Raw genomic sequence first — 120,156 nt, forward strand, 5'->3', positions numbered from 1 at the left:
TATGCTATGTCCTTAAAAAATTATAAAATGATTATTCTGTTATGATGCGTAATGGATTCTGACTATATTGTTAAATGCATTTATAAACCAAAAGCCTAAGATTCAAAATGCCAATTCAATTTGTACAAGTACAGGCCACATCTATATATATATATATATATGATATGGCAGGTGCAGCTAACAAAGTAGCAAAGGGAAGGAAGAGAAATGAATATGGCAGTTAGTTACTCTCCTTGCAGCTTGCTGTCTTCCAATGATAACCAACAAGAGAAGAACATGGAGATGGGCAGAAATCTTAGGATCAAGGCTGAATGTGGCAACCTTCCAATGAGGGCATGGAGATCAATGAAGATGGCTGCCAGCAGATTCCTAAGAAGAAAGCAAAAACTGGTAGTGGGGTTGGCGCGGAGGGTTATGATCTCGGCCACTGTTCAGATAAAGAGGAAGGTTTCAGGCAGGGGCAGCAGTGGCAAGAGTTCTGTGCTGTTGAACTATGACATAAACAGCTACTCAAAGAACTTTGATGATGGAAGGTGGCAGCAAGAAGAGGTTGAGTATTACAGGACTAGATCTTTTGTCTATAGATATGCCCAAACCAGCAGCTTGGCTTTGTAGCTGCCTATCTCTAAAAAATCAAATGTCTCTTCTACATTCTTTTCTTTTTCAAAACTATGATTATTAATATCAGAGATATTATATCAGAATTTGTGCTGTGCTTTCAAAATTTCTGATATCCATCCTTCTATCTTCTATTTTTGAGGTCTTATGTCCATATATATTTGCATATCAGATTACTGAAAGGGAATATGCTTCTCGACTGAAATCAGTGTTAATAACTAAATGGAATGGACTGATAACAAAAAAAGTACAAGTTAGGGTCCAACTGGCTCCCATGCTTATAGAACTTTCATGATTGATATTAAGAAAATTCATGAATTTATTTGGTTTTGCAGAAGAATCTGAACATGAATTTGCAGAACCAAAGCTGCATGTGGAGTGTTGTAAAAGAGATCATCACTGTTACAAAACCATAACAAAATTATACATGATGAAGAAAAATTTATAACTTCTGCTCTGGTTTTACAGTAATCATACCCAATAATTAATAATTTCCAATTATGTATTGTTTTAAGTAGAGGGCACATATATGATATGATGCAACTCATTAATGAATTCAGCAAGGGAATGATGAGAAAGAGATGAAATTAATGATCAACGAAAAAAACATATATGTAAATCATTAGATCATAATACTCATATATTAATCATTAAATTCTAATATCTAAAACTCACAAGAATTATCAACGAAGTTTATCATAAATTTATATGTATTTAGATAAAAAATGGTATCCATCTATTTATTCCATATCTAAATTTATTCGAGTATTATAAATAAAATATTCGTTTATTTATATAAAGACGGTTAGTATTATTTTAATATAAATATATTTTAATTTAAAAAAAATAAATCTGTCCTTTTCTATTTTCTTAAAAAAAATTAAATGCAAGAAAATTCTAGTCATAATAAATTACATACATATAATAAGAATTTAATAAATAACACAATCGACAATATTATGTTGTGTTCCAGTTCTGAAATCTGTTCCTCGTTTGGGCCTCAGATCCAAGGTTTGGAGTGTTTCCTACAATACGAAGCCCATTACTCTGAGTTGGGCCTTAAATTGATTGAGGAGTTTTTTGCTGTATTTATTTTCAATTCTTTTTATTCTTTTTTTTTTTTAAAAAGAAAAGAAAAGAAAAGAAATTCACACTTTTATTGACGCTTGGAAGACAAGTAAATCATTTGACAATAGTCTATTAAGTCCTTGTCTAGAAAAATAAATAATAAATTTTCATTATGACACACACTGGCCATTATTCTGACTTGAGCAATGCTTTTCTTCTTCTTCTTCTTCTTCTTTCTGGGTCCTTGATGCTTGGGAGCCAAGAAAAAAATCATTTGATGATAGTCTATCAAATCAACACACAAGTTTTAGTCCTTTCTAGATAATTAATTTTTATTATTGATAAATAAAAAAAATTATATTAAAATTGACTATCTCTACATTCTTTATATATATTGAATTTTATATTTTAAAAAATCATAAAATAATATTTGATATATTTTTTAATATATATATATATATATATATATATATATATATTTCAAAAGAAAATAAAGAATTAATGTCCTTACCAGATTTTATTTTAAATTTAATAAGTGTAGTATAGATTTTCATGTATTGTAAATTAAGTTTAAATTAAACATAAGATGATTTCTATTTTTACTTTGTTATTGTTAGAGATAAAATTGTCATCCATTGCGGTCCAATAATAAAAATAAATAAAGGATATAAAATGGAATATAACGAAGAAAGTGTGGGTATTTATGGAAGATAAAAGATGACACCCTTTGGGATGGTGCTGTGTCTCTCAAACGAGGCCCTACATAACTGTCTATTGCAAAACCCTAATCATCTCCCAAATAATATCTTTCTGTGAATTGCTAATTAAATTCAAAGAACTTCTACTCTCTCTCTTCCTCTCTACTCAAGAACAGGTATCTATCTTCTTCTTGTCTTCAAAGGTACAGTATTAAAAACTAAATCGAATTCGTGTGTTTGATTATGTTATTGTTTTCTTTGCAGATACACTTTATTACTCCTCTGTTTCTTGTTGGGTTTATCGCACACTCCTTTTAAATCATGGCGACGAGTAAGTTCCTTTTCTTTGTGTGTTGTAAAGTTTCTTACCTTTAGTCTTTATATTGTGGATTTTAATTAGAATCATCTATTGGTTTTGTTTTTTCTTTTAGGGCTTATGTTTGAGAACTCATGTGAAGTTGGAGTATTTTCCAAGCTCACTAATGCTTATTGTTTGGTAGCCATTGGTGGCTCTGAAAGCTTCTACAGGTTTCTTTTCTTTTTTTCTTTTTTGTTTCCTTTATTATTATTTTTTATTTGTTGATTTATCCATTTTTGTTTATTTTCTCATTGCATTTTCCATTTCTTTTTAAGGGATATATTTTTAATTTAAGTTTGTTGATGTTTATGTATGCAGTGCATTTGAGTCCGAGTTAGCGGATGTTATCCCTGTGGTTAAAACGTCCATTGCTGGCACTAGGATAATTGGCCGCCTTTGTGCTGGTATGGTTTTTCTACTGTGTTTCCCTTCTAGTATGTAGTCTTTAATTATGAATGAAGTTATAATTCGTTATGTTCTTTTGCTCTGCCAATGCAGGAAACAAAAATGGGCTTCTCTTGCCTCACACCACCACTGACCAAGGTGAGAATTTTTATGTTTGAAATTAAGTAAATTTTTTTTAATATTCTTTAATTATGGAATTCCTTTCATGCATTCCATTTCTCAACCCCTTGTGCTAAGATTTGCTCATGTTTGTCTCGTACTTAGAATTTCTATAGACGGCTTTGGGATGTATTATGGGGAACTAATTATTCTCCAGTTAAGAGATATTGAAAATGCTATGTATTCTTGGTTTACGATTTACTTGTTATTGATGCTGTTACCATTTTTATCCTTTCCTTTCCTGAGATTATTACCAACTTTATTTAGTACCAGTTAATCAACATGAAGAAATAATATGTCATACTTGCTTGTCTTTACCTAACTCAAAGATGTGCGCACTTATTCCTTGAAATTGGGGCATTATGGCTTGTTGTGTTTGGAATATTTTTTGCCATGCAGAACTTGAATTGTATGCAAAATCACTGTTTCTGAGTTTCTTGCTCAAATCCATTTCAGGAACATTTCAATTCGCTGTGGTCTTTCTTTAATCACATGGATTGAGATAATATTATTGCTTTCTAAATCTAAGATTTGCACTACCAATGATCTTATAATTAATATTTGACCATATAATATTCTTTTCTTTTATTGACCTTCTTTTCTTATGATTTCTTTCTTATAATTGAAGAACTTCAACATTTGAGAAACAGTCTACCCGATAATGTTGTGGTTCAGCGCATTGAAGAGAGACTATCTGCCTTAGGAAATTGTATAGCCTGCAATGATCATGTTGCTCTAACACATACAGACCTTGATAAGGTTCGATTTTATTCTTATCCCTATCAGCATCTCTGTAATGTCTATTTAGCAGTGGAGATTGTACTAGCTGCCCTGTGGCTGCGTGCCTTTCATTGAAATTTCATATCAAGGAAGTATTTTTGCAGATTCGTTGATCAGATGATTGCTATATTACTTTCATCATTATGTTCTTTTTTTTTCTTTTAATAACAGAATAGTTCATAGCTTGAAATAAGTGTGTCCATGCCTTGACTTAAAAATGTGCTTCTCTAGCCATATCTTGTGAAATAAGATTGCTGAAAGTAATTTTTGTTTGATACCAAACAGCTAGTAGGAAAAAAGAAAAAGTATCCATTGAATTTTCTAGATTGTTTGTCTACATGATTTTACCATTGTAGCTTTATTTGCTCGCTATAAATTTTAATACTTTAAATACCCTCTGGATGTTAATACATGTTTTATGACAACCTTAACAGGAAACAGAGGAAATGATTGCAGATGTTCTTGGTGTAGAAGTTTTTAGGCAGACAATTGCTGGTAATATTCTCGTGGGCAGCTACTGTGCCCTCTCCAACAGAGGTGGTCTGGTAAGAATTGGTTTGGCAGATGATTATTGACATGTGTGCAAGGAAAAAGACCAACTATGCTTTATTATTTTCTTATCCAATGACTTGTGCTGGAGCAGGTTCATCCTCATACATCTATAGAAGACTTGGATGAACTTTCAACCCTCCTTCAGGTTCCTTTAGTGGCTGGAACTGTAAATCGTGGCAGTGAAGTGATAGCTGCTGGCATGACTGTGAATGACTGGACTGCATTCTGTGGGTCGGATACTACAGCTACTGAACTCTCTGTCATTGAGAGTGTTTTCAAGCTCAGGGAAGCTCAGCCCAGTGCGATAGTTGATGAGATGAGGAAGTCATTGATTGACAGTTATGTTTAAGTTGTTAATGTTGGTTGTGGCAAGCTGTTAAATGGTATCTAATCTCTTTTATAAAGAGCGAGCAAAATGTATGTTCATGCTCAACAATATGTTTTCTGACTTCAACAGAAAGAATATAAGAATTGTATCCTTTTCATCGGTTTTGTAATAGCCATTCAATGCCTTCTTAGTTTATGCTTTTAATGGGATGGGATTTGATGGATTGAGATAATCACAGGCCTTTCTGTCGTCTTTGTATTTCTCGCAAATTGCAAAGAACGAATACTGAAAGTTAGACCGTCGCTGCCATTCTGCCAATGGTTTGGGAATGTGTATTTGCATCAATAATAGAAGAAATAGCTGAACCTGTAACGTTAGGTGTGAGAAAACCGAACCGATTAGTTCTAAAATACTAATTCTTCAGCATATGAAATCAACTATTTCCAATTAAGTTATGTAGTTTAGTGACTTTTAATATCCTGACTAGGAACAATTTAAGTACAACTTGCTATATAAGCAATAAAATCTCACAATTATAACATCAGTACAATTTATTTGCATAGTTTGTTCATCCTAGTTCATTCAGACTATAATGAAATAATATAGCCTCTTAATCATTCTAGTATATTATATAAGATGTAATTTTCTAAAATAACCAACCAATTGGCTCTATAGTACGCATATACTAACAATTGACTCCTTTGAAATGTGAACCTCTGCTCAAATGGCAAATAACATGCAGATTTGGCTCCACCCAATCTATTTTCACACCTTTCTTTGATGTAAGAAAAGAAAAAAGAAAAAGAAAAAGAGACCAAGGATATTGCTTGGAGTTGCATCACATGTACAAGACAGGATGTGCATAAGGATGGCACACCAAAGCTTGCAACTTTCTATGTACATGTATACACAACTGAGATATGCTGAAGGTTTCCGACAGAGAGATTAATTTGATACATGATACTGTCAAAAGCTTGAACAAAAAAATATGGTTGCTCCGCAATCAGCTATAAGCCACTTTTCTGCAGGGAGAACAGTGATGGTAGGGCATAAAAAAAAAGCTACCATCCAAAAAGATTTTCAATCCACCCTGCAAAACGGCAAAAAGAAAATGTATTGTAGCCAGCAGTTGCTTATTCAGATCATATTAGCTGCATACATTGTATCATGAGTTTAGTTTGCTCTATCTGTTTCTACTTCAGTTCTAACTTCTCCGCTAGCAGGCCTGCAAGATTCCAAAAGAAAAAGGCATATTATTTTACAAGCAAGAACAAAGATTATGAATATAATTAAGCTATCTTGATATTGTTTTCATCATTGATTTGAATAATTTTGGCTGCTGACCTTACTGGATGGAAAGCATTTGAAATTCACTCAAAAAATAACTGTACAGAGTGGGTTCTATTTCAGAGGTGCATTAAACCAAAGCCTAACTCTATTAACTTAGGCATGACAGTGCACCTACACTTATGTTTAAGAAGACAGTGACAGCTGATTATATGTTTCATCTTTAGAAAATCAATTCTCCAGTGTGAGGAGAATCATAAGAGAAGTAAATGACCTATGCATGCAGATGATGCAAATTGGTAAGTTACATGACAGAAAAAAAAAAAAAAAAAAAAAGAGAATGAGAAATGGCAAATCGTAAGTCTATCAACCATTTGAGAGTTTACCCAAGTACAATTGCTAAAAAGAGAATGATAAGAAAGATATTCAAGGCTGTCCAAGCTCCAAATTAGTTGGTACAGGAAGCCATGATCTGATAGATTTTTAGTTGAAATAGAGATAGGGAAATGTGAAATATCCACCAGAAGCTGTTACTATTTTTGATACTGCTGAGCAAATTGGAGGTCTTCAATAGGAGCTCCAAGTATTTTAGTGGGAAGATTTTTATCTTTAGGCCACAAAGACAGGATTCTTTTCCAAAATGAAAAACAAAAGAGGTGAAAAGATGTTGTGGCCAAGACTTTATGGGAAGGAATAATGTTCAAAAACAATTGTCTTTTACAAAGTTAAATATTAGGAAATCAAATTTTAAGAACTACAATTATCTTGTCTTCATAAAGAAGCAAGCAACCTATAACAGGCATTAAAGATTCAATCAAAGAACAAAAGTTAGGGATATGTACACTTACAGTCCGCTGAAGACTTTGATAGTGTCATAGAATAACCACTGTAAGGTCACAGCAGGTCCAACAAGCATTATTCTGATAGGAAGGCTTCTTGTCAATAAGTTAGAGAACCCAATTTTCTTGATAGCCTGTTTATGAGAAAGGGAAAAGAAAATTAGTGAATTCCTATTATAACTAAGGAAAGTATCCTAAAAGAAAAAATAATAATTAAAGATTATACCAGTAAGAGACTATCAGCTTTTCTATTATAAAGGCAAGAAACGATGTTGTCAGCAGGATTAGAAACAAAGCTACCAACAGAACCAGCAGCATATCCAGCTAAACAAGTCACCCCAAGCTGTTGAGATTTTGAGCAGTCTTCCTTCCTTCTTTGAATGACAGTACGGTATAGAAAATCAGCAGAATGCTCGAATGTCGAGAACATAACAATAGAGACTGCAGAGAGTGTTAAGAGTGTAAATGCGACCATTTAACAACTTCAAAGAATATAGTCACAGTATGTTTAATGAAAGAAGTGTCGCTGATCTAGGGTTTAAGGTCGTACTTACATAATTGCACAGTACATATATACAAATGTAACAACAACGTCTACATAATTGTTGTGATTGAACATTTAAATTAAGTGCAGGTCATTATTATTATTATTATTATTATTTTTCTCTCGGTGGCTCTAAAATTCAAATCCTGCTAGAGGATTATTTCCAAATGGAGTGATGATTATGTCAGAAAGGGAAAGCAACCTCTGCACTTCTTGATTTTACTAGTGAAGATTCAGTAAAGAGTACTTTGGTTAGATATTCCCTCAACGCCTCAATCCAAAAGGGCATCTCATGCTTTAAATAAACACCAAATATTGAAGAAAATAAGAAAAAAAGAATATCCATTGAAGTATAAGGATAGTGCAGTTACATGGAAGGCTTCGAGCCAAAAGTGGAACAAGCCCTCTGTAAAAGCTGCAATAGACAATAAGAAGTAATGATTCTTTCAGAGGGAGAACATAGGAAACAAGACACAAAAGCATAACACCTAAAATAGTTGAGATTTTGGGTTATGAATGATTTACCCCAGAAAACCTTCGGATGCATAAAGCCTTGGAAACCCATCAAGCAATCCCTTAGCAAAATGGGGCTGTGCTTGGACTCTAACTTTAATAGCTTCAAAAGGACAGAGACCCAAATTGGCAAAGATTTCAGCTGAAGCACTACTCATAAAGAAGACCAAATTCCTGTTGCTATTATCCAATACATCAGAATAAAGGCTCTTGAAATATTCATAGAAACCAAATCTGCAACCACCTTGAACACCATATCCAATGAGCTTGCCTGCCCAACCCCTCCAAAAAGCAGAAGGACCTTGCTCTCTCAATATAGCAGTAAAACATGAATAAATGCTACTATACTTGACAGGGTTCACCTATAATAATGAGCATAATATGTTTGATAAAAATCCTGAATGAATATAGAAACAAATATCCCTCCAATTCAAAGAAAGAGAGTGATAAAAGGGGAGGAAAAAAAACCTGCATGTTGACTTTTAAGACATCAAGAGGAGTCATGGCGAGATGGGTAGTGCCAGCACTAAGCATTCCACTAACAGCACAAATACCATAGTACCCGGCAGCTGCTTTGTAATGGCAGTCTTCTTTTATTCTCAGAGGTTTTTCCAGTGTGACCATGGTTAATTCGTTTCTCTTGAATGCTCAAACGCTGCTTACTTTCGCGAACACATTCTTAAAACTATTTGCTATTTCGCTTACTAATAAAGCCAATTTGGGTTCCCTACTGGGTGATCAGTTACAGGTATTCCCAGTTTCTAGGAGATCCCAGTAATAGAAAAGTCGCATTTTTCTTGTGTTTGGGACACATATGAAGGCTTGGTCCCATTTCAGACACGTAACATTTTTTATATTCATTTGCTTTAAACCCCAAGCTTTTTGTTTATGTTTTTTTGGTTTCCTTTAACATTTCGAAAAATGTCTTTGGAAGGTGGGATCCATGACATTTTCAGAAAAGGAAAAATATGATCCATGCAATACTATTGTTATATCATAGTGAATTAATTTTAGATCGGCCATGTTTGAATGTTGACATTCTCTTCTAAAAAATTTCACTTTATTATTAAATTAAAATAATAATTTATAACAATTTTTTATTAAAGAAAAAGAAGGACAAGAAGAAGAGCCCTTTTATTTCCTCCGTTACATTAATAATAGCATGGGCTAATTATTATTTACCCCAGTATTTATTCATATTATAATTTATAGTTTTTAATATTTAAGATTTTATTTTTTTTGTTTTATTTTAAAATTTCCTTTTTCATAATTTCTGTTAAACTAAATGTAATTTTATATTATTTATCTCTTGATTTTTGGTATAACATATGAATTATTCTCCATATTTTATTTATTATATTAATTTTTTTATATTTTACAAATTAATATAATTAAAGATATTAATTTAATCTTTAAATCTTTTTATAAAGTTACAATTCTAATATAATAAAAATTATTAATAAAAATAATATTTATTTTATTTTAATAATTTATAATTAAATTATATAAATTTTTAATATCTTGCTAGATATAAGTAATTTTAAAATGTTTAAATTTTACTAAAATTAAATTATGCTAAAAATTAAAACAAGTAAAGGATTTAATGATTAAGTTGAAGCTTTTTCTATTGATTTAGTATTTTAACTGTATTGATTTTAAATGGATAAGAAAATAATTAATTTTATTATAAGACAATGAGTTTTTAGTATAATCAATAAACTATAAGGAATAATTTCCGAATTATATTAAAAATTAGAAGACAAATAATATACAATCAGATCTAATTATCCATTGTTTGTTGAATATTATTTAATAGAAATCTTTTTAGTATAAAACTAAAGAATAAAAAGATAAAAAAATATAATTTTTCAAATATTAAGAAATAACCGGTAATAATATAAAAAATATAATACTATATATTTTACTTTCTTTTTAAAATTTAATCTATTGATTTTCTTTTATCTATAGGGTTATTTTTTCCTTTTTAAAGGAACATTTCCAATCAAACAATGGAATTATTTCACTTTGTCTATTGAGTTTTAATTTTGGAGTAAGCAAATTACAAACTGTTTGGTCAAATTAAAAAGAAAATTCAAAACAAATAGTGTGAAACTCACTCTAAAAACTCATTCTAATATTCTACCTTATTTAAGTTATTAATTATAAGTTTAGCATAAAGTTTAGTGAACAAAATGCATAAATTCTTGCTCTAATTATGGCAAGGTTTGATCCTCTTTTTTCTTCTTTTTGGGCGTCTCTATTATTATATATCCATCTTTGGATTAAGGAGCAAATCAGGATGTCTTCTCATATCCTACTCATTGCTCAATCATCAAAGCTTTTGTAGCTAAATATGCACTGTATTAGTATTTGTTCTGTAAAGAGATAAATATAAGAAATTGTGGGTAGCAGTAAAAAATAATAAGGAGACAGCTAGAGAAATGCACGTTCCTCGGCATTTGGTTTTGATTTGGAACGAGTAATACGACAATCTTTTCCATTCCTATGTGTCTCCTCCTTCCTTCCATACCCTCCAAATTATCACCAAAACAAAGATTCAACACATTCAAATCCTAATCATCATTTCCCACATTCCATTTTAATCACTGTAACATTGCAGCAATCGTGCATGCATTACAGTCTACTACCATAAAGTAATGGTTTTATGGGTGGTTGTTGAATCTTTTTTTTTTTTTCGTTTAGTAATGATTTTATTGCCATTCGTGGTTTTTGTACAGCAGAACTGTTAGATAGACCATTTGTCTTCAAGCTTTTCATCTGAAAGGGGGTTCTCTCTATAAATCTTGTTCTGATAAAAAATCTCTCTTCCAGGGAAGGAGGAGGGTGTTTTTAGATTCCTGACAGGATGAGAGGAGCTGTTCTTGTAGCCCTTGCTGCTGCAGTGGGGAATATGTTACAAGGATGGGACAATGCAACCATTGCAGGTACGTAATGTTAATTGCCATTACTTACTTGATGTGCTTTCTTTTATAATCCAGTACAATGTCTATTTGCCGTTCTTGATTCAATTACTGCTGTGAATCAAATCTCAGTGTGGAATGATCCTTTTGCCTTTGTTTCTAGGGTCCCTTCTTTACATCAAGAGAGAGTTCAATTTGCAGACACAACCGACCATGGAAGGGCTAATTGCAGCCGTGGCACTTATCGGAGCCACCATTATTACAATATTCACGGGACCAGTATCAGATTTACTTGGAAGGCGCCCAATGTTGATCATTTCTGCAATTATGTACTTCCTTAGTGGTCTAGTGATGGTATGGGCTCCTAATGTTTATATCCTTATTTTGGGAAGAGTATTAGATGGGTTTGGGACCGGTCTTGCTGTTACTCTTGTTCCAGTATACATATCTGAAACAGCCCCACCAGAAATCAGGGGACAATTAAATACTTTTCCTCAGTTCATGGGTTCAGGAGGAATGTTTGTTTCATACTGTATGGTATTTGGAATGTCGTTGATGGACACACCAAACTGGCGGTTGATGCTTGGGGTTCTATCAATTCCTTCTATTGGTTATCTTGCATTGACAATCCTTTTCTTGCCTGAATCTCCACGATGGCTAGTGAGTAAAGGAAAGATGCGCGAGGCCAGACAGGTTTTGCAGAGACTTCGAGGCAGGGAAGATGTTTCAGGTTTGTTCAGAGCTAGTTAAAGTATTTGCCAATTATGTGTTGTTGTTTTGATGCTAATTGTCAACCTTTTCTTAATCTCTGATCTACAGGTGAGTTGGCATTGCTAGTTGAAGGTCTTGGAGTTGGTCGTGAAGGATCTATAGAGGAGTACATAATTGGACCAGCAAATGATGGTGAACCCAATGAGAAAGGTCAAGTGAAATTGTATGGAACTGAAGAGGGTATATCATGGATGGCTAAACCTGTTACTGGACAGAGTAATCTTGGCATGGTGTCTCGTCATGGAAGCATAGTAAACCAAAGTGTGCCTTTTATGGATCCTCTTGTTACTCTCTTTGGAAGTGTTCATGAGAATCTTCCACCAATGGGAATGGGAAGCATGCGCAGTATGCTTTTTCCAAGCACAGGAAGCATGTTGAATATTATAGGAAATCAAGCAAGAACTGAACACTGGGATGAAGAGAACCCAAGGGATAACGACGACGACTCTGCTTTAGAAGCTGACAATGCTGATTCTGATGACAATATGCGAAGCCCCTTGCTGTCACGCCAACAGTCTAGCGCAGAGAAGGATTCTATCCGGCCTGCCAATGGCAGCATGTTAGGATTTGGGCACAATAGCAGCCTCTTTAGTGCTGTAGGTGAAGAAGGCAATGTGGGTATTGGTGGTGGCTGGCAACTAGCATATAAATACTCCGAGAAGACAGGTAAAGATGGCAGAAAGGAAGGAGGGCTCCAGAGGATGTATCTGAAACAGGAAGGCCTGGCAGGTTCTCGGGGAGGGTCACTCCTTTCAATTGCTGGTGGTGATATTTCTCAGGACGGGGAGTATGTGCAAGCTTCTGCTCTAGTCAGTCAAGCTGCTGTTCGCTCTAGGGAAGTACTTAGTCAGATTCCAAACAAGCCAGCAGTGACTCAAACATCAGAATCACCTGCTAGAGGATCAAGTTGTACGGATCTTTTTGAACCTGGTGTTAAACGCGCATTGATTGTTGGAGTAGGCCTTCAGTTGCTTCAACAGGTAATTTTCTCTTTCAAAACACATGATTTTTATTTCCTGTCAGCCTCCAATGGTGTAATTTTTCTTACTTATGCAGGTCTCTGGAATAAATGGAGTTCTTTACTACACTCCTCAAATTCTGGAGCAAGCAGGCGTGGCAGTTCTTTTATCAAACATGGGCTTGAGATCAGACTCTGCATCTCTCTTCATAAGTCTTCTCACAGCATTCTCAGTGCTGCCTTGCATAATTGTTGCCATGAGATTGATGGATATAGCAGGCAGAAGGTAACGTTCATTGTCCATTTCATATTACAAGCTCTCCACGTCTGTAATTCTGCTATTACATGCTCCTCGCAGGTCAATAATGTTATACACAATCCCTGTCTTGGTAGTGTCACTGGCTGCTTTAGTACTTGCCAACATCATCCAAGTTAGCTCAGTTTTACATGCACTAATCTCGACAGGAAGTGTTGTGATGTACATAAGCTTCTTTGTGATGGGATTTGGAGCAATTCCTAACATAATCTGTGCAGAAATATTCCCAACGAGCGTGCGTGGGCTTTGCATCACACTGTGTGCTCTTACGTATTGGCTTGGAGACATCGCAATCACTTACTTGCTTCCTATTCTGCTAAACTCCATTGGCCTTTCTGGTGTCTTTACAATCTTTGCCATTTTCTGCATTGTGTCATGGTTATTTGTTTTCCTCAAGGTTCCTGAGACAAAAGGCATGCCTCTTGAGGTCATATCTGACTTCTTTGCTGCGGGTGCAACTGCAATCCCCAAAAATGACTGACTTCATCATCCTGAATTTTAGCTGTTTCAGAATACATGTGCTGCTCAATTTCTGTTAGGGTCATTCTTCAAAATTGAATTAGCTTAAAATAATATCATGATTACTATACTCCATTCTTAATTGGGCTGAACCCTTTTTCTTTTTCTTTTTCCTTATTTTTTTAAATTCAAGAAAATTGACTTTAGACTATTGGGGAAATTATAAAATTTAAGCTGAAACTTGAAACAATTTATACATTCAAATTGCAAGTAAATAAAATAGATGCCTGCAAAGTATAGTAAGAGTAAGCTTGTCAATTAGCCATTTCTCACCGCTGTATTTTTGCGGAAAGTCATAAGTTTTAAATGGTACTTTTTTACAGTATATATATTTTAAACCCTTTTGAAGATTTCTTTTATTATTATTATTATTATTTTTTTTCAACTTCTTGAAATTTACTGGTGGCCATATTGCTACACCTTATTATTAGAGCCAAATTGAAAATCATTTTAGTCATTGATAGAGTCAGGTTATCAAATAAAATTAAAAAATTCAGAAATATTCTAAACTCAACAAAAAATATTATTTTTATTGTGTAATTTCTTTTCAAAAATACTGTTTTTAAATTTTTAATTTAAAAGAAAAATACAGTGTGGTTGTTTTTTTTTTATTTTCTTGGTTATTTTTTTATTTTCCTTTTTTTTTGTTTTATAAAAAAACCAAAGAAAAACCAAAAAAACAGCCAATACCATAATTTAAAAAAAAGTTTAAGAAATCATATTTTTGATATTTTCACACAGTAAAAAATAGAAAAAAAAATTACATCGTCTTTTTGATAAAAAATAAAAAATGGATATTTTGTTATTTTTTCTAAAATAAAATTAACTAGCAACTATATAAAAATATTTTACATTTGACTTTATATTAATTATATTAAACCTTTCAGTTGTTTCTTTTATTGTTATAATATTAATTTTCAGAGTTTTTATTTTTTAACCCTCTTAATAAGTCATAAATATCTTTAAAAATAGTCATCAACAAAAGTAAAAATAAGTTCATAAGAATATTTTCAATTAAAGAAAAAAATTGCTTCATTCTAATTAAAGCACATTAACTTATAGTGGTTGAGGACTTTAGAAAATATTATTTTATATCATAAATTATATTGAAAAAAAGAAAATATATATTTATAATAAAATTTTTAAAGGGATAATATAAAATCTATGTATATAGATATTTTACTATATTAAATAAATATAATTCTTATATATTTTTAATATCAAATAAATAATTTAAATAAGATTTATAAGAAACAAACTAAAAAATTATGTTCTTTATCAGGAAAAAAAGTATAAAAAAAAAAACACAATTTAGTTATGGTAAATAAGATCTATAAGTTCACACCACTCAGAGTTTACATTATCTTTTAATAACTGAGTGAGTAGAAGCATTTTCTAATTCAATTTGTCTTTTAATAATTGCTACTGCTGCAAAAACCAATGGTTGTATTCTGGAGACGATCAAAACAAAGTTATCTTAAGCACATAGAATAAAATCCTTTTAATATTTTGTTTATTTGCATACATAAAAATTGCTATTATCTTCTAAGCAATTAATTGCTTTCTACTATTTAATATAAATAGTTTAGATTACATATATATTTATTTCTCCTAATTTGTATCGATTAGTTATTTTAATATTTTAATTTTTAATTTATATATATAAATATTAAATTTTATTTATTTAATATCTAAATATCTTTAAAGTTCCGTTTAATTTAACATATATTTAAATTTTATTTTCTGATAATATTTAATCACTTTCAAGCAAAATGAAAACATGTCAAAAAAGGTTAAAATATTACTAAAAAAGTAAAAAGAAATAAATTCAGGTGTGTTAGATTACATCCAAAATTAAACTATTAAATGGACCAAACAATTAAAATTTAGAGATATTAATACGTATTTGGATATTATTTTTAATTTTAATGTTCAACTAAAAAGATAATCATAATCATAATAATAATATAAAAGAAGAAAGAAAAAAGAGAAAAAAAATGAAGAAGACAAAAATAAAAGACAAAAAAGAAGAAATAAATTATAAGAAAAGAAATAAACATAAGTAAGAATCAAGAGAATGGTACAATGAAAAACAAAATGAAAAAAATAAATAAATGGAAAAAAAATTGAAAGAAATAATAAAGAGAGAAGAGAGATAGTAAAATGTAAAAAAAATGATAAATAAAAAATAAAAGAAAAGAGAATAAAAAAAATCAATGAAGGGATATAAGACAAAAAAAAATAAAAGAAATGAAAGGAGAAAAGAGATAGAAAAAATAATATAGAGGACAAAAGAAAAAAAAAAAAAAGAAGAAGAAAGTAATATTGATGAAACGAGAGGAGAGATGAAAAGAAAATAACTCCATCAATAAAATCTATCACTAAATCTGTCGCTGAGTCTCTCTTTGCTGAAATTTGCTGAAATCATTTTTACAGAGACAAGTTCTGATCGAGCTTGATGAATTTGACAAGGCAATTGAATGAAAATGACCATAGCACCCAAGAATGGCTTCAGTCTCAGGTTTGAAGAAAGAATGCAAATGCCCTCAAATTAAGACCCTGTACAAGTCCTTGATCATTAGATGGCTGCAGTGTTCTCCATTCATGCTAACACTATATTGTAATTTAGTTTCTGTAAAAACAAAATTCTGATTGGTGCATTATACTTGTAAACTAAATTTCTGAAGATTGTAATTACAATCAGGAAGTTGAGTTTGTGTGGTGTCCAATGCAAGAATATGATGTTAATGTTCCATATTTAAATAAGGAGTTGCAATGCAATTCCATATTTCGTTTGCTTTTTCTGATACAAGTTGCAATGCAATTCTCATAGCACATAATAGAAACAAATTTAACAGATTTGAAAATAAATTAAGTGAATAACAAGGAAGGCACACATGAAAGTGTTAAGAAAAGAAGGAAGTATCCTCTACCTAAATTCCAAGAACATGAGCCTAGATATTTCTATGTTTCACCAAGAAAGTGAAGTACAGTGGTCAGTTCCGGATCGTACCTAACCTACATGATTCAGTTGTGTAGACCACTGATGCCCATATACTGTTAGAAACACTATTCCATAAAAAGCAAGGTTAAAGCCTATTTCCAAGCCACATTTGGCATGCCTTGTGTATTGCTGTTATTGCAGGCTCCAGTGCTCTGGTTAGGAGGGCTTCCAGGTCCACCGGATGACTCGCTAAAAGTTCCGCGGGACGGTGGACTTCCGGCTACTGATGCTCCAGGAGCAGACATGGTTTCATGTTGGTTAATCCACAGTTTTGACCCTTTGCTATCTTCTGAAATAAAACTACCAACAATAACCTGCAGACAGAAACAAACATAATTACCTCAAATACAATATTAGCTGATGGTAGCAAGGGCCAGAGAAGTATATGTAAAAGCAGGCAAATTTATGACACAGAAGAAATTGAAAAATAAGAGGACATTTTCCAATAAATTTGAATTGGAATCCAAAGTCATTTTCAAGTGATCACAAATTCAATGCCAATGCAAGCTCTCCATGACACTTCAAATCACAATTAGATGCAGTGAAAAAGTAGAAATGATAACCACAATCTAAAGAACCTGAACAGAAGATGCTGCTGTTAGGAGCCCTGCCACACCACCACCCAGAACACGACCATCTGGCCCAGATAGCAAAACACTCAAACCTCCTGTTCTGCTGCGCTGGCCACTATTCTCTGAAAGGAGAAAGGACCCAGAAAGTGATAAAATCTCAAAACGTCCCTGCATAAATACACACTAGGTTAAAGGAAAAATATTAAAAAAAAAAAAACTCTTCACAAACTGCTAGCAACCGTAGCTGAACATAGTACTGATAAAATTAACAAGTCATAGATCTGCAAATGACAACATTTTCGAAAACTGCAGTTCATGATCATATGCCACAGCAAAACAAGTTCCACCAGACCAATGCCAAGGGATAAGAAAAATAAGACCAACTGCATAAGAGAAGGTGCTAATTGACAAAGTTTTATATAAAACTCCAACAGTAGGCACATAGATTTTCTTTTCCCTAAAAGTATGGGTACATGACAAGTTACAAGAAGTTTGACCCATGTGCATGAACATTTATTTGGTTAGGCACTCAACTAGTAAGAGAGTGCTCTAGGAAGGACATCTTTGGAAGGCTGCTATTCGACTAATAAAACCATAATTTTACAACATCATGCAGAGTATTCTCCGAAGAGACAGAAACAGGTTAGACGGTAGTAATAGCAGCTTTTGCAAGGTGTCAGTTCAAAACCAACTATAGCCTGCAACTCCGTTAATACAGCAACATTCAAATTGGACCTTATTCACAATCTCCCCATGCAGAGATTATGCATGCAGCTCCAGGTCTTCAAGTGTTCGTTTTATCATTTGTCAATTCCCTCCTGCACAGCAGTCTTGGCTTTTACACAGCTTAGCATCTAAATAGACAGGCATGGACATGCTGTTGGATTTCCCCTAGATTTTCTAATTTGCACATTGACTCATAAGTTTGTCTTCATCATACTCCTGCATATCTCATGTTGTTATTTATCCCTTTCACTAGATGATTAAAACTCTTCACATATTAAACTATCATCACTATTTTATCATAATTGGGATATGCAGTTTAATTATTTTATGGATAAGTACCAGATATTTTAAGACCTAGTTTCCTTGGGCAAAAGAGAGAGACAAAGCGGTTCCTCCAGTTCTAATAAATTAATTTAGCAGCCAAAAGCCAACTGTTGTGGATAATACTATTGTGAATGGATAGTGGCACAGTTCTCCAGAAAAAATGGTCGAGTCTTTAACATTCTATCAGTGTAATTGCTCAACTTTCGACAATAGATAAAAGCAAACAACAAGATTTAGAAGTGCTTTTCAGTGTTGCAACTAATATAAATTATCTACCCCCGCAAATCAATGAATTAGCCTAGAGATTCTAATGGATACAAATCTCACTCAATAAAAATTTTCCTTTTCCTTGAGACTAAAAAGAAAAGAAAATTTCATTTGTCCAGGCAAAGTACCAACTGAATTCATCCAGGCTACCACAAAAATATCAACATTGCAAGATAAAACCAGCAAATTTGTGTCTCCTATATGACATTGTAAATGGATAAAAATAAAATGATTAAGATTTTGAGCACACCTCATATGTTACCGTACCACCTATCGTTGTAGCTTGACGAAGTGTTACATTAGATATGGTACCATATGCTGACAAAATGCAGACACCTCTTGGGCCATTTTGGGAAAATGACATTATTTTAAGCAGCACATCCTGCGGGAAGAAATTTTCAGATCAAATACAAGTCCTCTGAGAAAAGAGATATCATATTTTGAGAAATAAATTGCATAATAAAATATTCCTTATGTGGTAGGGCAAAAATGACAACTATATAATGCTTCAACAGCTGCAAATGCTACTATATCCAGAACTTCTTGGAACCATAATTATGGAGACACTTTGCTTGATATTATTAGGAGTGTTTCAGACTAATTTGCATCACCTTTAGCAAATAAAATCTTAATAAATAAACAGAATAAGAAGGGGACAGTAAATCTCGCCCCTCCCTCAGTGTGCTTTAACCTTCTAGAAAAGCAATGTCCCACCTATTTCATCAAACTGGATTATCAACCACTGATTTGCAACTCTAGTGGTAATATTATGAGGAATTACTTTATAGCATATGAGTAATGTTATTCCAGAAATAGTTGATCAATTAGTTTACTGATTTTCTCATAATCAGCATTCAAGTAGTCAGCAAAGAGAGATAAAAATTTGGGTCAAGCAACATTGAATGAGTTGAGCATCAGGAAAATCTCTGTAGGAAATAAGAAGCTTTCTGGTATGATAATCGAGGTTTAAACTGAGGAAAAGGAAACTGTCATTATTCGGATGAAGAGAAAATGAAATAAAAGAAGGGCACCTCTCCAGCCTTCACAAAGATAACGTGCGGTGTAAACCCAGTTCCTCCTGATCCTGGAAAGCAATATTATAGAAGAATCATCATTCAAAAATCAATATACAAATAAACTTCAAATAGATGTCATTTTCTTTTACTTTTTTGTTATTATATGCATCTACAGCAAAACAATGGGGTAAAATTAAAATAAAAAGAATTCACTCACTCAGAAGTTAAAACTTGTCTATTTATTTAGTTATTTATTTATTTATTTATTCTTTCCCTGTTTTGTTATGCACACATATTTAAATCACCAAGAAAATAAATAGTAAAAGAATAACGAAATGTGCACAATGGTTTGAGCATGAGAACGATGGACCCCTTTTTATTCTTTTCCGAAAGAAAAGATATTTTAGTAGACAGACAGACAGCGAGAAGTAATATAATAAGAGCAAAAGTGACATATATGTACATTAAAAATTGTCATCTCGGGAAAGAATAAAAACATACCAAGATTAGGAAGGTGATTCTTACGGGCAGAACCAGGAGGTCTACCTCTTGCTTTCTTAGGAGCAGTAGATGATGGAGTAGGAGACTGAAATCCACATTGATAAAGCTGATGCTGCGGTGGAGATGTCAGGTCTATATTTCCATGAGGTGGCGGTGAGTATTTCCTAGGCCTTCCACGTTTCCTCTTAATTGGCTCAGAATGATTGTTATTCATATTAAGGGCATCAAGACCAATACCAATGCCGCCGCCGCCGCCGCCGCCGACCATCATGTCTTGGTGGTGGTTGTAGTGTAACGGAACATGGTGGAAAGGATTTCCATCATCAGTAGGTGGCATTATAGGCTTGTAGACACTTCCATCAGCCCTAAATGCCAAATTAGATGTTGTTGCTGTTGTTGTTACCGTAGGACTTTGATTTCTTTCAATTTCTCCTCCTCCTCCTCCTCCTCCTCCTCCTCCGTATCCAGACATTCTCTTCCCCGATTTGATCTTCTTCCTGCCATTGTTTTCATCACTCTTTTATTCTAATCTCAGTTCAAATTCAAAAACATCTTTTATAATTCGCTTAAACCCTAATTCCTTAACCAATTTCTGTAAACCCTCAGTTTCAGAATATAATAATTTATTTACTATTTTGCTTTTTCTTTCGATGAAATTGATGTATTTATTTTGTTAAAATTAGAGTTTCAGAAATTCTGATAATTCCTGTTTTCTTTTCCTTTTTATCTTTTATTTAACTATTTTGAATACTAAATTCAGCTCGAAATTACAGAATTGTCTATTATTCCATATTCATACGAGAAAACAAAATTAAAGAAAAATATAGAAACAAATTTCATAAATAAAAATGCTTACCAAAACAAAATTATGTTTTGTGGATGAAAATCGATGATAACGTCGAAGCCGCCGGAAAAAATACCAGAGAAAATTAGGGCTTTTTCTTATTTTTAATTTTCTTTTTCTTTTTTCTTTTTCTTTTGCCCTTTCTCTGCTCGATTTTTCTTGTTTTTTATAATTTTTGGGACTTTGCTTTAATGAATTTGGTCTCGCACGGAATGTGAGGCGTTGGACGACACGAACCAATCAGAAGAAAGCATAATGCGAATCCACCTCTGTACGCCTTTCAAGGAGCGTGTATTTTGGAATTTGAGCCATTTACACCTCTTCAATTCGAAAATTAACTATAGTCAATAATTAATTATATTTTATATAAATATATATATATATATTCTTAAATATTATATATTAATTAATTTTATATGTATATTAAATTGGAAAGAGACATAATTTATTCATGAAATTAAACTATGTTTAAAGAAAACAACTAATTTATTTTTCTTAATTCATATGAAATTATCCTTAAACTTTGTTCAAATAAAATAACCAATTCGTGGATTACAAGCCCTTCTAATAATGAGATAAGAGCTTAAATTAAATATTTACACTTATAACTTGTATTATTATTTTCTTTAATTATTTATCTTTTGTCTTAAAATATTTATGTTTTATTTTTATTTGTAGTTTGACCATTATATGAAAGATAATGATAAAATTAAAAATGTATCATTTTTATTTTTTAATCTAAAGTATATTACTTTACTAATTCTAAATGACTAAATTTACGGTTGAATGGATTAATTGGATAAAATCGGCCAAATAAAAGAAAAAAACTAATTCAATCAGTTTAAATATATATGTATATTAATTAATAAACAAAAGCTAGATGATAAAATTAAAATTTGAATAATGTTGTGTTCAAAATCATTTCAATTTGCATTCAAAAGATAACTAATAGTTTTTTTAATTAATATTTATAATTCATTTTGTTACAACTTATAAATTTTGTTTTTATTATACTGATAGAATTAATTATCAAAATAAATATTATGATTATATTAATATACATTTATTTAAATTTAGTATTTAAATTCTTATATTTCGACATTGTTAGATGTCTTTAAAATTTAATATTTTACTATTAGTTTATTATAAGGCTTAATTACAAATTAAATTAAGATCTTTATATTTTTTAACAATTTTATTCAATTGTTTTAGAATTTTAAAACAAATATTCATTCTTTTAATTTATTTTTAAAAATATTTTCCGATAATAATTTTATAAGCTCACAATAAAAAAGATGATATAAGAAATCGATTATACCTTACCCAAAAATAATAATAATTATGAATCAATACAAATAATTTATCCTATACTTAATAATATGACTATTAAAATTTTTATATTTGTGCATTCTTTCACTTATCTTATATCTAAATGCAATATTTTCTTTATTGATTCAGTAATCTTTATGTTAGTAAGAATAAATTGACTTGCCACATCATTTTTTTTTATTATAAAATTTTAAAAATTATTCCGAACAAGTATTTTTGAAAATAAATTGAAAGTATAAGTATTGATTTTAAAATTTTAAAATAATTAGATAATTATTAAAAAGTATAAAGTTTAAAATTTAATTAGTAATTAAGTCTTATTATAAATACTATTTTAAAATATAGTATATAAAATATAATATCTGACAGGCAGTCCAACCTGTCAACCTGTTGAACCCATAAATAACCTTCATCAATTTGCTCGCCGGTCCAATTTATTCTCAAAATAAATTTGTTTAAAAAAAGTAATTAGAATTGGTAACTAGCATTTCAGTCATTTTATTTGTAGCGCACAATTCTTTTGTCATTGAAAAGAAAAGTACAAATGTGCCTCTAAAGTTTACTTGGAAAGTCACACTAATTCCTTAGTCAAATGAAAAGCTGAACTAAAAATTACAACAGAGTTATTCAATTCTTGTAAATTAAAAACTATAACCACGGACCGAATCTTCCCAACATCACATCTTTCATTTGATCAAATCTCGAAGATAGGTTTCTTGTTGCAACTGTGCTCTTGGGTTCTTGATAAGATTGCAAAGACTGGTTTCTTGTTGCGGCTGTGCTCTTGGATTCTTGTGTGCAATTGTGCAATCTGTTGATTGATATCCAGTTTAAGCTGCTGCTGTTTTTTTCTCGAAGACTGGTAATGGAGAGAACCCATTTCATCAGCTGCAAGGTGAGTTTAAATTGTTATTGGGTATTAAAAAAGCAAGTCTTGATTTTTTAAAAAAAAATTATAATATTAATTTTTTGAAATTTCTTACAATATGATTTTCTTAAACCTTGTATAGTAATATTTCATCAGCCCAAAGTTTGATATTCTCTCTAATGCTTTGCTCTCTGTAGGAGGAATGGAAAAACCTTATTCAAATCTCTTTAATTTTTTAAGGCGGTCATGGAAAATAAGAGTAAGAATGATTAAAGAAAAGAGATCAAAGATGAGGAATAGATGTATAGAGAAAGAGAGAGAAAATCTAATAATCCGTCATCGATTTTTGATGATTCATTACACTATATATTTCCATTTAATAATAGACAACTGAAACAAGTCCAAGACTAAATCGTACTCTCTCCCTCCATCTTTGATACTAAATTTCTTAATTTTAATGCAAATTGAAAATGACCAATCAAAATTTGACGAAGAAAGTAACATTTTATACATATTATCCCTGAGATAATCAGTGACAATCAGAGTGCATTTACTAAAGGGAGATCTATAGCTATTAATATTTTAATTGCACATCAGCTTATGTATAACTTGAAGAATAGGGCAAGCGGCTTTAAGGGTATGGCAATCAAACTGGATATAAGGAAACCGTATGTGAGGGTCGAATGAAACTTCCTAAGGAAAATGATGGAAAATCTAGGTTCTAGACCAAGGTGGATAGAATGGATTATGGAATGCATTTCTACTTTATATTATATTCTGTTAAATGAAACGGTGCAATGGTAGAGACCATTCTTTCCTTGCCAATTAGTATTATAGGAGCGTGACACCAGCTAGTGTGAAGACTAGCTACTTTATTGCCCACAACTCGTTTACGCCACGCGGGTGGTACAAGAAAGGAACTTGTCCACAGCTAATCAAGTCCCTTGGCAAAAAATTATTTGGAACTCTAGAGTGCCACCCAAAATTAGGGTGTTTTTGTGGCAGCTCCTTCGTGAAGGATTATCGGTGGGAGAGACTTTGGCAAGGAAACTTGCTCATGGAACTGACACCACCAGCAAACAATGTGGAAAGCTAGAAACAATCTCATGTTTTCCAACAATGTTAGTTAATGCAAAAGGTATGGTTTCTATCTAAGTTGCAAGCAATCGTTGTAACTCCTTATTTATTGCTAGAAAATCTTTATCAAGAGTTCCTAAAGCTCCCTAATAATGATGAGATCATTTTGTATTACATTGCAGTTCTATAGACCATATGGAAGCCGGGTAATATTTTGGTTTTCAAAAAACAAATATGTTCATGTAAGCACATTGTGGAACAGGCAATGTGTACCCGAAGGAAAATCAAAATGCACGCCAAGGGAGTCTTCAGTTAATTATCATCAGCAACAATGGCAACCTCCTCCCATGGGCTATTCAAAGGTTATTTCGAGATTGCTTATAACAAACAAGAGAAGAGGGGTGCTAAAGGTATGGTAATCTGAGACCATGAAGAAAATTTATTCTGCTGCAGATCAGGCCTTGTATAAAACTGTATCAATGTAACATTGATAGAAGCTTTGGGGCTTCGTGGAGGCAATGCAGCATGCTAAGGAGAAATCCCATCTTTGGTGATTTTTGAAGGTGATGTCAAGGTGGCTTTAGACATTGTCATTGAAGACATCTTACTGCTTAAGAATTGTTTTAGATCAGTTAATTTTACTTTTGTCCCTATATGTTGTAATTAGGCGGCTGGCATGCTAGCCAACAAAATCCTCTTGTTCGAATTTCTGTTCTGATCCCATCAGCCAACTTCCATGGCTGGATGAGCTGCTGAGACTGTAAGTTTCTTCAATAATGATGTAATTACCTTTTGCCGAAAACAGGAAATTTCTTTGAATCAGTAGATAAAGTAAACTGTACAACTGATACACAAAAGCCATAGATCAAAGTTTCAGTTTATCTAAGAAAAAGAAAAATAAAATCAAGTCAGGTGAATGCTTACAGACATATTGTTGTGCATCCATTCGTTCGTTTTCTTGAGCAGTGAAAGAATCCAGCATCCACCTGGCTTCTGAGATGAAGCTTTAATAAGCATTAGTATGAAACTAATTCAAGACAAATCCAAAATAACTTCTACTATCAGCAATATAATCAAAGAAAAAGTAAAGGGTTTTCAGTTCAAAAAAATTGGGTTTGTAATATTAAGTTGGTAAAATAAAACAGAAGAGGAAGAGTAAAGTAAAGTAACGATTTGATGTGTTTTAATTCAGCCCCACATCTTTTACACAGGTGTTACCCGTAACACAATTACTGTTTATTTGAGTGTTCAAGTGTGGTTTTAGAGTGTTCATGGTCACATTTGTCCACCCAAAGAAAACATTAAAGGTTCTATGTTATGTCGCGGGGGCTTCAAACCAAAAGTCACCTATAAAAGACGTCCTGACAAAAACATGATATACGTCGGAGTACCTCTATACACTAAACCTTCTTACAAGCCCTTGGGAGTCCCTTTCTTATCCTCTTAAAACCTTGCTTGCCAACCTTCTTGGTTTGATCAACATCTTCATCGCTATTTCCTACAAGGCAAATCAACATAAACAATATTTACAGGAAATAGTCACACCTAGTAAATCTTATTTATGATTTTTGAAGTGTTGGGTAGTTATTATGGTTAAGATATTTCGAACATATAATAACCAGGTGCACTCATTAATAAACTAATTTAGAAATGCATTTGGCACCTAGTCCATTCATCGGTGAAGAAAAACTCTGATGGATTACCTTCAGATGTGATTATTGCATCATCTTCAGCATCTTCTCTATCATAACCAGATCGTCTTGTGGACACTGTAATTACTCCATGTTTGGCCTTCTGCTCAGGAGTTTCACATGATCCTTGGAAAGGTTCCATGTAACAGAACCTGACATGATAAAATGCACAATCAGACTATGGTTACATAGATATATCTAACAAAACACACCTACATATAAAACAAATAATATAAATACTGCAAGCAACCCTTACATGAAGTGTGCAAATGTGTTTAGTGTTACTAGATAGTATGCTCAAGTTGTTCCAAGTATCTAAAATTAATGGTTTAGTTCTTCGTAGGATGAGAGCTTACAGATACTATGTAAACTTAAAACATATATATTATCATAATCGCAAAGCTTTCGAATAACAAAAGAAATCACCTGAAAAAATTACCATGGGAAAAGAAAAGCATGGATGTTAATAAGAATATCACAAAGAGTTTAACATCTGGAATCATATTTGACATCTAAACTAAACCAAAAGCAGAATATATACATCAACAGTAAGAAATCCCATTAGGAATACTTATTTTTGAAATGACTTTCTTTGAGTTTGCGATGGAGAATACAGAACCGTAATAAGCATGTAAGACAGAGTCAAGTGAGCAGTAGCATCAGAAGAAAATCAAGCTTATATATAATTGAATGCATGAATACCATTCTAAAAGTAAATTCTTTCTGTCATATCCAGCACAGAGCATCCTCCACTTTCTACACCTGTCACACTGAACCCACTCCTGGTCAGGCTTGTACAGGACACCACCCTTTTTCTGGAAAAGGAAAGAACTATCTCACTAAAAGAAATTTAAGCACATTGCAAAACCATTAAAAAAAGAGAAGGAAAGAAGAAACATAAACAGAATTCATAAAGAAAGATGTAACTAAATAAGGGCATTTCAATTTTATTTTGGTTTAATTTTAAGAGTGGCAGCCATAGTCATTACTAAAGCAAAGAAAACACAACATTTATCATCAAAATAAGTGGCCGCTATTTTCAAATGAATTATGTGAGGGTTGATTCAGTTGTCCATTACTTTTGAGACCTTATTCATTCACACCAGAAAAATTTTAATCATTTACTTGATGAACAACTGCAAAATTACCTTGGAAAATAAATTAAAATCTCACAGAAAATAGCAAAAGTGCCTTACCAGTGGCACCGTGTCAAAATTATTATCCCAATATTCATCAACCTTTTTGCCTAGCCAATTCTCCAGTCGAACATATGGCTCACAATCCTGAAAACCTTGCTTGTTACTGTGCACCCAAACACGACCATTCCCATTATCCTACAAGAAAGGTATCAATCCAGTATCAGTCAATATACATAGAAATTCTTTGTACTAAAAACTGTGCAACTTTAGTCAACCTGTAACTAGCTAGATAATGCATATTTTATTTGGCTTTATGTTCTGCTTAAACAGATAACAAAATTCAGCTCAAGTACTTTTAGGATATTTTCTCTTTTCAACGCCTCAAAAATGAACTCCAGCTGCTATTTGCAAATACATCTAAAACACTGGGCTATAAATAGGAAGCAGTTTAAAATGCATCTCCAACAACAAATTTCTTCTAACACTAAAGCTTTTAAGAAACAACATGAACTCTAAGGTTTTGTTTAAGTTGTATCCTTCCAGGCCAAGTTGGCAAAACCAATTATTTTAGTGATACTAAGTGTCTTCCTTAGGAGTTTCATCATACAGACAAAAGAAAATTACTTAAGCTTATCTAAAGATAACTGATAAACTAATGATAGAATTAAATAAAAGTCAAAAGTTTCTATATGTTCATTGGACCAGAAGTTCTTTTTCTCTTAAAAAAGCTGTCTAGCATCCTCGCAAGCATGTATAGTTACTGTTTTAAACTTGTGTTGCAAGATAACATCATGCAGAAATAATACAGGCAAACACCTATTCAGGACTATTTGCCCACCATCAGATCAGTAACATCTATGACGCCAATCACTCCTAGTCCCACTTTTCCATGAGCCATGCCACCAACTCTTTTGTAAGCCTAACAAAGGGAAAAAGAACAAATTTGCAATAAAATTATAGATCAATGTCGTTCGATGGAACATGAGTATTAAAAATCAGGCTAGAAGAAGCATTCCTCCTGCCAAAAAGTAAAAAAGAAAAAAGAAAAAAAAAAAGGCAAACATAATAATTTATAATATGAACGAAGGGATTTTAATAAAATTGTAGAAACTCCATGGGCCTTAAGATTGTTGGGCCAAACAATATCAATGGCCATATATAAGTGGGGTTGGAACCTCACCTTGCACAAAACCAATTGGCTTGTAGTAAGGCCCAATCCACTACACATATATTCCACTTTATACTCTTATACTTTTCCCATGTGAGATTATATTCTCCAATATATATATATACATATATATATTCAAACATGCTATAAACATTAATGCCATATTCATGTATCCTAAATTCATGGCACCAAAACATGCACCAATAAGTTAAAGCTTTGTAATTAAGTTTCATTTTTCACCATTCAACTCAATTACATTAGAGAGTATTGCAGGAACTCAGGAAACTAAAAATAGGAATTATATTGAACAAACAAAATCCAGAACTAACATTTCATTTTCTATCTATTTTGTAACTGCATCTTAAGGACCAAGTTCTTTTGATACCATGATATGGTCATATACTTAGTATTGATGCCCACAGATACAATTCCAACATAATTAGTGCTTTCTGCAACTCAAGTTCTGTTAAACAACAAACAGAACCAACTACACCTCAACCAAATCCTGGAACAAACCACTTGCTATCTACAAATACAGTTTTCTTAAACATCTGCAGTAAAGATCTTTATTCATCACTATATTATGTGTTAAGCTGAACTCTTTTTGCCATTAAAACACTTCCAATTAGTCCACCTCTCATGGATAAAACCTACTTCATAAGTGGAACTATTTGAATTTAAGTACAGAGAGGGTCATTTGAGATGGTTTAGTGAGACATGGTTTAGAGAGACAAACAAGAAGGAAAAAAAATTAGAGGAAGGAGGAAAGTCCTTTGAAAGAAGACACTAAGCACAAATACAAACTGTATGACCAAGAATTGAGCTAAATGTACACATCAGTTCATTAGTAGCTTGTATTTGATGCAGTTTACATTTAGTTAAAAGGCTGATAAATCTAAAAGCTCTAACAACCTGATAAACAGGCATGCAAAATCATACAAGTAAAGATCTTTAGGAACAAACTGGGAGGATTGAAAGGGAGCTTAAAGCATAAACCGAGTTTTGAAAAAAAGGCTGAAATATGAATAAGAAGGATAAACAAAGAAAAGGATATTAGAAACAACTAGATAGAAGTAATAATAGAAATTTACAGGCAAAAATCATATCATGAAGCAGACTGACCTCAATTAAGCGACCATGCCAATACAAAAATATTCCAGAATTTCCCTGCTCCCACTCTAATTGACAGCGACCAAGAGTTAAGTGAACACGTTTCCCCAATATATTATCAGTTGCTTCACAAGTCATACTTAAAGATTTTGCCAATGGCCGACTTTTAACCTGTTGAAGGGCTTATGCTATATATGAAACAATATAAGACAAGAACGAGCAACATACAACACTTCCTCAGTCACAAAGAGAAATAGCAATTACCAATGAACCTTGAACATATATCCTCATTCGTGGAACTAAAAAGATGACTTCTAGATAAGATCTGAGTGAATAATCTAAGGGCACCTGGAAACAGAGAAATTTGAGATGGACTGCATGATGATATAAAATAACAAGGCACTGAGGCAGATGTCATGCATCTACACTTGCATGTGTTATAACATTACAACAGAAAGTGGATGCATAAATAAAGATAAAAATGGCAATGATACAAGTGAGAAATTTTAGAATAATAGTTACATCATCTTGTGCATTACAATTATGACCTGCCTATCAAATTACAAATTCTATTTAATAAATGAGCATTCTGACAATCTTGTCCAGATATACTGAAGTAACCAGATTATATCTAGATAATTTGATATAGAGAGAAGTTTTTAGAAACGAGTTACCCAGTGGAAAAAACTATCAAAAGAGAAGCTACCAATATAGGTAATTAGTCAAAAAAATATGTAAAATGGACACGGTAAAGTTACTCTACATGTACTCATAAAGGCAAGCAGATGAACTAAACAATATAAACACATGAATATACAAATAGAAGAGTTCTTTGAAAGGAAAAATATATCGAAGAAAAATCTATCAGATAAGCGATTGGGCAATTTAAAAAGATGTCATGTATAGACATGGTAAAGACAAACAGAAGAGTGGTCAGAAAAAAGTTATCTCAAATAACCCTTTCTACTATGGTCACAATACATAAAAAATACAGAAGGTACAGGCCAAAATATAGCACATGCCTGCTATATATCTTCATCCATTAGAAAGAAGAAGAGGAAGGAGCAAGAAAAAGTGCTCTAAGCATTTAATTTCTGAGTCATTTAAACCATGAAGACCAATAATATAAACATAAAAAAATGATACATGCATTCATTCTATCGTAATTCCACATAGATCTCCAAAGAAAAACCAAATAAAAAGAAAGCATATGTTTCGTCATTAGAAATTGTACCATGTATTGCAAGTGAATGGCAAGCTCCATTTCTAATGTACCATGCAGTTTCATAAAAATCAAACAGCCGGTAGATTTCTCTATCAGGTTCTAAATTGAAACAAATAAACTAAAGTTTTTACGCATAATATCCCACATTATAACTCGTCATTTAACTTAACTATTCCAATATCATAAACACATGATACGTAAACCTATATAAATCTAAATCAGGGTATGAAGATGCAAATCAAAGTGTATAGTTTCAAAAATGAAAAATTCAACATGTTATTGACTTATTACTATTAATTTTCTTATAATGTTGCATACTTTGAGGATGCAACCATGGGAATGTCACCAACCATAAATGCAGGTTCTATTTTTCCCCTTTTCTTTAATGTATTACACATATACTTTTGCTGTTACTTAGAATTATATGTCAGTTACTCGCATATACAAACAGAAGAGTAATGTCTCGTGTGCATCTTACAAGCATTTCAGCTCATTTGTGGAATTGGCGTCAAAGGTTTCTTAGAATATCTAGTGAAAGTTTTCCATGTGTAAATCCCATCTTCTTTTCAGCTTATTATAGGCCTGGGTTTGAGGGAAGAACTAACAACCTTTTGAGTCATCTGTCCAGGGCGAGATCTGACCCTTTTTGAACGGATAAGTATGTCACCTTGGTGAAAGGAGCTCCAGCCATTTAGTCCAGTTGTCCAATCCAAACAATAACCTGAGCCCCATTCATCTAAGTTCCATATGTATATTTGTGTTCCTGTGTGTTTTCCATGGAACAAGCCTGCTTTTTCACCAATCAAATACTTATCAAAATGTGAAAGTTCCTTAATAGCTTTCAAGTTGTTCTTCGCTAAAGCTTCAGATTGGACATTTGTATCCACCTCCATAAACTGTCCTTTTCTGCGGTAGCTTACAATAGGAATCTCTAGATTCTATAAAAGAAAAATAATTAAGATGATAAGAAACAACAATAATTAAATCAAATAGCAAACAAGCTAAATAAGACCATAATTCCAGCATACATCATTTCCTTCATTTAAGGATTGTGAGAGAAAGGCTATAGATCTGGAACAACTAGTTTGAGTAAGAACAAGAGCATCCCTGCCAAGCCTCATTGCTCCAGTCTGAAAAATCAACATACAGATCAAGTTAGGCACATCCTAATGACAGAACAATCTAATTATTAAACTCCAGCTTAGACTGCACATTCACACATTACCATAATACAGAACTTTGTAGTTACAGCAACCCTATGAATGTTGCTACCCATAAATAGAGAAACAACAAAGGCTACCTTAAATCCAACACCAAATCTTCCTATTCGATCTAGATCATCTACATCAGGTTGCTTGTGGCCAAAACATGTCATTCTCATGACCTCCTGATGTGTCATCCCATGGCCATCATCTATAATTGACAACATAGGAATATCCTTGCCAGCTCTTTTTGAATATATGGTTTCAATAAGAATATCCAGCCTATTTCAATAAGAATATCCAGCCTATCATCATATACTGCAAGTAAGACACTGGAAAAAGAACGATGCTAGAGACATAGATAAAATGCACATGTACATAGTACAAAAATCACCATGTCAGTAAAGAATAAAATGACCATGTCAGTAAGGAATTAACCAAAAACAAAGGTCAATTGGACCTACCTGCTTGCTTTCGCATCCCTAGAATTATCTACAAGCTCAGCTATAGCACCAAATATCCATCCAGAATGTGCTTGACCAAGAGTTTGCAGGTAACTTGGATCTGCGCGCACGTAATTTTCCATCAGTGGTCCATCCTGTTTCACTGCACGCCGCTGATGTCTGATTGTTGGCTCATGACCAAGGGGATCACCAATTGATTGTGAAAACTTAACATAAGATGTTTCATTATCTTCAATAATACCCTGATCACTTGCCTTCATATGCACATTTTTCCTGGCAGTAAACCTCTCAGCACTTTGAGATGGCACAGTTCCACAAGTCTCAACTGGATCCAAGTTACATCCAACAAATTGACATGCTTCAGTTGTATCCACAACTGTAGATGGCAGAAGTAGGCAGTACAGACAAAATCTGAGGTAATCCTTTTCATATTCGAAGACAAAAAGCTAATACTAAGCTAAAAATATAATATACAGCACTAATATATGCTCTAACCCCATCCCCACCAAACAACAAAGAAAAAACTCACAGCTAACATTATAATGCACCTGATTCACAGTGCTTTTGATGACTGTACTTATTGGATGTTTTTTCTCGATATGCAACTTTGACATGGCTAAAATTGTAGGCTTCAGCAGGAGGAAGTATATAGAAGTTGCAGAATTCAAATTTTGCAATTCCAACCTACAAAAGAAATATGATGAGAATACTTCTAATACATTATTCAGAAAACCAAATAAACAGGGTCTCTACCTAGATTCTCTAATCAAGTAAGGGAAAAGTTGTTTGTAGGTTCCTTTACTTTGGAATGATATCAAGTTATTGAAAGAAAAGAAAACTAAATTTGAAATAATAGCAAAAGACAAGACACAAAAAAGAAAAGCCAATAACTTAAAGAATGAAAATGCCAGTCTACTGCGCATTTTCCGAAGAGTAATAATGTTTGCTAACATCTTTCTTCATATCGTCATGCCATAATTATTTGGTATTCTAGTAAAAAGTTAAACAACATATTTCCAATCACATTTTACATTTTTAATAGTCAAACAAATAATTAACAAGTGAAATTTGAGTCATGCAAAGGCAATTCAGGGGCATAAAAAGAATAGGGTAGAAGAATATCAGGAGGAAGCTCTTTACCGAGTTTCTCTTTTGAAGATAAGACAAAAATCTCTGCCACTCATTTTGGTCACGATTGTTCTCAGCAGCAGGGCGTAAAAAGCAATGAGGGAGACCATCATAGATATTCATCTTAGATCTTGGGATTATGTCATGTATATTCCAACTTTGAGGCCTATTATTATGTACATACCCATAAGCATGTGCCAAAGAAACCAAGTGAGAATCCACAAACAAAAATAAATTGATTTAAAAACAACGAACAAAACCAGCATGTTTAACTTTAGCTGGTGATTCTCATTTTGTTCATTGGGTCAAGTTAGGCTGGCAGCAGAAAAATTATCTTAGTTGACCTGTGTAATTTGCTGCAGACTACATAACAGAAAAGATGGTTACTTTAGTTATTCTTTCATCCTCCTGTGCAAAGAATTTTCACTTATTTTAATGGGACATCAGAGAAAAACTCAATGTAGAGCAGAACTGCATAACACACTGCTCTACATGTAAAAAGTAAAAATTGAAGTACTTCTTTGCATTTTCTAAGGTGTTATAGCGGGAAAGATCATTCCTTTAGCAATTTTTCATCCTCCTTCATAATGATTTTTTATTTATCCCCAAGGGACATGCAGAAACAACTCGATATATACCAGAACGAACTGCTCCATCTACAAGTAATGAACCAGAGTTTCTTTTTCTTCTTTTTTTTCACACACTAATAAAGTTCCAAGAGAGCAGCCGTAATTACACTCAAAATTAGTCCCATTAATAATTATTGCAAAAACCTGACATGATAATTAGAGGATATACTTACACTTCTGCAGGAGGGTTTAAGCACTGTGTTCGACATATTGGTTTCCCATCCTTCATCAGAAAAACATAGAGCTTGCAATCTGAAAAATCGAAAGTTAGGGATGATTAGAAAAAGAAAATCTAAGGAAGAATTTGTATATGTTCAACTATGAATGCATGCATTAATTGTAAAACAGAAGTACTGCCTGTTTTATTTGTTATTTCATATTTAATGCTTTCAATTTCAAAGCTCAGAGGGGGCAGTGACCGGTTGCCCAACATAAATACTTTTAAGCATGAAACAAGCTAGCATATGGAACATGAGGGGGATAATAAACTGACCTTCATGCAAACTTTTTTCTGATTTCAACGGCAGATCTCCCATTTGCAAACCGGCCAAACAGAACCAAATATCAGGTACAGAATCCCTAAAATGAAAAAAGACCAATACCAATAATAACGACAATATAAAAACAAAAATGAGACAGTTAAGAATTCCTCCAAAAGACATGCTGGCAAGTGAAAAGTATCCCTTCATACCCCATTTAAAAACCAAGAAAAAGGGATTGTAACAACTAGCCAAGAAGTAGCGTCATAATCATATGCACGTAACATTCTCAAAATTGTAAGGAATGCCCATAATACCAGAAATATTAACTGAAACTCGCAGCACAAATTTGCAAGAGCAATCAATCAGCTTAGTGATTACACCATACAACCAATATGGCAGACAAACAGACATACTATAGACGAATGTTGTGGAAAATTCCAAGAAACAGACAAGCATGAATGGATACAATTGGTAGTATAATGCATGAACATCGAGTGAGAACCTAGTTTAAGAAAGAAACCATCTCTAAGGAAAAAAAGAAAACAACTTGAAAGCAAATTGCACCACTACTACACCACATCTTTCATAAACAAGAACATCAAAATCTTTTCTTTAAACCATAACTTCAAAAAGAAGAGTTGACAAGTCAAAGAGTAAAGACACCTTAAAATAGAAACTATAAACCGCATTAAGTAGAAGAAAAACCTTCTAAATATTTTTTTTCTAAAAAAGCCAAGAAAACCCTAAAAAAGAAAAGATGCTGATTATATCATACTATACCATATCATATAATATGTACAGCAAAGGTCATTTGATGTCTGTAGCCACTGACAGAAATGCAGCCAGCTTCAATCGAAATGGAAACGAAGAGTTATCTTTCAGTTCCAGTATTTCTTTTTCAGAAAGTTACACATAAATTTTGATCCTAATATTTCAGTCGCTGCAGTAAAAGATAGAAACTTGATCCGGAGAAGGAGAAACGGAGAAGAGATGATGAGAGAAAAGAAAACGGAGAAGCGTACAGTGGCGTTGTGGTAATGGTGTTGTGTCGCAGAGTATTTGCAGGCTCTTCGCATGACGAGGAAGGATTATACGAGAAAGAGAGAGAGAGAGAGAGAGAGATAGATTTGGACCTTTTGACGCGACGTGATAGTCTTTTCAAGTCCTCTATTTGCTTTTACTTTTATACCCTCCTATCCATTTTTATCTGTGTGTGGGGGAAAAATACTTGATCCTCTTTCCGAAATTATTGTTGGCTGCCGGTAAAATCTAGTATTAGGAAGCCAGACATTTATCATTTTATTTAAAATACTGTATTCAATTAATACTTATAAATATCTTTATAAAATTTTATAAATAAATTATTTCTAAAAAAGTTATAGATTTTTAATTACTTTTACATAAAGCATGATCTATGGCTGATTTTTATGAATTTTATTTAAAAATATTTTTATAGATATGAATAGATTTTTATTTATTTTTATAAATTTTTATTTATTGTTATCCAATAATTTGAAATTAAATTAAATTATTTTACTTTTATTATTTATTATTTTTTATATTTATTTTAAATTTTACTCCACATAATATTATATATAATTTCATATATAAGTAATGGCCTTCATTTCATTGTTGTGTCAAATTCATAGCTTTTTAAACTTTTTATCGCACAATATGAGTATTATTTTTTTGTCAAGACAATAATTTTTTTTAAAAGAAATTTTATATTACAATTTGTTTCTGATTAAACCACTAAATTTATGCCATACTTGTTATATTTTGTATATTATTTTTTTTATAAATATTTAAACTAACAATAATAACGTCTACTAATTCATTCATAAATATCTAAAGTGAAAACAATCACGTTTACCAATAGAAAGAGAATTATCTTCCAAATAAAACTTAGAAGTCTATATATGGTGGGGTTGTTTACTCAAAATAATTCATTAAATACTTCATTTAAAATTTATATTTTTTTGAAGGTCCTTTCAAAATTAAGTTAAAAACTTTTAATTTATGTGTAACTACAAGAAAATATTATTAGTAAATAATTTTTAGTTTATAAGTTTTATTCAATTTTTTATATTTTTAAGATGCAAAATACAGTAAAGAGAAATAAAGACAATAATGCAATAGTATTTGAAAAAAAAAATATGAGTTTTTTTAAAAAGAAAAAAAGTCTATTGAAATCCTAAAAAAAATTTAAAGAGAAATCTTGAGGATTTTTTTTCATAACGATGCATAAAAAGTCATTAATATTATATAAAAGTCTATGTCTATAAAAGTTAATGACTTCTTAAATACTAACTTACTTTTAAAACAAAAGTTGTAATTGAATACTTCATAATTTCTATAAACTTTTTTAAAGTCTTTAAAACTCAATATTGAATACCTTATAATTATACAAAATCTTTTAAAATTACTATTGAATATATCCTAACATTTAAACTCTACAAAAGTGTTTAAAAATCTTAATTGAATATACCCTTCAAAACAATTACTAATATTATATATATAAAGAGAGAAAAGTATTAAAAGAATAGAAATAAATTTAATATGTATTTTTATAGCTATTATAAGAAAAAAGACAAAACTTTTATATTTAATTTTTTTTAAAAATATTATCCAATTAAAAAGTTAAAACCTCCTTATAAATATACACTTAGAGCCACATGAAATTTATTACTATAAAGACATTATAATTTAATGGAGATTTAAATATTGAAATCTTTTTAAAAAGAAAAATTATGAATTTTATTGATGAAATAATATCAATTGATATATAAATAAAGTTTATGAGACAAAATAATAATACAGTAAATTAATTAATAGTATAATATATATTTTTTAAAAATATATGTATAATTATTATTATATAACATAGAGAAATATTTTCTTAGGACAAAATTTAAAAATTTTATAAATTATTATAATAAATAATTTATTTCTATTTACAATTGGCCTAAATTGGGACCAAATTTTTTTTATAATTATGTATAAATTATTCCTATATATAATAATTTACTAGAAAGAAAGTCTCAAATATATATATATATATATATATATATATATATATATATATGTATATTTATATCAATTGTCTATGTTTTCATTGATGGAAAAAACATTTATATAATATAAAGGTTCTATCTAATATGAACAATCAAGAAATGTATATATGCAACGAAAACTTATCGAAATAGTTAAGCGATATATAATAAAAAAAAAAAAAAAAAAAAGGTAACAGAAAGAAAGATGGAATATGCCGTAAGAATTTGCATGCCCACATCTTAACTCTATAGATTTGCTGTCCAAACTTACTCTATCTGCTTCACACAACTCTTTAGGTGTGCTCCTAATTTATCTGTACAGGTTTGTTGACATTAGTTTCCAATATGCTCCCTCAATAAACTCAGATTTAGAATGCCCAACTTGCCAATTAAGAATTAAAATGACTATTTTTCTAAGAAAGTTCTTCTTAGAGTGAAATTCAGGATTTCTTTTTAACATCGTGGTCGACTCTCGGCAATATCTAATAAGTATAAGTAGTTTTTAGAGATGTAAGGTCTTTTTAAATTTCAGTTTATGGACTTAATGATCCTTTCAAATTTCTTTGCAGTTTTGAGGCTTGCAGTTCTCTTCAATATCTTTAAATTTTTTGTTGTTTAAGGACTTATTTAGGTCACTTTCAATATTTTTTTTTAATTTTCTGAGACATGAAAAGGTCCATTTTCACCATTTAGCATAGAGACATGCAGGTCTTTTAAAAATATTTCAATTTAAAAACAAGATGGTTTTTCTCTAACTTTTCGATTTAGACACTTTATGGTGTTCATTGTAGTTTTACAGATTAAAAACTTGATAGACTTGTTTGTCTTATTAAATTCCAGTTTATAGACTTGTTGATCTTTTTTTAAATTTCAGTTTATAGACTTATTGGTCTCCATCAAATTTCAGTTTATAAACTTGATTGGCTCTTAAAAATCATCATTTTTAACAATTTCTCGACATATCCATATCCTTCAATAAAGCGTTTTGCAGTTTTAAGACATACTTAAATCTCTTAAAAATGTTTACTCATTTAAATAATAAATATTTATAAACTTAAAACACAAAATAAAAAATATAGCACAACAAATACTACAAAAAGATTTTCTTTTTCTCTTTCTTTCTCATGTTTGATTCATATGTAAAGAAACTTTGTTTTTCTTCTCTTTCATTCACAACCTGTAAGATCCCATTGCTCTAATACCATGTTAATTTTTGTATCAATCGGATATGTTTTGATTGATGGAAAAGATGGTTTATATAATATAAGAATTCTATTTAATTCCAACAATTAAGAGATATACATATGTAAGAAAAATTAGTCTCAATAATTAAGAGATGTAACTAATCTCAATAATTAAGAGATATATAAAGAAAAATAACAAAAGAAAAAATGAAATATATAGTAAGAATTAGCATGCTCACATTTTAACCTTGCAAGTTTGCTATCCAAACTTACTCTATATGCTTCACATAAGAGCGTGTCCACGCCTTATCTCTTGAACTTAGTTTCCAATAATATATATATTTATATATACAAGAAAAAATAGTAATAATAGAAATTAATTTAAAAATGTAATTTGATAGCAATTATAAGAAAGAAAATAAAAATTCTTTTCAAATATCAAGTTATTATATTTAAATTATGAGTTAACTTTACGACTAACTTTTTTTTAAAAGAATTATTAAGCGAGTGTCTATTAAAGTTTTAAGCAACTCACCAAGAAAGATAATAAATTTCCGCACTTTACTAATATCTTTTACACTATATAAAGACATTTGTGTTCAGTTATATGAAATATATATTGAGAATAAGTAAAAAATTCACTTTTTAATAATTTTTAATAGATATTTTATTTTTAAATATAAAACGATATATGATTACAAACCATAATAAGAAAAATACATCACTATTAAAAATTATGATTCACCAAATTCAATTATTTTTACTTTGATTAACCATCATTTTATGTTGTTCATGTTCGATAACATGCGTTTAAAACTTCACAACTTATAACATCGTTGTTTAACTATTAAATCGACTAGCAGTGACTTCTTAAATTGTGATTTAATCATCAATTAACAAAATTATAAATTATTAAGCTCTATTTATCAAATAGGAACAATATGATAATAATGGCAGATCTGAATAAAAAGTTAAAACTTTTTAAAGGTAGAAAATCTTTATTTGTAATAATTTATAAGCACGTACTTTTTTTATTAAAAAAAAAACTAAAAATTAGCAAATATTTAAACTGCAAGTACTTTTTTATATAAATCACTATATGAAAAATTTTAATATGAAAAGTTATAGTCCAAGTTTAATTCTTCACAATTAAATAGAAAGTGCAAGAAGGATAACAAATTTGGCAATTTATGCCATGGTCCTAGTCCACAGTGTATTATGTCCAAGCGTGCGAAAAATTTTGTCTAGGTATTTTTTAAATTATAATAAAATGATATAATTAATATTATATTAAAAATTATATATTAAATAAATTTTTATTCTAATTATTTTGATTATAAATAATTATAATTATAATTTATAAATAAAACTAAATAAGATTTTTAGTATTTTATAATTATTATAATATTTTTTTAAAATAATAAATTAAATATTTTTTATCTTTTTTTAAGATTTTATTAGTATAATAATATAAAAATCATAAATAAGTTAATAGAAAAACTACAATAATATATAATTTTAATTCTATGTCTTAAGAATAAATATATGTCTCAAAATGAAAATCTTATATGTCAAAATATAGTAATGCATGTGAGTAAATTTTTATGTTCCAGAATTATATATATATATATATATATATCAATCAAAAAGCTTATTAATTGGATTCATCCCACTTTATTTAGGCGAGAGAGAGGCTGTGAGTCACCTAGGCTTCGAATTTGTCGGTTGGTTGATTTTTGAAATCACCTTAGGACCGAGTGGCAGCCTCGACCCGAGCGTAAGTGCGATGTATCTGAAACTCGGAATCGTAAATGGATTCGACTACCATTCTGATTGCCTCTTTTATGATATTTTCAATGGGTAAAACTAGGGCTCTTCTCGACCATGAAGTCAAGGTGAGCCAGATCTTGAGCAGGAAGCAGTAGGTAAAGCAGTCGTTGAAGCAATCGCATTAAAGATTCATATCTATATTCTGGGCTTCGTGATCCAGCCGTCCTAAGTTTAGTGATTGATTTGAGGAGTCAGTTCTCTTATCTCTCGACAAAGATCGTGTGAGTGTGCAGTTATGCTTCGAATGCTTCGCCATATAATAGATTGACCTAGTTCCCATTCTTTTCCGGTGCACTCACTTTATATCTCCGACACACAAGGAAGGACCGGGATGAATGGGAAAGCCCTGAAGTGGAAATGATTTAGAATTAGTTTGCAAACGATAGATAAACTTTCGATGGGGTCCCAGTCCTGGTTATTTATGTTTAAGTGATAGATCCAGATCGAAATGCGGTTCTGTAATGGTAGTAACACCACCAGTTGACAGAAGCAGGTCGGGCCCTACAGGAGGGCATCTCCCACAATGCAAGCTGCATTGTTCGCCACCACCCGAGAAGCAAAAGATTTGAGAGTCCCAGGCTGAAAATACATGCATAGATAGTATAATCTGCCTTGACTTGGATAGAGCGGAAGCATAAGTAAGCGGCATGAACGTCGTTGATCAGCGAAGGTTATAGCTAAAGAAATACTCGCATCTAGCTTGAATTTAGACTTTCCATCCTTTCCTCTCCTACCAAGGGTGCTTACTCCGTGAATATGAGTTCTAGGTAAATCAATCGGGGGCTTGGCTTATCTTTTATAACTTCTTCTGGCGGATGTTTCAAGGGAAACATATCCAAATGCGGGACTAGAATGGTTATTCCTCACAATTTCTCCTTGTGATGCAGCAGAACCATGGCAATTAGGATCTCAAGACGCAGCAAGCCCTATGATGCAAGGAACAATAGACTTACATCATGATATCTTTTTCAACAAGGGGAGAAAGATTTGAAACCTACCATTTTGACTTAGTTCCCGAGTATAGTTCCCAAGGAGAAAAGAGAGGGAATGAGAATTGTTTTAGGACCACATACTCTACTTGATTAAGACTAATAATCTGATCCGGACACTCCAGAACTCGGTTCTTGGCTTTAATCCAATTCCGAAGCTCGTTTGCTCACTGGCCGGTCATTTTCAATTGACTTAGAAAAAAGTATGGAAAGCTGGAGGACTTTGTGCCATTCATCCTAGTATGATTGGATTCTGTTCAACATCCCAAGTAATGTTCGCCCTTTTCATGTTATTTCCACTGCTTGAAGTGATTTTTACGGCATAGGAAAGAAAGCCTCCCTGGATATTTATGCTAATCCATTAGTTCTAGCTCGAAGTTTGCCCTTAGTTGTCTCGAAGTTAGCTGCTTGCATGAGTAGCTTGGCTTGCTCATGCGGAAAAAAAAAAGTAATAAGGGAATTTATATCCTATCGGTATATAGGATCTAGAATTTAATAGAATTGTTGACATATTTTTTTTTAAATTCAATTAGTTATATTTCGAAAAAAATAAAAAAATAGATATATTTTTAACAAATGACAAAATAAATTATTTATTAAAAATAATATAGTATAATTTTTAAAAATTCTTCATATACTCAAATATTTATATTATTACTAAATAAAACTAATTTTTTTACACATTTGACAAATTAAGATATTTATCCATATGTAATTGGTAATTTCATAACCAAAAGTGTTGCTTGATGGACATCAATATTATTATTCATAGGCACAATATTCTGTTTATTGTAACGATGTTCATTTTTTATTCCGATAATTTTTAGAGGTTCATTATTTTAGTAAAACATGTTCATCATTTATGATTTGCATGTTCATTAATTTATTCATATTAATTTAGTAGTTATAACTTTATATTATATATATTTCTCATATCATTATGAATTATTATTTTTAGATGAAAATGACATTGATTCTTTATAAAAGTTAGATTCACTGTTTTTATAATACATATTGAAATATTTTTGTATTGATATAAACATTCATCACTTATAAATATAATATTAATTAGTTTATTAATGGACATTCATCATTAATGAACAGCAAATTCATTAATTGATTCGAACGGAATATATAACATGGAGATAATGTAAATCGTCTTAGGTTAGGAGAACATTAATTGTAGAGAAGGGTCTTAGTAAGAGGGAGGACCAAGGAAATGAGGGGACTCAAAATTGTGAGGGAGGTTTGGTTGACGTTAGTACACTAGTCTCTCCTGAAAAAGACCATCATGCATGTGTTGGGGTGGATACCGAGGCCTTGCAACATAAGGTTAGACATCCTATACAATATTATGAGCAGGTCCACGCTGAAGGCTTTGTAAGTTCTATGTCTAATTTTTCGGCAGTGGGGCCTTCTAGAGGATTTAATTATGAAGTAGGGGGATAGGAGTCTAAATAAAAATGATGGATCTGGTTCCTTAGAATCACAGTAAGAGTAGGATAAGAAGTAAATGGAAACGGTTAACTTGAATAGCTAATGGACATTCTGAGGACACCCCCATAGGAAGTGAGGAGAGGATAGGCAGGGTTCATAGCAGATTAGATGAGAGGTATACGAGTTGGAGAAGGGTGGCAAAAGGATTTGTATTGATGGTGACTCACCAGAAAGATCGGCAGTGACTGGTAACCAGTCCCGCTGGAAGCTATAAAAATACTGAGCTGGAACCTTTGTGGATTGGGCAATCCACGAATGGTTCGTATGTTATAGAGGTTGGTGAAGGATGTACACCCACAAATTTGTGTTTATTATGGAATCTAAGTTGAAATCTTCTAAGTTAAGTAGATTTAAGTCTTTTTTCCATTTTATTATTGTTTTCAGTTGATTGTATGGGTAGGGCTAGTTGATTGATATTACTTTGGGATAAAAATGTGGACTTTATTGTCTTAAATTTCTCAAAAAATGGAGGAATGGGGTAATATAGGCTTTTGGAGAGATACATGACTATATTGATGGCCGAACAATACGTCAAAGGACAACATACGGGCTCTTATGAAAGACTTTAATGCATTAAGCAATGATAAGTGGCTTTTGTTTTGGGGATTTTAATAAAGTGATGTATGGATTTGATAAGAAAAATACATATCCATGAATCTCTCTTCATACGAACAAGTTTAGGGATGCAATTGAGGAATGTCATTTCAATAATATTAATTTGTCTAGAATGGTATTCACGTGGACTAATGGACGAATGGGTGTTGATAACATTATAGAAAGATTGGACATGTTTCTAGCTATGGATGAATGGCTCATTTTTTTGCCTCATGCTATCTTCCTTTTTATGGATCAGATCATTGTCCAATTGTTATTGATCGAAACAAATTGTTAAGGCATGGGCAACGAAGATCAAAAGTATCTATTTTAAATCCATATGGGTAACAGATGGAAGGTGTGAGGATGTGGTTAGAGCTGCTTCGGAGGGAGGTGCATGAAATAATATTTCGAATTTATGTTCTAAATTAAAGGTTTGTGTTAATGCCCTCTCGATTTGGAATAGAAGTACTTTTGGTAATATTGGTTGAAGACTTTGAGAGTATATGCTAAAGTTGGAAAAACTCTAATTATTCAAAAGTGGTGATGATGGACATAACAAGAAGGCCGAATTCAATATGACCTGGATGAATGCCTTAAACAAAAGGAGATAATGTGAAGTCCAAGAGCTAAGTCACTGTGGTTATCTTGGGGGGACAAAAATACAAAGTTCTTTCATATGAAGGCTCCGGAGAGGAGACGGCAACCTAAAAGGTTTAAGAGATAGAGACAGTAGTTGGGTATAAAGGGAGTTGGAGATGAGGAGGGTGGTGGTTGAGTATTTTTCGGATTTGTTCCAAGGCTCAAGTTCCATTGACACTTCTCTAGTAGTTATTGCGATATCTAGCTACCTGAGTGATGATATGATCCAAATTCCTCAAGCTTCATTCTCTATTGATGATATTCTTTTTGCCCTAGAACAAATGCATCCTTGTAAGTCCTCGAGCCCAGATGGTATGTCTCTTCTATTTTTGATAAATTTTGGCACATTGTAGGTAGTGATGTTCTAGATGTAGTATTAAGTTTTTTTTTAGTTTTGGTGTTATGCCGGCTGATATTAATCATACTTTTATCACCTTGATCCTTAAAATAAAATCTCGTGAGTCTTTAAAGGATTTGTGCCCGATTAGTCTATGTAGTGTGATTTATAAGGTGATATCTAAGACATTGGTTGATCGCTTGAAATTAATATTTCTTGATTTGATTAATGAGTCTCAAAGTGCTTTTGTACCTAGTAGATTGATTACTGACAATTACATTATTGCTTTTGAGCTTTTTCATTCTATGAGGTTGAGAATGAATGGGATGAATGGTTCTTTTGGTTTTAAGCTTGACGTGAGTAAAGCCTGTGATAGGGTTGAATGACCATATTTAGAGAGAGTGATGATCAAAATGAAATTCTCTTCTCATTTTATTTGGCTTATTTTTCCTTTGTCATTTTTTTTTTTTTTTTATTAATGGTATTCCTAACGACTTTGTTAAGCCTAGTAGAGGACTTCGGCAAAGAGATCATTTTTCTCCATATTTGTTTATGCTTTGTGTAAAAGGGGTATCATCTGTGTTGACTAAAGCATGTAATCAGAAAGAGATACATGGTGGAAGATCAAGTCGCAATGGTCTTGGAGTTTCACACCTACTATTTGTAGATGATGCAATTATTTTTGGCAAGCTTCAATGTTTGAGACAGAAAAGATCAAACACATTCTCAAAATTTTAAGAGAAAGCTTCAGGGTAATGCATTAATTTTGATAAGTCTAAAATTACTTTCAGCAGTAATGTAGATGCAATTATGCGAGATGCTATTAAGAGTTGTTTAGGGGTACACGAGGTTGTTCAACATTCGAAATATTTAGGGCTTTCTACCCTTATTGGAAAGTCAAATAGGGTTATCTTTTCTATGGTTGGGATAAGGTATGGAAAAAAGATGCAGGAATGGAGGAAACACTTATTATCAAGAGTGGGTAAGGAGATTTTAATCAAATCTATAATTCAGGTAATGTCTATCTACATAATGAGTTGTTTCTCATTACTCTTGGCTATTTACAACAGTATACAAAGTTTGTTTACAAAGTTTTAGTAGGGGTTGGATAACCTGAATAGAGAGATTCACTATATGAGATGGGATCGAGTATGTCTTGGAAGGAGGCGGGAGGTCTCGACTTTCAAAATTTTAGGCGTTTTAATTTGGCTTTGTTTGCGAATCAAAGTTGGCGCTTAATTGAAAATAAGTTCTCATTATGCACGAGTCTTGAAGGCTAAGTAATACCCCTAGATGTAGTTTTATGCAAGCTAATGTTTCATCAAATTTTAGCTACTTATGAAGGAGTGTTATGGAGGGTAAAACGATACTTGATAAAGGTGTGTGTTGGCGGGTAGGTAATGGTCGTGACATCAACATCTGGAATGATAACTGGATTCCGACTCTAACAAACAAGCGCCTTATGGTACAAAATATAATGCCCGCTGATGCTTTTGTTCATGAGCTTATAGATGAAGAGCTGAGGTGTTGGAAATTGGATTTAGTTTCTCAAGTATTTTTGCCATCTGAGGTCCTAGAGATTTTAAAGATCCCTATAAGCTTTAGATTGCTGAGAGATTTATTTATTAGCCTTTGTCTAGGATTAGTAAGTATGAGGTAAAATCCGAATATTTCTTATCACTTCATCATTCTTCTATGTTCTCTTCAAGAGCATCTTCTTCTAATGCCTCAAATGATGTTGGGAAGTTTATATAGAGGCTCCCAATTCCAACGAAATTGCAGCATTTTGCATGGCCCCTACTGTCAAACACTCTCCCTTGCTTTGAAAACCTGAGGAATCGTGGAATGAAGGTATCTTATGGCTGTCATTTTTGTTCTGAAACCATTGAGACAATCTTTCATATATTTAAAGGCTGCCAATGGACCCGTACCTTATGACTTCTTTCTCCATTTGGACTACGGTGTGATGGATTCCCGTTGGATGACTTTATAGAATGGTTGCTATATTTGAAGGACTAGTTGAATGCTCATTAAATGAAACTCTCTTCTAAAAGGATCAAATATTTGTCTAGAGAAGAAGCCCACTTAGCTAACTTATGGTCAACTAAATTCCCAAACTGACGAACAAGAGCTACATTAGAAAAAGACAAACAAATTTGCTTAATATCATCTATTACTAATTGTATAGGTCCCAAGCTCTCGAAAGGGCTCAAAAGTTTCTGAACCAAAATGCTAGAGTCCGACTCAACCACGATATTTGGAAAACCACACTGCAGTGCACACTGTAAGCCGAATAGTTTAGCTTGTCCATTTGTGCACTCCACATTCATTCGATTGCCGCTAGGTTTACTAGAGGAAAACATGACCTCCCCCTTTCATTACAAAGTGGAACACCTGCAACAACAATACCATCATGGAAAGATGCATCACATTCAGCTTATAGACACCGACCAATGGAGGACACCAAGGCTACTACCATTTTCTACAATCCCTACCACTCCACGAGCTTTTTGGAAATTGCTCAAGATCTAAACACCCATCCTAACCACCTCAATCTGATCCTTACTCTTTTTTTGCATGGAATTGCATGTTTCTGTCTCTCTCCAAAACTCCAAGCAATTGATATAAAATTTTGTTTCTAAATGCTGCTATAATATAGTGTTGCGAGATATTACTTTGTTTTAACGAAATTCTTTTTTATGAAAAAATGTAAATCGTCCTTAGTTAGTAAAGAGAGAAAAAAAGATTAAACTAAGGTTATATCAAATATTTATATTATTTCTTTTAACAAAGAATTAGCAAACAATAAAGAATAAAGATTGAATGTCTAAATAATAAATATTTACTGTTTGTTTAATAAACATGAATTAATAATATTTCATAAAGGCCTGGGAAATCGAGTGGAAGATAGAAGGAGATGGGCCAATGGAAGGGAAAGAAATGAAGCCCAGCCCGGAGCTTAGAAAATAGAAACCAGCAACGACATCATCATCAATGGTGGTTTTGCTGGAGTTGATGTTGCTTCCTTATCGTATAAAGAAAAACCTTTGACTTAACCCCTCCGCTACTCATTCGGCTCAACTTGGTCAATAAGAAGGAAATGGCGACTGTAATAGGAGGGACGCCGTGGATCAGAATGAGGGTAATTCCAGATCTTGCTCCTCCTATGTCTATTTGGTGCCCTTCCTTTTTTGTATACAAATACAATCATATTCAAAACCATCAACTTCGGAGGAGTCGGAACTTCTCTGTCTCTGCTGGTGGTGGTGGTGAAGAAGGACAAGTGAGAGTGCGTTTTGCACCATCACCAACTGGGAATCTCCATGTTGGCGGTGCCAGAACTGCCCTCTTCAATTACCTTTTTGCTAGGTTCTTTGCTTTATTTTCCATCACTGGATTGTATTTTTTCAAAACTTGTTTGTTTTCTTATTTCAAGAATTGAACTTTTTTCAGGTCAAAAGGAGGGAAATTTGTGTTGAGGATAGAGGACACTGACTTGGAAAGGTCTACTAAGGAATCTGAGGATGCTTTGCTCCGTGATCTTACTTGGCTTGGCCTTGATTGGGATGAAGGTTCTTTCTTTATATACTCGTTAGCTTTTATTATTGACCATCATTTATATTACGTTTCATATCCCATTGCTGCTGGTGTTTCAATATTATATTATTATCATTCTCTAACTAAAGTTCTATTCTAGGACCTCACGTCGGTGGAGATTATGGTCCATATCGGCAGTCTGAAAGGAATTCTTTGTATAAGCAATATGCTGATAAGCTTTTGAATTCTGCCCATGTTTATCGTTGCTTCTGCTCTAATGAGGTAATGTTCTTCCAAACACCTTTGCGTCTTCTATCCAGTTTATCTCCATTCTTATTTGTCAAACAAATTATCTTCATCACCATTATTATCTTGTCAACTTAGTATTTGGATGCAGTTAACAACTTTGGGTTTCTTGTTTTTGTGGATTGTTATTACTTTATGATAATGTTGTATCTATAAGTAGCTGTGTGCAATTCAGTTTAATTTCATGATGTATAGTTTTTTCTGTTCTTTGCTCTATGAACTCAGAGCTTGATTGTTATCTGTATTCTTTGTTTTTGAGCTATTAATTATTCTTTTGGTTGATTGACCAAAATAGAGAAAAAAAGCTTACATCTATATCCACTTTATTTGGCTCATTACATCTATATCCACTTTATTTGGCTCACACTTTTTTTCTATAAGATTTTTACTTTTTCTTTTGTCATGGAACATAGAAATCATATTCAACTCATTGCCATTTATCATAGTTTCTCTCCAGGAGCTTGAAAAAATGAAGGAAATTGCAAAACTAAAACAATTGCCTCCGGTGTACTCTGGAAAGTGGGCCACTGCTACAGATGAAGAAGTACAAGAAGAACTGGCGAAGGCAACTCCTTACACATATCGATTTCGTGTGCCAAAAGAGGGGAGTTTGAAAATTAATGATCTGATACGGGGTGAAGTAAGTTCCATTTTGCTCATCGGTCACCCATTTTCATTAAACTTCTCTTCTTAATTTTCTGTTGTAATTTCACTGATATAATTTAAACAACGAAAAAGAGGGTAGGTGTGGAGTTGGCTGAGGCTTTGGGGTCTCGCTACACAATGGATGCATTGAGCCTTAGTTGCTAGGATAACAAGTTTGTCTGGTGTAATCTTCATTTTAGATTGTCGATCCTTTCCTTTAAATCAATTTTATGACCACAAATATTATACTTTTTATTTTATTATGTAGCCACTGTAAATATTTAGACTTTGAACCCTAAATGAATGCCGTGAAGGTCAGTTGGAACTTGGACACTCTTGGAGATTTTGTGATTATGAGGAGCAATGGACAACCTGTGTACAACTTTTGTGTTACTGTTGATGATGCTACCATGGCCATCTCACATGTTATAAGGTAATTGGTATGATCCCTATAAATAGTATTTGCAGATAAGAGTGCTATACGACATTTTCCTCCTGTTCACTACCTTTACAGCTCTACATTTTTGTTTGTGGCATGTGGATTGTGTACCTTTCCTTTTTCATCTTATTCTGAAAATTGCATTTCAGAGCTGAAGAGCATTTACCAAATACTCTAAGGCAAGCACTGATATATAAGGTATTATCAATTTTGCTTCTAAAGGCACATACACTTATATACTCACACATGCACATTTCTTTTCTACCATTTTCAAGAGTAGTTGATTACTTATCTGAATATGATTCTCCAACAGGCTCTTGGATTTCCCATGCCTTTATTTGCACATGTTTCTTTAATTCTTGCTCCTGATCGGAGTAAATTGTCAAAACGGCATGGTGCAACTTCAGTAGGTCAGGTACTTTTCAGTTCTGTTGCAAATCTTCGTCCTGGTCATTTCTAGGGTGTGGATTTACTTTTTTATTTTTATTTGTTACATTCTTAGGGTGCATTATCTTTTCTTAGGGTCCATTATCGTTTTGCGTTTAGTAATTTTGAAAGCAAAGACAGAGACAGATGTTTCCGGTAGTGAATAACCATTATTTAACAGTTCAGGGAGATGGGATACTTGCCTCAGGCAATGGTGAATTACCTGGCGCTTTTAGGTTGGGGTGATGGCACAGAAAATGAATTTTTCACCCTTGATCAACTTGGTTAGTGCTGTACTTTATAGTTTATGGATATATTTATAAACTTTTTTCGAATGTTAAATTGTTCGGGTTTGAATTTACTTGGAACTTTTCTTAATGCAATTTCACAGTTGAAAAGTTCTCCATTGGACGTGTTAACAAAAGTGGTGCCATTTTTGACTCTACAAAGTTAAGGTAATCATGACACTTCTGATTTCAGTTGTTGAGAAACACTGGTCCTTCACTCAGGCTGCCATCCCTATCTTGATTGCATGTGGTTGAAAGCATGCTGTAATTATTGTATTTCGATTTTGTATTGCAATTTTTTTTGTAAATCATTGTTATGTTTCCAAGTTGTAGAATTTGACCTTTCCGTCCCTTGCAAAACTTTGCTAAGTTAATTTCTTCTCAACATTTTCTCCTGTAAAACTAAAAAAATTCTACAAATTGGAGGTGGATGAACGGTCAGCATTTAAGAGCGCTTTCATCAGAAAAGTTAATCAACCTTATTGGTGAACGCTGGAAGAGCATTGGTATCCTTGTGGAGTCAGAAGGATCATTTATAGAAGTAAGGTTCATCTCTTTAAATTTTCACATGCATTTTTCTGATACTTATTACTTCCCATAGGCAGGGATTTTTTTGTCTGCATGAGCAGCAAGACAGTGATAGGAAGATTGATTTTGGTTGCACTTCTCTTTTCATCTTAAAAATGGAATTCTATTTATTAGTACTATTTATGATGATTCATACACTTTACAAGCCTAAAAGTGGCATTTGCTACTCATTGTTTTAGTAAAAAGCCGAATTACCTGCATGGATGAAAAGATGCTCCCAGGATCTATGTTAAGGTCATGAATGATAATCTTATCTTTGTTAGATTGATCTAAACAGCTCTTAGCCATACTCAATGCATACATGTCATCGTTTAACTTAAGTTTACCATTCTCCATATGCATTTACTGTTTGCTGATATTTCTTTATCTGAGTCATGCATTGAGAAGTAAATAATGGTACTCACAGTACAATTTTGTGCAAACAGGAAGCTGTTCAGTTGCTTAAGGATGGGATTGACTTGGTAACTGATTCAGATAAAGCACTCTCAAATTTGCTATCTTATCCCTTACATGCTACTTTAGTGAGGTGATTCTTGAAGTTCTCCATCTCAGATTTTGAGTCTCGTGATGTGTTATTATTTGGCATCGTCTTTTTGGCCTTTTGAATTTGTATCCTACTAGAATGACTTGACTTGCTCTCTACCTTGTAATTCAAGGTTAAAATGCTTTTGAGAGATGCATCAACTGTAGGTATTGTATCTTGGTATAGTTGTAGATTTGTTTGTCAGAAAAGAAGACTTGTATATCAGACTCTTCAGCAACTTGACTGTTGGTTGGCTTCATTAGGATCTTTGGGTTCATTGCGTTTGTGGGTTCATATTGGAGACCCTCATCGATTTCCTGTAATTTGTTGAGTAGATTTGGCAAGAATTGCTGTTTGTTTTTTAACAGAAGACTGAATCCCATAATTTAATGACCATGATATCTTCTGAGTTATGTTTGACGTATTCAATTGAGTCGGCTCTTTTGATAACCAACTTAACTATTTGGTGACTGACCATAGTTAACTTCCTTATGTGATTAGTTAGAATAGTTAGCTAACTTTATCTGCACTATCTGCAGTCCAGAAGGTAAGACTGTTGTAGAAGATAAGCTTTTCGAAGTTTCTTCCAGCCTCTTAGCTGCATATGACAGTGGTGAACTTCTAAGTGCACTAGAAGAAGGGCCTTCAGGCTGGCAGAAGTGGGTGAAGAACTTCGGCAAATCTATGAAACGCAAGGTGGATACCGATTGTGTAGAATGATACCAGTATTGTTTTACTGTAGTTTGATATCCGTCCCTCTGATATAGAAATAATGCTTCCTGTAATACATGCTATTTGACGAATTATTTTGGCTATTCTCCATCATTTTCTATGGCAGGGGAAATCACTTTTCATGCCGCTGAGGCTGCTGTTAACTGGAAAGCTCCATGGTCCAGACATGGGTGCTAGTGTGATCCTACTGCATAAGGCAGGAAATTGTGGCATCGTTTCTCCACAAGCTGGATTTGTGACATTGAGCGAAAGGTTTGAAATGCTGAGGCAAGTTGACTGGGAAGCCCTAAACAAGGATCAACCTCCCTTGGAGCCTGCTGCTACTGTATCAAACTGAGAAAAACCATGTCATGATCTGCTAATTTTTAACTTCACCTTTTTGTAATTGATTCTTCTGAAAGGCATTTGATGAGGGAAGTTCCATGTATACAATATCGCTTGTAATCCGGATCCGCCTGTTTCATACTCGCTGAGATGAGTTTAGTGCTTTTTCCTTTTCTTTTGATTCAAGAAAGTTGGGGCTTTCAGGAAGGATGATTATCGGTTTGATTATTGTTTGTATGATGAACACTCGGATATGCTATGCAGATATCATCTTTGAACCAACCATACAAAGAAATTGAAAAATTCAGCAGAGATTTCTATCAAATTCCTTTGTTTTAAACTGCCCTTCAACAGAAATGCTCTCATTTCTAGCACGATATTCCTAGCAATTCAATGATAACGTCAGTGGGCTATTTCATGTTTGGAAATAATTTCAAAATGAATGTGTAGATGTACAATCAATTACCAGAATTAAATATATTTCTCTCTACAAAATAATTTCTACAGCAGTTTTTTTCTATATCAAATTACATGCGGCATCGTTTATCTTCGAGTTTGGAATATAACAACCAACTTTCGACAGTATCTTCCCAAAATGCAAATCACATTAGCCAGTCTTCGGTATCTGCTAACCACAACACACATGGATCAGAGTATTTGCCTTAAAATGCTATAGGATCCCAATCTCTTTAAAGAACAAAAACACTTCAGCCACATTTGTTTTCCGAGTCGGATTCAGGTGGAATCCAATTATCCTCTACAATTCATTCACAATCACAGGGCGCAGCAACCAAACCACAGATTGGCTATTGGATCCCAATTAATGAGTGAACCTTGTCTCTGCAGAACAGTTACCAGTGTTGGGGGAGAGCACTACTCAGCCACAAGGGATTCTATTTCTCTGTCTCCCATATCGGCCATATCAACACAGGGTTTAGAAGGAAAGACAAAAACAGTAGCTGCAGCAGTAGATGGTTGAAACCCAGCTGAATATCTCACGGATGTCACTGTAACTCGAGGCAACTGTTGCAAACCTGAAGCAAGCGGTACAATCTTGTAACCAAGGAGGTGCTCTGATTTTGGAAGAACAAAAACTGTGTCACTGTGAGATCCGGCTAATACAAAACTCTGCACATCTGCCAATGAGAAATTCAACTCTTGAAGCAACGGTGTCTGGTTTCGAATTTTAACTGAGTACGTAAATGGATCTCCGAGAATGGCATAGGGAGGACATTCCACAATCAAAACCAGTGGAGATAACTCTACATTTACATCAGGAAGTTTATGTCTAGTCGAAACCCAAGCTTCTGTAGCAGAATGAAGCTGATCTTTATTTTGAGAATCTCTCCTCCATTTTAGAGAGACTGACCCTAGGTTGACATTTGATGATTCCACCTCAGGAATGACAGTAAAAACCTTTTTGAACTCTTCTCCTGGTACAAGGCACGCAGGGCCTAAAAGATCTTCACCACTGTGTTGCAAGCTAAATAACCTTTCAGTATCGTCATCTACTTCAATGGACATGGATTGTAACTGTAATGGCACCTCACTGCAGTTTTTGGCACTAACAACTAGTACACTTGTTTCATTGAGAGGCAATGATGCACTCTGATCAGAATTAGGGTTTGGCTTGAGCTTTGAAAGCAAAAGTGGATCCTGCCGAAATGGCAGCATAAATTGATGGCTAATTAGAAGTGCATTCTTTCCTTCAATTTGCAAGCTCTTGTGGACATGGACTTTTTGTGAAGTCATTTCGTTGTTATCTGGGAAATAGCCCAATGATACAAAGAGCATAATCGGTTTGGGTCGATGCCACTTTATTTCTAGTTTGCAGGACCATGATTCTCCATCTTGGAGAAATGGAACAGAAATCAAACCAAAGGACTGCTGAATTTTTATGATTTTGTCAGGACCTGTTTGAGATTCACCCTCTCCTTCTGGTCCACTAACACCAAGAAGCTCAACATGATGGCTATCCATAGAGAACGGTTCTGCTTCCCTTGGACTAAACAACCCACCTCCTCTTACATCCACCAGATTGATTTTTAACTCGCCAGAAAATACAGAATGACCCTTGGAGGCCACAGTAACAGGAATTACAAAGCACTCTCCAACCAATGCAGGTCCAGTGGCACCTAAAATAAGATCCACTTGTGGGTCTGGTTCTTCGACCTGAGCAACCTTCTGACCGGAGAAGGCGAGAGCAGGATCCTTGATTGGAAAAGTCTCCACACGGTCTTCAAACTTCCAAAGAGGCAAATCATCCATTGAAGCAGGATTTTCAGCTCTGCAGCAGATTGTGAAGTGGGGCCCCATTTTTGCAACGACATATATACACTCCAGCTTCCCACTCTGTTCTGCATATACAAAACATTTGACGTCATTACATTAGGACTCAGGAGCAAATGAATGATAAAGAATTTCTTGTACAAGGGGATACAGAAAGAAGACTTGAAATTTTTTTCATTGTAAGCAAGCCTCCACCAGAGACCATAAGTCAATAAGACAAAACAAGCCTATCAAACCAGTCAAATTGTTGTGAGACTTGCAGATTCCATAGAGATATATGGTATATTTACAAATACATGGTGCACCTTCATGATATGTTTGATGAGCAAAATTACTTCTATTTTAAAAACTTATGAACCACATGTGCAATAACATCCTTTTCTCTCCTCTCTCACAAGCGCGGACACAGAATAGAAAAAAAAAAAATCATGCATAACGCCATTGAAAACTACCCAAGTACTGGCATAATTCATTGCATTGGGTTGTGATGTGTTGCCTTATCAAAATTGGGGTGTCCACTACAATCCATCAAAGCTACATCACTTCATTGACAAGGCCATAAAAATACATTGCACAGAAATCCCTAGAAAACGAGACAAGTATCAGATCAAGGTAATAGCAATGATCCTGCACGTGTTCAATCTAGTTCAAAAACTCACTCAAGAGAAACCACAAGGAAAAGTCATCATGTATCTAGCTGACCATGTAAAGAATGAGAAAACATTTAAGACTGCATGAGAAACTAACTGACCAGATGTGATGGCATATGTCAAACGAAGCCACTTATTTGTAACAAGCGCCAGAGAAGGAGCAGTTTCAGTCCGTCGCCCTTGTAGGCCAATGGACATTGCAGCAGATGGAGGTTTTTGAGAATTTAGGATAATAAAGTTACAGTCTGATTGATTAAACTGCACTTCTACTTGATCTATATCAATGGTAACAGGTAATTGTGATAGAAGCGACAGTGTAAGCAAGGTCGGTACACCGGGTTTAATTATCTGTTCATGAAAAGCAACTGAAGCAAGAAGTACCATCCTAAGGGGGCTGACAAGATCAATCTCAAGATGCAATGGATTATCTCTGTTCACATGGAGAATTCCGTTATCATCAACAGACATCAACCCTGTTTCTCCATTGACAAGCTGAAAAACCTCCTTGTGTATAATCTCTTTCTGCTCAAGACTTGCAGGACCAGCTGGACCAAATTCTTTAGATCTGAAAGACTGGATCCCTGTACCGGATGATATTGGCAATGCAGCCATTTCAAGAGAATACTCTATAAATTCCTCGACTATTCCACATTTCCTTGAGCACTCGCGCAAAAAACCCAAGACCTCCCACAATAAAGTGACCCATCCTTCTTGTCTGTATAGAACTGCAACACTATCAAAAAAAAATTTTGCATTCTTTAAGTCACCCACTGAAAAATATTCCCTAGCCATCTGGAACCCACAAAGAGAAGCCATCCTCTGGGCTTTGAGATTGATGTATGAGTCATAAGATCTTTTAAGAAGAGCAATAATTTCAAAAGAATCTTGAAATCTTTTCCCTTCTGAAATAGCATAATAAGTGTACTCTTCATCAGCAAGACTGCAAAGCCAGGTGAAAAATATCTAGAATTAGTGAAAGATTGGTTTAAGCACATGTTTGATTTCAACAAGCAAAGACTTACGGTTGCATAGAAAATGCATCCCCTTGCTCAACTAACCGAGCAAACTGACCCACATAAATTGAAGGTTCCACAGATTCAGCTCTACCGTCAGTCTCATCAGCAGTTTGTAACATTGACAGTGCAAGTTCCAAAGATGTTCTCTTCTCCTTTAGGTAGTGACCAGCTAACTGTTTCGAAATCCAGTAACGGTAAATGAATAGAGTAAAAGTATAATGTGATTAAATAATTAATTTTTTTTTTTTAATTTCCAAATTATAATTCGATAAAAAGATGTAAATTTACATATATTTTGGCAGGTCATATAATTACTGTTTAAGTTATGCAACCAGTGAATAACTAAGATGGTGTAATCTAGCTTAGATGAGCTGTACTAATGCCAATATCATTTTCTTACTCTTTTGACACATCTTCAGAAAATCTACCAGGTAGTTCCATTCGTGAAACATATATAGGAGAAATTGCAATGTTTGAAATTTTAGAGATGCTTTAAACTGAAATAGTTTATTAAGAGAATATGGCATCCAAAATTCAACACAAGATGAGTAACACACAGTAAAAGACAGAACCTCAACCTTATAAGTTGATAACCTATTCAACCAGTTGTAGAATTGATCAAGGTCACACAGATAATCCATGGGCAAGAAAGTGACAACCAGCTCAGGTTAAAAAAAAAGAGCCACTCATCAGAAATCATGACAACCAATGCCAAGATTTTTAATCGTGACATAAAAAATGATACCAATAGCACGCATTTTTATCAACTCCTACAAGGATGACCAGCTCACAGTTATGACAGGCACAAGGAAGATAAGAACAGAATCACCTTTTAATATTTGACTTTTTCTTTCTCGTGACAAATCTCTCAATGCAGAAGATCAACCATTGGATTGTAAGATCATAATCTAACAGGTCTCATACACAAAGAAGATAGAAAAGCAATACAGTTCGACCAATTATCCTTTCAGCACTCATTAAATTCTAAATACAGTAACTTAACATGAATCAAAATCATTATCACCAACCAGATGTCAGCATGTCCTGATTAGTGCATTCTGTCATCTTTCCTATCCCTCCTTTCTTTTCCTCATGCTTTTTGAAGACCGTAAAAAGAATTAAGGGAAAAGGGTCCACAAAAACTTTGCAAAAATCAATCACATAAATGAGTTAAAATTCCAGTAAGGTCAGGCAGGTCTATTAGGGTCCTCGCCTGATAGTAATAAGCTGGCTGAAATTCCCATTCAGTCAAAGACCTGTCTGCAGTGGCTAAAGTTGGACTAGTAGGGCTAGTAAGGGCTTTCGAACTGGTCTCAAGCAATTCAGCAAATACCAAAAACTGTCTGCTCATCCATTCCCAGTGAAGAAAAATAACTTCTGCTGCTCCTAAAAGCTTCTTGTAAGAAGCAATGTGTTGACGGAACCATGTAATGGCTTCTATAACCTTTCCGCCATGTAACAATAAAGTTGATATTTTGAAATGAAGTTGCTCAGCAACAGTTTTTATCTCAACCAAGCGCTGAATGACTGGCAACCTATTCGTGGTGGCAACCATCTGCATTAAATGCACGTGTAAACAACTGGAAATGCTTACCCATGCTAACAAGTGGCTACAGATAAGTAATAATAGAGCAGCACATAAATAGAATATGACCAACGAAGGGACAATGCAAAATTACCTCACGCAGTATATGATATGCATCCTCATAAAATTTCAAAGCTTCAGCCCAGTCTCTCCGGAATTCTGCATACACAGCAACCTAGCAATTCATGGAAGAAGCATTGAGAACTTTGAACAGACTCATAGTTTACATCACATTTTAATAAGTTGTAGAACTTGTAGTTTATGTAGACTCATCCAAACGAAATACACAAAGAAAACGAACTACAAAATACTACAAGGTCATTCCATGTGCATTACTAAGTTGAAGGTCTTTTTACCATTAATGTATAGTGAAAATCATGGCTGACACTCATTCATGTGAGCCAAACATCAATGGCGACCAGGAAAATCAGTCTTATTAGCAGTGCAAGAACTTTATCAAATTGTTACAACCTACAAAATTGCTTGTTTAATGCTGAATATGGCTACTTGCAGCAGATAAATGAAACTTTAATGTACTAGGCCGACAATATGATGCAAATTGAAGTCAAAATGCAAGAAATATGGTTTGATGGACTGAATTCAGTAACAAGGCATGTACATATCCTCAAGTGAAAAATACAAGAAAAAGGCATACTTTGAAGCAATAACGAATATTCAACTCATGAGAATTGAAACTCTTCTTTTCAACGCGTGTTTTAATCCTGCGACCTTCATCTCTGTAATAAGTATTAGCTAATTCAGCAAATATGCTGCCCAGCCTGCAAATTAGTGCACAATATAAACAAAAAATATTCTCTGCAGAAAAATAACCAAGAAAAGATAACACAGAGAGAGAGAGAGAGAGATACTTGTTGAGAGATTGTTTAAGGCGTACAGAATCAGCAGGGTTGAAGAGAATAAGGGATTTAGAGTCCAATTCAGCACGCTTGCGGAGTGCATTTATTCGGTCTTCATTGATATCATCTGCATTATTATTTAATAAAGTTTGATATTAGCAAGCATATATAACATTAAAAAGAGAGAGATAGAGAGAAATTAGTGTTAGAGTTGAGTGATACCAACGGGAGAAGAATGAACAACAATGACAACCAATTTGATGCTCTTAGGACGAATCAAGGTTCTGTCCGCAACGAAAATGAAAAAAAATAAAATAAAATGTAGATCAAAAACTGAAAATTGAGCAAATAAGAAAGGAAAAGAAGAGGCGAAAATACTTGAGATCCTCAAGGTCGGAGCAGAGCTGAAGCCACTGAGCGGGATCACCAGAGACATGATCGGAGGTAAATAGAGAAGCGACGACGGAAGGAACCTTAGTGCGGTGCTTAAGAAGCCAGTCTCTCTTAATAATACCACCGGCAGTAGGAGGAAGATTTCTATCGGAAAAAGAGTTCAAAAGGAGAGAGATCTTAGACAAGTCGGGCAAAGCTAGTGTGTTCATTGGAGGCTGCTCCGCCAACAGATGCGTTGAGATTACCGGATGATGCTCTCCACATCCTACCAACGCTATCAGACTCACCGGCGGTGTTCTCAACTCCTCCGGATACTCTTCCATGTTTCCTTCCTCTCAAATCAAATGCAACTGCCACTGCTACTCTCCTTTTTTCTTCTTCGCCTGCTGTGCTCCTAATTTCTTCGATCTTGCTAACCACTCGGATTTATTCGAACACACGTCGTTTCAATTAAAAAGAACAAAAATATTAACAGCCATCTTATGCCAAACGACATGTCACACTTACCAACTGGCAAGATATTCGATTTTTGCCTGCGTAGTTTTATCAAGCCCAGTAAAGCCCAATTCCACCTCTCATTATACTACTCAGCTCCTAAAGCTCGCCACCTTAATTTAGCTGAGATCTCCATTTATCAACTTAATCAGCTTTAATTAATACTTCTTGTTGGCTGCAAAATGGATTTAGGCGTGCGACGTTGTATGGTACACGAACTCAACTCTCATTGAATTTTGCGCGCAATGGGATTGTAAATTTCAAATACTTTTCGGCGACAATTTATTTAAATTCACAAAATAATATAAATTATAGAATCTGAATACAAAGAAAACTTAATTCATGAAATAATTTTAATTCATCTCATTTACACGCTTTTGAATAAATAAATTATTTTTTATTATATTAAAAAAAAATTTATTTTACCTTAAATATATTATAATATTAATATTAAATAAATAAATAATCAATAAATTTAACTGTAACTTATTTAATTTAAGATTAATAATTTATTTTGTTAAATTTAAGATTAATGATTTCTGTTTCTAATGAACATATGATAATATTCAAAATGGAGTTAATTTTTAACATATAATTGAGTCGTATAAAAAATTAAAAAATATATATTAATTATAAGGAATCGAATCATTTACGCCCACCATTAATGGTGGGGGATGATCTTTCCCAAGTGATGTTTCCCATCTTCTTTCATTGGAATGACCTTCAGTTCTTTCATCATCACCAGTTATCCAAAATCACAAAAGCTTCTGAAGCTTTCTCCATTACACTCTCATTGATTTTCCAACAGAATCAAAATGTTCTCAAGTCTTAAGAAAGTAATCCCCATTTTTATAAACAAACACTATGAAAAATGACATCAATTCTATTTACAGAATATATATACAGTTCTCACCATTTACACCACAATTCTATATGATTTTTGACCACAGATCCATCCCCTGTATCCAGACAATTAAAGAATCACATTTTGATTCCTAGTTGCGGGTTTTACAATTATTTACATATCTGCAGAGAGATTTGCATCCCAGAGAACCTTCAATTACACCCTGCCTGGAACCCATGGCAGAGAACCACATTTTATAGACACTAGCTAAAACATCAAAGTCTCCGCTCTTCATGTTTCTTACTTTTGAGCTTCAGACTGCCTCGATTCCTTTTAAATTATCTCTGGTGACGAATTGATGACGACTATGAATGGCCTGCATGCAATTTATTTAGAAGAAAAAAATTACATTTGAGACTTCTATCATTTCAGTATTTGTGCACAACTGCGCATTGATGAATTGGCAGTTTTACCACATGGAACTCATATCTAAGAGCACATCAACTAAAATGATGAAAGGAGCCAAGAGAACCTTAGATCTCCCTTCTCTGCTTCTCTCCTGATTTGAAAGTAAAAAATAAACAATAGAATACTACTAGATTGGAGTCTGTAGATTCCCAGCAAAAATCTCTCAACAAAACAAAACGCTAGGAAGATGTGGTGAATATTAGATTTGACCCGAAGGCCTAGGTACAAGAATGTCCATGCAAAGTTTATTGCCAAATGAAAACAAGAAGTTGGTAGTCTTATAAGACCACCATTCTCAGGCAGTTCATACTCGTAATACAGATTGAACACCCTCCAACTAACATGCTGACTAGCGTTGGATCAGCCTCCAAGTCACACTTCTACTACAGTCATGTTCACTCATGACTGAAATTTCCGAGTCAATATATTCTAAGCTTATATATACTTATATATATGTTAAAACTTAACAAAACTTCCTTATGTGAGCCTAAGCACAACAAACTTGAAATTTGTAACTTGGCTTGAAGGCCTCCTATTTGGCTAAACAAGTGAATTTTTTTAAAATCCTAAAGACTCATTGTCCCCTTACATCGTTTTTCTTTCTTGTTACACTCTGGCCAGGTTTCCCCTTGCATTTCCAGTCAATTAAGTTATGGTGAAAAATCATAGCCCAAAATTACTCACTCATGAACCACTATGAATGTAACATAGGAGGAAAAGCAGGCATACCTTAACAACTAAAAGATAACTATTTCCAAGGCTGGAGTTGAAGCCCGCAGTAATAATGTTGTCCATCATGCTGCAATACAAGAATCTGAACATATATACAATACAAAAAAGGATCTCAAGCATAAAGATATATACAGCCTAGAAAAGAAAAAGGGCAAACGTCAAAGCAAGATGTGAAAATACCTTCCAACCACTTAACTAGCTGTTTGATCAGAACCACTAGTGAATTGAGGAGAATTAGAAGACAATATAATTTGTGCCTGGCCTGCATCTGGAGTAGCCACCAACAAAGGAAAGGAAAGAAAATTAGTCTTCATAAGGTATAATCCATCGTCAGCATATATGAGCCCCTATGATTAAGGTAACAACTGTAGGTCCAGAGTTGGGGATTATGCAACATTGCTATCAATTGGGTTCAGCATGCATATGTTAATTTCTTTGAGAGCAAAAATCTAAGATGTTAGTGCAATTTGTCTTCATACACTTTTAAAGAGAACCAGAAAAGAAAAAGAAGAGAAGAGAATATTGCCTGAAGGATGTGGTGATTGATTTGGGGGAATGGTAGCTGGGGCTGTTCTGTTGGCAGATCCACCAAACTGTAGAATTTGATGGGGCGCCATTCCATAATTTGGAACAGAGGTATATCCAGGAAAGCCAGGAATAGGTTGAGCAAACTGTCCACGTGTGCTTACCCCAGGATTAACAGTCCCTGGCATGCCATATACCTGAATATATTGCTGAGCCGCATAAGGATTGTAAACACCCTGGAAAAGACCGATAGAAGACATCAGTTTTAGAGGTTAAGAAAAGAAGATAGGTACCGCAAACTGAAAAAATGGTGACCTGTGGATAGACATATTCAGACCCATAAGTTGAATATCTGCAATAAAGAAACCAGATGAATCTATTGAGATAGAAACAAACCAAATGAATCTCTTGAGATACGAGTAGTGAGGCTAAAGATTAATTATAATATCAAAGTTTCTTTATTCAAATGAAAGTGTTCTATAACGCTTGTGCCATGTCTTAAAAGAGTAGCTTAGATAAGTGTATCTAAATTATAGATTGAAAGCATCATAAAGGAACCAGTAGTGAAATTACAAATACAAGGCACACAATTAGGCAAGTGAAAGTAGACATAGTCAGATAGATATTTCTAGCCGCCTCACATGAAAATTTTTGGAGGTTTCTGAGAGTTATATAAGGTTTTTAAATCTCCAATCCTTTTTTGGAGGGTTGGAAAGAAAGCATCAGTAAGAGATGAGATTTTTAGGGGCTTTTGAAAACCTCTAAAATCCTTCAAACCTCAACCCACCAGATTGGTGGATTAAAAGACTATAACATAGAAAACTCTATACTGCCTTCCGAAATCTCTATTTAGCATATGCTCTTTCCGCACAAAGTAAAATCAAACCTCATGATGAGGGGGCGGGCACGGCACCCCTAAGTAGGAGAAGCGAGCGGAACCTTACCTTATTTTATTCTGATTTTTTTTTTATTAAATAGTGTTATAACCTGTTTAAATAGAGGTTTTCGAATATTGATTTTCTAATGTTTTATAAGGTTTTCACTTTCATTTTTGTTCTGAAAGAAAATACTAACTAGGAAATAACGTTTTATGAAATTTTCTTAAGAACCTGCGATTCACCAAATGGAGATAATAGTTTGAAAGACTGTATTACCTTCTAAAATCTCAATTGCCCATCTGTTCTTTTCCAATAAAGGAAAATTAAAAACTCTATCATATCTCCTAAAACATTATCTTTGTTTACTTTATTAAAACTTGCCTTACGTTACCATCATTTTGCCAAACAAACTGTTAGAGAATTGGATATGAAAAGTGGAATACAGAAGCAAATTGCAAATGGGTACTAACCCATAAGAAGGATAGTAAAAGCCAGGTTGATAACCATACGGTAAAGGTTGATGGTAGGCAGGAGTTCTACTGTAGGGAGCCCTAGGGCTAGGGGAGTTGATGCTTCCAAAAGAAGGACCAGGTGATCTCTGATGACCTGAAAATAAAAATCCAAAGAAAAACATATAATCAAATCACATAACAAGAATAATAAAAAAACATGAAAGGGAAAGAAAGAATACCAAAAGGAGGAGCAGGAGGACGGCCAAGGGAAGCTAAATTACAATTAGCACGGCGACCATCTATTACCGGATTAGGATCAGAGCAAGCTCTCCTGGCAGAATCAACATCGCGAAACGTAACAAAACCATAACCTTTAGAACGGCCAGTGTTCTTATCAGAGATAACGACAGCTTCAAGGATGTCACCGTATTGCTCAAAGTGACGTCGTAAAGTATGGCTCTGAGTCTCCCACGCCAACCCTCCCACAAACACCTTTCTATACGTCGTATCCCCAAACGGAAAATTCATCACTCCGATCTCACCCTTCTGATATTCGTCTTGTTATTCTTTTTCTATTCCATTCGAATTGCCTGATCTAAACTGTATCTTTCCATATACAAAATTAATCTAACCTAATCTAATCTAATCTAATCTAATCATATCAAATCAAATCATGATCATGTTGCTTTGCAATCATCGTGGCCGTGATTAAATTTTGAAGAGATTGAGAAGGCGAAGGAGACAAAGAGAGAGAAAGAGAGCAGTTGTTGGCGTTTGGCCGGAATATGTTACAGAGGTGACGTGGAAATAGAGATTTAAAATATAAAAGAAAACAATAATTTAAAAGTTTGTGACTTGGTGCTAATCCAAATAGCCTAACAATCATTGTCCGTCTTATTAATTTTGCTAATCCTTTATACAGTAGTACCAAACTCTATGCTACTATTCTGCTTGCCTGCCTACCTTCGAATTCGATTGATGATTTTTCTTTTTCTTTTTCTTTTTTTTTTTAAATAAATAATTTATATCTTATTATTATTAAAAGAATTCAAAATACATATAGAATTGAAAATATTTACCAAAACATATAATTCTAGACTCTTGCAAGCTTCAAACTTCGTTTATGGCAATAATTGATGAAGCTAAAAGGCTGTGTATTAATCAGAATTTTGGACTTATTTTATATCATTTTTCCCTTTGAAAAAATTCATTATTTTTGCTGAGTTTTAAGTTTCTTTTTAAATCTATAAAACAGCCAGTTTTTGAAATTATAAACATATACTTTTGACTTTTCCGATAATTACTATAGGATGTCTCTTTTTCAATTTATTATTAATAATTAATTTTAAAATATTTTATAGAAAGATGGTAATGGATTAGGTAATTTCGTGTGCTTTGATTGTATTTGATCCTAATCAGACAGTTTGAATAGTATATAATCAGATTTATAAACGGTTTTAGATTTAATTTTCAATATAATTAGAATAGGATTGAAGCACAGATATTGGATTCAAGTATTGTATAATAAAACACATATATTCTTTTGGATTTTATTTTTTATTTAATTAGTAATTTTAAACAAGTATAAAAGTGTTATGAACTTTGATTTTGGGCCAGCCTTCTTGTTGATAGTGAAGATTTAGAGATTGAGGCCCAGTCCATGATTTTAGAAGCAATTAGGATTCGTGCAATCATTACAGCGTCTACAGGCCTCCAAACCAGAGTATGATTCCTTGCATTAAAGCCATTTTGCATTCTGCAGTCTATCATCTCAGGATTTGGCATTTCAATCAGGTGTGGAGTTTGGGGATCTCTTTTAAATCTGGACGATGTCGTTTTATATAAAAACGAAAGAGTAAATTACAAATAATTTATAACGGTTAAAATCTACCTATTGGAATAGTTAGTTATAATCATTTTGATACTTATTGAATCTATATCTAAAAATATTAATTAGACTTTATATTTTCTTATTCATTTAACTCACGCCTTAATCAATTAATTTTAACTTTTCTGTTAGCGGTCTGATCCGGTATTGCTGATGTCTCAAACTTAATACTTGCAAATGTATAAACTGAACGATGGTACGAGCAAGTTCACCACGAGGTCGAAATAAAAAACTGTTAGTATGAAATAAAAAAAATAATATTTAATAAATATAACTTTTGATCCTAATTGGATTATTCCTAGATATATTGACTTGGTATTATTTATATTTCACTTTAAAACTCCTTCTTTTCTTTTATATATATATATAATTTGGAAACAGTTTAAACTCTTATTGTTAATTTATCATAGAAGGTGCAACTTTGTTTGGTTATTTAATAGTGGGCATTGGATTATCATTAGTCTATCATTAATTATGTAAGGATTTTTATCCTCTATTATCACTTGTTCTTCAATGTTATGATTTATGTAGTATTATAATTTTATGTCACATCTAGACACACATTTTAATCAATACTTAATTTAAGAATAAATATTAATTATACGATCACATCTCAATCAATAATACTTAGTTTAGGTATGAATTTTAATTCAAGAAATTAATATTAATAATATGCTAGCCAAATTGACCATATTTTTATCTTGAGGATTTAGTCACGTATTAATCATATGGAGTATTTATTAAAAGAGAAGACAATTGAAAGGAACAACACATTACAGAATTTTGAACTAGTTAGCCACTCACAGGCTAAATTTAGCAATATGTGCATATTTAACACCTTTCCTGGAGGGACATCATTTTCTCAGGCTGCTGGTCAAATCTCTGCTCATGAACATTAGAATCTTCCCCTTGATCCATAGCAGAAATGATTTTCTCAGCAAGTTTCTTGGCATATGACACACAGTATTGTTGTGTTATTGTCCTTCCAAATATACCAAATTTAATTATTAAAAGAAAAAACACATATTTTGCCTCCTGTATTTTTATTTTTGTTAACATTATATATTTTTTAATAATAAATTAGTGCATGTGATACATGCTCAATTAACGAGGATGGCAATAATTTTTTGAGTTTTATATTTTAGCATTTTTATACATTTATCCGCTATACTCTATATTTGATATTAAATCATTATACTTTTATTTTTAGCGATATTACTCCTCCAGATTTTTATTAGCACATATATAATTTATTCTTAATATATTACTAATAATTAAAAAAATAATTATTAAGATTATAAAAAAAGATTTAAATGGACCTTCAACTTTCATTATATATATATGACAAATGTATTTATTTTTTTATAAACATTTTATTGTCATTAGCATTTGTATATTCTATTAATTGATTTATAGTTTGACTAATTCTACAAATATTTTTAATCAAGATAATAAATTAAATTAAATTATAATAACTATATTTACTATTTATGTTATTTTAAATTTTAAATAATAGGCTAATGTTGCCAAAAATTAAAATGTAAAGACTCAATGTCAAAAGTTTAGAATGCAAATGTTTAAAAAAATTCAATAGAAAAAATTTAAAATTTTATTTACTTTCTCATTAACATTAACAGAGTATGTGATACATACACTAATATCCGGTTAAAAAACAACAGAATGTCAATAAAAATAGAAATACAATGACTTAATATAAAAAAATAAAAATATTAAAGAGAATTATTAAAAAAATAATAAAGGTGCAACAGGGTAAATATGCATTTTTCTATTATGAAATCGTCGATGCCACTAAGCATGCCCCTGTGTCACACCGTGGAGCTCAAATCCAAAAAAATTTGTATCCGAGGAAAGGCTGACTAACAATTTTAACTTTGAAGGAAATAAAGCAAGTTAGGCCGCACGTGGATAAAGTTTGGGGATAAAATAAAATTCACGTGACATTTGCACCAATTCAGAAAAGGATTGCATGTGGTGATCGGATTAGGTACCTAATCTAAATTAGAAATAGAAGATGCTCCACAGGTTCCATTTCAGGTTAGCCTGGAATATATTGATCTCTGATTCAGGTTCTATTTCTTTTGAGGAGTGGCTGTTGAAGTCTATTATTTTCTGGCTCTCTTTCTTTTTCTTGACTAGCTTCCATGGTGTGAGGGGTGTTATTGCTTTTGCTAATTGGCTTCAATCTTCTTTTGTTGCTTCTGCGATTTTTTCTTCTTCTTCTTCTTCTTTTTTATAACACATTTTCAATTTAAAAAAGAAAGTCTTTCTTTCCCTAAATCCCAAATCTTTGTAGTTTAAGTCATATATCATCCTTTTATTCTTATTTTTATAAATACAAATTATATTATTAATTCATAAACTTAACGACATTAATTAAAATACTATTTTTTTTATTTAAAAATTAACTTAAGAATCTATGATACCAACAATAACTAATTACATTTAATTGAACATAAAAAAATTTAAAATTTAAAAATATGTAAGTTCAAAAGCTTAATTGTTTTTATATTTTTTTAATGCAGAATGATTTTATTGCTTAACGGTCTTTCTGGTACTCTTTCTACTTCTATATTAATACATATGTTAATACAAAAATAAATTTAAAATAAATAATTAAAAATTATTTTCGGTATAGAATACTCCTGTCGGAAAAAAGATTTCAACCCTTTTTTTATTTTGAAAAATGATTTTTTTTTTTTTGTTTTGCCAATTCCTTCATGGTCTCAATTTAAATAAAAATTTAAATTAGAACTTTTCAAATTTATTTCTGTAACTAGAGAAAAAGTAGCTAATAAAGATTATGTGATATTACAATTAAAATTGGGTGTTACAACTGACAACTTACAAGTAATAATGATAAATGGCTTTTGACTTGTTAAGATAGATAGTACTTAATTTGCAAGCTTTCACACATGAATCACAATTCACAAATAGTTCTAGTTCTTATCGGATTGTCTTTTCCTTAATCACTCGAAGAGAACAGCTCAATTAGCACTCCAAATGCATGCAACTTTTCTAAATTGAATCCATAAATGCACAAATTTACTATTAAAGTATGTATGTAGAAGGGAGTCTAGTTCCTTCAATTGAGCTTTACAAATAAATAAATGAAATTTAATTAATGTATTGTTTAAAATTAGATGAGAAAGTTTTGAGTGTGATTAATGTTGTAAAGATAGATTATTCCTGCATGCGGAAAAAGTATAAATGGAATTTGATAGTTAGAAATGAATTAAATGATGTTAGCTGATTGGGTGTTCAAAGGCCATGTCATAAAGAACAAAGCATTTACTTCTGCCCTGGACCATACATATATATATATATATATATATATATATATCCAAATCTTCCATTTCCCCAACGGTAGTCATTAATTTTGCAAAGTATGCATACGTTTTATTTAAGTGATAGTGATAGGATTAAATGAATCATTAATATTATTTTTAGCCTCTGTGTGTAAAACAAAAACAAATTGAGATATCAACACGTACGTACAAGAAAAAACAGAAAAGTCAGTAGTATTATTAAAAAAATTTGATTTCAAAAAATTTTGAAAAAAATTTCAAAAAAAATTCTTATATCTTTTTAAAAAAAAATTTGACCTAACTAACACTAAAATCAAAATATTTACATCTAATTTTAGATTTGGTCTATTCTTTTAATTTTTACTTAAATAGTCAATTTAGTTAATTGATTGTAATAACGTGACAAATAATGTGTCATTATTCAACTTACACATCACTGTCCATATATATTTACATATTGTTCTCCCCTTCTTCCTTACCGCGGCAAATCCGCAGCAATAACGGAAGCGGCAGAAATCAATGGATCGGTGCGGGCCGCGAGAGCGGTACCAAATTGAGACAAACTCTGAAAAACTAAATCACAAGCTTCTGATAAAAAACGAGCAGTTGCTCACGGTAAAACTTAATATGGGTTCGATGTACTTTTATCTTCAACGAATAGTCCTCTGACCGCGTGCCTGTTGAAGAATGAGCCGGCGACTCAAGCTCAAGCTTTTACTTTTCTAGTTCGAGATCAATGTCTTGGGGCTAACGAGACTCAAAATCTCATGGTAAAGAGCGTGGAGGTTCGACACACGAGTTACCATGGTCAGATTACGGATGAACAAGAAAGTAAGTGATAAGTGAAAATCATAAATTAAAAAGAAAAATGATGGATGAAATCATTTCTTTTTTCACTTTCGTCATGATTTTATGCATTATTTTGAGAGACAAACAATATTAATAAACTAAAAAGAAGTTAGTATCTAGGTTAAGAGGGTATTATCCGATTTTGACCGAGATTTTAATTTAACTATAATTGCAATTAATTAGTCAAATCGGACCATTTAAATAAAGATTTAAATAATGAACCAAATTTAGAAAAAGAAACAAATACTTCAATTTTTTTATATCATTAGACCTTCTTTTTTTTTCATTTTGACCTCCTAAATTTCAAAATCTTCACAATATTTTCTATATACCTAAAACTTTTTTTTTTTCACTTGAGCCCCCAATTTTTCAAAATATATATAGGGAAACGTTGTATATGTGTCCTTAACATTTGGTATGAGATACACACTTCCTCTTAAAACTATTTTTAAATGCAATTAAGTCCTTAAATTAACAAAAACTAACTCCGATATTTTACTGATGACGTGACAAAAAATGGATCCCAAACCTCTCTTTCATAGTTTATATATCCAAAAAAAAAATGAAAAAGAAAAAGGAATGCAACATATCAATCTCAGTGAAATAATTAACTAACATTCTCAAAAATTCCCGGACCTCTCTTTCATAATTTATATAATTCCCTTTATATTTCTCTTCATTAGAAGATATTTCCTATTCATTATCTACTATTTATTATTGGGTGATTATTAATTTATTATCTCCTTGTAAATGTTCATGTATGCATTCTATGTATTTTATTAATAGGTCCAATTACAAATTAAATTATGAATTTTATACTTTTAAATAATTTTGGTCAATTATTTTAAAAAAAGTCGGTTATACTTATTAAAAAAATAATTATTATAAATTAGTAAAATTCTCATATATGCGTATTCTATCACATATTTTACATCTAAATGTAATATATTTTTTATTGACTTACAAATTTTTATGTTACTAACCAGAATTGACTTGCTAAGTCATTTTTCTCATTGTAAAATTTCAAAAATTATTATCAAAAAATATTTTTAAAAATAAATTGAAAGCATAGATATTTATGTTAAAATTTTTAAATAAAATTATTAAAAAGTGTAAAATTCAGGATTTAATTAGTAATTGGACCTTATTAATACAATGAATAAGAATACCATAAAATTAAAATTTTAAGAAATTTGAGAAAATTAATACACTCATTTGAGAAATTAGTATTTGCATGTAATTCATACATTATAAATTCTAAATCACATATATACAATATAATAATTTTTTGAAAAAATAAATAATTTTATTAGTTGGATTTTTAGACGACGTGTGAATCACATGCTTGTATTGAAGAGTGAAAGCTAAGTGATGAATACAACAGTCACAATCGGATTTAGGATTCCACGTAATGTGAAATTAAATAAACTTAAAGTTGAAAAGTATAGGTGGTTGGTAAATAGTACTAAGACTAATTAAGAATGACATTTTCCAGTAGTCAGGAAATTCAATAAACCATATATTAAAGCGCATCTTAAATTCCATTTTTAGAGTCCAACATATATAAATTCCACTTTTGTGTATAACAATGATGTCGCAATATTTTATCTTTCTGATATAAAATATCACTAATTCAAAATAAAAATATGATTTATATGTATATTGTGTTTGTATAAGATTTTGAATTCTAACACAAAATAATTAAAATGGTATCAATTTTTTAATATTTAATATTAATTTATAATATTTTAAAAAATAATAGCAAACTAATTATTTTTAAATATCATTCTTAAATTTTAAAATTTTATTAGTACAATGATATAAAAATTATTTTAAAAATATTTATTAATTAATTTTAATATTATATAAATTAATACTATTAATATAATTAAGACTACCATTTTTAGGATTATAAATTTATTATATAATTAAAAGTTAACTTTTATTGAATATAATATTAAAAATATATTTTAAGATGTTATTTTTAGAATTAAAATTATTATCTAATTAGAAAATTAATTTATTAATTAATATAATATTAAAATATAATTAGTATTATTATTTAATTAGAAAACTATTTAATAGTTAAATATAATATTAAAATATAATTAGTATGTTATTTCTTAGAATTAGAGTTAGTGTTTAATTAGGAATGTAATTTATTAATTAATATATTAATAAAAAAATTATAAAATTATATATAAACTTGAATCTCATGTGTCAAAAATAAATATACATATCAAATAAAAATTTCATATGTTAAAAATCAAGCACATTTGTCAAAAAAAATTTAAAATCTTAAGAAATTAATATATATGTGTATATATAAAATCCATTTATAACTTGTCATTGCTTGTGTGTGTATAAGAGTATGTGTGCACGTCAATGTTTGTGCACTTGCAAAAATGGAGTTGCATTTTGTATTTTATATGTTCTATTAAAAATTATGATTACAAAAATTGATAAAAGCTTGAAGTGTTAAAATATTCAATAGAGTTATATATTTTATTTACTCTAAATTTATTCTATCTTAATAATATAAAAGAATTTTAAAATTTTTACTATTTATGAAGAGTGTTACATATATATATAGAAAGTAAACATCCTCTATTAATAACTCTTTTTGCGAAACTAAAAATGTATTTAAAATAATAATAGTTTATGTGTCGACTCATATCACATATTTCTTAAAATAATTTTAAGAATATAAATTTTATATCAATTCGATATATGTGTATAAGTAAGTTTTTGAAACGCACTAAAAAAAGATAATAAATGTTATATCACATTTCACGTGGTGCGGGATAAGAAATTGGCGTACGAATGAATCTCACAGAAATAATAAGTTTCAAACTAGAGACTTAAAAGTTCTAAAAAGGAGAAGTACAAAATAAATATATTGCTATTAGAATTGATGAGAAATTAATAAGAAGCCATAGAAACAAGTATTTACATGTTTGATAAGGAATGACACAATTGTAAGTAAACTAGGAATAAAATGATTATATCTACACCATTTCATGCTTGTAAACCCTAGAGATCATCCGGAAACCTTCATAAGTTAATTCAAACTTTCGTTTACGACTGCGTCGAAGATGCATCATCAACATTTTCACTATCATGGTAGTCGGTAAGGTTTTTATCGATCAAACTAGTTGCACATTTTCAAAAAGGATATATATATATATTTATTTATTTATTTATGATGCGTATATTATTTTTATTTTAAATGAATAAAGTCTTGTCTTAGCGACATAGAGGAAGAAGATGATAAATGTACGTAGGTATTAATATTAATTGAGCTGTTATTGTAGGAACTGCTATCTCCATCTCTACATCATTCAATGTCTGAATTAAATTAGCTTGAAAATAGGAAGAGCCCATCCCCTGCTTAAATAGCTTAGCTCCCTTATTTATTGCTTTTTATGTAATTAGGCACCCTAATTTATCTTCTTTTATGATTATTTTTTAATAAGCCAATTGAATTGGATTAATACAGAAAGTTGCAAACTCTACATGACAGGATGGTATGCATATTTCAACTCCAACAATGTTTCGAATTCGAATTCGAGTTTCTCTCTTTTTATCTGTAATTCAAAAGAAAAATAATTAATGAAGAAAAAGGATAGAATTAGGCAGGCAATTGATTATTGATTCAGGAAACTCTTCCATCTAGTTTTCATGGATCCATACTCACATGTGATGATGCATTCTTGAATTTATTAGGTATAGCAACAATTGATTGGTGTTGCTAGTGCAATGGGAATTATAAAGGTTCAAATACAATGTGTTCCCTCAAATTTGGCCCACTGTACTAATTTGTCCTTGTTTTTATGTGATTTTCTATTTTTTTTCTTTTTTGTAAGAAAACAAATGAATTAAATTGTGAAAAATAACTACAAAATATCATATGTGACTCTTAATAAAAAGTATAAAATAATTATGAAATAAGCATTTTAAAATTGTACAAAAACTTATTGCAAGTGATACAAAAGTGTTATATGATTGATGTCCGTCCAACTGATAACTATCGAAATCTATTATATTGATTTATAAGTATAAATAAATTTATTTCTAAGGATATCTGTGTTTTTAGTATTAAAAATAAAATTAATTACTATAAATCTTTTATATTTTTTTCTATTATATTAATTAGATGCAATACTCGTGCAATGTACGAGTTAATTCATTATTAAATTTTGATAATATCAATTAATATTAAAACTTTTTAATAATAATAATAATAATAATTATGTCCCTCAAGGTTTTATTTAATATTACTCTTTAATAAGATTACATTAACTAATATTTTAATACTATAAATTTTAATAATATGATCAATTTTCTTTCATCTCCACGTCCTCTAAAATTTTTAGATCACAAATAAATATTATTTTTTTATTATTGTGAAAGAAATAGGAACTGCACATGACTTACGGACAAGATTGCAGACCGTATACTCGTCTGAGGGGTTTTACTTAAAAAAAGGAGTCAAATTATTGTCATCTTCTAAAGAAAGATATTATTATTATTATTATTATTAAGTGAATTATTAATCTATATAGCATTATTGATGTATAGTTAAACTATATACCAAAACTCATTGATATCAAGAATTAAAAGTTATTGAATATGAAATTAAACATGCTACTCTTAAAAAAAAAAAAAAATAGCAGACAAAATACTTCTATAAAAAGGAATTTGTGTTATTAGATAGAGAAAAAAAATGAATGAATGATTCCTGACTATTCCAAAATTATATGTATGATCAAGGTTTTAATATGTCTCTTTCTAATTTTTTTTTTTTTGCATGAAAAATATCGGTTCTATTTGTCCGTCAAAAGTTCCTATGAAATCGGATAAAATTGACAGCTAATATTATTGTTTGGTTGAAATTTATTAAAATATTATAAATTAATATTAAATATTAAAATTTTTATTAAATTATATCTATAAACTTAATTTTATAATCGAAATAATAATAACGGCCGTACAATCCACATGCAAATGACAGATAAAATTTTAGTTTGACATGTGTACTTGCTTTTGACACATGAGATTCAAATTTATGTATAATTTTATAATTTCTTTCTATTAATTTATTAATTTATAAGTTATATTTCTAGTTAAACATTAACTCTAATCATAAAAAATGGCATATTAATTATATTATAATATTATATTAACTCATAAATAGTTTTCTAATAAGATAATGATACTAATTTTATTCTAAGGGATAACATATTAATTATATTTTAATATTACATAAACTAATATATTAATTTTGTAATTAGATAATAATTCTAATTTTAAAAAATAATATCGTAAATTATATTTTTATTATTATATTTAATAATAAATTATTTTTCTAATTGTATAAAAAATTTAATCCGAAAATAGTAATATCAATTATATTGATATATATAAAATATTAAAATTAATTAATAAATAATTTTTATATTATTACATTAATAAAATTTTAAAATTTTTCAAATTAAATATTTAAAAATAGTTATTTTACTATTATTTTTTAAAATTTTAATCAATACTAAAAATAAATTTTTATTAAATTGTATCTATTAATTTAATTTTATAATTAAAATAATAATGATCATGCTACGCATCAGTAAACGACTAGTTTTATATAAATTTGAATATGTAAAATTTTTAAATTAATTTCACTTCGTTCAAAGAATTTACAAATAAATTCTATAAAATTTTATGGATGTTTAGCAAACACAATTAAAAGTATGCAGAAAATTAGAATAATTTAGTCATAGTATTTATACATTTAAAATTTAAGAGAAGATAAGACTACCTAATCTAAAAGCACAAAATAAAATAAAATGTCATAGTGCAAATCATTCTAAAAAAGTTCATGAAGAAGAGTTAAAAGTAATAATTTGTGCTTTCATGGTACCGTTATTTAGCCAATTTTATTGTTACTTTCCAAAATTTGCTCTTTGATGCCAAACAAAACATGAGATAAGCAAGATAATTAATAATTATAGGCTTGATTATTGACTTAAGTAGAGTTTGTACGCATCAGAAAAACTTTTACAGAAAATGGAATCTTACTTTATTGTATTGCTCCTTGAGTATAATTTCTATAATAGAAAATATTTTAAGAAATATTTTAATATAAAAAGTAAAATATTTTATTTAAATTTAATAAATTCTTTATATTTTATTATTTATCTTACTTTTATTTCTATAAACATTAATAGTTTTAATTTTTTTTATTAAATTTTTACCAATAGATAAATAAAAATTATAAATATCAATTAAATCAAAAGTATAGAAATTTGTAGTGCATTTATTAAATATATAGTATAGAGTGAAGTTTGGCTCTCTACATATAGAAAACTAAATTGACTCTCTATTTTATATTTAAAAAATAAAGAATACATTAGAGTATCATTTTATTATACGACTCCTTAAATAAAAAAATTGATATATAGAAATAGTGCATTGGAAATACTCTTTTAATTCATATACATTTCTAGAATAGAGATTTTTTCAATGTAGCTTAACGGTTAGTTTTATATATATATTAATTTTCTTTTATATTACATTTAAAGTGCCTCTTCAAAATTAGAGTAGAAAAATTACTTTTTGTATAATTTGACCTTAATGTCTAACAAAATATTAAATTACTTGATCTAACCTTTTTATTTTTAATATTTTGACAATTTGAACCTGGTGCTCGAAGACTAAAATAAAATAATTTAAATATTATAAAATAGCTAATATTTGAAACTGATATTATTAGTTTGATACAATATTAACACTATTTTAAATTAATAAAATAATTTTATCTTGAAAGTGACGACTTGGTAAAGCTTTGACCATATGTTATTGTGCATCTTTACAAGTTTATCCTATAGTCACATGCAACAAATTAAATATATATATATATATATATTTGTAAAATATATAGTCATATATAGCCAACGAGAGGCATGCATGAGAATAAATACAATTATATATAAGATACTCTTTCATATAGTTTTAATTATATATAAATATATATATATATATATATATATATATATATATATATATATATATATAGAGAGAGAGAGAGAGAGAGAGAGAGAGAGAGAGAGATCAGTGCCAGGCATTTCATATTTTTCTAATGTTTCCAAACAATTCATATGTTCAAATTATATGTATAAGATATGTTATTTTAACTTCTTATTTAAGGGTTAGTTAAGCAAGAAATTAAATAATTAAGATTAAATAGCTTATTACATCAAGTGAGATGCTTGGTCCCAATAGAATAATAAAAAATGCGTACCCACTACTCTATATATTTGGTTAACTATTAAAATAAAAAGATTACTAGTAAACATTATATTTGAATACTTTAACAATTAAAATGTGATATGGGCTTCTTTGGAAACTACTAAAATGTGATATGATTAGGTAGCTAGGAACTATATAAATATATTACCCTAATACGACAACTCAGTACTTTAAAAAAAAAAAAAAACAAAAAACATATACATACATACATACATACACGATCAAACAATTACTTGGTCTCCTCCTAAATATAAAAAGGATGACAGAAATCATAATAAATATATAAAGTTTGAAGGACATCGGTACACAACTGTATAACCTTTTACTCGGTCCCCATTCAGAAAAGAATGGAACGATTGCACATCTTTGTGAAAACTTTTAATTGGGAATGGTCTATTGGAACCATCTCAGGGGGAATGAAATATCGACAAAGGGAAGTTTCTCTGCTTCTGGAATTCAAGCCTTAATCAATGTTTAAAATGCAGGCCGGGTTAGATTCCGTCCAAGTTTAGTCGGGTTTAAATTTTCTTAGTTTTGGCTCAAGTCTTGCCTTATTCGTTCTGGGTTGGTCAAACTTATTGTAATGGACCACAAAGAAATAACATATTGAAGTCCGCCGAAAAATAATTAAGCTTTTTCAAGCTCGTCTCGGGCGTCATGAATGGGTATTTAAATCTATGTACACGTCGAATAGTAGATGAACTTGAAAAGAAAATAAACATTACTATGAATTAGGAGTAATCAAGTCGAGTCAATTCCTAAATTACTTGTGATTAATTCAAAAATATTCAGGAAGATGATGTGATATTGTTTGAGTGGAGGTTAATTTGAGCTATTTGAGTAGCTTGAGAAACAAAGCTCGAGAATACTCGGTTTGAGATGTATAATACTTGATTTTATTGGATTTGCAAGTCTATTCGAACTTAGATTTATAAAAAACATATAGGGTTTGTTTACTTGTAGATAAGTTTTTCTATTTTTATTTTTTAATTTTTAAAGAAAATAATTTTTTTTGTTCTCATAGAAATTCTGTAAAATTGTAAAACATGTTTATTTTATAGAATTTTTTATTTTTTTATTTAAGTAATATTTTAAGTATAAAGGGTAGACTTGGAATAAATGGAGTGAAAACTCCTTGTTTTCATTTGAAAACAAATGACTTCTTATATAAAGAAAAATATAAAAATATATTTAATTTATTTTCAAAAAAAATTCAAAATTTAATTCTAAGTTTGAAAACATAAAAAACATTATTTTCATTTTAGAAAAATAGCACAAGTAAATATAGAGTTTTCTATTTTCTGTTTTCATTTAATTTTTTTAAAAAAAAAACTGATATAGTTTTCAATAAGTAAACAAGCCCGCGTAGAGAATATGACTTAAACTTACACCACTAACTAATTATAGATATATAATTTAATTTAGTCACATTATTATATAATATATAATAAAATACTTTAATTTTAACAAAAATTATTAATATAATTAATATCAATATTAATATTTATAAAATAACTATTTTTATATATATAATTGATATTTAAAAACACATAATAATTATGTGTATATTAACAATTATAAATTTAATGAATTAATTTAAATCTAATAATTAAATAGTTTAAATGTTAAAAAATTAAAAAAATTAAATTATTATACAACCTCGACCAAATTTCAAACTAGATTCGAATAAATTTGAGCTTAATTCAATTTCAAATTTTTCAAAGCTAGACTAAAGCTAGAGCTCATTTATTTAAAATCGAGCTGGAGCTCAAAATTTTTAAAATTCAATTCGACTTGACTCATTAAAGTACACTTCTTATAATGGATTGTAAAATAAATTACTTTAAAGGTCTCTTAATCAAGCTATTGAATTAATTTAAGGGTCTCTTAATCAAGCTATTAACCCTCTTCTTGAGAAACCATATATCCTTATTAGTCTATGGATAACTGTCCCACGATTTATATCAACTTTGAATTTTTTCTAATCCTCTTCAAGGCATAATATTAATAATATTTATGAGTTAAATTAATTTTAATAATGTAAATTAAAATTGAACGATAAATTTAGAGATTGTGGGTGAAAATAAATAAGCTTAGGATAATTCTGGTGACACGATGGATTCATGCATGAAAGATGATAATTAGATTTAGATTGACATTGGAATAAAATAGTAAGTACATAAAACACTTAAGATGAATGTGTAATAATAATGTATATACAGTGAATGTAGAAAATACTAAATCATTCTTTTCAACAATAAAAAGGTCCAAAATAAGCCATTATGAAATATATAGAAAGGTAATCCTTCTAATAAGTAGCTTTTGATGGTAAATTATTTAATGAAAAATCATATAATGATATGTATTATTATTAACACTCACACATCAATGTTTTAGCAAGTATATACATATTATAAACCCATAGATAGGGTAACTTTAGAATCTTGAGGTATTTCCTAAGATAAAAATATGTTTGCCAATAAATAAATAAATAAGTTTCTATTTGTTGGTGTATAGTCTGTTATGAAATAGAAATATGCGAGAGTAAACTATAAATAACATTTTAAAATTGAAAAAGGAAAAATTGAATGGACAAATAAGGTAAATTTATCTATATTTGAATTTTTTGGATTTTAAAAGAAAGATAAATTGACCAAAAATATCTTGATGTTGTTGTAATGTTGTTGGTGCGTATTGAAATATTTAACTAAGGAATAAGGTTCGTATAAGCCACTGAACTTTGTGGGTGGGGTCAAATAGGCCCTTTTGACTTTTTATGGCCATTTAAGTCCAAAACTTACCAATAACAGCTCAGTTTAATCCTTTTTAATAATTTATGGAGCACATTCCTTACACATTTAAACTAAGAAGCGTGAGTTAACTAAGGAAATATTAAAAAATTAGATATTTGTAATAATATTACATAGTTCTATTAGGTTTATTTTACCAAGAAAATGAGCGGGTATTGAAGGCACGTGTTAGCTGAAGGATGACTTATGAAAAAAGTGGATAGAGCTGTGGGTTTTAGAACATTGTAGAATTGGAGAAATTGGGGAAAAGATTAGGGATTTCAAAACCAAAAAGAATTGAAATGCTTATAATGACAAGAAATCTGAGATGCTAGAGCATAACAAGAAGTTAATCTTTCATTAAACAAAGCTGTAAGGTACGATAACCTCAAGTTTTCTTCTTTTAACTTTCGTTTTTAAGCTTTGATGCACTTAAAGAATATTGAAATGAAATTTATTTTTGTCTTGGAAGATACAGTAGGAATGAGGAATGGATTTGATTTTAATCCTTTTTGGTTTGATGATGTTTAAACCTTTTATGTATGTTGATGTAAGATGTCTGTGACTGAAATTTCTTTTAAGTTTCACCATAGGGCAAAGTTTATAAAAGATCCTGAATTAAGATATGAAAATGGTGAAGAAGCTGTCTTGTTTGTTGCAAATAGAGATAGGGTACATTATTTTAGGTTAGAAAAGTATGTAAAGAGTTTAGGTTATGCTCAAATGCCAATTACATGTTGGTTAGCACCAAAATTTTTTTTGTCTAACGGTTTGAGGTTACTTAAAGATGACTATATTATTTATGAAATATTTAGTGATTTGGATGGTATAGATGAGAATGAGTGCTACTGCGAACACAAAGTGGATGAGCCTGACATTGTTTTAGATGTTCCATTATTGAAGTGGATAGTGAGTAACAATAATGAAGCAGAATTGTGTAATGGTGTGACAGAGGCAACATCAGGTGTTGATGCACCAACAGATGGAAGTAGAGAAAATTATGAAAATTTTAAAAACATAGAAGCAACAACAGATTTTCATATGGATGATGATGTTGTTTCAAATGGGTGTAATGATGAGTCGGAGGAGGTTAGAGCAAAAATGAGAAATCATTATCAAAATACAGAGCATGTGTTACCATAAGATGAAGAGCATATGGAAAATAAAAATATAAGATGATCTTGAAAAGGATGAAGAAGATGCAGTTCGGGATGATGAGGTAGGTGTTGAAAATATGATGAATATTGTGCAATAAGAGCTTAGGACAAATTTTGACTATGATAACTCTGATGACAACTACAACATAGAGAATGATTCAGGAGATGAACAAGGTCAAACTATTAGAAGGAAAAAATCTAAAAGAGTTATATATGATCCAAACTGTACCATTCCTTCATTTGTTATTGGCATGGTATTTGAATCAGTTCAACAGTTTAGGGATGGGATAACAAAGTATTCAGGGGTGTGAAATTGAATTTGCTAGAAATGAAAATTCTAAGTAAAAGCTGTTTGTAATCAAGACTTATAACCCTCAACAGAAGTGTCATAGGGTGTACAAGAATAAAAGATTGAGCCAGAAATTTCTTACAACTTATTTTAGAGACAAAATTATGAGATAACCTAAATGAAGGTAAAGGATTTTCAAACTCTTGTAGGTGAGGAGTTAAAGTATAAAGTCTCAATTACAATGTGTAAAAGAGCAAATAGAATGTTTTAACATAAGTGATAGGCAACTTATGGCAGTTTATGGGACTACATGGAAGAACTAAAAGTAACCAATCCTGGTACAACTGCTGTAGTTCTTTCATCAAATATACAAATAGGTTCAATAAGCTTTACATATGCTTTGATGTACTTATAAAAGGATGGAAGTCAGGCTGCATGCCCCTAATTGGTATAGATGGGTGCTTTCTGAAGACATGTTGTAAGGGTGAATTACTTACAACAATTGGTAGAGATGGGAACAATTAAATGTTCCCCATTGCCTGGGCTATCGTAAGTGTGAAAAATAAAGTAAATTGGGTTTGGTTCTTTCAAATGCTAAAGGAAGATCTTGAATTAGAGGCTGGTAGTGGAATAACACTTATTAGTGATATGCAAAAGGTTAGTTATGATTTTTTTTCAGTTTAATGTTTGTTTTTATTATAATAGAAAATATTATTAAATCAATTACAATGATAGGAACTGATTGAAGCAGTAAAGCAAGAACTACCCTTTGTTGAGCATCAATGGTGTGCTATGCACATATGGTCAAGATGGCAAAAGAGGTGGAGGGGCTTAGAGTTACAAAATTATTTTTGGAAATGTGCCAAAAGTAGCTATAAAAAGTATTTTATAGACTAATTGGAAAAAGTAGATGTTGTGGCCATAAGTTCAGTGGAGGATGTGCTAAAATATTCTCAAATTGCCTGGTGCAGGGCTTACTAGAGGACTACATGTAAGTCCGATGTAGTTAGTAATAATATATGTGAGGCCTTTAATTGAACTATTTTAGATGCAAGGTGCTGGCATATAGTGAAAATGTTATAACATATTAGAATTAGGATGATGATTAGGATAAAGGAGAGGTTTAAAGAAGCTGAAAAGTGGAGATGTAATATAAGTCCAAGTGCAATGGAGAAGATTGAGAAGCACATGGATAAAATTTTTAAATTCCAAGTTAAGTTCAATGGTGCATGTGGATATGAAATAGCTAGGGGGATAGATAGGCACACAATTGACTTAGAGGGCAGATCATGTACCTGCAGATCATGGGATCTCACAGGCATTCCCTGCCCTCATGCTATCTGTGCCATATACCATAGTGAGAAATATGTTGAAAACTATGTTAGCAGTGCATGTGGATATGAAATAGCTAGGGGGATAGATAGGCACACAATTGACTTAGAGGGCAGATCATGTACCTGCAGATCATGGGATCTCACAGGCATTCCCTGCCCTCATGCTATCTGTGCCATATACCATAGTGAGAAATATGTTGAAAACTATGTTAGCAGATGGTATAGCAAGGAAACTTACAAGAGCAGTTACAACTATGTTATGTACCCATGCAAAGGCAAGCAGATGTGGCCACAAACCAATAAACCCCCATCAGAGCCACCTGAATTCAAGATCATGCTTGGTAGACCCAAAAAATAAAGAAAAAAGGATATTGATGAACTAAAAAAGTAAGAAAAATATCAAGAAGAGGTGTAGAGATAACTCGCAGTCTGTGTAAGCAGAAGGGCCATAACAAAAAGGGCTGCCCATTCAAAGGCAGAACTATAAGTGATGGAGAATTTCATTTAGTGTTTATATAGAGTATGTTTTTAGGATACTTATCTATTTTAATTAATAGGCAATCATTTTAAGTTGAAGGAGCTGCCACATCTCAAGCCAATACTTCATTTGAAACACCTCAAAATGCACCAGAAGAAAGGCTGCCAGAAGATGTTGAACTTACTACAGAGTTGATGGTAATGTTTTACAGTCATGAATTCTATAAATATATATATACAAATTTAAGGATGATGATTCAGTAGCTTAACTTGTTCAATAGGAAGGGATTAGGCATTTGAGAGAGGCTAAGGCATTCAAAGCTAAGGGAGTTGCTACTAGGACTATGAAAGAAATACCAACAAAAGCACCAAAGCAACCTAATCAGAAAATGCACATAGGAGATAGTAGCAAACAAACTGGATATGGACTGCTGGTTGATGAAGTTACAGGAAAAGCTACTTTAATTTCTTCTTATCAGATTTGGTTGAGATGTATTATACTACCTACAATTTTATTTTGCTATGCAGCCTGGATTAATGAGTGAAGGAGTAATATTTTCTGGGACTACAGTTCCTGTACAGAATCAGAGGATCATTAGGCATTATACAGTACCTGACAAAGTTGAAGGGAATCCATTTTATGGACGATTTCAAGCACTAGGTCTAAAATGGGGGGGCTCACCTTCAGTACTGTCAGTCACTTAGAGACATAAAGACAGAGTCATATAGGAAACTTAAATAGAAAGAATATGAATATAGAGGAAGAGATCAATTTCAATGGTGCTCCATCAGTTACAAACTCACAGGAATCATCAACAGCAGCTGGTTCACCAACACCCATAGTGACAAATACACAACCAACACAAAGGAGACAAAATTATGAGAGGCCAGCTTTGCAGAGAAGCCCTCATTGGAGAAATTAACATTTGACAGTTTTTGTTGTTGATAGATGTCACCTGATATTCTTTTTGCATTGTAAGTGACAGAATTGCATAGTTTTTTAGGTTTCTGATTTTGGATGTGAATGGCATACAAGGTTTAAATTGTCAATGAGATCTTTTTGTATTTTTAGAAAATTGTAAATGCCATAGGAAAAGCTATATGTACATGGCATAGAAAGTGCAAATAGAAGAAGGTTTAGGTAACTTTTTGGGTTTACAGCTTTTTGTATATGTCATTTCCTATTAGCAGATGTAAACATTGCATCTATTGGTATATCAAGTCACTTATTTCATTATCTACTTTGTAATATTCTCTAATTCATATTTATATTACCATTTTATTCTTTAAACAAGTAACATACATGTTACTTTATATGCATAATGCTTTTTCAACAAAAACAACTTAGTTTCGCAATTTTTCTGCAATTAACACCATATTTTGCAGAATTTATCCATTTTTTGTATATTTTATAATATTTTTATAATTGAATATTAATATAATCTACACATAAGTTACATAATAACATCATTTTTAAAATTTGGTTCAAATACAAAGTCAGCTTTTATCCATTAAAACACCACAAAATGCCAATAGGCAATTCAACCAACCAGTACAAAATAACATTACTTAAACTAGCTAATTTTTTAAGAAATTACAAGCTACAACAAGCACAACTATAATGCTAACAAATCCAAGCACAATCTTTAGCCATCTATTCATCCTCCTTAGATTTTCAATTTCAAACTCAAACTCAATTAGCTTACTTCTGAGTTTCTTTATTTCATACTCCACCTCACCCATATCCATACATTGATCGCATCCATACTTTTAAAACTATTCCAATTGTCCTTGAGATTTTTTCTTTCTCTCTTCAGTCCATTAATCATCACAACTAATCTCTCAGTAAACTCAATATCTTTCCACTTAAAGTAGTGATATTACTTTCTCCCTAGAAACCATATAGATAATATCAACATCAAATAATACCCATTCCAATCTCAGAAATTACAAAACTAAATCACTTTACCTCTCCCTTAGGACATGTAAGAATCTCCTTCCTAGATTTAGATTCGTCCAAGAAACCCATTTTGGCACCTTTAAATGATGGAACGACACTTACATTTCTTTTCAGGTGCACCACAGTCAAATCTAGGTCCATTAAACCATGGCAAATGACAAGATGAATGAGAAAAATGATAAGATGAAGAAGAATTTGAAGACATTTTGGAGAATTGGAGAATGTGAAAATCAAATTGATAAATTAAGGTTAACAAATTAGGGATTCTAACTAACAAAATAAATATTATTATATTAACTGTCTATTTAATTTTATTATTTCTTTTATTTTATTTTAAAAAAGTTTATTATTATATGCAACGTGCAAGGGACGCGCTCCATGAATTATAAAAAATGATTAAATTGGGCTATTATCAGTAAGTTTTGGACTTAAATGACCATAAAAGGTCAAAGGGGCCTATTTGGCCCTGCCCGTAAAATTCAGTGGCCTATCTGAACCTTATTCCTTTTTAATTAAAGTGCAATTAAATTTTTAAAATTTTAAAATAGTTTAATTGCATTCTTAAAGTTTAAAAATAAAAATAATTCTGAAGCTGATTATGTATATTTCATTGTTTAATAGTACAAGACAATTAGTTTTAGACACTAAAAGAAACTGCTCAGATTCTTTCTAATTCATGTTGTTTTTTTACATGTGAGGAAGTACTTTGTCTTTTAGCCGTCAAAATTATAAAATGATGATTTTTTTTTTTTGATAAGAAAAGAATTTACACAGTCATTATTAACTAAAAAATAGCTCTAAAGATTAAATTATTTTATTTTTAAATCTTAAAAATGTAATTGAACTATATTTAATTACCAAAAAGAAAATCATATATTTTATACTTCTTATCAAATCTAACATGTACTGTTCCAATTTCCAATTGTAGCATCAAATTTTAACATTAATTTCAATTTTAACCTCTAGTGAAATTATCAATAAAACTTATTGACGTGATGTGAATTTCAATAATAACAATAAAATAAAGAATTGAATCAGCAACCTCACTATTAGAATATTATTGTTCAAATACACAATATTGATAAAACAATAAAGTTAAAAAAAGAAAAAATAATAATTTATGTACTTAAATGATAATATTTTAATAACAGAACGAATCAACAACTCTAGTGTAGACTCGGTTCTTTTCGCGCAAAACTATCAAATTTGACAGATAATTTTATTAAATGTTAAAAATGAAATCAATGTTAAAATATAGTATTGAAAATAAAAACTTTAAAAATTATGTGCTAAATTTGATATTAACTGCAAAATTCATAATTTTTTTCGATAATTAAGTAACTATTTTAAATTTAACTATTTAATTGCACTTTCCTAAAAAATAAATTCAAAGAAATTTTAAGTAGCTTTTGCCTTAAATAAGTAAGAAATTTAAGATTAATTTTTCAGTGATAATGATAATAATAATAACAATAATATTATTATTAGTTTAAAAAGAAAAAAGAGAGAGAAGCGACAAAAAAGGAAAGCACGCCGTACGTGTGGGCAGAGGGAGAAGAAGAAGAAGAAGAAGAGGAAGAGGGACAGGGGGCTTGGGGCAATGCATTCATTTATAAAAAGCAATAAACTTTTCCTAATCCTTCGCTTCTCTTCTCAACTCTCAGCTATCATTTCGCCTTTTTTCTCTCTTCCAACTTATTTTTCTTTTTTTTTTTTTTTTTTTTTTTTTAATTGTTAACCGCCCCCAACCAACTACTCTAACCAACTGATTTCTATGGACGAGGTTCGCCGGCGTCCTGCCAACCACGTCCCTCATCATGATTCCGCAGCCGGCGAACCACCCTTTCCTATGAAATCTACCTCCTCCGATGCTCTCCCTCTCCCCCTCTACCTTGCTAATGGGGTCTTCTTTTCGCTCTTCTTTTCGGTTGCTTACTTTCTGCTCCACCGATGGCGGGAAAAGATCCGTAATTCGACTCCTCTCCATATACTTACCTTCCCTGAAATAGCAGCCTTGTTTTGCTTGGTTGCTTCTGTTATCTATCTTCTTGGTTTCTTTGGCATTGGCTTTGTTCAGTCTTTCACTTCCAAGGATATTGTTGAAGATTATGATCACAACATTCTCAAACAAGATACTCGCCTGCCAGGCCCTTGTCCTGCTTCTCTCGACAATGATAATGTCCCTCCTCTCAAACCCAAAACGACTAAAGCTGTGCCACCAAATACTCTTGCACCCCCACCGACTTTGTCTTCTGATGATGACGAGATTATCAATTCAGTTCTCTCTGGCTCCCTTCCTTCTTACTCCCTTGAATCAAAGCTTGGAGACTGCAAAAGGGCTGCTGCTATTCGCCGCGAGGCTCTTCAGAGGATGACGGGTAGGTCGCTGGAAGGTTTGCCCTTGGATGGGTTTGATTACGAGTCCATATTGGGTCAGTGCTGTGAGATGCCAATTGGGTACGTCCAGATTCCTGTTGGGATTGCTGGGCCATTGTTGTTGGATGGAAATGAATACACTGTGCCAATGGCAACTACGGAAGGTTGCCTTGTGGCAAGCACCAATAGAGGATGCAAGGCTATTTATGTTTCTGGAGGGGCTACTTCTACTTTGTTGAGGGATGGCATGACCAGGGCTCCTGTTGTCAGGTTTCAAACTGCTCAAAGAGCTGCTGAGCTGAAGTTCTTCATGGAGGATCCTAACAATTTTGACACCATTGCCCTTGTTTTCAACAAGTTTGTTCCTCTTTTTCTTCTTCGTTTTCCTTTTTCTGTATTATGAACCACCATTTTCGTACATTTATTATTGTTGTTATTATTATTTTTTTAAGAAAATATTTGATGCAGTTGGTAAATATTTCAGGAGGGGTGCATTGTATGAATGCATCGAAATTGTAGACTTTTTTTTGGTTTTGTTGACTTGGCTTTTCTTTTGTCAATAGATTTATACTTGGTTTTTATTTGGTTGTGATCTTCTTGATGTTGATGGATAAGTGAATAGTTCCATAGTTTGCTTGGAGAGTCATTATTTGCCCACTTCCATTTCCAAGGAAAATAAGAAATTTGTACTAGTATTAAACATAAGAATATTATTTGTTTGATTTTACATTAATCATTGGACTAAAATATGAGCTTTATTTTCACAGGTCAAGCAGATTTGGAAGGCTCCAAAGCGTCCAATGTGCTATAGCAGGAAAAAATCTTTACATGAGGTTTAGGTGCAGCACAGGTGATGCCATGGGGATGAACATGGTCTCCAAAGGAGTCCAAAATGTCCTGGATTATCTTCAAAATGAATTCCCTGACATGGATGTTATCGGCATCTCTGGTAAAAAGATATTCACTTCACTTGTGTGCTAATTGTTAAAATTCCTTATTAAGGACAATTGTCGGATAATCTTGAGTTCGGTTACATAGAAACTGTTCTAATTCATAGAAAGTACATCAATTTGTATGCCTGAAAATTGTTTCCCTTTTTGGATATCAACTAGTCTTTTAAATTGGGTTCTGATTTTGTCAGGGAACTTCTGTTCGGACAAGAAGGCAGCAGCTGTAAACTGGATAGAAGGACGTGGAAAATCTGTAGTTTGTGAAGCCATCGTAAAAGAAGAGGTGGTTAAGAAGGTTCTGAAAACCAATGTAGCTGCCCTGGTGGAGCTTAATGTGCTTAAAAACCTCACTGGCTCAGCCGTGGCAGGTGCTCTTGGTGGGTTCAATGCCCATGCTAGCAATATTGTAACTGCAGTCTACTTGGCCACTGGACAGGATCCTGCTCAAAATGTAGAGAGTTCTCACTGTATCACCATGATGGAAGCTGTTAATGATGGCAAGGACCTTCACATCTCAGTCACGATGCCTTCCATTGAGGTAATACAGAACCTACCGCATCATTTTTTCCTTTTTCATCTTTACTTGTCTTCCAGCATTAAATCATCGAACAATTCTATTTCTTGACTTTGTAGTAGATTAAGACATTCAGTCATTTGATGATAACTGAAGAGTTTGTTTGTTTGTTTGTTTGTTTGTTTTGTCCGGTCTATTAGACAGTAATTTGAGAGGAACAATGACTAAAAGACAGGTTAGACTTCTGGCAGGGTAGTATATATAAGATGCCAAAGATCCCTTAAAATACTGTAAATTAGTTTTGCCTGTATGTTGCTTTGAGGATATGCAAAGGTAAGATTAGAAAATCAAATAACACTTATGCCTGCACAAATTTTGCGGTTAATATCAGCTCTAAAACCAAGATGCTTTCAATGTTCTGACTTAGTAATTTTTGTAATTGTTCAGGTGGGTACAGTTGGAGGTGGCACTCAACTGGCATCTCAATCAGCTTGCCTGAATCTACTTGGAGTGAGGGGTGCTAGCAAAGATTCTCCAGGATCAAACTCAAGGCTTCTGGCTACCATTGTGGCTGGTTCTGTCCTGGCAGGGGAGCTGTCCCTTATGTCGGCTCTTGCAGCTGGACAACTTGTTAGGAGCCACATGAAATACAACAGATCTAGCAAAGATGTGTCCAAAACAGCTTCCTGAAGGGCAATACAGATGCCATCTCTAGTTGAGATGACCAGACTCAAAGTTTTAAAATGGAAAACTAGAAATTACTTTTTGCATTCAAAAAAATATTGAAGCATATCATAGTGGATGGCAAGTGTTGTGGGGACAAGGACAAAGATGTCCCATGTGAAGGAACAAGTTAAAAGTAAATAAATAAGTAGAGCCTGTTCTTCTAGCTGGTGTTAAATTACAGGAGCCATGCGAGGCTGGTGGGTTATATCTCCAAGATTTTTCAAGAAGCCTACAATTGTGTGAGATTTTAAGGGGATTTAAAAGGTTGCCACTTATTTTCTCCCATAGGCTCCAACATTTGGTATCTTCCTCCTGCAAATTAAACTTGTGATATTTCTTTGTAACATTGTTCATTGAATTTGTTGTTGATTGGTCTTCTGGTATGTATTATTTAGGAATTTAAGAACATGTTTGTAATAGGACTTAGATCTGTTTAAATATGTACTATCTGTCGGTGTAGCTCTTCACATGATTGTATGAAACCATCAATTTGCCTGGAAATGCACATGTTCAAGAATCTTATTTGTTTATATATATATATATATATATATATATATATATATATATATATATCTTGTATCTGTTCATATATCTTTTTCTCTTTTCCTAAATTTTGACATTTAACATCTTTAATGGGGTTCAAATGGAACCCAGTTTGGTTAGATACATAATAATATACCAGAGTTGGTTTCATTCCTAAAGAGGATCCTGTCAAATTGTCTGTTGCTAATTACTTGGAAAGTGACTGGTACTGCTAATCTAATCACTTGCATTTAATATCAACATATAAGAATGACCATCGTCGCCAATGATTAGGAAAGCACCAATCAACATTCATAACAACCCTTCAACCCCCTTGGCAAATTGCAGCAAGATGAAGTTTAGCTACAATCACCCCCTCGTTCCAAGGGACTTAATTTATTATACAACATCAACCTACTTTTGCCACGCCCAAACACTCTGCACTGTTATTGATGCAGATAATAAAAATATCAAGAAACAAAAAAATATTCAAAGAATCTAGAGATTTAGAATTATGATATAATCTTTATTTATAATTTTACCAAAAAGGTATTTACAATAATTAATTTTTTTTAATTTTTTTTTTTACTTTATTTAAATTGAATGCAATTTAGGAGTTTTAGCTAGTTTAGTATTTTCTGCTTAGTATTAGTTTATGATTCTCCTAATTTACTATTCCCAATCCAAGCATGTTAGAATTAGTTTAGCATATGCAGACCTAGGCTTGTAATAGTTACATTTTTCTTTTCAAATTCAATAGATTTCCTATAAATTGTTGCTTTAAAACTGTGCCAGATATTAATAAAATATTTTTTCAAGAGTTTTAATACAGCTGCATATTCAAAATTTAAAAATTGAAATTTTAATTAAACTAAAATTAATTAAATTAGAAAAGAACTCTTACTATCTCATCTATACTCTTCGCTATTGGGTTTAAAACAAAGTCTTTCAATTCTACTCAAGTGTGACTTATAAAGCTTCTAAAATCATTGGAGAACAAATTGACAAAAAGGTTCATTATTAACATGAAAAAGAGCAAGAAAAGGTGGAACAACAATTGCAACAATTAAAAGGGCCTAAGCAACTCCATAATGATTTTTTTTTTTTTTGGTTATTATTTTTGAGAAGAAACTCCATAATGAATATGAAAAGGGATAGAGTTGCTACCAAGGAAAAAAGAAAAAGGGATAGAGAGTCAAATTTTGCAAGCAGAAAACGTCAAACCGCCAAGCCTGCTCCAAAATTCACATGTCCAAGACATTGAACACGACGCCACAATGCAAACCAAGAAAGAATTAGAAAGGCAGCAACACGTAGAGCCTTTGCAAGATGATTATCAAACATGTGGAAGAAAAAGAGAAGATCAAATTTGCTGTTCAAATTACAAAAGACGCTCAGAATGGTGAATTTGTCTTGCCTATTGCCAGTGTCCAAAAGATAGAACTTATTATATTATTCCTGATGAGTTCATTGATGAGTCAATACAGGGGTTTCAAGTATTTTGTTTATCTACCAATTCTTAGACATTTCAAAACCCGTTCTCTGCAAAGGGTTTTGAAAACTAAAAAAAAAAAAAAAAAAAACTTCAAAATTTAATCTAATATTTACAATTTCAACACTCAAATGGTATTTTTATAAATTCCATCTTTGCTGAAACAGTAATTAAAAGTTTTTCATTTATTTTAAATATGATTTAGGAGTTTTTTATTGATTTAGTATTTACTTAGTAAGTGTAATTTTCCTAGTTTATAATTTATAATTCAACTAGTGTTTAGTTTAACCTACATAAACCTAGGCTTGTAATATTTGAGTTTTTTTAGATTTAATAGATTTTTTACAAAATGTTGTTTTAGAACGGTGCGACTCCTAAATTTTCTAAGTGTTCTTTTGTTATAGATAGAAAAATAGGTTGCAGGAGAGAGGAGAGAATATGTTGTTTAGGCCTATCATGGGCCAGCACATTAAAAGATGTAGGAAAATAATGAAAAACTACAACACTAAAGGAAGAAACAGATGAAAACATGTCCTGAAAAATATTAAGCTATATCGATAGGACAAGAACTTTTGTTCTGAGCTGAAAGAAATACTCCTAATGCATCCCCCTCCAAAACTATTCGAGACGACTCTTAAAAGGACGCCCATGGTTAGACTAACGAAAAGCTAAACTTTCGAGGTTGAAGGGATCCGAAATACCAACATAAATCTTACAGAAAGAGTGGAGCAATGGGAATAGGATGGGGAAGAGCATTGACTGATACTGCAAGACTGGAATGTTGACCTTGATCATCATTTGTTGCCTTCTTGAAATCCTCAACATCCACCGAAGCTTGGTTAACTACTTCTATAGGAGATAGGAACTTGTGTGAAAAAATAACTTGGTTTCTAGCTTTCCAGATTCTTCAAAGAGTATAGATTCAACTAGAGAGAGAAGTCCGTGATCAGATTGATCAAGAGAGTTTAGGTCATCCAACAGAGCCATCCAATACTCGCTGAAGGAAGAAGAGATCATTCCTATTTGATTGAAGATGGGACAACTCAGAGGAAGTCACTCAGCTTATTCAATCTACTTGACAATTATCTCATAAAGGCTCTACTATGTTTCAGGTTTTTTGAAAGCTCAAGGCTTGCAGATGGGAATTGGTATCATGGGCAAAGAAGCATCAGAAGAACAATGTGAAGGAGATCGAAAATATCACAGCTAAAACTGTTACAGCTAAGCAGCATTCTAAGGTTGGAGATGCAAAACCTATCAGAGCCTTAGAAAATTGCTTTTCTTCTAAGAGCATCATTAGCAAGCTCTTAAATCATACTCCTTTTCTATTATAGGAGCATATGCAAAAATTAAGATTTTTTAAAAGAATCCCTAATTTCATCATCCTCTAAAATAACTTAAAAGCAACATTCTTTCTCCTTAAATCTATAAAAAAAATATATAAAAAAAAAAAAGGAGAAGAAGTGGCTCTTAAATATATTAAGTTATTTCTCTCTTAATTTCTTTTATCTTTTTTCTTTAAGAATTACATTCTCTATCTGACTTTATTAATAAAATGTTAACCAGAAAGTAAAATAAAAAAATATTGTTAGAATATACACACATTTCAAGATAAGTTAAAATAAAAAGTAAATTATTTATAATTAAATAAAGAAGCATATAGAGAATATTATTAGGAATGCTCAAAGTGTTGCTCTTAAGTTTTTTTTCTTTATATATTCTCTTTTCTATTCCTCTATTTCAAATATGAATTTATGTCAAATGATACCTCAAATTCGATTAGATTATCCAAATCTATTCTACATCAACAATTTCAATCAATAGAAACATTTGAAATTCATACCTAATATCTTCATTCACCACATTGTGGCTGGGCCAATCATTTTTGCAATTTCAAATGCACCCATGAAGGCAAGCAATAGCCAATAATTGGATTTGGATCTAAGGACATCCAACTTAAATCAAATCAACTCAACTACACACCTTAATCCCAAGTTAATTGGGTCAGTTATATGGATTCTTCTTCTCCACTTTAAATTCAATATTAACATTTTAATTTTTCGATCAATTAACAAAGAACGTTCACCATCTCATGGAAAAATATAATAAAACATAATGGCATCCAATAAATTCCATTGGTATAAAATGAATGAAAGCGTCAGTTAAGTTCCTTTTGCAACCAAATGTTGAATATTCACTACAATTTAACCAAGAGCCTGTAGCAGATCCCTAGAGTTGCTCCAGTCCTTTTTGTTGACCAAATATTACTTTTAATTAAGTAGCTCTTACTTACCTGCTATATCCTAGATAGTCAATCACTCTTACCCTCCTGGGCACCAATCTCTTGCAAGTAATGTTCTGCTTCCAATGCTGCCATGCAACCTGCATAAAACAGTTCAAGTTAATCAGAATGAGGACAGTATTAAAACAGTCTTAAACCATCAAAAGCTAAATAAGACAAGCCACTGATCTGAAAATGTACTTTTGATTAGTCAAAACTGTGCATTGCTTTCAATATCATCCATAAATAAATGCCCAGAGAAAGAGCCAATGCACAATAAGTAGATGTGCACGCATTTCAATCAATACCATAAATGAGAAAACCCAACACTTCGGATTCCACAATGATGTTTGTAAGATTGCATAATAAGCAGATGAGCTCACATTTACAAGCAATACCATAAATCAGAAGAAAAAGAAACATTTGGCGTCTATTCCACATTGATGGTTCTAAGTTGTTTAGTTGGCCGAATATTCAAGAAAGGCATGTTAAAATTAGATTTTATTAATTGCGTATTCTTTTCCTGTTTGTGCTCATTAATCAGCTGCCCATTTTCCCTCGCGATGATTCCCAGATGCGGGGAACAAATGTGAGGGTTCACCCAACACAGTTAAACATGTGAGTGTGACAATATGGCAAATAGCTGAAGTATGAAATGCTCTCACCACCCAGGATATTTCAGAAACCGGTCAAATGCAGCTAAATTAAGCCACGGCACAAATGAGCCAAGCCTAATCGCATAGACATATTTTAATATCAAACTGATAAAGTAAACATGTTTAGACTTCTCAAGCTGAAGCATAAGCAGCACTTATGAGCCCTGAGCTATTACCAAACAGAGATCAAGGTCAAACAAGCAGGCCTAATTATGCATCATTGGTTATGATACCAAGAATGGGTTTAAGCTTTCTTGGTAAAGGTGTGGTTTGTGCTTATTAAAAGCTTATGCAATTATCAGTCATTTTTCCCCGGAAACCAAATGACTCAAATCTCAATAGTTTCGTTTAGTACGAGATCGCTTCACACCCTGCAGTGCTTACACCTCTCGCCTATCGAAGTTCTGTTCAAAAACCTAGTCCGAGTTGAATCAGCAAGCTCCATCAATCAAGCAGGTATAATTATGATCTAGAGGGGCCAAATAAATATGGAAAAGTGAATTTCTGATGAAGGATGCAGTCAAATAACCGAATGCTTAGCCTCATGTGTCTACTCAAGTTCGGAGCACAATCTCATAGGGGCATATCCCAAAATATTAACTGATGATTTAAAGGTAAAGTCAAAGGATGCAAATAGAATCTAATTTGTGAAGGAGAGAGGCAGAACAAGAGAAGATAAGATGACTCAAAAGAAAAATAAGATTATTTTAAAGACTCAATCTAAGGACTCCAACTTGCAACCACAAGGCTGATTTTTACCATGGCACATAGCAATGACCTCTACTTTAAACCAATAAAAATGAATAAACAGAGCAAATTGTCTAAATCGCAGCAAAAAAGAATAAAAAATATATTATAGCATGTGAGCACAATACAGACAGAAGTGACTTGCAGATTAAATAGAAAACATAAACAATAGGGTCAGTCTATCAAACTTAGAGCATCAAGCATACGTATAACAGTAGTAGTATCAAGGACTGAAGTGCAGTAATATTATGGTAAAATACCAGTGCCAGCAGCAGTAACAGCCTGCCTGTACTTCTTATCTTGGACGTCACCAGCAGCAAAAACACCACGCACACTGGTCTGCGTAGTACCAGGTTTAGTAATAACATAACCATCGGAATCAAGCTCTAACTGACCATCCAAGAACTTAGTAGCAGGTTCATGTCCAATAGCAAAGAACAATCCACTCACTTTCAAATCAGAGACTTCTCCACTCACCACATTCTTCACCTTCAACCCACCCAAAAGACGCTCTCCATTAGCCTCAACAACCACAGAGTTCCAAATAACCTCAATTTTAGGGTTAGTCAGAGCCCTATTTTGCATAATCTTAGAAGCCCTAAATGAATCCCTCCTGTGTATTATATATACCTTTGACCCATACTTTGTTAGAAATGTCGCTTCTTCCATAGCCGAATCCCCTCCCCCAATCACTGCCAACGGCTTATCCCTAAATATCGGAGCAGCACCATCGCACACAGCACAAGCAGAAATCCCCCGGTTCCAGAAAGTATCGGAGCCTGCAAAATTAAGTCGCTTGGCTACAGCACCGGTGGCTACGATGACCGTGTCGGCGAGGACAGATTTGGAATCGGTGAGTATCTTAAAAGGAACGGAAGAGAAGTCAACTTTGTTGACCGTTTCGGTATAGATCTGAGTACCGAAACGCGAGGACTGAGCTCTGCAACGATCCATAAACTCACCGCCTTGGATTCCATCCGGGAAACCGGGGAAGTTTTCGACATCGGAGGTGGTGGTGAGCTGGCCGCCGGGAGCGATGTCGTTGGCCATCCATCCTTCGAAAAGGATGGGCTTGAGTTCGGCACGAGCGGCGTAGATAGCAGCGGTGTGAGCGGCGGGGCCACTGCCAACGATACAGACGCGGGTTCTGAGTTCTTCCATTAATTTAGGAGTGGAATTTGCTGCGGCTGGAGTTGAGACTGTCGATAAAGCAGCGGCTGCGGCGGATGTTGTGGCGAGCCCTATAAAGCTGCGCGCTCTTTGGAACAGATTTCTAAGTCTTGAATGGCTCCTACTCATTGATATTTATTTATATATGTAAGATCTTCTCTAATTTATCATTTACATAAATTTTCAGTTTGAACTCGCGCGCACGCGCCTCTCTATCCCAAAATCTTAAACTACTTTCCCTCCAAAATGCTAAATGGTTAGTTAACAGAGGAATGAATGAATTAAGTAAATTGTTCCTCAGCTCCAAAAGTAAATTATTCTTTCCTTTGCTCCTCTTCTTCCTCTTTTCTTTATTTTCCTTTTTTTTTTTCTTCTCTAATTTCCACTTTCGTTTTCTATGGATCTTTACATTTTTATCAAGTGCAATTGATTCAAAAATAACCAATCACTGTAATTAATTCTTCTTTCTTAAAGTGATTAGGGCAAGATTGTTACTTCACCGAGCCGATTCAATCAATTTAAATGAGTGGAGTTCAAATTTAAATTTATAAAAACATATTTCTTAAGTCTATAAATACATAAATTCAAAACATTTAATGAATCAAATGCTATTGAACTCAAGTTAGCTTGGCAAAGCTATTGACTTGAGCTTTGCTAGTTTAACTAAATAAACAAATTAAAATAAATTTGTACTGAATGGAGAGTTCAGATTTAAATTTAAGAATGAAAATTATAAATTATTTGATTATATTTAATATTATATTTGATTAAAATTTATTAAAAAATTATTTTATTTTAAAAATATATAAAAATAAAATAAAATAAAAATAATAAAATTGAAAAAAATATTTATAAATATTTTAAAAAAATTTAAAATAATAATCATTTGTCCTGTTCACAAGATTAGAGATTGCTTCTCCATGTATTTTAGGCTTCCTCCAACCTTACAGGCTGAAACCCAAAGGCCTGCATCTCTTGAATATGGTTTTAGATTTGGACAAATTCTGTGGTAAGCTTAGCCCATTTCTCAGCTTAATCCTGTCTTAAACCAGCCGAAATTAGCAATGGGTAAAAAGGCAGTAATTAGTGCATGTATCAACAACAATCAACATCATTACAAAAATCATAGAGATACCCTTCTACCTCACCTGCTTAAAAAATAATTATTCAAAGCTGGCCATCATCATTAAGGCATAGCTTGTAAACTTTTCATAAAGCTCCAAAATTATAATTGCACCTCTCCTCTAAATTTCAACATTATCTTTGGCTTTTCTTTTTTAGCCCTTGACCATCTTTTCCCTATTTACTTTCTTCTTCTTTTTCTTTTTCTTTCTTTTCTTTTTTAATTTTTTTATTTCAACCTTTTGCTTAGTCAAATAATGGTAAGGGGGGTTAGGTGGTGTGGTAGTCATGCAATGCAAGCTTTAGAACCTTCAATTTCATACCTAATGTGAACCTTCTCAGAGATAACAGTAGTATTATGAACATTTCATATTACCACCATGAACCCAATAACCACAGTAACAATAGAATTTCCACAAATATAATTTTAACTTCTTATGATCACAATTATGTTTCTTGTCTCTATTTTTTCAAGAAAAATCCATGGATGGCATCTCTAAGATTCAGGATTACATATGCACAACAAAGGAGAAAGTTTCCAAGAAAACTCCTGAAGGAGGCAATCAAAATCTGTGGTAAACAATCTAAAGAAAAAAAAAAAAAAACCCAACAAGAAAAACAGATGGAAAATTAACCTTTATACAGAAATCACAAATATAATGAAGAAAAAGGAATAAATATATAAAAATATGATCTCATCTCTATCTATCGTGGGCAGACTTGTTTTTGCTCCACAGAAATGGAAGACCTCTTGATGAACTCCAAGCAGTCTGCAATGGCTTCAGAATAGAAAGAATTAGAGCGGCCAAATGTTCTCATTCTGCAATCTGACGACACCTCCACCACTAAACTCCTCCTGCTGCTTGTGTTCCTCTTGATACCAGAACTTCTACTCATACTCCTCTTTAGAGATTGAACAGCGTGTCCGTACGAAGATTTCCATCTGCTCAAGAGCTTGAACAAATATACAAACCTCGCGCGTAATCTCTGAACAGAAAACCTTTTGCAGTTCAGTCTGAAGCCTCTGCCTCCATAACCATGGTATCTTCTTCCTATCTTGCTATAGCTACCCATCATCACATGACTCATTCTTCTTCTTGTTCTTGTTTCTGCGTATGTCTCTAATATAAATATAAATATGGTTGAAGAATGACTTTTTGGAAGGTGAGGTAATGATGTTAAAGAGGTGTGTGGAAATTGAGAAAGGAAACTTGGAAAATGGAGGCTTTCATTTGTAGCATTTTAGACTTTAAGGAGGGTCTTATGGGGAACGTTTAATTAGATGTGATTAAGGCGGATATGATCAAAGATGATGATGACTTTAACATATAAATCATGTTTCAATTTTCATAAATAAACAATAGAAAAATTTAATCAGTGGGGTGGGACCAAAGGAGACAAGGAAAAGAAATGGGTAAGTGTCTCTTTTCAAATTAGGTGACTTAATTTAAAGTAAAGTTTAAATTGGCAATGAATTGAGTGATTCCTGGAGGCACAACTCAGTCTAATTATTATTATAATTGTATAAGATAAGTGTGTCAAAAAAAAAAAATAATAAGGTGCAAATTAATTAAAAATTATTAGTCTAACAATGTTTGACTTGGGAAATGTCCTTTTTTGCTATAGTGGTTTGCCTTTTTTATTGGGAACCATGGTGGTGGTGGTGGGTATTTTCTGTATTCCATTAGTAACTAAGGAAAAGAGATTTAGTACACTATAAATAGTATTTCTTTTTTATTATGTTGGAGAATAAGCATAAAAATGGTTGTTATTAGCTGTATTTTTGCACTAAAGTATATATATATATATTTTGATGTTAGAATAATACTAACTTGTATGACAGTGTTAGTGTAGGCAACTAATTGCATAATTTGTTGTTTAACATATACATGAAATCAACAAAAAAGGAATACAAGAATTTGATGAATGAGTCGGGTTTTTCAAAGAGACTTTAGAGTCACGGGATTGGAATGCGCAGCCAAAAATCACCCATATAAAACTTAGTAAATCTCGAGCGCAGCTGTATTCGCGGGGCGTGACGCCAGGTTCAAAATGCTACTGAAAGGAGAAAAAAGAAAATGGGGAGAAGGTTTCAGATGGATCCAAGTATATGGGGCCATTGAGTTTTGTTTTGACCCATACAGCCACAGGCTTGATAAAGATTTTGTAGGAGAGAAAAAAGAAGAAGAAGAAGATTTGGAGAACAAGTGTTAAATTTCAAGGCAATGTTGGTCATCAACTTGTGTAGGTCCAGTCTATGCTTGGGCAGTGTTTGGAATGGAATAGATGTTTGATTTTGCTGTGTCGTTATTACTAGGGAAGTAGTAGGTAGCCGAGATGGAAAGGAAGAGAATCCTGCACCCAGCATTTACATACATACATACATATATGTCTAGCAAATCAGCCCGTCTCTTTTTATTCACAGGAGACACGATAAACTGTTGACGACTACATAACATGGATAGTCATTTTTTTATATTTGCAATAAAGATAAGATTTCACTTAGTGTAAATATAGATATTTGAACTTAAGACCTCCACCTCTAAAAAAATAAATAGATTTATTTTTTAACAAGCACACGATATGGTCATATTTAAACCTCCAAAACTGGACCATCTCCATCTACACGTTGAAATCTTTGTTCAGCTAATTACGTATTCCATCAATTATTTTCCACAATCTTTGCGTTCAGATACAAAACGACAGACGTTTTGTCTCCATTTTGTTAATGAAGGGCAAGAGGCGGGAATCTGGAAGGCAGTAGAGTATTATCTTTTTATTGAAAAAGGATGGAGAAAAATGGCAAGGAAGTGCATATTTTATAATATACGAAATGCATAGGAAGAAGGCAATGCGCAGTTTGTTGGGACAACATGGATATATAAATATACACACGCAGAGGGGTTGTAGTAATAGTGTAGACAACCTTATCTGGATGTTTCTAGTACAATTGCCTCTGGTTTGGGTGACAATGGGGGCTGTCTGAATTCTGTAGTACTTCATTATAATGAAAATTAGCAAATTGAGGCCTGATTTAATCTGTTAGAGAATTTGTTGTTGTACCTGAAATATGAAAATGAATATCATAAATATAATAGTGTTGTAGGGCTGAGTAAAATTCCGAATATCGAACCAAACCAATTTTTATTTAAATTCGGTTCTTAAATTCGGTTTAGTTTTTTTAAAATTGAAATAATATTGTTCAGTTTGATTTTATATTAAAAAATTAAATTAACTAAAATAACTAATTTTTTAATTATTTATTAAATTTTATTTTAAATTTTTAATATAAAATTTGATTTTTAAAGTGATTTTTGATTCGATTCGGTTATTGCAGTTTATATCCTATTCAGTTTGGTTTGGTTCATATTTATATACAATTTAATTATTTTGGTTATCCGAAAATCAATTTTAGTTCGATTCATATTCAAAACTGAGTAATATATATATATATATATATATATATATATATATATATTACATTTTGGTATAGAATGTTGACAAATTTTAAATTATTAAAAACTAATAAATATGTATTAATTATCTCTAGTTTCGTATATATATAAGGATATGCATCCGAAATAGATAAGAAATAAATTTTTATTTTCATGAAAAATGTAAGAAAATAACTACTCCTAATATAAAACTCATATTTTTATTGTATTTTCTATAATAATTATATCTCCTTTGTATAGCCATAATTTTTTTAAAAATAATAAGAGTTTTCTATTTGATTTGGTTTAATTATATATGTTATATTTATGGATTAATCTTATATTTTTATTTTATCTAAATTTATTATACTTTATATAATAATTATATCAATTATTTTTATTCAAATTATTATAATTTATAAACTAAATATTTAATAGAGCATATGTATTAAATATTTTTTATTAATGTTAATTTGTATATCAAAAATAAAAATAATAACTATCCTAGCATATATAAAAATAGATATTATAGCAAAAGAGTCCGCTGGTTCCGGTTCATAGTTTCAGTTCTAGTCGATTCCAACCAATTTTTAAAAGTAAGAAATTAATTAAAATAAATTATTTTTATAAATTTGAATTGGATCAGATAGTTCTGGTTCCAATTAAGGAAAAACTAATTTTGAATCAGTCTCTTGATTTTGAGCTGGTTCCAGTTCTTTTTTATCAATCTGATTCTATTTATCTAACTTGAAAATTATTGACTTGAATGTTTAAAATTAATATAAATAAAAAATAATACTTAAAGTATAAATCATTGACAGTATAAAATATACATAAGTAAATATAATTAATTATTAAATACTAAATAAAATAAAATAAAATAAAATTGGAGTATAATATTATAGAAAATGAATAATCCAATCTAAAAAATTTAAATGGTTTCAATACCTTCTAATAAAATAAAAAAATTTATTTTATGTTTTTAGATATAAATTATAAAATTACATAAAATTACATAAAATTAATAAAAAATTATAAAATTATAGATAAATTTGTAAGAATAAACATACAACATATTAAAAATTAAATATGTATGTCAAAAATATTTTAAATATGAAAAATTAATATATATAAGATCAGATATAGAAAACTGTCTTAACATGCCAGAGGGGATTTACCCACCGTCTTAACTCTAACCTTGTAGAATTTAATATGATGCTGACACATTTGCACATGTGCATGGAGATAAGGTACAGGATTGATGAGCGTTACGGCTTATTATTTTTATCATCATTACCGAAACGGCAGCTTAGCAACTTCCTATTACAAAAAATATTGAACTGTCGATCATTTCAGGACAAGAGCTGGATTTTTTCTTTCTCCAGAGAAATTAAAAACAATTCCTTTTCCTTTTTGTTCTTTTGGGTATAAACTGCAACCAGGCTTACAACCCACAGCAGAAGCTGACAAACCAAACAAAAGGAATTATGCTGCACGTTATTTACATCAGGATTACATTTTTGGAAAAATCGAAGCATTCCCTGTAAACCAAATATCTTAGACAGTAGCAGCCTGGAAAGCAGCTTTTCTTACTAAATAAGTGAACTCTTGCCTCGAGGCCTAAGAATATCAATCCGGGAAATTTCCCCATTAGGGAAGAAAAGGGACAATTGAAAAAACAGATGCTCAGTACATTCTGTAGCGGAATGACAGAGCTCTCAATCTGCAGAACTACACACTTCCCATTTGTACAGTCTTTCCCTTGTCTGGAGTCTACCTATCAAAAGCTTTCCACAGACTAGCAATGGAAAATTGCCCCAGAAGTCTAAGTTTTCCATTTGACCGAGTCACTCTGAGAATCTGGGACTGAAAGATTATTCTTTACATGCACTCAAACTTGTATAGTATAATCATCTGCAAGATCAGAAAGGTGCGCCAAGCATTTTGTTTCCAAACTTAGTAGATCTCTTCATATATCAGAATTTTCGACAGTCACTAAAAAGGAAATTCCTTCATCAAAGCCCAGAGATCAAACCAAATGAGAATTATTCTCCATTCTCCAACTGATACACCTTAGTTCTAAGCCTCCAAGTAAATGCCTCCAACTCCAACTGATAGGTTCGGTGATACCCCATAAACTTAACAATCTCAACTTATTACTAGCTTCTTTACCATTTATACTGCTCATGTCTTTTCGTTTTGGTTTCATAATAGCCCAAATACTTTCCCTTTATTTATCACTTCTATAATCTTCATTTTCTCCTTTTTAAGACATAGCATAAAATTCTTAAGCAAATTCTGTCCATTGCATGGTCATTAATTAATTTTATAATGATATCACTAACTAATATGGTTCATTTTTATTAAATATATTAATAAATAATCTACTGAAATTTTTTAGCACAATGCACAGTATTTAATATTTTTAATTTTTAATTTAATGTAATAAAATTTTAAATATTATTTTTAATTATTATCTAATCTAACATATATTTAAAATTTATTTTTTAAAATATCTATATATAATATATACGATTATCTCGAATGAAGTCACGTCTATTTACATTATAAATTTTATTTTATTTAATTATTCAAATATTGAGTCTTTATTTTATATTATTATTATGTAAGAATTGTTTTAATTATAAATGAGAAAAAAACATGAATTTAAAGTAGATTTTACTTAAATTGATTATCAAAGTAAGAAGATAGCTGGTCATATAAGAAAAGTTTTCATTGCCTCGAATGAGTAAATTGCATTAGTTATGTAATTCTTGAATTCAATAGTTAATATTATATGGTATAAAAAATGGGCAGATGAAGCAGTAATTTAAAAGAATTGGGTGGCGCAGCGCAGCTCACCTCCTCAGTTCCCAGCAGTACACATTCGTAAGATTTGATAAAGAAAGAAATAACTGAGTCACAAACACTTGCATTTTCCGAATCGGACGCTCCTCTGCGCATTTTAGGTTTTCATATTCTTCATCGAATTTGGTGACTAAAACGAAAAGGAAATAGAAAAAGAAAACTTTTTAACATGTCATCGGATGATCCCAACCCAATTATCGCGGATGATTCATTACTCGCCGCCGCCGCCGACACCGCCACCACGGGATCATCATCACCGCCGCCGCCGGTTGAGATCCCTCTATCGTGGCCTTCGGATGGAAAGCTGAGTCTGGATTGGATAAAAGATTTCAGCGCAGCCTTGGAGTGGTCATCAAGAAATGTAGGTCCTTCAGATTTAGATGGTGTGTTGCCAGTTGCCGTATTGGACTCTCTTATACTCACGGCTTCCAAGATTCTACACAAAGAGCCAAATTGTGTGAGAATAGAGGAATGCACGAGTGTTGCAGATTCAAGTGTTGTAGTAGTTGGAGACTTACATGGACAACTACACGACCTTTTGTTCCTATTGAAGGATGCTGGGTTTCCTTGTGATAATCGCTTCTTTGTTTTCAATGGTGATTATGTTGACCGGGGCGCTTGGGGTCTCGAGACCTTCTTGCTCTTGTTAGCTTGGAAGGTTATCTCTCTTTCAAGATTTCATTTTTCTTTAACTTCTCAACAATTTAGCTGCTAATTATTCTTTTGCATGTCAATTTCTTGTGTTCTCTTTATTCATTTATCCATTTGGTCCGTTATAATTGTATGTTCATCAATACAGGAATCTTTTGGAATGATTGACAGGCTGCTCCATAGCTTCATCAATATATTTTTACTCTTCTTTGGAATCAATCAATTTTTAATATTCTAGCATATTTGGACTTTCCAAACACTATGATAAAGATTTTTCTTAAAAAAAAATTAAATGGAGATCATATGGTTGATTGAATTCCAGTCTTTTGCAAGAGTAACTTTTTTCCATACATGTTTTATTTATTATATCTGATACCACTAAGGTGCTAGGATCTGAAAGAAATACTAGCTTTATTCAATCAACCATATGATCTCCATTTAAGTTTGCTTAAATAAATGAAAGAGCGCATTGGAAAAGATAAAGAGTTAATAAGTAAATGCTTATTCTATCATTTAGTTAGTTAACTCTTTATCTTTATCAATGCGATCCTTCCTTTATTTCCTTTTTGATCCCGCAATTTTTTACTTCAGGATATAACAGCTTAATTGTGTTTAAATTGACTTTTTCTTTCTATCTTAATCTAATTTTACTTACGAGATGATGTTTTCTTTAGGTTTTTTTGCCACAGAGGGTGTTTCTCCTCCGAGGCAATCATGAATCCAAGTATTGCACATCTGTTTATGGCTTTGAAAAGGAAGTTTTAGCAAAATATGATGATAAAGGTAAGCATGTATATAGGAAGTGTTTGGGATGCTTCGAAGGGCTTCCCTTGGCCTCTATTATAGCTGGTCGTGTATATACTGCTCATGGAGGACTTTTCCGCAGTGTCTCTGTCACTCCTTCAAAGAGATACAAAGGAAAGAAGAACCGAAGAATTAATTTTAATCCTGACGCTAACCGTTTATCTCTTGGTTCTTTCGAGGAGCTGTCTAAAGCTCGAAGATCTGTTCTTGACCCTCCATGGGAAGGTCTGAACCTCATTCCTGGTGATGTTTTGTGGTCCGATCCAACAATGAGACCTGGACTTTCTCCAAACAAAGAGAGAGGCATTGGTCTACTATGGGGACCTGATTGTACTGAAGAATTTCTGAAAAAGTTCCAGCTAAAGGTTGTGCCCACTTTCAATCTAACTTTGATCTTCTAGATGTCTTATTATCCATGCATTATATGGTTTTCACTTCATACTCATTTTATGCATGAATAATTAACCTGACAATCTTACTCAGTTATGAATTTGAAAATATAGATGACCTCGTAATTTTTAAAGTTTGAAATATGATTATATTGCAAGTCTTGCATGATGCTGATACAACAATTTATAAAGATATGTGTCCTGTATGTCATTCATTTTCACCTTTCAAAATGAAACTGTATTTATTCTTCTTAATAGTTGTTTGGGAAGCATTTTTGGCAATTCTTAATCCAACAAATTTGAGAATTTGAATCTGCTTAATTGTGTAATTTAGCTGTGGAAAAGATACATCTTTCCCTTTCTTGGAATGAAAATGTTATACTTGTGTGTGTATGCACATGTTGTTCACTTTAACATATTCAACAATGAATGTTCTAAATAAGCTGGTCTCTGCTGTTATAATACTGATATTAGAATCATGGTTCGTTCTTGTTGCCTTAGCTAATAATCAGATCCCATGAAGGTCCTGATGCCAGAGAAAAGCGGCCTGGTCTTGCAGGAATGGATGAAGGCTACACCATAGATCATATCGTAGAGTCAGGAAAGCTCATTACTGTATTTAGTGCTCCAGACTATCCACAATTTCAGGTTCCTCTACCATCCTTCTTTTTGATGCTATACTCTTTTCAGATTTTGTATTGCAACTGCTTCATCTTCTTATAGGAAACAGAAATCTTGCATCCTTTGCCTTAATGTTTCAAATAGCCTTAGTGCTAAATATCATGTTTTGGCTAACTGTGCTATTTTCTTCCTCTGACAAAAGACATGATATTTGTAAAGTGTAGTGTATTGGTGTGTGTCCTGTACTTATAGTTTAACTCTCATAGAAATGGGATATTATAGCTGAAAAACGTTTCATGTCTATGCTTCCTCAACACATATGTTATCTTTAGTCTAGATTTATTTTGGGTTGTATTATGTCTCTGGTGTGTGCTTTGAATATGAGCACATGTTTGTTTGAGGGTCAGAATTGGCTGTCTGCCAGAAGTTCTATAGATTTTCATTTAATTCAGGTGTTGACTGACATTCTCATATCTTGCCATACTCATTTAGCATTGGCATATGAGGTAGAGTGAGTAGTCAAAATGATTGCTGTTTCAACTGATTCGAAAAGTTTAGGAAACATGACTGTGGTTTCAGCTTTAATCCATTCTTTTTTCAAATCACCATCTATGGCGTTTATTTTATCTTCAGTTGAATTCCTACTTCAGCTGATGTGTCTCTATGGATGTTCCGAGGAAAGCTTTGATTGATATATAGCTTATCCCAAACCTCATTTCAATTTCAGAAGAGCTCTTTCTAAGCTGATCTGCAATTCTATTGAAGCCTTTAACTATCTTTTGCAAAATTCTCTATTGCATGCTTATTTCTACGATGCAGCTGAGTGAAAAGAAAATTGAGAATTGTTTTTCTTCTTGTTCTTGATTTTAATAATTTACAGTTTTCTTATGTTATCTATTAGGTTGAATTAGAATTTTATACTAGGTTTGAAGAGTCTTAACTTTTGTTAGTCTTTAAAATTATGCTAAGACTTTTCATTTTATGGTCCAACTCTTAGTTCTAGTAAGTCGAGGAAGAATATAAATTTCCATCTGTGATTGAGTATTTTCTTTCCTGCTCAGGGGCGTGTGCCCCTAGTGAGATTTTTCTTCTCTATCATTGTCTTTTGTTTGTAGAATAATTCTTCTTCCCCTTTTTCTCTTCCCTTAAAGGCTACTACTAGAATGCCTTGTTAGTGTTCAGTGCAGCAATAGATTTCTTGCTTTACTTGCTATCACCTGATCCCTTTCATGCCATGGTCAAAGTTGTAATCGCTCGAGTCTCTCCAGTAAATAGCCTTGGAAAACATAACTAAAAGCCGTAACTATGTTGCTGTGAGAAATTCGTAACCTGCAATCTACATCTCAATTTCTAGCCCAGTGAATGTCAACCGAACCGGACCCCAAGGGATCCATGACCCTACACTTTTCTCTGAACATTAAAGACACTTAAATCAATAATTAATCAAGCCCTGGCCTGCCATGCAGATATCCATATAGATGGGTATGTCAAGCCTGTCCTAGACCAATTTATCTGTTATCCTGGAACTTTTTTGTTGCTCATGTTAAATTGAGGGAGGGAAAGAGAAGAACATGAGTGGGACAATGAGTGAGAGATCAATGAGGACATGTTTATGTAAGCTTTACGAGTAACAAATCTCGAGCAATTATGCTTCCTCAGTTTGAATCTTCTTTGCTTTGAATCCAAGTAATGACTCTCAAGCCAGAAATTGGATTTAATATAAGCACACAACTACTGGACATTGGACCAGTGTAGATGAAATCTTAGGCAAAGAGTGAGGCCTACCCTGGTTAATAATACTAGCCACTCTTACAAATTATAGAAGATTTATCCTCCATATTCTCTGTTAATGGGTTTGTATATTATTTCTGAAGTCTGTTGGTAATGGAAACAGGTGGGCGTCTTGTCGTTTAGCTCATATTGGTTTTGGTTGGGCAAGTGAAATTTCTTCCTTGAATGTTAATGACATTGAACCATGTTGTTAACTGAAGTCTAACCATTAGCGGACAAGCATAAGTGGTTTTATCCCACAGAAAAAGTTACACTCGTTGGACAAATGTCTACGAACTATTTTCCTCTTTTTGTTGTATGAGTTATACATTGGTTGCTCACAGCTTATGGCACAATCAGGTGTAGACAAAATGACAAAGGATTCGACTTCAAAGAAGTCCGTTTTAGCTTTGGATTGGTCAAATATTAGGATAAAAAAGAAATACCTTATTTTACTCTTATAACATTTGAATTTTAGATCATATTTGGTAAAACAGACTAGAAAATTGATTACTAACAGTAGTACATTGGTCGGATGACTAACAAGAAAGCTGCCACATGAAAGTAATGAATTTGATTTTAATGTTCTTGATACTATATTTCTCATCATTGCATAACTAAATTATATTCAAAACAATTATTTTTGCTGCTACACAGGCAACAGAGGAGAGGTACAAAAATAAAGGGGCATATATAGTCTTAAAACCCCCTGATTTTGATCAGCCAGAGTTCCATAGTTTTGAAGCAATTACTCCAAGACCAGAGGTATGGACTATATTTGGCGACTAGCAGAATGAAAAATGACTAACTTTTGCTGATCTTCTTGTCATGTCTTTTACCAAGGATGGAATAAAAGAAGAAAGGAAAAGCCACTCATAATGATAGGAGGTTCGAGGTTGTAAATGACAGTATCGTGAACCATATCATTATAGAAAATGATGCAACAATAACGCACCAAATTTCACTATATCAGACCGACCAAAATGGCCATTGCTGCTGTGAATTTTAAAGAACAGTTCCTATTTAAATGAGTAAAAATAGAAAATATATTGATTAAAGACAATTTAGGGAAGAGTCTTTCTTTTTTGGAAGCTAAAAAGAACGGAGTTAAAAAAAAAATTGCAATTAGAGTTTTGAGAAACTAAAGAAACCAGATTGGTTCGAATCCCATGTAACATATCTTTAAATAATGTATTGCAAAGCCAAAATCCAATTACAAAACGGGAGATAAGTAACGTATCAGACATTATCTTAAAACCATGGGGAGGTTTCATACATACAGTTTGGTGCATTGATATTCTCTTTCTTTGTCCTTTAATTTTTGCTCAAGCATGTCGTCTCTAATACATTTTTATTTTCAGGTGAATGCCTATTATGACTATGAGGATGTGATAGATTCTGATGAAGAACTGGACTTAGGTTCAATGGTAACGGCTCCTTAAAGACCATCATATGTTTTGAACGTAGGAAAATCAGCAAATTTTTGAGTTGCAAATTGATTCTCGTACATGATATTGTTGTGTGCCAATTATTTTTTGCTTCTACCAAATCCATTTTCTAGGCGCTTTCTGCCTTATATGTGGAATCCTTTATATATAATGTACCCTCATGCAGAGCAATGGTAAAATGTTGGCTTGTTATAGTTATCAGTTAATTTTTCTTCCATTTTGTGTGTTTTTGATGGGTGCGTCCGGGACAAAAAAATAGAACCATTCATGGGGAGTTTGTGATGCGCCTAAAACTTTAGCTGGCAATGTCTACTCAAGCTATCAGTTCAGCTACTCTCGCTACTGTAGCTTGGTAAGAAATAACTTTTTTATTTTTATTTTGGGTTTCTGGACAGATTAATTTTAGCATTATTATTACATTGCCTGCTTGCTTTCGATATCTTTCTTTTTACATTGATGTGGTGAATATCTGAATTGCTACTACTGAGAAGTTAACATGGAAAAAGGCATTCTGGCCAAATTTTATTGATGCTTAAAGACCAGACCAGACCACACCAGACCAGGCAGCTTGTCCAATTTCTCTTTTATGTTCGGGTTTGTTATTCAATCGTTTCCGTATAAAAAATGGGAAAAGAAATACAATGCAAAACAGAAAAATGGACTTTTGTCAAGGAATATTATATTATTACAAAGTGATTCCCATAAAGACGGCCAACCTTAGTGTATGAGAAATTAGCAGGACAAGAAAAGAAAGGTATACGAAAAGCCTCCTATCTAAATTTTACGAAATTAAAAATACAAATGACGTGTCCGAGTTCAAAACTGGCACCAACTCCACCAGCTTTTTGCCTAAACCTCTCAAATTACTTCTACAATCTTGGAAGGATAATAAAACATTTTGACTGTTACTGAAGCTCTCCTAATCTGACTGCTCAAATGGTACACGAACAAATAGTTGTCCATGCAGGGTGACAACAGCTGAAGTTTGATGTGGGTCAATCCTTGACGGTAAGCTGACAACCTGACATAAAATAAAACAAAATTCAAAATACATGAGGAAAGGCAAAGTTCATCATATAGCTAAAGATCGCAACACATAAAGCCATTTTTGCTACAAACAAGAACTGTACCTTTTTGAAGGGTGTGACGCCCCAAGGATTATCAGGATGCTCAGGTTCACCACTAATAACCAGTCGGCCTGCTGGATCTGACTGAACACGCACCTGTGTTCACAAAATATTCATATATACATTTCGGTGAGAGCTTATTGAGAAGAGAAAAGTTTAAGACGAAATAAACTCATAATAGATGTTTTCACTTCAATAGGTCTGCTGCACTCTCTCATGTTCCCTGATACATATCTTAATCAAATATGTTCTGGAATGGATTCTCAGGGGAAACATACTAGCACAATACACGATTAACGTACGAATCTTCTGGACCTTAATTCCACGCTTGGCCAGCTTGAACAAAAACTGAAGAGCTGGGCAATAAGCAAGATGGATATCCCCTATAGCATGCCTTACTAAATCACCTAAAGAAATAGTTAAATAACTGCCTAGATATTGCCTGGGCAACCTCCACTTCTGCCTAATGATATGAAATTCAATCAAAAGGACTCACTGCTAAGTGATACATGCATATTAAACAATACAAGAACCAAAAAAATATTAGTAAAGTTGAAAAATGCCAGGATAGATGATTCAAGGTCCTTACCTCTTCGCGAAGAAGCCCAGGTACTAAAGCATACACTTCAAAACAATCTTTCTGTAAACAAAATTTCTTAATCAGATTAGAGATAGTACAGATTTTCCTATCACCTTTTACTCAAACATCTGATGAAAGATCTTACTGTTTTCTGTACATTGATCTTCACCCAATCAGCAGGCGATCCCAGGTCAACCACCTCTACATCCAATCTAGCAAACAAAATCACCAATGTTAACCAATTGAGACAATGCCCCTCTGCATAATACTTATTCCACCAGTATTTTCAATTTAAAGAAACAATAGAAACTGGCATGCAAACCCCAGTAAATAGGTAAGAAGAATCTTACTGAGGTTTAGATGTTTTCGCACGGGCAGCTTTGACAGCATGTTCCATGTAAGATGGTTTCTTACGCTTAACTATACCTAATTTATCATAAAAATCAAAATTGAGGAACTACTTTAAGCCATTGCATACAAAATCAATCATCAACCAGTTATGTAATCATTTATTCACATACCGAGATTTTTAAGCTGTTTTTCACGCTTTTGCATAGGTACAGAATTCTTATCCTATAAAATACAGAAATGGATTACTATACTACTACATCTTAATCATAAGAATTTGCATAAAAGAAAAATTCATAATAACAGTGCAAAATATAAATGCAAACGTACCTTGATGATTGCATCACTAACTTCTCCATTACCAAGAAGGCGTTGCGAGTGCCAGCCCTGCATAGCACGTGCTGCAGCATCTCTCCGTGCTCGACCCGATCCAGGAGTCTGATTATTATCATCGGCAAAAATAAAGAATGTTGGCAATGACAACAATTAAAAGGAAGACAAAAGAAGAAAATGCTTGCAAGACACATAGTCAAAAAATTCACAGTTAGATTGACCTTAGTTAATACCGGTTTTAACAATGAGAGCATGTTGGAAATGGCAACAATTAAAAATTAGACAAAAGAAGAAAATGCTTGCAAGATACATGTCAAGAATGCACCTGTAAGATTGACCTTACTTAATACCAGTTTTAACAATTACAGCATAGATTTTAAGATGTCAGGTAGACATATCAAGTTCAAATTGATTAAACTGCATGATAACTCAAAATATCTGACCAACTAGATGAATCAATCCCCATCCAGATCATGAAATCAGTTAGAAAAGAGAATATAGTGACTGCAGCTAAATTTTTTAAGAAACGTAAAATCCAATCCCGTGTTAGTAAGTGGGAATGACTAATATAAATTTTGCAAAGGGAAACAGTGTTAATCTGAATCTATTATATAAATACTCATTTTAGCACAATTTCTAGCAGGCACAACTCGTCTCACATCAAAATAGAAGTTTCTGAAAAGGTTGTCAACTACCAGATTGGAACTAACAAAAAATCAGATTGGAAAAGTGAGCATACTTGATGAAGCACCAGTCAAATGAAACCAAGGTAGACCACGAAAGAAACTTAACACCTTATTTATGTGCACCCGGATAAAGTATGAATACCTATTTGTTTCTAATAATGGTAGATGACAAAAAGATGCTCCCCATAGCAAAGATAGGATGAAAATACGTTATAATCACAAACTAAATACACTGTCTTATCGGTCTGATGTGTGAAGATCAAAAGTTTACCTGATTATCGACAATGACAGGCTCTGGGTTGGAAGTAAGAGGAAGATTAAGCTCGCCACCATTTGTCTTATGCCTCTCATAATCAAGAAGTGCCTGATAAAATATAAATACAATAACATCAACATGTATGGCATTATTGGAAAAGAATTAACAGTGTAGAAAGCAGCTACACCGAATATTATTAGAAACAGTTGCTGTAGCTAAAAAGAATATTCCACGGATCTGACGGAGGAAAACCAATATTCTGGCAAGCATGCTCAAAGTTGTAACAGGTAAAAGATCTTGAGTGTATCAATCTTATTTTCCATAACTCCAAATCAGAAACATTTTAACATTTTACAGTTAGGAGCCAAAATAAAAATGTTAATTTTTAAAAATTCGCCTGGCCAATGTGTCACATGACGCCCTTCAACAAGCACCCTACATAGTGGCTCACACTTTCATTTAGTAACATTTTGCTTCTTGTGTTTCTAATCTCCTCCCAGTACTTTACAACTGACAAAACTTTTCTCCATTCACCACTCTTTTATTTCCCTTTTTTTCGCTTTTCATGAACTACACATGTGTTTTCCTCTCTCTAATTGCTCAATCCTCTTTCCCCTTTTTTCCCAAAATCTAATGTACTTCTGTCGTTTTCTATAGTTGTTTTACTGCATGCAAAATTTCTCAGAAAACTAAACTCCGACATTTTTTTGGTTTGATTTCTCCACTTATTTACTGTCTTAATAAAACTTGCATTTCTCAATAGGGAATAATTGTATATTTACTACTTATTGGGAATACAAACTCTGTGCTTAGCTGATATACCAAAATATGTTTGTGTGTGTATGGGAGGTCCAAACTAGGATGGAACAACAAATGAAAGCAAAAATTGATGCATGCACATTCCATCATCTTGAATCACCTTCTCATAAAAACCTCGAAATGTCCATGAAACAGTAGTACATGTCCTGCAGAGGAAAAAGAAAAGAGTACAAAATATTACATATACAGGCCAAATCTGTTAGTGTCATAAGGTAAATGTCTAGCAATATAGCATCTCCCTTATTTTATTAACGGAAAATTTGCATGTCTCATAGAAAACAATAATCACATATGTGACTCTATGGAAATGGAGCTCAATCACTGGATTGCCTAATGGCTCCTTCAGCTTTGGTGCTCTTGTTTACAAATTTTAGATTTGCCGGAAACAAATGAATAACTGAGTTGTAAACATATCCCATCAAACTGCTATCTTAGAGCCTGCAGAAGGCTTCACTCTAATGTCATCTTGCATCTATTTGGAGTAAAAGCTGAAACCCCCCAAATAATTTCCCTATCCCTAGTCTTGATTGTCAGAATACAATCTTATTCAGGAAATACTGTAAATCAAAGCATTAGATCTTTCTTATGACCATCGCTGAATCCATGAATTTTACTTGAAGACGAGGGAGAGGGGGGAGGTTGGCAACTTAAAAATTTTTGTTAAAGAAAAGATTGAGTTTATATTCCTATATATTCCTATGGAGTTTGCAGGGTGTGGCAGGCATCTTAACCTACAAACATTAAAAGTGCCCTGCCTAATCCCCTATTTCTGTCCCAGGATCCAATGTCTATATAAGCAAATCAATTTTCTTATCTAAATTTTACAATCCCTCCCTTGTGAATTGCATCTAAAAAGAAGCTGGTCAATTAATTGAGAATATTTATTGGTTTACTGGATCTAAAGTAACAAGAACACATACTGTTCCTTACTTTGGGGGTTTAAAGGATTCTCCCACTTGCCGCCACAACTTACATGTAGTCACCTAAACATAAAAAAAAAAAAAAAAAAGAACCAGTTATGAGCACATCAGACACAACCTCCAAAAATCTTAAGAAATTTCAGATGAAAGAATACTGGCATATGTTGCAGACCCTTGCTAAATGGACGACAAAAATAAAATCTTGAGAATTTCATCTCTTTATCATAAAGATTCATTCCTACATATGCATACCGCCATTAAAAATCCTTAGAGAAAAAGATTGCATCAGGGAATATGCAGTTATTCTTAATATTCCTGTTCTGTTCTTTTACCATTACCATATCAATTCCGAATTAGCAATAAACAAATGCTTATCTAATCAATTATTTGTAAAAATAGAAAAAATATATCATATGTTTCTTTTTCCCTATTTCAAAGTGCCATGTCCAAATACAAGATGGTGCTTGTTTGGCACTCAAAAAGAGAATACTTAACTAATTTCACTCAGTCACACATTTTTATGCTCTTTTTTTTATCCCAACTACTCCCTTTTCTTAGAAAGCAAATGAGCAAAATAAAATTATTAACTTTTCTCCCATTCTTATGAATGTTATTCACAGCATTGCAAGATATTCACCTTATCACTGAACTAAACTTCAGGATATATAAAACTATCCAACTTTTAAAGCTTTTAAAGATTCCTCTACCATGCTCTCCTTTCAATAAACAAGGTTGATAGTGCTTAATTGTCCCTATCAAACTTACTAAATTTATCCGCACTGTATGATCATAAAGAATTCCTTAGATTCTGGAAAAAATTACAATTAGTAGCTGTTCGTGCGTTTAGTGTTCTAGCTAATCATAAATAAGTACATAATTGAAATCAATTTCAGACTTTTGTATGTAAGAAGTGTGACTGAAAATGCATTTCTGTATGTGTGTGCACATTATTTTCTCACACACTTCTAGACACCAGGCAGAATGATATGCTAAGGCTCCATCATCATCAAGTTCATTAATTTCACCAGGAGAAACCAACCACAACTAATCTTCTACAAATTAATTAAAGATGGTTGTGAAAACTAAACATGTCAATCGAATTGTGACAAAACAATGTTTACCTTATCATAGCCACCCAGTCTCATAACTGCTCTCCACAACCTTATCACCAATGGAAGCACAAATAATTAGCCTAAAGTAGTTCTTGGTAAAAGGATTACTTAAGAGATAAACAATATAATTTCATATTCAGATAAAACTTACTTTAGACAATTTAATCCCTCTCCATAGAACTTAGGAGGCTTGAACTCCGTACTCCTTTCCCGAAAGAAATTTTCAAGCTCCTTCATAAATGCTAATTGCTCCTCTTCTGATCCTGACTCACTACCATCATGATAGTTCTCCAAAAGAAATGAACTCTTAGAGGTTGAGTTGCCATTACTCTTGGGTGCAACATCCATTTCACTATTTCCATTCTTCAATTCTTGCTTATTCTCATGTTCAGTTTTAATGCTTGAAGTTTCTGCATGAGGTATAGCAGGTTCGCTGTGCTCCTTAGTAACAGTGTCGGCATGACCAGATTTACTTTGTGGCACTTCAGAAGGTTCAGATTTGGAATCTGCTGTGAGCTTAGCGGTTTCCATATTACTAGTTGAATTGGTGGTACCATCAACACCACATGTTTCAGGTTTACAATCAGAGTTTTCATTGCCTGTAGTTTTTTCTTTAGTAGGAGGTTCAGTTTCAGACTTGAGTGAAGTTTTGCTGTCATCTGAAGGAGCAGGTGAAGATGAACCTTCAAGGGGTTGCTGTGGACCTGATTTCAAATCCACGTTATTGTCATTGAGGCCTGCCTCAGTCGGATGCTTTTGAGGACTAGACTTCAAGTCCATATCTTTGTCATCAGCAGCAGCCTCAGTCTGAGGACTGGTTTTGAACTCCACATTATCATAACTGGAAACTGCTTTATTCTGAGTCTGTTGGTGAACAGTGTCGAGCTCCATATTGATACCATTGAGAGCAGATTCAATCTGAGGTTGAGTATCTGCTCTCAACCCTTCAATATTATCATTTGGAACTATCTCATCCTGAGATGGTGTCTTCAACTGTGCACTGTTAGTATCTGGGGCTGCTTCAGTCTCTAATTTTTGAGGATCACCGAGGTCTGCTTCAGTTTGAGATTGTTGCATAGTAGACTTCGACTCCAAGGTGTTATTAATGGAGGATGTCTCAGAATGAGATTGTGGCAGCACATTATTATGATCGTTGGGGGCTGCAATAGTCTGAGATGAAGGATTCCTATTCTCAGAGGGGACTGGGTCATCCTGGTCCATAGGCACAGGGTGGGGAGAAGAAGCATGCTCAGTTTGTTGAAGAGGTTGCTCTGCATCAATAGCCATGTCAGTGCCTGAAGGATGTGCTGATTCATCCTCATTTTCTTTGGCACTGCCCATCTCTAATTCTACATCAAACATGAAGAAAGAAGAATAATCAAACAAGAGCTTAAAATCAAACATAAGGAGCAGTAGATGTACGTCGCTTAGCAGAAGAAACCAAGCTAATAACCAAGAATCAGAATTATGCACGTTAGAGATATGCCTAATTAGCAAAAACCCTAATTGATTCATTTAAAAAAAAAAAAGAATAATAAGCAAGAAAAGAAAATGCAGCGTGGCAAGAAATTCCGTAACTTTGACAGGTTAATTGAAAAAGAAAGAGAACATATACAATTTCTAGAGGCTAAAAAACTTTGTCATATAAAGTAAATGCAAAGGAAGAAGCTTTACCTGCAACGAAAAGGCTTCGACTTCAGCAGACTATAACAAAATTAAGAAACGTGATGATGTGAAATCAAAATGAAATTCAAGATCAAACATAAACCCTAAAAAAGTTATATTATATTATATATTGCATAAGAAAAAGGGCTCTGGATTCTGGATTCTCTAATTATTTGCTATTCAATCGGTGATTTCGTTTTTGGTAATTTATTTATTTTATTTTATTTCAAATAACAAAAATATTAAAAACAATATATCAGAATTTTCCATTCAAGATTCACACCACACGTGTACTTTGTTTCGGGAGCTGAAGACTGAAATCGAAACGACGTCGACGCTCTGCTTATTTAGGTCCAGCCACTGCTGGGATATGAACCAAGGTTAAGTTAAAAGGCCCGTTTTCCTTTATTCAAATGGGCCTCAAAATGGGCCTAGGCCACTCTGAATTCTAAATGGGTATGGCATCATTGCAGAAGTGGTCATTATTTAGTGATGTGCAGTCATAGCATTCCCTGTGAGATGTTTACAATGTGTTCCAATTTTGGTCTTGCTCCTTTCGATACAAGAGCTGAGTGAGGTCTTTATAATGAATGAGTATTTTATCAAATAAATAAGAACTTCAAATAATTTCGTGTCTTAAGTTATTAGTTGCAAGTCCACGAATCAAATAATAGTATAAGCGGTAAAGCATTTCGATGTCGATATCTGAAGAAACGTGTAGCAAATTTATTATAAAAACCATATCAAACAAATAAACTAAAATTATATCTATAACACATTAGACTAATATTTTGAGAAAATAATATTTATAAAATATAGAATAAAATAATAAAAATAAATATACAAATATTATGATTTAAGAAAATATATTATGGAAATAGTATTTAATCCCGCTAACTACTTAGTATTAGCCTTCTTTTAATAATAAGCACAAATATAAGGAATGAGAAGTGATGTTCATTTTTTCTTAAATTACTCAAAATAATGATATAGCTAAAGTTCTTTAATTCAATATAAAATAAAGTAAAAATAATATTTCTAATGCAACAAACTAAATATATTCATAACAATTATAAATATTGATATATGATACAATGGTCAAATCACATGTATAACTAAAACTCATAAAATATACTGAAAAAGAAATCATTAATTAAATATAAAGTAACAAAATTCATACACAAGCATAAAACCTTAACTAAACACTAATAGAAAACTTAACTCATAATGGTAATTAAATAGTTAAACATAAAATAAAACAATAACAAAGTAAAAAAAAAAACTCTCTCTAGATGTAAAATATCTTCAAGGCAAAAAGATTATTAGTCTTCCTCTTTAATCCCAGAAGTTTTCTTAGTCTTGAAAGATTAACTAATAATAAAATTAAAATGTTTATGATAAAAAAACTATAGAGAGAAAACTGCATAAACATGAATGGTAAACACATACAGATAGAAAAAGTACAGTGAAAAATAGAAAATTTGAAAAAACCGACCAGATCTAAATCTGCATAAATATATATAAAAGAGGTCTTTCATCAAGATAAATCTCTCTTAAAAATAGTACATCTAATATAAGTCTATCTAATAAATAAGTTTACGGATATACTTATTTCCACTAAATATCATTTCATAATAATTTTTAATATAAATCTTAATCAAATACAAATAACTAAAATTTTCCTGAGATAAAAAATAGAATTCAGCCAGCAAAATAAATAAGAAATCCACGTGTCTCGACCTTGGATCATGACAGTAAAATGCTTTATTAAGTCTCTTTATTGTGTAACTTGCCTATAAATTTCTTTATTGGTTAATAAGTTTTTTTAAGTGAGATATATTTTCATCGTATTATACATAGAAAATATATCATTAAAAGCTTTAAAATATTCTAAAATAACTATCTATAATTTAGACCTATCAAATACAGTCATGAGTTCTTAAAGTTTTTTATCATAAAGGTTTTGGGTGAATACGAGATTTTACAAAATTCATGGATTATTGTCTTTTCTTTTTAGCCAAATAACAAAATTCATAATTTCTGTGAAATTCTCATTTAAAATAAAACCGGGGTGCGGAAGAACTTACGATAAGTGGGCCTCTCTGGTGGGAATTTATTATTGAGAGGCTACTGATTGAAAATTTGCTAAAAAATGTTTCATATGTGGTTTGACAGAATCTTTTCAACACATGTTCTTTAACGCTAAACGACAATATAGTTTTATAAAAATGTTATATGTCGCCTTAGGTAACTATAACAAAGATAATCTCATATTGCAAGAATCTTATCTCTTGTCAATCCTTAAATCACGATATTAATACAGATCCAAACACAAACTCTCTGTCTAGCTCAGTTCTGACGATGTCTAGAGCTCCTTTGAACAGTTGCTCTGTGGGGCGCTGTCTTTGTACAGTGATTGGTAGGAGAGCAAGAGTATTGTTGGCTAGAAGGAAGGAGAAGCAATATCATAAGCCTCCTCATATTTGTTTTTTATTGCATGATGAGGATTCCTTCTTCCTCGTGAGCTCCAGTTTCAATGGCGTTTTGTTTTGAAAATTTAGGTCGTGGTCTCTCAAGTTTCAATCATTTAGTGCATTGCCACTTCCACTCTTAAAAAAAATTGTACAAATTTAAATAATAATATCTTTCTAAAAAGAATTCAATAGCATATAAATAATATGATAAAAAATCTCTTATAATTTAATTAGAATTTTATCCTACGCGATTTAAATTATTATAAATTACTAAATAAAAAAATATTGATGCAAACGAAGCATGTGATGTGTGAGCCTGAATTGGGACCTAATTCATGCCTTACTAAGGTGCCCTACAAAAAGATAGAATGCATACGTCACCACTTCAACCTTAATAATTT

General features: G+C 32.2%; 12 protein-coding genes and 1 long non-coding RNA gene across 17 annotated transcripts; 6 read left to right on the forward strand and 7 right to left on the reverse strand.

The window, feature by feature from the left end:
• Positions 1-2,403: 2,403 nt before the first annotated feature.
• LOC8275684 (eukaryotic translation initiation factor 6-2) lies at positions 2,404-5,123 on the forward strand. Its single transcript, XM_002532432.4, has 8 exons — positions 2,404-2,560; positions 2,649-2,715; positions 2,816-2,912; positions 3,061-3,146; positions 3,241-3,285; positions 3,935-4,065; positions 4,521-4,631; positions 4,730-5,123. Exons 2-8 carry the CDS (start codon positions 2,706-2,708, stop codon positions 4,985-4,987), a joined length of 738 nt encoding a protein of 245 aa, XP_002532478.1. The 5' UTR covers positions 2,404-2,560; positions 2,649-2,705; the 3' UTR covers positions 4,988-5,123.
• Positions 5,124-5,663: 540 nt separating this feature from the next.
• LOC8275685 (mitochondrial phosphate carrier protein 1, mitochondrial) lies at positions 5,664-8,990 on the reverse strand. Its single transcript, XM_002532433.4, has 6 exons — positions 8,618-8,990; positions 8,162-8,511; positions 8,008-8,051; positions 7,319-7,533; positions 7,102-7,226; positions 5,664-6,191 (listed from the first exon to the last, which is right to left on the reverse strand). The coding sequence occupies exons 1-6, from the start codon at positions 8,771-8,773 to the stop codon at positions 6,140-6,142; spliced, it is 942 nt and encodes a 313-aa protein (XP_002532479.2). The 5' UTR covers positions 8,774-8,990; the 3' UTR covers positions 5,664-6,139.
• A 1,596-nt stretch (positions 8,991-10,586) lies between these two features.
• LOC8275686 (monosaccharide-sensing protein 2) lies at positions 10,587-13,704 on the forward strand. 2 transcript variants are annotated; one of them, XM_048373706.1, is made up of 6 exons: positions 10,587-10,803; positions 10,982-11,094; positions 11,234-11,800; positions 11,890-12,821; positions 12,898-13,085; positions 13,158-13,704. In XM_048373706.1, the coding sequence occupies exons 2-6, from the start codon at positions 11,016-11,018 to the stop codon at positions 13,594-13,596; spliced, it is 2,205 nt and encodes a 734-aa protein (XP_048229663.1). In that variant the 5' UTR covers positions 10,587-10,803; positions 10,982-11,015; the 3' UTR covers positions 13,597-13,704. The 2 variants fall into 2 exon arrangements, with proteins under 2 accessions (XP_048229663.1, XP_048229662.1); XM_048373705.1 differs by having other exon boundaries at positions 10,587-11,094.
• Positions 13,705-16,474: 2,770 nt separating this feature from the next.
• LOC8275687 (AT-hook motif nuclear-localized protein 10) lies at positions 16,475-21,059 on the reverse strand. Its single transcript, XM_002532435.4, has 6 exons — positions 20,901-21,059; positions 20,045-20,541; positions 19,559-19,611; positions 18,778-18,909; positions 17,217-17,378; positions 16,475-16,952 (listed from the first exon to the last, which is right to left on the reverse strand). The coding sequence occupies exons 2-6, from the start codon at positions 20,514-20,516 to the stop codon at positions 16,731-16,733; spliced, it is 1,041 nt and encodes a 346-aa protein (XP_002532481.1). The 5' UTR covers positions 20,517-20,541; positions 20,901-21,059; the 3' UTR covers positions 16,475-16,730.
• A 1,623-nt stretch (positions 21,060-22,682) lies between these two features.
• LOC8275689 lies at positions 22,683-35,492 on the reverse strand. The gene is made up of 17 exons (XM_048374415.1): positions 35,361-35,492; positions 34,412-34,497; positions 34,092-34,170; positions 33,302-33,455; positions 32,710-32,845; positions 32,162-32,537; positions 31,796-31,979; positions 31,524-31,625; positions 31,104-31,433; positions 29,535-29,618; positions 29,283-29,441; positions 27,831-27,911; positions 27,050-27,187; positions 26,556-26,668; positions 25,866-26,005; positions 25,087-25,155; positions 22,683-23,105 (listed from the first exon to the last, which is right to left on the reverse strand). Exons 1-17 carry the CDS (start codon positions 35,474-35,476, stop codon positions 22,912-22,914), a joined length of 2,541 nt encoding a protein of 846 aa, XP_048230372.1. The 5' UTR covers positions 35,477-35,492; the 3' UTR covers positions 22,683-22,911.
• LOC107262305 lies at positions 22,971-24,964 on the forward strand. The gene is made up of 3 exons (XR_001536194.3): positions 22,971-23,112; positions 23,283-24,223; positions 24,345-24,964. It is a non-coding gene; the product is annotated as an uncharacterized LOC107262305 (long non-coding RNA).
• Positions 35,493-47,513: 12,021 nt separating the features above from the next.
• On the forward strand, positions 47,514-52,615 carry LOC8275692 (glutamate--tRNA ligase, chloroplastic/mitochondrial). Its single transcript, XM_002532440.4, has 13 exons — positions 47,514-47,895; positions 47,980-48,098; positions 48,224-48,345; positions 48,827-49,009; positions 49,329-49,447; positions 49,603-49,651; positions 49,767-49,868; positions 50,061-50,163; positions 50,271-50,334; positions 50,593-50,707; positions 51,180-51,280; positions 51,817-51,973; positions 52,116-52,615. Exons 1-13 carry the CDS (start codon positions 47,627-47,629, stop codon positions 52,344-52,346), a joined length of 1,734 nt encoding a protein of 577 aa, XP_002532486.1. The 5' UTR covers positions 47,514-47,626; the 3' UTR covers positions 52,347-52,615.
• Positions 52,616-52,786: 171 nt separating this feature from the next.
• LOC8275693 (trafficking protein particle complex subunit 11) lies at positions 52,787-59,640 on the reverse strand. 2 transcript variants are annotated; one of them, XM_048375079.1, is made up of 9 exons: positions 59,109-59,640; positions 58,953-59,014; positions 58,743-58,857; positions 58,529-58,652; positions 57,968-58,048; positions 57,502-57,843; positions 56,331-56,461; positions 55,374-56,212; positions 52,787-54,690 (listed from the first exon to the last, which is right to left on the reverse strand). In XM_048375079.1, the coding sequence occupies exons 1-9, from the start codon at positions 59,444-59,446 to the stop codon at positions 53,207-53,209; spliced, it is 3,516 nt and encodes a 1,171-aa protein (XP_048231036.1). In that variant the 5' UTR covers positions 59,447-59,640; the 3' UTR covers positions 52,787-53,206. The 2 variants fall into 2 exon arrangements, with proteins under 2 accessions (XP_048231036.1, XP_002532487.1); XM_002532441.4 differs by having other exon boundaries at positions 56,295-56,461; positions 59,109-59,638.
• An 806-nt stretch (positions 59,641-60,446) lies between these two features.
• On the reverse strand, positions 60,447-64,383 carry LOC8275694 (RNA-binding protein 24-A). 3 transcript variants are annotated; one of them, XM_048374495.1, is made up of 7 exons: positions 63,757-64,383; positions 63,575-63,671; positions 62,503-62,539; positions 62,189-62,423; positions 61,843-61,930; positions 61,660-61,744; positions 60,447-60,838 (listed from the first exon to the last, which is right to left on the reverse strand). In XM_048374495.1, the coding sequence occupies exons 1-5, from the start codon at positions 64,043-64,045 to the stop codon at positions 61,854-61,856; spliced, it is 735 nt and encodes a 244-aa protein (XP_048230452.1). In that variant the 5' UTR covers positions 64,046-64,383; the 3' UTR covers positions 60,447-60,838; positions 61,660-61,744; positions 61,843-61,853. The 3 variants fall into 3 exon arrangements, with proteins under 3 accessions (XP_048230452.1, XP_048230451.1, XP_048230450.1); XM_048374494.1 differs by having other exon boundaries at positions 61,660-61,729; positions 63,536-63,671; positions 63,757-64,373; XM_048374493.1 differs by having other exon boundaries at positions 63,536-63,671; positions 63,757-64,371.
• Positions 64,384-86,426: 22,043 nt separating this feature from the next.
• Positions 86,427-89,990, forward strand: LOC8258747 (3-hydroxy-3-methylglutaryl-coenzyme A reductase 3). The gene is made up of 4 exons (XM_002528475.4): positions 86,427-87,627; positions 88,038-88,219; positions 88,412-88,758; positions 89,182-89,990. The coding sequence occupies exons 1-4, from the start codon at positions 86,669-86,671 to the stop codon at positions 89,422-89,424; spliced, it is 1,731 nt and encodes a 576-aa protein (XP_002528521.2). The 5' UTR covers positions 86,427-86,668; the 3' UTR covers positions 89,425-89,990.
• Positions 89,991-93,580: 3,590 nt separating this feature from the next.
• LOC8258748 (thioredoxin reductase NTRB) lies at positions 93,581-96,766 on the reverse strand. Its single transcript, XM_002528476.4, has 2 exons — positions 95,419-96,766; positions 93,581-93,856 (listed from the first exon to the last, which is right to left on the reverse strand). The coding sequence occupies exons 1-2, from the start codon at positions 96,455-96,457 to the stop codon at positions 93,786-93,788; spliced, it is 1,110 nt and encodes a 369-aa protein (XP_002528522.1). The 5' UTR covers positions 96,458-96,766; the 3' UTR covers positions 93,581-93,785.
• Positions 96,767-103,613: 6,847 nt separating this feature from the next.
• LOC8258751 (serine/threonine-protein phosphatase 7) lies at positions 103,614-109,652 on the forward strand. Its single transcript, XM_048375183.1, has 5 exons — positions 103,614-104,410; positions 105,078-105,572; positions 106,098-106,244; positions 108,645-108,752; positions 109,349-109,652. The coding sequence occupies exons 1-5, from the start codon at positions 103,922-103,924 to the stop codon at positions 109,427-109,429; spliced, it is 1,320 nt and encodes a 439-aa protein (XP_048231140.1). The 5' UTR covers positions 103,614-103,921; the 3' UTR covers positions 109,430-109,652.
• Positions 109,653-110,072: 420 nt separating this feature from the next.
• LOC8258752 (AT-rich interactive domain-containing protein 6) lies at positions 110,073-117,509 on the reverse strand. Its single transcript, XM_002528480.3, has 13 exons — positions 117,291-117,509; positions 115,768-116,965; positions 115,626-115,665; positions 114,515-114,567; positions 113,685-113,730; positions 112,781-112,873; positions 111,821-111,928; positions 111,664-111,715; positions 111,493-111,568; positions 111,288-111,354; positions 111,152-111,202; positions 110,566-110,658; positions 110,073-110,456 (listed from the first exon to the last, which is right to left on the reverse strand). Exons 2-13 carry the CDS (start codon positions 116,955-116,957, stop codon positions 110,355-110,357), a joined length of 1,971 nt encoding a protein of 656 aa, XP_002528526.2. The 5' UTR covers positions 116,958-116,965; positions 117,291-117,509; the 3' UTR covers positions 110,073-110,354.
• Between the last annotated feature and the right edge of the window lie 2,647 nt (positions 117,510-120,156).

Source organism: Ricinus communis, chromosome 5, assembly GCF_019578655.1.
Source record: "Ricinus communis isolate WT05 ecotype wild-type chromosome 5, ASM1957865v1, whole genome shotgun sequence".
Classification (NCBI taxonomy): domain Eukaryota; kingdom Viridiplantae; phylum Streptophyta; class Magnoliopsida; order Malpighiales; family Euphorbiaceae; genus Ricinus; species Ricinus communis.

Excerpts from the sequence above, each read along its gene's own strand:
- LOC8275684 (XM_002532432.4), top strand. Across the intron at positions 2,913-3,060 it reads GGCTCTGAAAGCTTCTACAG|TGCATTTGAGTCCGAGTTAG; the intron begins GTTTCTTTTCTT and ends TTATGTATGCAG. Across the intron at positions 4,066-4,520 it reads CACATACAGACCTTGATAAG|GAAACAGAGGAAATGATTGC; the intron begins GTTCGATTTTAT and ends CAACCTTAACAG.
- LOC8275685 (XM_002532433.4), bottom strand. The coding sequence starts at position 8,773 with ATGGTCACACTGGAAAAACCTCTGAGAATAAAAGAAGACTGCCATTAC. Across the intron at positions 8,512-8,617 it reads TCTTAAAAGTCAACATGCAG|GTGAACCCTGTCAAGTATAG; the intron begins GTTTTTTTTCCT and ends TCATTATTATAG. Across the intron at positions 6,192-7,101 it reads ATCAAAGTCTTCAGCGGACT|GCCTGCTAGCGGAGAAGTTA; the intron begins GTAAGTGTACAT and ends GGAATCTTGCAG.
- LOC8275686 (XM_048373705.1), top strand. The coding sequence starts at position 11,016 with ATGAGAGGAGCTGTTCTTGTAGCCCTTGCTGCTGCAGTGGGGAATATG. Across the intron at positions 11,801-11,889 it reads AGGCAGGGAAGATGTTTCAG|GTGAGTTGGCATTGCTAGTT; the intron begins GTTTGTTCAGAG and ends TCTGATCTACAG. Across the intron at positions 13,086-13,157 it reads ATGGATATAGCAGGCAGAAG|GTCAATAATGTTATACACAA; the intron begins GTAACGTTCATT and ends TGCTCCTCGCAG.
- LOC8275687 (XM_002532435.4), bottom strand. The coding sequence starts at position 20,516 with ATGTCTGGATACGGAGGAGGAGGAGGAGGAGGAGGAGGAGGAGAAATT. Across the intron at positions 19,612-20,044 it reads GAATCACCTTCCTAATCTTG|GATCAGGAGGAACTGGGTTT; the intron begins GTATGTTTTTAT and ends ATTGCTTTCCAG. Across the intron at positions 16,953-17,216 it reads CAGCAGCATCTTCTGTTCAG|GTTATTGTTGGTAGTTTTAT; the intron begins GTTCTTTAGATT and ends TTCTGTCTGCAG.
- LOC8275689 (XM_048374415.1), bottom strand. The coding sequence starts at position 35,476 with ATGCGAAGAGCCTGCAAATACTCTGCGACACAACACCATTACCACAAC. Across the intron at positions 31,434-31,523 it reads CCTTAAATGAAGGAAATGAT|AATCTAGAGATTCCTATTGT; the intron begins GTATGCTGGAAT and ends TTTCTTTTATAG. Across the intron at positions 26,006-26,555 it reads AAGAATTTACTTTTAGAATG|GTTCTGTTACATGGAACCTT; the intron begins GTATTCATGCAT and ends TTATCATGTCAG.
- LOC8275692 (XM_002532440.4), top strand. The coding sequence starts at position 47,627 with ATGGCGACTGTAATAGGAGGGACGCCGTGGATCAGAATGAGGGTAATT. Across the intron at positions 49,010-49,328 it reads ATGATCTGATACGGGGTGAA|GTCAGTTGGAACTTGGACAC; the intron begins GTAAGTTCCATT and ends AATGCCGTGAAG. Across the intron at positions 51,281-51,816 it reads TTACATGCTACTTTAGTGAG|TCCAGAAGGTAAGACTGTTG; the intron begins GTGATTCTTGAA and ends CACTATCTGCAG.
- LOC8275693 (XM_002532441.4), bottom strand. The coding sequence starts at position 59,446 with ATGGAAGAGTATCCGGAGGAGTTGAGAACACCGCCGGTGAGTCTGATA. Across the intron at positions 58,653-58,742 it reads CTTAAACAATCTCTCAACAA|GCTGGGCAGCATATTTGCTG; the intron begins GTATCTCTCTCT and ends ACTAATTTGCAG. Across the intron at positions 54,691-55,373 it reads GACATATGCCATCACATCTG|AACAGAGTGGGAAGCTGGAG; the intron begins GTCAGTTAGTTT and ends TTGTATATGCAG.
- LOC8275694 (XM_048374494.1), bottom strand. The coding sequence starts at position 64,045 with ATGAATTTTCCGTTTGGGGATACGACGTATAGAAAGGTGTTTGTGGGA. Across the intron at positions 62,540-63,535 it reads TTTTACTATCCTTCTTATGG|ATATTCAACTTATGGGTCTG; the intron begins GTTAGTACCCAT and ends TCTTTATTGCAG. Across the intron at positions 62,424-62,502 it reads CTGAATATGTCTATCCACAG|GGTGTTTACAATCCTTATGC; the intron begins GTCACCATTTTT and ends GGTCTTTTCCAG.
- LOC8258747 (XM_002528475.4), top strand. The coding sequence starts at position 86,669 with ATGGACGAGGTTCGCCGGCGTCCTGCCAACCACGTCCCTCATCATGAT. Across the intron at positions 87,628-88,037 it reads ATTGCCCTTGTTTTCAACAA|GTCAAGCAGATTTGGAAGGC; the intron begins GTTTGTTCCTCT and ends TTATTTTCACAG. Across the intron at positions 88,220-88,411 it reads GGATGTTATCGGCATCTCTG|GGAACTTCTGTTCGGACAAG; the intron begins GTAAAAAGATAT and ends TGATTTTGTCAG.
- LOC8258748 (XM_002528476.4), bottom strand. The coding sequence starts at position 96,457 with ATGAGTAGGAGCCATTCAAGACTTAGAAATCTGTTCCAAAGAGCGCGC. Across the intron at positions 93,857-95,418 it reads TGTTACTGCTGCTGGCACTG|GTTGCATGGCAGCATTGGAA; the intron begins GTATTTTACCAT and ends TGTTTTATGCAG.
- LOC8258751 (XM_048375183.1), top strand. The coding sequence starts at position 103,922 with ATGTCATCGGATGATCCCAACCCAATTATCGCGGATGATTCATTACTC. Across the intron at positions 104,411-105,077 it reads TGCTCTTGTTAGCTTGGAAG|GTTTTTTTGCCACAGAGGGT; the intron begins GTTATCTCTCTT and ends TGTTTTCTTTAG. Across the intron at positions 106,245-108,644 it reads CAGACTATCCACAATTTCAG|GCAACAGAGGAGAGGTACAA; the intron begins GTTCCTCTACCA and ends GCTGCTACACAG.
- LOC8258752 (XM_002528480.3), bottom strand. The coding sequence starts at position 116,957 with ATGGGCAGTGCCAAAGAAAATGAGGATGAATCAGCACATCCTTCAGGC. Across the intron at positions 111,716-111,820 it reads TTAGTGATGCAATCATCAAG|GATAAGAATTCTGTACCTAT; the intron begins GTACGTTTGCAT and ends TGTATTTTATAG. Across the intron at positions 111,203-111,287 it reads AGATCAATGTACAGAAAACA|AAAGATTGTTTTGAAGTGTA; the intron begins GTAAGATCTTTC and ends TTTTGTTTACAG.